Source organism: Peromyscus leucopus, chromosome 3 (assembly GCF_004664715.2).
Source record: "Peromyscus leucopus breed LL Stock chromosome 3, UCI_PerLeu_2.1, whole genome shotgun sequence".
Classification (NCBI taxonomy): Eukaryota; Metazoa; Chordata; class Mammalia; order Rodentia; family Cricetidae; genus Peromyscus; species Peromyscus leucopus.
Window position 1 is genome coordinate 58,815,940 of NC_051065.1, and position 142,463 is coordinate 58,958,402.

The window sequence follows — 142,463 nt, forward strand, 5'->3', positions numbered from 1 at the left end:
TTCTGTGAGCCACAAGTCAGTTAGTGCTGGGTGCCAATGACTGCTTGCTGGATCCTGGGCAGGTAACCACAGCAGCAGTGGGTTCCTGACTGCGATGGCCTTGAGGCCATGAGGTCATGTCCAGAAGATGGCATTTTACAGCCCCCCTCCCCATTCTCCGGCTTTTACGGTCTTTCTGTTCTCTCTTCTGTGATGGTCCCTGAGCTATGTGTGTGTGTGTGTGTGTGTGTGTGTGTGTGTGAGAGAGAGAGAGAGGGGGGGGGGGGGGAGGGAGGGAGGGAGGGAGGAGGGAGAGAGAGAGGGTATAGATGCTCCATTTAGGGCTGAGCACTCAGGAGACATTTACCCTCAGCCCTTTGAGCAGCTGCGTCTCTTCATTAACTGCTTCCCACTGCGGAAATAAGCCTCTCAGGCTAAGGTCGAGAGCAGCTTACACACAACCCATGTGTGTAAGTAAATATATTTAAGGGGCAGTTTAACACCATGTAGATAGGCCTCCCAAGCTATGGGCTTTTTACAATCTTGTAAAAAAAAAAAAAGATTTACAGTGCCAGGTATGAATTCCCTCCTGTGTGCCAGGCCTAAAATCCAACCAGGAAGTGATTGGCTACCCCCGTAACCTCTACCTGATATGTGGGTATCATAGCCTTTAGGGTTCACTATTGGACAAAATTGACACCCCCCTCCACATGGCATGTATAGCACCATAAAAGCTAGCCTTCAGAGAAGACGTTTTCAGGTGAGTTCCAGCTTGATTTCTCTTACAACAAAGTCAAAGATAGGGTCTTCCCCCCTACCCCCGGTTTTTCGAGACGGGGTTTCTCTGTGTAGCTTTGTGCCTTTCCTGGCACTCACTGTGTAGCCCAGGCTGGCCTCGAACTCACAGAGATCCGCCTGCCTCTGCCTCCGGAGTGCTGGGATTAAAGGCGTGGGCCACCACCGCCCAGCCAGAGATAGGGTCTTAACAGTCTAGTTCTGGTGGACATCCAAGAGCAATGGCAGTAGTGTGTGCTGTTGTCAGGGACCTGTGGGACTTGTAGGGAGGTATCTCATGCCTGATGCTGAGACACTCACTGAATAACCTGAATAGTTTGAGGGAAGCATTGTTCAGTGTGCAGGGTACCTGTGTTCAAACTCCGTTTAAAAAAATCCTCTTTGAAGTTTTCTTTTCTTTTTTACTTATGTGTATGTATGAGCACTATGTGCATGTCTGGTGCCTGTGGAGGCCAAGAGGGTGCTGGATCTCCTTGGAACTGGGGTCAGTCAGATGTAAGCCACTATGTGGGTGCTGGGAACCAAACCTGGGTCTTCTGTAAGAGCAGCAAGTGCTCTTAACCACGGAGCCATCTTTTGAGCCCTTGTATTTTAGTTTGCTGGGGTGGTTTGAATGAGAAATGGTCCCCATAGGCTCATGCATTTGAACGCTTGGTATGCAGTTGATGATGGGGGAGGGTTAATGGAACTTTCAGGGTGTAGATCCTTGCTGCAGGAAGTGTCTCCCTCACGAGGGACAGGCTTTCGGAGATTGCGGCCTTACCCGTTTCCACTGCTCCATCTTCTGTGTGAGGCTGAGTGTGGCGCCCATTACCCCACAGTGACCCTGACTGATTCAGGAGTTTCATTTCTCCTGTTCTAAGAGGCAGCCTGGAGGTCCAACTAGGAAGACCTCAGGCAGAGGGCCAACGACAGAGAAGTGGCTCAGGCACACCCTGGACCCCCAGGCAGGGTGCAGCTGCTTCTGGAATGTTCTATGACAAAGGGGGGCTGGAGAGATGGCTCAGTGGTTAAGAGCACTGGCTGCTCTTCCAGAGGACCCGGGTTCAATTCAACTCCAGCAACCACATGGCAGCTCACAACTGTCTATAACTCCTGTTCCAGGGAGTCTGACACCCTCACACGGACATATGCAGGCAAAAGATCAGTGCACATGAAATAAAATAATTTTTAAAAAAATCTAAAAAATGCTCCCCACTCATCCTCTTTCTGTTTGTTTCTTTGAGGCGGATTCCCAGCCTCTCTGGATAGGGACCTACAAAGGGCCAGGTGAGGTACAGAGAACCCTGAAGCCCAAAGCAGAGGTGGGGATGAGATGTAGGCAGCATTTACAGTGGATATAGGTCGGCCTCTTCCAGGCCACAGAAACCAACGTTGACCCACCTCAGCACCCAGCCTTGCTATCCAGGTTCTCTGACCCCAATCTTTTATCCTCTGGAGAACACAATCAGCTTTGGGATCACGGAAGGTTTAGGTGGGGATGGAGAGGCCTCTAATCCAGCCAAAGAGGGGTGGGATGACTTCATCTTTGGGAGGCTTAGGATCAAAGTCCCACTACGTCTTTAAAGGAAGGTACTGTGGGGAGGGGCAATAGCAGAATAATAATCTGTAAGAGGACTGGAGGTGGGGGTGAGGGCGTCCCAAGCACAAGATGTCAGGAGAAGACGAGTTCTACCTGTTTCAGAATATCTCCTCGGTGGGGCCCTGGGATGGGCCCCAGTACCACATCGCTCCTGTCTGGGCCTTCCGCCTCCAGGCAGCCTTCATGGGACTTGTCTTCTTTGCAGGGACCCCGCTCAATGCCACAGTGCTGGTGGCTACACTGCGTTACAAAAAGCTGCGGCAGCCCCTCAACTACATTCTGGTCAACGTATCCCTCGGGGGCTTCCTCTTCTGCATCTTCTCCGTCTTCACCGTCTTCATCGCCAGCTGCCACGGATACTTCCTCTTTGGCCGCCATATTTGTGCCCTGGAGGCCTTCTTGGGCTCTGTAGCAGGTACCACAGGCAACCGGGGCTAGGAAGAGGCAAAGGATGCTGCTCCAGGATTGGAACCTGGAGCTGGACTTTTGGTTTAGAGCAGGCCCTTAATTACCCTGAGTAGTTTGACCCAAATAGGATGTGTGAGCATTCCGCTCCATTTTAATTCTCTGAACTTGCTCAGTTCCATTTGTACTCTGCTCCAGGCTGGGTGAGGCTGTCTACCCTATTTGTTTCACATTTGTCACAGGTCTAGTGACAGGATGGTCGCTGGCTTTCTTGGCTTTGGAGCGCTACATTGTCATCTGTAAGCCCTTTGGCAACGTCCGCTTCAACTCCAAGCATGCACTGATGGTGGTCCTGATCACGTGGACCATTGGTATCAGCGTGTCCATCCCACCCTTCTTTGGCTGGAGCAGGTGAGAGTGCAGGGCGGTGGTCTGATGTGGGAAGAGACTGGGTAGAACCGTTCATTCTTGGATCTGCGTTGGTAGAGTAAGTAAGGGAAAGGGGCAGCTGGAGACATGGGAGTTTACCATGCAGCTGGAATGACTGTATTCTTTCGGCATTCTTCCAACTGGAGAAGCTAACCCAGGAATCCCAGCTCCTACCCTGCTCGTTCTCAGGGCGAGTCCAGAGTGAATGCTTGGTCCTTTTCAGGTTCATCCCCGAAGGCCTGCAGTGCTCCTGCGGTCCGGACTGGTACATGGTGGGCACCCAGTATGGAAGCGAGTCGTACACCTGGTTCCTCTTCCTGTTCTGTTTCATCGTGCCGCTTTCCCTCATCTGCTTCTCCTACTTGCAGTTGCTGAGGACTCTCAGAGCTGTGAGTGGCCTTTGAGAGGAGGCTCCGGGACAGAGCGTGTGCGTCTGCCGCAGGACGCGTCTGTAACATCCACGGTCAGACAGAAGGACTAGCAGGAGCTAGCGAGAGTAGGGAAGGGGAGTGAAAAATGGCGGAGTTGCAACTCAGTGGTACAGCACGTCTGTAGCAGGTGAGGGACTGGTCCCCAGCACAAGAGGCAGCGAGGGAAGGAGTAAAAGACCCAAGAAAGAGGGAGTGAGGCTGTGATCTTTCTGAATGCCAGAGCTGAGATCCGTCTCCATGCCTCCCTCGAGGGAAAGCCAAACTCAGCCAGAAGAGCGGGTGAGAGGGTCATGACCCTTGGGCTCAATTCCAGGTGGCAGCTCAGCAGCAAGAGTCAGCGACGACCCAGAAGGCTGAGCGGGAGGTGAGCCACATGGTGGTGGTGATGGTGGGATCCTTCTGTCTCTGCTACGTGCCCTATGCTGCCCTGGCCATGTACATGGTCAACAACCGTAACCACGGGCTGGACTTACGGCTCGTCACCATCCCTGCCTTCTTCTCCAAGAGCTCATGTGTCTACAATCCCATCATCTACTGCTTCATGAATAAGCAGGTAAAGCTGTCTATCTACATTCCCATGAGGTCCTGGGCCGTTAGACCCTGGTTCTTTCCCTGTTAGACGATGTTTTAACTCAGCACCCTGGACGCTACACAGGCTTTATAGATGAGGAAAACTACATAAACTCCAAGCAAGCCAGGAAGCTCTTGGTAGGCACATGTATGAAGAGGGTGGTTCCTAAATACTCGAAGAGAGGCTAGACTTCGAGCTAGAAAAATTGAGTAGTTCTAAGGAGTAGAATGGGATGGGAGCCTTTTAGCAATGTGAGGGATTGAACATGAGGCCTTTTACATGCCAGGCAGATACTCTTACTACTGAGTTATATATCCCTACTGTTATGGTGAAAAAGTAATAATATCAGTAATGACAGACTTCTAGTTTTTTGTAATTTTCCCCCCCTTTTTAGGATGGGGTCAAACTGTGTAGCCCTAGCTGTCCTCGAACTTCTATGGAAACTAGGCTGGCCTTGAACTCAGAGATCAGCCTGCCTGTCCCCAAGTGCTGGAGTTAAGGGCATGCACTGCCATGTATGCCTAGCCTTCTGCAAATTCTTTTTTTTTTTTTTGGTTTTTCGAGACAGGGTTTCTCTGTGTAGCTTTGCACCTTTCCTGGAGCTCACTTGGTAGCCCAGGCTGGCCTCGAACTCACAGAGATCCACCTGGCTCTGCCTCCCGAGTGCTGGCATTAAAGGCACGCGCCACCACTGCCCTCCTTCTGCAAATTCTTAATCTGGTCCTCTGCAGTCTAGCCTGCAAGAGCAAGTAGTTAAAAGTGGAGTTTACGTAGTTTTTAGGACAAGGATGACATACACCTTTCCTTCCAGTTCCGGGCTTGCATCCTGGAGATGGTGTGCAGGAAGCCCATGACAGACGAATCCGACATGCCTGGCTCTCAGAAAACTGAAGTTTCTACTGTCTCTTCCAGCAAAGTTGGCCCTCACTAAGGACCCTCGACTGGCTTGCTGGCGGCAAGCAGAACACCACATTTAGTTTCTACATTCTCCATTTAACCCCTAACGCAAGGAAAGGCGGGAAGGGGAGCAGTAGCACTCCCGGCAGTCAGTCTCACTTCCTGTTGCTGACTTCCTGTCAGCGAGGTTGCTGTTCCCATGCAGGCCATTTCAACAGTCATGGTTTCTACTCCTAAGGGGCACTTCACTCCTGGAGAACTGTAAGAGAAAGGGCTGCTTCTGGTGCATGGGTAACACTTTCCTTTTCAGTCATTTTCCTTCTCCCTTGCTGTAAGGATGGGGCAGTGGGAAAAAGGCAGCGACCACCAAGCACCTACAGGGAATTTAAAAGAACTTACCTATGCGGTGTCTCCTAGCTACTGCAGCCTAGGCTGTGGCGGCCATGGCCGGAGCTGCCTCTGCTCCCTCATCTCAAACAGAATTATTCTAGGCGTTCTCCTCCACTTGGCTAAATGAATGTATCCACTTAAAGCTGTGCATTGATTAAAGTTAGCGCTTTAATCCTGTGACGTCCTCAAAATGAGTTTGCATGTCTCAGTACCATTTATAAATCAAACTCAAGTGCTAAAAACATTTTACCTTACCCTCTTCCTACACCTGCTGCTCCTGGAAAAATGAGCTCCTTTGAAATGAAAACCAAGATAAATGTGTGTTCAATTATACTCAAGGTATGCTGGGTGCCAGTATCAGGTAATGATGCACTGGAAGGCAGGAGGGTCATAGCAGTGAGAAGCAACCAGAAACCCCAGAAGAGGAAAGGACTAAGTGTGAGGGAGAAGTCAGTGGTCTCTCTCAGCCTGGTGGGGAGATATGGGGGACCTTCTGGGAGAATTCCTTTTCTTTGACATTTTACCACAGAATTCTAAGCCACAATCCCATTTCTTCCATCCTTCTTTCTTTTTAAGAAATGATTTATTTTTATTTCATGTGCATTGGTGTTTTGTCTGCATGTATGTCTGTGAGAGGGTGTCACATCCCCTGGAACTGGAGCTACAGACAGTTGTGAGCTGCCATGTAGGTGCTGGGAATTTAACTTGGGTCCTCTGGAAGAGCAGTCAGTGCTTTTCACTGCTGAGCCGTCTCTCCAGCCCTTTCTTGGTTTCTTGAGACAGGGTCTCGCTATGTAGCCCTTGGCTGTCCTGGAACACAATCCCATTTCCAAGAGAATGAAAGACACATAAGCCCCTGATGAATGTAAACAGTTTTATTCAGAAACAGATAGGTACCTGTTTGCATTACAGAATATAAAACTTGGTTTACACTCTATAAAAAAGAACCAATACTCAAATTCAAGAGAGCTTAGCATTCACAGAGCACACCCTATGGACATGCAGCCACTGCTCACCGCCTCAGACTTGATTTAACACTACGTGGGGCTCATGGAGATGAGAGCAGTTCTTGCCGCTGAGCACCCCATGTCCAGAACAGGTCACCCTAACACACTAAACTTGCTGGTTAAGTGTGTGACTTTACATCAGTGTTAGGCTCTGTGCACCGAACGAGCTGTAAGGCCCTCTTGCCACACAGTGTATGATGCACCCTCTCTAAGCCAGGGCTGGTGGCATTAATTATCTCTGGTCTCCTTAACAATAAAGAGTTGAGGATCTGGAAGGCAGAGAATGTTCATTACTCCTATCCTGGGATTAAAACATCGAGTGTATCTGCTATCAAGAGCTTGATGCAATGGCTGGGGTGAAGTTACACCACACCTGGCTCTTTACCACACCAAGCAGCCTACCTCAACAGGATTGCGGAAGACCAAAGGGTAGGTCTAGGTTCAGATATGACCATCACCCAGCACCACCTGAATGTATTATTCAGATATAGGAAATAATAAAGATTATACATATATATATATTTATCTTAGTAACCTGAGGGTTAAAGATTTGGAATACAATAATTCTTCTTAAGAGGCCCATTAGTAAGAGACCAAAATATTGGGTTGCAAAAATATGGGTAAATGGAGTTGGCAACAGATGGGGTTTTGATAAGGACGGCAACCTGATGCTCCACGACCTTCCTACCTACCCCACCTTTTAGTGTCAGAGAGAAGGGAGATGGCAAAACGGGATGCGATGGGTTAAAAACAGGAAGGGTGAGCAGTGGTCCTCAAACCAAAGAGCCCTCTGTATGTCCTTCCATCCTTGAGTCAGAGCTCAAGCTCTGGTAAGCAGAGGCCTGACAGAGTGGTTTGTGTTCTGAGGTATGAGGATCCCTGGTCAAGTCAGCAGCATGAGGTTTTAGAAACGAGCCCACAAGACAGGAACACTGCAACCAAGCTTGGAACTAATACTGCTGTTTAGCTATTGTCCATAAGAGAAAAAGAAGGGAAAACTCCCCACTGTATCAGGGTTCAATGCGTTCATGTAAGGTGCCCAAGTCATTCATCTTGTGGCTTTTTAAGCAATTTCCCATTCAGTAATTATTTTTCCCGTTAAAGGCACTTTCAACGACATGATTGGAAAAGAGTCAATTGTAATTGCAGTAAAAGCAAGATTGATTCCTAGGAAGGGGCTGGATGGGGTCTTACAGTGACTTCAATAGGTACACAATCAGAATAAAATGCATGCCCTGCACACACTTTTTTCCTTTCGTTTTCCAGCTGTTTCTAGTTGGAAACAGCTCTATAACGAGCTAGAAATAGCCCTGTGAAGAGATCATACACACTACTTGATTCATTTTTCAAGACACTGGCCCCAATTCTTCCCACCACAGCTGTGCTTGACAGAATTAGCAAACAGCTAGTCCTAAGGGGGGAGAATGAAGTCACGCTGCGTCAAGCTGCTCTGCAGCACAGGGATCCAGCCTCGCCCAGACGGCGGCAGGCTCAGGGGTTGGCCTGTGACAACCGAACGGCCACTTGTAAAATGAGGCTTTTCAACAGGCAAGATAAAGCGTTCTCTCTCTAAACATAAATCACGAGTACAGGTTTTTCCTTTTTTTTCTCTCCTGAACATTTCTATTGATCTCAGGCTTTTAAAAAAATTAGTTAAGTGAGAATTACAAAAAAATGTGTGGTAAGGGGTGAGAAAGAGTGAAGGCTAATATCTGTCTACAAGTGTGGGTCGAGGATCTTGATCCTTCATGTTATACTCCCAACTAGAGAACAATACAAAAATAAACACACCATGTTATACATTATATAAAGTGTAAACCTACAAACACAAGTGTACTAATCAGAGTTGTTCCTCAGAAGCACGGGTCCCCTCCAGTCCCTCAGAGGGGAGGAGGAATGGGGACGGGATGGTTTTCATTATCTCAATATGCCTTTTCATGTCTTAAAAAGTTTGTAACAACAGTCTCAGTAGCGCAAACAATTTCATGTGAAACCAGAGCTGTAAAAATAAATTACTTTAGAAGAAATGTAGGTTCCTCTGTCTGCAGCTTAGAACTCATCATGTCGAACTAAGGCCTCCCCAAAATCTGTGGCCTGGCTGCCCACAAATAAATCATACTTGTCGACAATCTCCTCCTTGGTAAGCTTGCCATCCTGAAATCACAGGGAACAGCGAATTGAGGTCATATATACTTGCTATCCAAATTCAGAAAGACTGCTATAAAACAAGAATAACTTGAGAATGTAATAACTTAAGATTCTAGTTCCCTCTACATGCAAACTCAAGCGTTATCCCCCATCCCTCCTTTGCATGCATGCACGCACACGCACACACACATACACACATACACCAGCATCTTTTTCATCAAGAAAGTCACTAGTGAGATGGGGATATAGTTTAGTGGTAAAGTGCTTGCCTCGAATAACTGAGGCCCTAGGTTTGACTCCTGTACTCAGAAAGCCAGACAGAAGAGTTGTTCAAGGCTAGCCTGGGGTACAGAGGAGATCTTATCTCAAAGGAAAAAAAGTGTAAAAAATGAAAAGATGGGCCAAATATACTAACAACTTCAGGACAGAGACACAAATCTGTCCCCTAGGCAGCAGACACTCCTTTTGGAGTCAGAACTATGGGGCAGCTGCTGGATATGGGTGGAAGATGGCCAGGAACACTGTGTTGATACTCCAGGGCGCATCATACTGAGGCCTAACAGTGAACTCTCCAGGGCCAATCCTTCTATCACCTCCACTCTAACAACATGAGTCACAACCAAAACAGGCTGTCACTCATCTCAACCAGCACCACGACTCCTCAAAGGGACTGCTCACATTTCTCACAACTCAGGACATGACAGCAGGCTGCTGAAGTGATGCTGAGCAAGAACTTAAAACTTATCAAGCCTTAATAAGGGTCTAAGAAACAGCATTTAAAGCCTAAAGAATGTTCAAAATAATAATAATAATAATAATAATGATAATGATGATGATGATGATAATAATAATAATAAGTTGGTCTTTAATATCCAGGTCTTGACAGGGCTTAGTGAAAATTTAATTTCACCTAAACACCTCAGACAATTTTCAATTTTAACAGGGTCCAGAGAAAATCTGGCTTATTACCCCATGTAAAGGGCTTAAATTTTAAGAACGTATTTGATTTTGGGAGTGGCAGTATACACCTTTAATCTCAGCACTGGAGAGAGAGGTAAGTGTGTCTCTGTGAGCTAGAGGCCAAGCTGGCTTACATTGTAGTTTCAGGCCAGCAAGCAAGGGCTATGTATTTAAGAGTCTCAGTAAGTCAGTCAGTCAGTCAACTGTCTGTCTGCCTCGCTTCCTCTAAAAAATTATATATACGTATGTGTGTATTTGATTTAGGATGGCAATAACTGGCTTGGACAATAGGTAGAATGAGCCTGTAATAGGTAAAAGAACACAGGAAATAACAGCCAAGAATTTAAAAAGACAATTTCCTGGGGATTCAACAGGTAAAGCTGATGCATGCTGGGTCAGGCTTTAAACCAACACTCTGCTGAAGCCCAGGTTTCTCCAACACTATGAGCACAGAGCAAACACTTTCCAAAATGAGATCAGATAGGTAGAGCTGTTCTGAAGATTTCTGGTCATTAAATTTAGGTCCTTGGCAGACTTAATTAAGGTAATTAAGACCCTAAAAATACTCGGTGTATTTTGATGACATCTGTTTAAGGCAACTTCCTAGGAAGACTTTGGTCATGGCTAAACTGCTTGGGCCTGGAATCACTTACCTTGTTTTGGTCTGACTCATAGACTAGATGCCTGGCTTCTGCCTCTGCATGGTCATAGTCTGAAGGGAGGATCCAGTCCTTGGTCTCCTCCTTGTCCATCTTCCCGTCCCGGTTCTTATCTCGGAACTCAAGAAACTGTTCTCGCTCTGTCTTCACCCATTCTGGCTCATCAGCATTTCCATCATGACTGTACATGTCACCTGTGTGCACAGACAGATACAACAGAACTAGTCTTGTTCCAAAGGCTCCTCATGCTAATCTGGCTTAACCCTGCTTGGTACCCACACACAGTCACACTGTTTTCTTAGGCCAGACAGACTTCAGAAAGTAAGGTGGTTTTCCTGTGGCTTAACTGCTGTCTTTCACAAGAGTATTCCCAGATGCTGACCAAGTGACAGCAGAGCAGGGCCTGTATCTTTAAAAACAAAGTAGAAGCCCAGCCATGGTGGCGGCGTACGCCTTTAATCCCAGCACTCATGAGGCAGAGGCAGGCGGAGCTCTGAGTTCTAGACGAGCTTGGCCTATAGTGAGTTTCAGGACAGCCAGAGCTACACAAAGAAGCCCTGTCTTGGAGGGGTTGGGGGGGGGGGCAGGGGAAAAAAAAGGCAGAAATAAGGAGGTAAAGCTGAGCATGATGATGTGTAAGCCCAGTACTTTGGGAAGCTGAGGCAGGAGTTCAAAGCTAGCTTGGGCTACATGAGAACTTATCTCAAAATAAAAAAATAAGTTGATTAATATCAAGTAAGATTGCCTTGCTTACTACATTGCATTTTACCCCAAGTGGCTGATTATACTGGACCACTGGTTTAAGGAGTATAGCTCTAAACTCTGAAGGAAACGGTCTACTTACTAGTCAATGCCTACATAAGTGCACTGTACCAGTAGTCTTCAGTCAGGACAAGCATGCCCTTCACAAAGAGGAACACCCTCAAGAGTACACTGAGAAGGGACAAGCAGGAAACAATCAAATTTCTGAGTCTCAACTACATAAATATAATTTTTTCTTAAAAATTCAACTGTGTAAGAATGTGGCATGGGGGTCGGGTGGTGGTGACGCACACCTTTAATCCCAGCACTCGGGAGGCAGAGGCAGGCAGATCTCTGTGAGTTCGAGGCCAACCTGGGTTACAGAGTGAGTTCCAGGAAAGGCGCAAAGCTACACAGAGAAACCCTGTCTCCAAAAACAAAAACAAACAAACAAACAAAAAACCCAAAAGAATGTGGCATGGCTCTTAAGGCTTCTATCCAGTTTCCTCTTCTACAACCTCCCCTTCTTTACTTGGAACGAAACTTACTAAAGCATAAGAAGCTCTAGAGACAATGAAAAACATTGGTGTTGGTCTTGAGCAGATGGCCAGGAAAATTGGTAACAAATGCTTTCACATGTCAAGAGGCTCCTAAATTTTTGTGTGTGAAAAACAAAAACTAAGTCTGAATTTTAGCTATGAGATCATTAAAAACAATTTTGATGATAGATTACATCATAAATTTTGGCATATAACGCAAAAGCTGGAAGAACAAAGTAGCATGGCCGTCGTAAATCTCCATTCCACTCGGCTACACAGACAGGTCTTCAGTAACAGATACAGTTTTGTTTTATATTAAGGTAACATATGCAGAGGAAAGGCCATTCTGTTCAATTGGTTTTGAGACAGGGTTTTAGCCCAGATTGGCATCAAACTGGAGATGATCCTGCCTCAGCCTCCCAGTTCTGTATAACATTTTCAGAGTAATTTAATATGTAAGACACTGAACACTAAGCTTTACTCTGGAAAACAATTCTTCTGATATTTCCATTTAAATGCACAATATACTTGGAAGTAATTGTGTCAAGATAATTAAAGCTTCTAAGATTAAATGATTCAAGAAGAAACAGAAACATGTCTGCAAAAAATAAAAATAAATAAAATACAAGTAGTAGAGAATGGCTTATATTTTTGTTTTCTCAAGTCAACACTATTTCTTGTTCATTTTGTGACTAGTAAATGGAATGAACACCCCTATAAAATTAAACAAAAATCAACTATAACCAAGGAATGGTCACACTATTGCCAACCAAATATTGGCATTTAAGAAATTATATAGGGCTGGGATATAGCTGAGTGGTAGAGAGCCCATTTAACATGCTAAAGCCCTGAGTTTGACCTCCAGCGCCTAACACAAACACATAAACAAAAATAAATGTGTTTCCAGTTTAGTAAAGAAAAAAGGTGTATATTTTACATATTTACCTTTTTGCATGCATATATAACTCAAAGCACTATTTCCCTTTTAACAACTATAAATGCAAAAATAACAATTAGCTGGACGTGACAGAACATATCTTTAGCTCCAGCACTCAAGAAGCAGGGGCAGGTAAGCTCTGTGAGTTGTAACCAGCCTGCTCTACAGAGTGAATTTATTACGTGCTCACTGTATTCTAGGATCATGACTGGACCCTACTTACCACCTTTTGTTTTCATCAAGAAAACTTTCAGGCCAGGTGGTGGTGGCCCACACCTTTAATCCCAGCACTCAGGAGACAGAGCCAGGCAGATCTCTGTGAGTTCTGTCTGGTCTACAGAGCGAGATCCAGGACAGGCACCAAAACTACACAGAGAAACCCTGCCTCAAAACAAACAAACAAAGCTTTCAAACATACACATACTTAGAAAAAACCCCATAGATCTCCCACTTAGCTACCAACTCCAGCAGCTACCATGGCTTTGCCACACATGTTCATCCATGATCCCCCACCCCAATTATTTTAGGGCAAATACTAGGTACCACCTACTCCCATATACTTTTAAATTTTCTTATAGGACCATGACACGATTACCATGGTTTATAAAGTGACTCCTGTGCATCATCTACTATCTATTGCAAGTTTAAACTTTTGAATTACTTTTTAAGAGTTGGTGTATTTCAGCTTCACAAAATCCTCCTGCCTCAGCCACCTAAGTGTTGGGATAACAGGCAGGGACACCACATCCAGCTTATAATGCTTTAGATGTCTAGTTAAATATTTTAGAAGTGCACTTGAAAACATAGTGAGCGGTGTTTGTTGAAATTTCTTTAGGTCTGGTGCGGTGGTGCACACTACTCCCAGCACCTGGAAGGCAGAGAGAGCCAGGAGGATCACCACACGTGTGAGGACAGCCTGGGCTACACAGCGAGACACTGTCTTGAAAACAAAACCAGAAGCTAAACTATACCATATGAGTACATTTTAAAGGTCTATGAGTAAAGATGAGAAAAAAAAATACTATTTAGTGTATTTAAAAAGTATTCAACCTACCAGATAATACGAAGGTATTAATTTTTTGGTTCAGACTGTCTTAACAAGTTTGGAACCATAAATGTATCATAGAGAAACAATGAAATGCATACAGACAAAATGGGAAGATGATTAGGATCTGGGTCAAACAAGAAAGGAGTAAACGGGGCTCTTTTGCTCTTCCTTTTCTGTTCTTTTTTTACAAGTCTACTTTCTGTAATAATTTTTTAAAATTTCTTTTTATTTATTATGTGTTTTTTTACATCACATATCTTGATCCTATTCATTTCCCCGTCCCTTCGTGTTTGCCCCCTACCCTTGCAACCTCCCCCCAAAACAGAATAAAATTTAAGAGAAAAGAAAGGGGGGAAAAAGGAAAAATCTCGTTATGGAAGCTGTAATGTGACACAGTGAGTCACACAGTATACTTTTTTTGTCCATCTGTCTTTACTTGCAAGTGTTCATTGCCAAGAGTCACTGGCCTGGATCGAGGCCTCTGGTTTCTGCTACACTATCGACGCTGGGCCCTCACTGGGACTCCTCTTGGATACCCTGTTGCCCTGTGTCATGGAGGTCCTGTAGCTTCAGGTCTGCAGGACCAGCCCCTTCTCTTTGTTTATGATCTCTTTCCTAACACGGCAGACACTGGCACATGCCCACAAACTGGAGGACACTGCTGGGGAGAGAATCTGAGGTCTCTAAACCCCAGCACCCCGGCTGCACAAGCTTGCCACAGTTACTGAGCTACAAAAGAAAGCTATACACACTCTTGATTGTTTTGTAGCTTCACAACGTAATTCTTCTGCCCCTGAATCTGTACGATGCAGAAGAAAACCTGTATCTCTTTATTTGGCCTCAGTGCTTGCAAGTGATGTTACTTAACTGTGATAAGCCTGAATTTCTCTGCTTCAGAAGTTTAAATGGGGAACTCAGCTTTATCAACAAAAATGCCAAAACCAAGAACAAAAAGATAAAATACTTAAAAGTAGAAAATATGATAAACATCAACTTGGGTTAAGAAAACAAGACACTATCATGATGAAACTCAATTATTTCACAAAAAACCTCTCTTCCTGTTCATCTCACTTTCTCTGTCAGGGATGATGAAAGAACATCTAAGTGAAGGAGTGCCTCTGCTCAGTGCAGTTACATGACAGTAACAGAGGTAAGCTTTAAGACTCCCTCTCAGGCTTAATACGTAATACCTGAGACCAGAGATCAAAAAACAAAACCAGAAAGGTCACTAGAAGAGCTACTATGATCGAGTATGAATGTGAGTGCAACAGAACCGAGAACCCAGAAATCAATCTATGTATCTGCAGCCACAAGGTTTTCAATAAAGAACGGAGAACCGCTTCAGCAAATGGGTATCCACGTATAGAAGACTGAATAAATCAGACACAAACGCAAAACTGTAAGATCAGTAGAGGAACATGTCAGTCATGACTCAGTACAGACAAGGATAGTTGTTGAAGACGTCCAAACAGACTGCCAGAGTAAAAGCAGACCCATGAAATCGTACAAAACTACAAAGCTTCTGCACAGCAAAGGAAACAAGAGAGGAAGAGACAACCAGCAGAAAGGGACAGGAGAGCCAAACCACTCACTCAAGGCGAGCCTGAGCAACACTGACATGCACCAGAATTACGGTTCAAAATACAATGCCATTTGTAACAAAGACACTGAGGAATTAGAAAGCAATTTGTTAGATTATTCCCAGGATAATAAGATTCACAGGGAAGTAGGGAGTGGATATGATCACGATACATTGTATACATATATAAAAATTCTAAAGAATAAAAAAAATACTTTCAATCCTCTCAAGTTTCATTTGTAGCCCTGCTTCTGCTCCCTCATAGAGACAAAAAAAAAGGGGTGGGGGAATGGCCAAAATAAACACCCTAAATAAAATGGAAACTTATTTGAGACTCAGAAAATGTGCATAACATAGTCAGTGAACCCTTGGCTGGTCACCCATTTACCAGTACTTTTCTTTCACACAGTCCAGACCTGCCCTGAACTCCGAGCAGGTATCTGCCAAGTGCTGAGATTCATGCCTGGCTTTTCCATCACTTTATTTCATACACTTTCTTTTTAAATTATTTAAAAATTGCCAGGCGGTGGTGGCGCACGCCTTTAATCTCAGCACTCGGGAGGCAGAGCCAGGCGGATCTCTGTGAGTTCGAGGCCAGCCTGGGCTACCAAGTGAGTTCCAGGAAAGGCGCAAAGCTACACAGAGAAACCCTGTCTCAAAAAAAAAAAAAAAAAAAAACCCAAAAACAAAACAAATAAATTATTTAAAAATTATGTGTACATATATACATGTGTGTCTTTGTGAAGGTATGGCACGTTAGAGTTGGGCGGCTATGGAAACCAGAAGAAGGTATCAGATTCTCTAGAGTGGGAGTTATAGGCAGCATGGGTCCTGGGAACTAAATTTAGGACCTCTGGTCAAAACTGGGACATGCCAACCTCTCCTGTCCAAGTTATTCATCACATTGGTCTGGCTTGACAATCTGTTAAGAGTTGACCCATAAGGTAAACTGTTTCTCTGGACGATTACAACTTGTAAAGCATTTCAGTATTTAAGGACAGTAGAAACAGGAAACTTACCGATATATTCTTCTAGATCAATGAGACCGTCAGCATTCTTGTCTATATCCTCCATTGTCTCCTAAATAGAAAAGAACAAAAGACTGCTAGTCTTTGGTTGGATTTTCCAGAGATGGTATGGTATGTGTGGTTAAAACTAGAAAAGATAGCACCCATGTAATCCCAGCTTTTTGGGAGCTAGAAACAGGAGGATCAGAGGATATAATGCTCATCCCAAGTTGAAGGTCTATATAGACCTATACAGCAAATCCCAGGCCAGGGGTATGGAGTGACAGCCAATCTCGAAGCCAGCTAGTCAACCAACCCCAAATATACACAAAAACAAAAACCCAAAACCAAACCAAACAAAAAACAAAAAACAAAAACAAAAAAAAAAAAAAAAAAAAGGAAGGAAGGAAGGAGGGAAGGAAGAAAAAAAAGAAACTCATATTCTTCTAGTTAGAAAATTGTTAAATATTAGCAATTACTTATGCTTCTTCTACCTATAACAACTATGAGTCCTTTGGAGGACACTATCAAATGACAAAAGATTGTAGCCCTAGTCACACTGAGCTCTTGCTAATGGGAGATGAGTCTGCCTTCTGTGAGAACCCCTGAGTATCACAGAATTACTCGGCTTCTGAACAACAATCATAGGATATGTCTGTTAGGTCCTCTCGGGGCACTGACGCAGCCGCAGCCGCAGCAGCAGCAGCAGCAGCAGCAGCAGCAGCAGGAGAGGGTGAGCTGCTGCCTTGCCTACCTGCACAACTATGTCTTTCATGTAGTCATACTCCTCAGGGTGCAGGAAAGCGGTAAACTCCTCCTTTGTGGCAATTAGGTCTCCATCTTTATCTGCCATTTTAAATCTCCGCTCATCTCTGACCATCATCTGTTTATAATTGAATCCATCATCAGGGTCTGGATCATCTAGAAAACAAAAATTTAGGCGAAGTCTTAAAAGGCTTCAGAAAACACAAACAGGTACAGGGATCAGACTGATTTCAAACAAGATAAACCAAACAATAAACACACAGGTAAAGTTAAACCAATCATGAAGAAATGATTTTAGTTCAGAGGCAGCAGTAGAAAGACGCTTGGTTTGGGACTAAGGTTCAGTGATCACACCTCCAAACGGGGTCTAAGCTGAAGGCAAATGGTTGCCATTCAACATGGAACTGGCCCCTGATTAGTTAACTCAGTTATGTGATGTTTCATCACACTGGTGTTAAGAGAAGGCTTGGATTTCTTAGTTCTATCTGGGAGGCCGTGGAAGCTTCAAGTTACACTGGGTGTGAATTTATCACCTTTAGTTGTGGGCCTAGGGCAAGCAACTTTTTTCTTTTGATTTTTTTTTTTTTTTTTTTTTTTTTAGTATTTTATGTACATGAGTGTTTTCCTTACATGTATATCTGTGTACCATGTGTGAACCTCGTGCTTGCAGAGGTCAGAAGAAGACACCAGATCTCCTGCGACTGGAGTTACAGATGGTTGTGAGTCACCATGTGGGTGCTGGGAATTGAACCCAGGGTATCTGCAAGTGCTCCTAACTACTGAGACATTTCTCCAGCTCTTGGGCAAGAAACTTAACTGTGTCTCAGTCTCCTACTCTGTAACATGAGACTGTGCCTACCTCACAAGTGGCTATAAAAAGTTTAATAAGAAACAAACAGCTGGGCAGTGGTGGCGCACGCCTGTAATTCCAGCACTTGGGAGACAGAGGCAGGTGATCTGAGTTCCAGTCTGGTCTACACAGTTTGTATCAGGACAGCCAGAGTTACAGAGAAAACCTCTCTCTCTCAAAAATAGGAAGGAAGGAAGGAGGGAGGGAGGGAGGGAGGGAGGGAGGGAGGAGAAACAAACAAAACTAAAATGACTAGACAGCTGCCATCATTTTTATTAAATGTTAGAACTTCCATTAAGACTCTAGGTATCAAAGGTCTTTGTCCTTTTAATTTTAACTTCATTTTAATGTTACCTGGACTCAAACAACAAGAACATCACCATTTTGAATGGTCCCACTGATCCTCTCCCCAAAATCTACTGAAAATTACAGGTAAAAAATACAGACTGCTCCAGGGGTAGAGAAAGTAGGTCAATAGTTTTTTAGGGACTGAGGCAGACAGGAAGGTAAGACAGGAGGACATTTTGGAAAGTGATAGATACATTTTAGATGTCAATTATTCTTTGATCAAGCTTTAATTAGAAAATAAATATTAAAATATGGAACTGGAGAGGTGGCTCAGTAGTTAAGAGCCCTGGCTGCTCTCCCAGAGGTCCTGAGTTCAATTCCCAGAACCCATACGGCAGCTTACAATTATCTGTAACTTCAGTTCCAGGGGATCTGACTCCTCTCCTAGCCTCCTCTGGCACATACCCATACACAGAAACACACACACACAGAAACACACACACACACACACCCATACACAGAAACACACACACACAAACACACACCCATACACAGAAACACACACACACACACACACACCCATACACAGAAACACACGCACACACACACAGAAACACACACACAGACACACACAAACACACACACACACACACAGAAACACACACACAAACACACACACACACAAACACACACACACCCATACACAGAAACACACACACACATACACAGAAACACACACACACACACACAGAAACACACACACACACACACACACACACAGAAACACACACACAGAAACACACACACAGAAACACACACACACACAAACACACACACACACACCCATACACACAAACACACACACACAAACACACACACACACACAGAGTAAAATAAAATCTTAAAAAAAAATCATAATATAACCAAATGGAATGTAGACTAATCTGTTATGATTTTGAATTGTACAAGCAACAGCTGGTTCCACATAAGCATCTAGGAGACTAAAATTTAATTTCCATAAACTGAAAATATATAAAGGAGCTAACTGCAGAAAAGTAAGAAACTGGGCTGCTGTGTGGACCAAAAGACCTAGGAGGTGTGAAGATACTTTGAGAAATAGAAAATACCACATTAAAATTAAGAAATTATTGTTCCTGTAACACACTAAATAAAAAGGCCATGGTACTATTTGTCTAAAAACTCACCGGTCTCTTTTAACAATAATACCATATTGTTGATGCTTGATATTAGAGGCCAATCTTTCTATATTTTAAGCACTTAAAACACAAAACAAAACAAGAAAAAATCTGGGTGGTAGTGGCACACCCCTTTTTAAGGGAGGCAGAGGCAGGCAGATCTGAGTTCGAGGTTAGCCTGAACTACAGAGTGTTCCAGTACAGCCAGGGGAACATAGAGAAACTGTCTGGAAAAACAAAACAAAACAAAACAAAAAAACAAAGACAGGCCAGGCATAGTGACTCATGCCTTTCATCCCAGCACTCCAGAGGCTAAAGGGCAGAGCCAGGCGGATCTCTGTGAGTTCAAGGCCAGCTTGGTCTCCAGAGAGTTCCAGGTCATCCAAGGCTACATAGTAAGACCCTGTCTCAAAAAACCAAAACCGGACAAACAAAAAAACTCCCACAAACAAACAAACAAACACCCAAGCAACCAGACAAACAACAAAAACCCAAATTAAAAAACAAAAACAAAAAACTGCCCTATTCTGAAAACTAAACAGCTTGAAGCTTCTTTGTTGATCATCAAGAATTTAGTAAACAGTATTAATATTAATTCACACAAGGCTGTGGGACCCTGCATAGGTAAAGTCAAAACCACAGTAGGTTAGAGATAGAGAATGAAGGCAACATCTTTCTCAAATACTAAGTTGTCTTTTAAAAACAAATATCTAGTTTCAGCAAAGTTCAACTTATGCATTCAGACTAGATTCCTAAGAGCCCTCTGTCTCCTTCCTTGGGGTAAAACATGGTGACTAGAATCAAGTAGCCTGACAGTAACACACAACTATAAAAGACCAGAAAGGGAAGGCAGACTACTTGAAGTGTGGCGCCTATCCCAAACACCAGTTTACAGTCCTTGCTGGCCTTGCTCTTACTCAGCCTCTGGTCCTGCTCTATGCAGGGCTAATCTTGGAATCTTTTATACTTATGAGAGACAGTGCATACAGTATAAATGCTCCTTTTGTGGAAGGTGGAATCACTGACTAGCCTTTAAAAGCTGAGCTGATTCACACATAAACTCAAATCGAGTCAAGAACACGTTCTCACAGAACTCCTCAGCACTTGTTTAAAGCTGGCCTGCTACCCCCTGAGGGCTGATCACCCACAGTCTCCTGGGAAAGAGGCCTTATAAAGACATTACTTCTCCAACCAGGGCTTTGCCTTGTGCAGACTCAGGCAGTAGAAATACCCATTACATTGAATCATCAGCCCTCTGAGGCAAGAAAGCTCTCAACAGATTTTTATGCACATAATTATACATAGTTGAAGCAGAATTCTGGACAGCAAGGGAGTACCAAAGGCTGAGCTGAGATTTATTAGCACACCATTTTGTTGAGATCACAGATAGTCTAATCTATCCTTTGCTTCATATTTATAATTAATTCTGATTAAGTCAGAAGGGTGTTGGGTCTCAGCCAGAGAGCAAGAAACATGGAATGCTTCTCCATCTGTGCTGGGTTCTTAATACACATGTTCTTAATTTGGTGGATATGTTTGGTTCTTGGCTCAATGTCAAGCCCTGAGAGACTACCTCTTTAGTCTTAGGAACGAGAACAAGTCTCTTCCCCAGAAATCATGCTGTCTGGTGGGGGAACAAACCTTTACACATTCCTGTTAGTCACTGGTGGGAAACGTGTCCTGTAACCCTAATTTGCCTAATTTCAGGATTAAAATACAAAAAGTACCATTTATATATTCATGCCTCAAACTGAAACTATACACAATACAGAAATCTCTATGAATAAAAACACTCCTGCACATCAGTTCTGCAAGACTGCCACCTGGAGTTCAGCAGCAGGAAAGCATCAAAGTCAAAGAAAATATTAACCAGTAGCCCCGGACAAACAAAAAGCCTACCAAATCAACAATAAAAGCAATCAAAGCAGTGCTTGCCTTGAAGCATCTGCAAAGCAGGCTGATATAAACGCATGTGCCAGAGAAAACAAATGGGAAATTTTCATTTCTACATTTCAGTAAGCATGACACACTGACAGCTATCTTTTTTGAATTTATTCCATCCATTCCCAATAGTTTTCACTTACTCTCACCAGTTACAAAAGAATCTAATTTGATTTCAATTTCAGGCCCAAAATTTGAAAAGTACCATGGTAAGAGACAGCTTAAGGCAAGGTCTCTTGCTTTGCACTGCTGGAATACAGTCTTACATGAAATCTATTCTAAAAATTATCTTTATGTGAGATACAAAGGAAAAAAATAGCAAAATATATTTGCAGTGCTTAAGACATAAATGTCAAACTTCAGAGGATCAAAATAAAAACTTAAGATATATAATATACAAATTATAAATTAATGAAACAAAGGAGAGTCAACTCAGAATCAAGCTATTGAAGTCTGGCACAATACCCCTATTTTCCTGTCTGACCCATTTGTTTCTTTGACTCAAGACCACAGTCTCGGCCAGCCTGACATCTCGCCCCTTACCCAAGTAAGTGCCATAAGTCACGTTTCTGTACTCATCCCAGGAGATTAAGCCGTCTTGATTCATATCAAACTCCTGCCACTGGTTTTCAACATTGTCATATATGTATTTCTTCTGGGCGTGCTTAATCCAGGATTTCAGCTCCCCCTCCGTCACAAACCCATCTTTATCCGCGTCTATTTTATCTACAATCATTCTACAAGACAAAACAGTTGTGTTTCAAGGGCCAGGTCCACAAGGTTTTCCCCAGACAGCAGGGACCTACCTAAAGCGTAGCCGTAGGTGGCATTTTTATACTCCTCCCAGGACACGAGGCCGTCCTCATTGAGGTCATGCCCCTTCCACTGCCGCTCTACATCCTCGTGAATCCAGCGCTTTTGGGCAAACTTAATCCAGCCTTTGAGTTCATCCACAGTGACAAACCCATCCTTGTCGCCATCTATTTTACTTACAATCTTTCTGTAGAAAATGTAGAGAAATCCAGCAAAAAGTTAAAAAAACTACAAGTCTCTGGACATAGCCAGGAGTGTGCTGTGACCATAGGTGTTGCCCAGGGCTAACACACAGATATAAAAAAAAGCTTCCAAAACAAAACTGTCAGACAACGGAACACTTTTCTCTTTACTAGCCTGTTCCCGGCCTGCAACAAGCCATCTGGAAAAGGTGACTAGACCATGGCCAGGGCACTGGGTCCTAAAGTCAACCCAGACAATCTCTTCGGTTAGGTCTGAGTCTGTTCTGAACACCCATGTCGACATGGGTTCTCACCTGTGCATCAAATACAATGTAAACCTTTCTATTTTTCTTTACCATGTTTTTAAGAGAAAGTATACCTATGGGTAAATATCCATAAGCATTTACAATGTTTTCCTTAGAATCCAAGATATCTAAATCAGACTTCAAAATAAAAAATTAGTTGCTTTTAGAAAAAGCTATTTTTTTTTGTTAAAAACACACTTTTTTTAAAGTTCTCAGGTGAGACCCTGTCTCAAAAAACAAACAAAAACTCAGATCACATATATTTTAAGGCAAGATAATTGTAAAAACAATTGAATACAGGAGGCATGCATTTTAAAAAATGCCAGTAGTTCTTATACATTACATGGAAGTTGGTTTTTACATATAGCCATGAAAACAGAACTCTGAGGAAAGCTATGGAAAGAATATGTATTCCTGGTTAATAAGCAGAGAGGTTATTAGCAGGCAGATTATAAAGCAAAACAACAAGGCGAAAGGATGGACTTACTTCCTTTATAAGCTTTTTTCTAGATATGTCACTTTAATTAAGGACTTAAAGACAGTCTTCGGGCTTTAAGTGTGGCTCAGGAGTAGAGTGCTTGCCTGGTGTTTATGAGGACCTGAGTTTGAGTTTCAGCATCACTAAGTAAATGCTCATGACAAAAAAGCCCCCAAAGATGTAACCTCCTATTTCTAGAGGACTCAGGCTAAAGCCACACAGTAAGCAGTCCCGTTTAAAATGGGAACTCTATCAAAACTTCCAGCAAAAGTGAACCACCAGCACATTCCTCTGCTTGGATGAACAAAACTATACATGTTGGCAGCAAATGTCCTTTCTTAGTTTATGGCTGTTTCACGACTAGAACATGAGAAAGTGATTAGAAATCAACAGATTCATACTGATACAGCATTAACCCTACTTCTAATCTAGACACAGCACTTTCCTTCGGAGAATGTATAATCTTCTAACCTGGGCTCTACACCACTTGCAGAACAGGGAATGCCCCAAGATGGCCTCTCCTAAATACTGTCCTCCACCTGCATGGACACAGGGTAAACTTTTCTGAGAGAATTTTAATAACATCAACAATTAAGAAAATTTCTGCATTATCTACAGTGGGATCCAGTTTATGTTCAAATGGTACTTGCTACCAATGGTGCCACTACTAAGAAAACAATGGACAAAGTATCACAACCTTCCCAATCCCAGAAGGATTTGTAAATTATTATAAACACCTGAAGTACTGCTCAGATGAAAGAGACTATGACTGTTCAAGATGGGTTCTCTTCACAAAGGTGGCTGGCTGAGCAGCACTCTGTTCCGTATCAACCCCCAAAGGCTTAACTCAGGGGCTAGCAAACTCTTTTTGGAAAGAGTAAACATTTTTACTTCATGAACCACATGTAGCCTGGTGTATGTGTACAAACAACCTTCTGAGAGAAAATAAGGGCTGGAGAGATGGGTCAGTGGTTAAGAACACTTTGCTCTTACAGAGGACTCAGGTTCAGTTCCCAGGACCCACATGGTGGCTCACAGCCATCTGTAACTCCAGTTCCAGAGATCTGACACTTTCTTCTGACCTCTGCAGACACCAGGCATGCCTTTGGTTCACATACATAAATACAGGTCCAACATTCATACACATAAAATAAAAGAGATCTAAAACATTTAAGTGAAAGATTGGGACTGTAGCTCAGTTGTACATGCTAACCTAGCATGCACGGAGCTCTGGGTTCAATCCCAACATCACATAAACCTAGTGTAGTGGCACCACCTATAATCCTAGCACTGAGGAAGGAGGGGCAGGAAAGCATCAAGTAATCCTCAGCTACATAGTAAGTTCAAGGCTAGTCTGAGATAGTTAAAACCCTGTCACATAACAACGCCCCCCCCACCCCCACACTAAATAAAGCAAAGTAGAAAAGAGCTGGGCAAAACAGTACATGCCTGCCATTCCAGCACTGAGCTAAGCATGGTGGACACACCTTTAAACTCAGGGAGGCAGAGACAGGCTGTAATGGTTTGAAAGAAAATGGCCCCCAAAGGGAGTGGCACTATTAGGAGGTGTGGCCTTGTTGGAGGAAGTGTGTCACCGTGGGGGCGGGCTTTGAGGTCTCTTGCTTAAGCTTCCCTCAGTGTGACTGTCAGTTGACTTCCTGTTGCCTGCAAAATGTAGCACTCTCAGCTCCAGGGCCATATCTGCCTGAACACTGCCATGCTCCCCACCATGATAAGGGACTGAACCTCTGAACTGTAAGGGAGTCCCCTCAACTAAATGTTTCCTTTGTAAGAGTTGCTGTGGTCATGGTGTCTCTTCACAGCAATAAAAACTTTAAGACACAGGTGGATCTGTGAGTTCCAAACTAGACAAGGCTATAAAAACCCAAAACCAAACAAACAAAGGAAATCCTAGCACCCAGGAGAGATGCCTGTAATCAACACTGGGAGTCCATCTTGGTCCATATAGTGAGATCCTATCTCAAAAGGAAAAAGAGCCCAAGCCAACCCAATCCCAAAACAAACAAGTTCTACTTGTCAACCATCTTAACAGAAAAAGAGACTGAACTTGTCCTGAAAATGCTTCCTGTGGTCTTTTACATATTATGATTTCAGAAATAGTATTCATTTTTTAAACTACACATACAAACAATGACTTTTCTCCTTAATACTCACTCTCTTAAAGAATGACAGGGGTGGTGTGTTGTGGTGGTGACGACTGTAATTTGCAAATTTTGATGAAAAGTGAGCTACCAAATCAATGCTTTCAATGCCACAATAAAAGTTTATCTGGGATTCTTCTCTTCTGGGGGGGAAGAGAATCTCACTATGTAGTCCAGGCTGGGCTTGAACTAACAATCCTTTTCTTTAGCTTCCCCAAGAGCTGGTGCATGCTATCGTGCCTGGCTCCACCTGATATTCGTGCTTTCAAGGCAGTCACTGCATAAATGAAGGATGTCTGTTACTGTCTCTAAAATTTGGGGAAAGCAAACTTTTTAGTTCATTTACACATTTCATAAAAACATGGCTTCATCACTTTTTCCAATTATATACAGCCTGCCGAATGTGCTGAACTTTTGATATTTACTGATGAAAAAGTGGAACACTTTTCTCTACTGAAAACTGCTAGAAAAGCTATTCTACCACCCACAAAGCAGAGGAGGCTCACCAAAGTCCTATCTACCCTAAGTGACCCCAAACATAAGGGTCATCCATTATTTAAGAGTAATTCTGCGGAGACTTGTCCAAACCAAAATGTATGTTGGACATATACAATATTAATAGGTATGACACAGGGACTGAGAGTACCCACATGCACTGCTCTTTTTACCCCCAAAATGTTAGCATGATTATAAGGTTAAAACTAAGAGCAAGCATGATCTCTCAAAGATGGAGAAACAACCTAGAGAGAAGAAAACTGGCTTTCTGGTGTATACTTCTCAATCATCTTCAGATGTTGAGGTATAGTTCATTCAATATAGCAAAATCATTTCATTACTTCTACCAGTGCTGAAGAATAAAACAGTGTACACTTCAGGCAGCATGTAACACAAAGAATAAATTGTTATTTAAGTTTTCATCAAAGAAAACTCTACAATATCTTACAATTATAGCATTGTACATGATGGCAAAAAATTTCAGTGTGGTACAACTTGCTACACAAATCTTTTAAAAACAGCCACAGCCGGGCGTGGTGGCGCACGCCTTTAATCCCAGCACTCGGGGAGGCAGAGGCAGGTGGATCTCTGTGAGTTCGAGGCCAGCCTGGGCTACCAAGTGAGCTCCAGGAAAGGTGCAAAGCTACACAGAGAAACCCTGTCTCGAAAAAACCAAAAAAAAAAATAAATAAATAAATAAATAAAAACAGCCACAAAGCTGCACCAGTGGTACTCATTCAGGGAATATTTTCACAGAATTGACCTGCATTTTCTTAAAAATCAAAGTTTTAGAGGAGCCAAAACAGACATGCTTTAGAACTCCAGAAACAGCGTTCTTCTAAGTGAAGATTAAAAAAAATTTTTTTTTAGTGTATGTGTTTTACCTGCATATATATCTTTGTACCACACGTGTGCAGTACCTATGGGGGCAGAAGAAGGCACTGGACCCCCTGGAACTCAAGTTAGAGATGGCTGTGAGCTGTAGTGTGGGTGCCAGGAACTGAGCCCAGGTCCTCTGGAACAGTCAGTGCTCTTACCCCCTGAGCTGTCTCTCCAACCTCCCTACTGAAGTCTTTAGGTTAAGAAGCTGCTTAGGGCCATAAAACTTGACTAGAGCAGCATCACTGAAAGCCAACCCTATTCTGAAAGTAAGGCCATTATTTGCTATATCATTTTTGAGGTACTAGGGATCAAGTCCAGGATCTTGAACATAAAGGACAGTACTCTCCCACCGAACTATACTCCCAACCCTAGTTTTGTTGCAGACAACGTCACATCACAGTGTCAAAAGGTTGGACACCTCTGTTAAAGGGCAGGGTTGGTTTGACTTTTATTAAAGGCCACCCAGGGAAATAATAAACTTTACAGAAATAGGGAATCCAATTTCTAGTTTATTAGGTACTTAAACATTACTTGGCTTGGGCATCCTTGAATAAATTAGAGAACGTTTTTTAAAATTAAAAGCAGCAGAACTAAGAACCCCCATGTAATTTTCTGGAATCAAGATGATGAAGCTTAAGCTGGGTCCAATACTACTGGTTACTTTAGGAAAAATATTTTTTTTTATCATTTTTGAATTATGTGTACATGTGTCTGTGTGTTGCCATGTGCATGTGAGTGCAGGTATCCTTGGAGTCTAGAAGGTATCAGATACCCTGGAGCTGGAGTCACAGATAGGTAACTCTCAACAAGAGTACTAAGTACCCAATCTGGGTCCTCTGCAAGAACAGTATATGCTCTTAACCACTGAGCCATCTTTCCAGGCCTACAGGGTACTTTCATGAAAATGATTTTACTTTGTAGAAGTATATTGTTATTCATTGCAGAAATATATGAAAGAAGGGATTTTATTAGATTTTTTAGTGTTAGCAATTCTGCTGTTAGTACTCAGAAGGACAGAGCTCAGTACAGCTTTATTAGTGACTGAACCAGAAAAGAAAAAAAAAACAAAAACAAAAAAACAAAAACTAGTTGATTTATAAATGGTGTTTCTCAACCCCCTGAACCCCCTGCCCTGACCAAGAACAGGCATCTTACCCAAGCCTTTCCTTGCTCTCTTCTGGTGTCAGCTGATCAAAACTCTTTGCTTCTTCTGCACCCAAGAAGGCATCATGGTCATAGTCAAAATTCTGGGCATCATTGTGAACTTTGTCACTGAGCTGAGGCTCATGGTGTACTCGGTCCTTTTTTTCCGTAGGCTTGCTCAGAGCAAAGGCTGTGCACAGTGACAGGCACATCAGAAACTGCCGCAGGTCCATGACAACCTTCTGTAAAGGAAAAGCAGTTAGCACAAACGGCAGTATGCTTGACAATAAGGAATCAAAACATGGCTCAATTATATTATTAATTTGATAGGTACACATATCTAAGTCTTTTATATTAGCCAAATATTATTACTTAATCCATAAGTACAGTAGGCTATCAGACCTCCAGTTCGTACAGTGGGACATTTTCAGTTTCCTTAATGACTATAGGCTAATCAGGAAATTATAGTTCAAACAACTACTTTGTAAATAGTTTCTCTTCAAGAAACACCAAAAAGTTTAATCTTTTTTGTCCAAGATGATAACAGTCAAAACTGGAAGGATAAGACTTAAATCCTGATTCTAAATCCTTTGCTTTCTGTACTTTTATCAGTGATCTGGTCTTCCAACACAGTTGAGTATTAGAATTATCTAGAAGAGTTAAGTAACGAGTCCCCGCCCCATTCTCTTAGACTCTCTCAGGCTGAACCCAGGCATTAGTGGCATTCAAAGCTTTTCTGGTGACTCTGATGATCATCGGAGCAGGAACCACTGACATCCTCAGTGGCTTCCTCGTTCAATAGCACCGGGTCTCTTACACAGGCTAACCTTGACTCACCAACCCATTTGGATGCCCATTCCTAAGTAACAACACCATTATATATTCATCTGCATAGCTGTACTTCCCAGACTTGCTCAGACACAAAGGCCACCAGGTACTATTCAATGTACAGATTCCTGAGAGGCTCCCCCAGACTCTCGGATCACAGTCGCAGGCTAATCTAATAAACGTAAGGCTGGAACTTTACTAAAAAATGTGATAGAAAAATTCCAGAGGCTATCAGTTAAAAACCTGTTTCACACCAGGCGTGGTGGCACAGGCATTTAAACCCAGACAGCCAGGGTTGTTATACAGAGAAACCCTGTCTTAAAAAACCCAAACCAAAAAACTGTTTCATACACTTTACAAACAACTTACTCTATTACTAGAGAGGCTAAGAGCTCAAGGAACAACAACAAAACCTTAAAATCAAATCAAAGGGAATAGTTTTCCTGGACTTTGATATTTTAATTAATATTTCATTGTGGAACATGAATACTGAATGTGTGTGCCCCCATTCCATCAATGAAAATAAGTTCTTAGCAATTTCACTGTATTTCTTATTCCTCTCCTATTATGTCTAATCTCTGGTATCTCTGAATGTACCTTTTTTTTTTTTTTGGAAATACAGTCCTTGCAGATGTAATCAAGTTAAAATGACGGAAATTTGGACACAGAATTCAAATGTTGTGCTATGACAGATGCAGAGATTGGAGTAACACACATGTGAGTCGAGGAACACCAAAGATCGCTGACAGCTACCAGAAGTGAGGAGAGTCAGGGAAGAGCCTTCCAAGAGAGGATGGCCCGACCAACATCTGTGCTTCAACCTCAGCCTTTGCAATGGTTAGAGGACATCAACCTCCGTTTAGAAACAACAACAGTCAGGGGCAGGTGAGACGGCTCAGGAGTCAAGTGCTTTCTGCTCAAGCCTGAGGACTGAGTCTGACCCCAGAACCCACATGAAGGTGGGAGGAGGAACTGGCCCCTCACAAAGCTGTCCTCCGACTTCAAGTGCACACCCATACCACACAGACAAGTAGTACCTGAAACGCTCACTCGGTTTGCTGCACTTGCTATAACATCCCCAGGAAATGAATACAAGCTTACAGAAGTCAGGGACCTCCATCTTCTGAAACTAATTATACCACCCTGCCCTAATCTGAAGATTAAACCCAGCCACAGATGATCTTCCTTTCCTGGGGATGTCACTAGTGAAACTAACTAGAGTAAGTACTCACATTTATATGTAAACATTTACCTAATCAGAAAATTCTCTCAGCAAAGCTTCTAACTCAGAGGCTGTTAATTCGACTACACCCCACAAACACCTCTAGCTGGTTCTGCTTCAAAGTTTTGAGAACCAGGGCAAAGGAAGAGAGCTGTGTTAGGAAATAAATTAAACATGCCAACATATTATACATCCTTCAAAGTGTCTATTTCCCTGTAATCCTCAAATAGTGGCTTATGAATTTAAACTATTAAGTGGATTTATAGAGCCCTCTACAAAAACTAAGAAAATCCTTAGCACAGCTAATGGTGAACATGCTTATATAAAAGCCCTTAAACATAAAAGGGGCCAGACATGGTGGCACATGCTTTTAAATCCCAGCATCCAGGAGGCAGAGGCAGAAGGATCTCTGTGAGCTGGAGGCCAGCCTGGTCTATATAGTGAGTTCCAGGACAACCAGGGCTACACAGTGAGACCCTGTCTCAAAAAACAAAACCAAACATCAAACAAAAAAGAAAAAGGAGGAGGCTCATCAGTTAAGAGCACTTGCTGCTTTTCTAGAGGAGCAGGGTTTGATTCCCAGCACCCACGGGTGGCTCTTACCCACCTGTAACTCCAATTCCAGGGAATCTGACCCACTTCTGAGGTCCCTACCACACAAACCACTCTTTCCCAGACAGCCATTACTGCAAGCTTACCTTCACCCACACATCTATGCTGCTTCTGTTCCCTCAACATCTAGTCACCCCTTTTCTATCTTATCACTTATTAAACTGCCTAAAAGTCACCAGGGCCAGCCAACTGGCAAAGCCAAGGACCCCACCCAGTCTTCATCTCTGCAATAGACAATAGGAAATTTGTACTTTGAGTAAGGTCTATTTAGGGAGATGGTGGCACACGCCTTTAATCCCAGCACTAGGCAGGCAGAGGCAGAGGCAGGCAGATCTCTGTGAGTTCGAGACCAGTCTGGTCTACAGAGTGAGTTCTAGGACAGGCTCCAAAGCTACACAAAGAAAACTGTCTCAAACACCTCCCCTAAAAAAATGTTCTGGCCGGGTGGCGGTGGCGGTGGCGGCACACGCCTTTAATCCCAACACTTGGGAGGCAGAGCCAGGCGGATCTCTGTGAGTTTGAGGCCAGCCTGGTCTACAGAGTGAGATCCAGGACAAGCACCAAAACTACACAGAGAAATCCTGTCTCGAAAAACAAAAAACAAAACAAACAACAAAAAAAATTCTGTAAGGAAGATGGCTCAGTGGATAAGAGTACTCGCTGGGCCAGCATGTGAAACTGGAGCTCCAATCTCTAGCACCCACATAAACCCAGTACTGTGGGGAGTGAAGACATGAAGACAGCTGGGGCTTGTTGGCTGCTAGCCTAGCTACAGATTCAGAGAAAGAGCCTGTCTCAAAAGGAATAAGGCAGTGGAAATTGATAGAAAAGGACACTCAACACACACCCAACACACACACACACACACACACACACACACACACACACACACACACAGAATAACAGCAAGTTATACATTCCAGGCCAGCCTGGGCTACAGCTGAGATGTAGTCTCAAAACAAAATCAAAAGGTCAAGCTAGAGCTGGGTGGTGGTGGCGCATGCCTTTAATTCTAGCACCCGGGAAGCAGAGGCAGGTGGATCTCTGTGAGTTCGAGGCCAGCCTGGGCTAGAGAATGAGTTCCAGGAAAGGTGCAAAGCTACAGAGAAACCGTGTCCCAAAACAAACAAACAAAAAACAAAACAAAACAAAAAAACCCTGTCTCAAAAAAAAAAATTCCTTGAAAGTTCTGTTTTTTCAGCACCAATCTCACCCATCCTTTCTGGTTGCTTAGATGTCTATATTAAATTCCGCCCTTTAGAAACATTAATTCTGAGAGATTCCACAATTATTCTGGACGACCAAAGACCCATTGCTCAATGTTAGCAATGGGAGAAGTGGGTGTGGTTGTAAAATTCCAGTTCTCTGAGTTTGGACACTCAGCAGAAGGGGAATTTCTGCACCATGGAGCGGAGGACTCAGTGGTTAAGGCTCTACTTTATTTAGTGGGGATCAAGGGTAACAGCTTGACAGCATTATACTTAACTATATTAAGACTTGGGTTGTGAACTCTAGAAATAAAAAATGACCTTGTTATCTATCCGACATTCCTTACTTACAGACTAAAGCATAAGAACCTCTGATACAGGCTGTCTCACAACAGTCAAATCATCCTTGAGATCCGGAGAGGCATGACACTGACCAATCAGCTTGCACTTGTCTAGTGACAGTCAGTTCACACTAGTTTACCAATACATTCTAATTCATCAAGTGCCAAGAAATACGAGAGGGCTGAGTATACCCAAGTGCAAACTTTAGCTAGCGAAGCTCTGAGAACGACTGAAACTATAATCCAGGTTTAATTAGTTCTACAACCAAAGCAATCAAGCACAAACTAAAATTTTCTGGCCACACAATCAACTCTGAAGCTGGAGAGATGGTTCAGTGTTTAACTGTACTGACGGCTCCTCCAGAGGACCTGAGTTCGATTCTCAGTACCCGCATGGTGGCCAAAAAACGTAACTTTAGTTCCAGATGATCCTACACCCTCTTCTGGCCTCCTTGGAAACTGCACACACATGGTACACTGACATATGCAGGCAAAATACCCATAAACATAAACAAAAACAAATCTCAAAACCTCAAACCCCCCCAAAACAAAAACAACTTACTTGTAAGGAAAAGGTTCTAGAAATCCTGGGGGGTGGGGGGATTCTTTAGGATGAAATTTTAATATAAAACTCATAGTCCAAGTTACTCTAGCAAAATATATGGAAAAAAGCTTTGGTGTCCAGTAGTGGATTCTGTTGTGTATATTTAACATGTATAAATCTTTTGAGAATTTGGTAGTCATTTTAGCCTAATCTTGCTTCAGTGTCAAAAGCCTAAATAATTTTAAGATCTTGGATGGGGTGGGGGGAGAGAAGCAATCAAACAAGATGTTAGCTGAAAAAAACCTAGCTACTATGGTTATAACTCCAGCTGGAAGTCTGCACCAATTATCCTGAAGCTTGTTTGCATTATTCCACAATAATGACCACAAGCTATTCTGTTTTGCTTTAGTTTCCTCATAGGTTCTACTTTTTTGCTTTTTTAACATTTATTTATGTGTGTGTGCATGCATGTGGCCACATATGGGCTGAGGTCAGAGACCAATTTTAGGAGACTGGTTCTCACCTCGCACCATGTATGTACTGGATATGAAACTGAGGTGTCAAGCTTGGCAGGTAACACCTTCAGTGGCTGAACCATCTCAAGTCCACCCTTTTTTTTGGCGGGGGTTTGGGGATGGGTAAAGGGTCTCATTTTATCTCATACTGGCTCAGAACTCGTTATGTTGCCCAAGGTAGCCGATAGCTTGAGGCAATCCTCCCATGTAGGCTTTCCAAATGCTAGGATTCCAGGCATGTGCCACCACACCCACCAGATTCTGCAATTTTGAAACAATTTCTGCATAAGTTAACATAAATTATAGCTCCTAATGTAAAGTCTTGTATTTTTTAGAAACAATACATTTTATTGGATTAACTGGTTGATATTTAGCTACAATGTGGTTTTGCTGTGCTTTTCAACTCCCAATTTCCATTACTAGATCTGATCAAATGCCAGGTATAGGCAAAAACGTGATTTCAGGGGCTGGCAAGAGGGTTCGGTCAGTAAAGGCACTTGCCACCAAGTCCAACAACTTGAGTTGGATCCCAGATCCCATACAGTGGAAGGTGAGAATGGACTTCCACACGTCATTCTCTGTTTTCCACAAGCATGCCATGGCATGTGTATGCCCGTTTCCATAAACAAATGTAATTTAGAAAATCGTGTTATTTCATATGTTTAACTCTAATATATGCGACAGAATAACAGCATTTATATTAAGGAGTTCACAGAAAAGCTGCAGTGGCGCTGCACTCCTTTAATCTCAGCATTCAGGAGGCAGATATGGGCAGATCTCTATGAGTTTGAGGCCAGTCTGATCTACACAGTGAGTTCCAGGCCACCCAGGACTATGTAGTGAGACCTTTTCTCTCACACACAAACAACAACAAACCCACAAACAAAAATTCATAGAGAGAGAATCCAGGATCTCAATCATGCATTTCCCAAGACTATTTCTGGCTATCCCTGAAATATCCCGTCACATCAATGTTACAAAAAAATGGAGCTAATACTAACATACTAGTCTCCTGCACTGACGCAATGATATAAAACTCCATCAAAGGTATATGGAACATATCATTGGATGAATGGCACCAAACAGATCGAAAACGACTGAGATGATTACCACCCACTTGCGCGTAGTTCAGTATCTTTGTGAGCTCATAACTCCTACTTTTGATTCTACAAAAATTCCTGTTGGAGACCCTTGAAACACTGTCAAACTCAGATTAGGACTAAACAGACTTGCCTTTTACACAAAGTCTCTCATCTGGACTTCCACAAGTTCTTCACTGGTGACTATCGCTTGATACTTAAATCTAACTGAATGAGATCAAATATATATTTGTCTTGGACCAGCTTTCAAGTATAGTAAAGAATAATTTATCAGTCATTCCAAGTTTCTCTACCTTCAAGCTCAATTAAATAAACTTGAGTGTTACTAGTCCCAATTTATTAATGCTGACTTGATAGTCCATGACAGGAAGTGAATGCAATTCTTAAAAAATCCTGTTCCAGGGCTTTATACACTTAGGAATTTGGATCAAAGACCCAAAAGTTTTAGCAGGAATCCACTGAATTGTCCCACTCATGCTTTACAAAATAAAAACCACTCCTAATTACAGCAACTACAGTGAATTAAGTCCACATCTGAATACAGCATGCCAAAAATTAGAACTAGCACTTGGGAAAGACAAGCAAAAAACATGGTTATTTAAAGGCAATTAATTTCCTAGTAGTTAACATGTGAAAGCTGCTTTTCATTAATGGCTATAATCAGCCGAACACAGAAAAGTGTAGCGTTCCTTTCTAATTAACAAGACGTTTTTAAAATAATGACATCGGGTTAGCTTTCGTCTTGTTCCCCATCTTCCTACATCCTGTAAGACAGCAAACTCTTTCTTTCTTGGCACTTCCAACCCACTCACGGGATGTGGCCTTGGGACGGGGTGGCAGCTCCCAGTAGGCCTGTGAAAGGTGGCAGGGAGCTGGCCAAACTCTATCCAAGTCTCTCCGACCTTCAGGAAACAAACAAAAGTGACCCTCTAGTCCCAGGGACACTGGGAGTGGAGGGGGCCAGGGCGAAGAACAAGGACGCGCGAAGCCAGGCACAAAACGGGGCCCAGGAGGGCGCAGGGCCCGGGGGCCAAAGTCTGCTGGGCCACAGCCCTCTCCGCGGAGGTGCGGGACGGCGAGCCGGGGGACAGAGAGCAGTCTCAGGCCCACCCGGGCACCCTGAGGCCGGAGTGAGCAAGACCCACTCCGCATGAGGAACAAGGCGGACGGACAGAATAAGGGCAAACGAAGACCCACCGAGCACCACGGTGCTTACCTTTCGCGGGAGCTCACGCTGCAGGAGACCGTGGCCGCAGCTCACCCGGGGGGTCAGCTCCCGCGCACAAGCACCGCCCAACCGGAAGCGGTTCCTCGCCCCGCCCCCATCCGACTTGTCGGCGTCCTTCCCACCAATCATCAGCAAGACCGCTGCTGATGCGTTGCTTTTCCGTGCGGCCATTGGTTCCACAATCGCGCCGCCGTGATTGGCTTGAAAGCGCCACGTCCCCGCGAGCGCGCCGAGTTGCGTGGACCGGATTCCCGCCCAGCTCGGGTCGCCCATCCTGTGGGGACGCCGAGTCCCAGTTCTATGCTCTTGGACGTGTGGGCGGGCCGTGGCCCACTGGTCGCCACGTCCGCATTCACGGCGCGCGACTGACTCCCGGGGCTTCTAGGGTTATTCTGATCGCTTTCTTCCTGCGCTCAAGCTCCCGGGGCCGGAATAATACCGTTGTAACGTCGCCACCCTCCGTGAACCAGCCCGGCTTCTGGCTCTAGAGGGTCCTGGTTCATCCACTAGCAGATCTCCACCCTGCCATCCTGTATCTTTCAGCTTCGTTTCCCACCCACCACGCTCCTTCGCGCTTCTGCCTTCCCCGAGAGCCTTACATTTCACATCCTTGTGGTCTTTGTTCACAAAGCGGCTTCCTCTGCCTGAAAAAAGTATGTTTCCCCGATTTTCCAGCTACTGAAAGCGATTAGTCATGAAAAAGTCATGAAACAGGTTGCTGTCCTGGAATGTCCTAGTGGAAACTGGGCAGGTAGAGAGACTACTGCCAGGGGCTAGTTCAGGTGTTAGCTCTAGGAGTCTTCCCTGGTCCTAGTAAGCAAATATTTGCTTTCCAGTTTGCATTTTCAGTACACAACCAGATTTTGCTAAATAACGGTGTTTATCCTTGTATTTTTGATTAGACCAAGTGCTGGAATATGTTCCGCCGGACTTATGCATCAGGAGCTCCCAGCTTACAGCCCGGGTCCAAATGCTCAGTAATACTACATGAACCTAATATTAGAAACCCATTGCATCGCAGGCCACCGTTTGAAAAGAGGCACAGGAAATTAGCAATTTGGTTCTTGGGGGGAGGGAGGGGAGCAGGGAGAGTTTGAACCTCGACTTTGCCCAGGACTCTTTGTCTACCACTGATCGATCTATAACATTACCTACTCAGTGCCATGAAATTAAAGCATGTATTCATTGAAGGCTACTATATTTTCAGCACACATGGAATGAATAGCACATGAAGCTCATGAAAGACTTAAGAAAGCAAATTCGCTTCTCTTAAGTTGAGAAAAAACGCCAGGCGGTGGTGGCGCACGCCTTTAATCCCAGCACTCGGGAGTCAGAGCCAGGCGGATCACTGAGTTCGAGGCCAGCCTGGGCTACCAAGTGAGTTCCAGGAAAAGGCCCAAAGCTACACAGAGAAACCCTGTCTCCAAAAACCAAAAACCAAAAAAAAAAAAAAAAGAAGTTGAGAAAAGGCTGGCAACTACTGTTTGAGGCATTCAAACTGTCGACTCAAAACACAACTCTCCTCTCAGAGTTTATTCTGGAGCCACATGTGGGCAACTATGACTAGGAGAGCAGATTAGGTTACCCCAAATTCCATGTACCAAGGTAGTAAAGGTTTGATGAACTTTTTATAAATAACAAAGAAACTATTCACTATTACATTGGTGGAAACATCAAAGAACGGGTTACAGCAAGTGGGGAAACCTTCGTTATAGCCCTCAGATGTTATCTGATGACACACTTAGCTCTTGAGTTGTGAAGCTCATGGTCTGTTAAGTCAGTACATCCCAAAGAAAACTAGTGCTCCATTTCTACAGTCCCCACAATTTGCCTAATGGTCATGAAGCTCTTAGGTCAGGTACACAGGACAACAGTAAACAGCTCTTAAACAAGTATATATTAAGAGGGAGACATATGGCCCCAAATAGTTTGGCTCTGGACTTGCAATGTTCTAACTTCTCCACATCATTGAGGGTCTAATCAGCTAACAAGCCTTGAAGAAGGTTCAGTTTGAAAGTGCTGCAGCTTCCTGGGAACTCTCGTCTACTGTTCCTCTGTCGACCAAGCATCACATTTTGTACATGGGGCGGGGACACATGGTACTTACTAAATATTATTAATGTTCCATGTTGCTAGGAAATGCTCTCTAGCATCTGAGGTAGATGAGGCTGAGTAGTAGGCAGCACAGCAATCTTCAGGAGAGCGGAATAGCCTGTGAAAGCCATTAAGGAAACAACTTCTGGATCATATCATTAAAATCTACTGACCATTATGTTCCAGATCTGTTTTTTTAAAGCCCTCTGTATTTGACATAATGTGACATATATTAAGAGTAACATACCAAAAATTAAAATAATCAAGAACATTGTTTGGCTTAATGGCATAAAGGTAACAACAGGTGAAGGAAATGGGCATTTAAACAACAAAAAATTTTAAAACAAACAACAAAACCCTAGATTGACTATATATTTGCCCCCGTGATTAGTTACTTGTACTCTGTGAACTATCTTTATTTATAATTGGAGTATTTAAATGAATCTATTATCTTTTAATTCTAGTGTTTTTTTTTTTAATTGTTTTTATTTTTTGTTTTTGTTCTGGCCAGCTTGATTTCATAGCTATACCCTCAGGTGGAGTGGCTTACTCTTAACTTTAGGAAAGATTAATCTTCAGTATTCAAGTTATCATAGCTCTTATCCATTGGCTACTGGCCAGATCTGTTTTATTATATTGGTATTAATCCAGATTTAGTTGGGGAAACTAAATAGAAAGCCACATTGTAAAAGAAATTAGATAGCAATATAGTATTCCTATCAACCTTCTTTTAACAAGATTGTTTCATGCACCAAATATTAATAACAATGATAGAAACAAGAGGTTAGACTTGTTAGAAATCACAGTTTTAATTGGAGGATGTGGCACAATAGTAAAGTGCTTGCCTAGCATGAGGGGCCTAGGTTCAATCCCAAGCATTACACCCATCCCCCAAAAGAAGTCAGAATGTTAGAGTCCTTATAGGCATAACTAAATCTCATTTCATGGCAGAAATGGAAATGGGACTTTATAAGGAGTCACTGTAGTTTTGCCTATTTCCTTTTAATTAGCAAAATATAAATATTGTTTAAAAATCCAGCTTATTGTACTGTAGAACACCTTAAATACCCTTAATGAAGAAACTTCAGCACGGAAGGTGTGAAACATTGTGGGTGTTGTAGTTATTAGAGGCTGGTGTCTTTTGTATAAATGAATGAAAAGAGTTAGCCAAATCAGGTATCTCTAGCTAGAATAATGGAGGTAAAATTACTTTGTTCAACATCTGAGCATATTATAGGGCCTTTTACAGTCTTCAATTGGATGGACCTAGTTAATTTTTTTAGTCAGAAGTTTATTTCTTCTGGTAGTAATAATTCCCGTGCAAGAACAAGTGCTTTTAGCCACCGAGCCAGCTCTCCAGGCCCACACTTGAATCTTTTAAACATGAAAACTAGTTTTGAGTAGGCAGAGGTTCTGGGTAAGCAATCATAGCCAAAAAGCAAACAAGCAAACAAGATTAATGACTCTGTAAGTTCATTAAAACCAAAAGTAATACTGGTTTATTGCTTAGGAATATACCAAGTGAAATACTAAATATCATAGGCAATTTTTGAAAAGAACTAATTATAAAAGGATTTAAGAAACAAAGAGAAATGTTGTTACTTGAGACACTTGACTGTCAATGGACTTGAAAATGAGTATCATCCAGCGTTTCTGAAGCCCATGTGTTCTCAGATGTATGCTTCATCTGAGGAATGTGAACCTAAAAGTTCATCTTGTCTAGTCTAGTCTTGTCCAGGAGTAGGTTAGAGGTGCCTGGGTACATTTTTCCCCCTCTCGTTAGAATGAAGCTGTGATGACCCTTTTTCCTTTCAGTTGATGAAACATCTGGTTTCCTTATTCTCTGAGGAAGACTCTTAACTAATTTTGAATTTTTGGTTGTCATAAGTTTCTTTGTAGTAGCAAATGCTTTTAATAGAGATGGTTCATATACTTTTTACTTATTCTTTAATAGAATGTCAAGTACTTTAAACACTTTTCATTAGGTCTTTGAGAGTTTTGTACATTCCTTCCTTCTTTTTCCTTCCTTCCTTCTTCCTTCCTTCCTTCCTTCCTTCCTTCCTTCCTTCCTTCCTTCCTTCCTTCCTTCCTCTCTCCTTTCCTTCCTTTCTTCTTTCTTTCCTTCCCTCCCTCCCTCCCTCCCTCCTTTCTCCTCAAGAACAATTTGTGTTAAATATCTTGGATGTGTGGTCTTCACTGGCTTGTGGTCAACTTATCGGGGGCTAAGCTCTTAGAAAAACTCTTTCTCTCTCCCAGTAGCTAACAGTTGCCAATAACTTCATGGCTGAGGGTTGTGTTGTGTGCTCAATCCCCTCTGAATGCTGGGCTTTACCTGGATTGGATCTGCACAGGTTTTGTGCCAGTTATTGTAACCTCTGTGAGCTCATGTGTGCAGCTGCCCTGCTGTGGCCAGAAACTGTTTCCTTGAGTCATCCACTGCCTCTGGCTCTTACACTCTTTCCACCCTGTCTTCTGCAATGATGAACTGTGGAAGTGGGCTAGGGGTGGTTTTCTTTGGGGCTGAGAATTCTGCAGCCTCTTGTTTTCGGAACCTTGGCCACTTGTGGGTCTGTTATCACCATCTACTGCAAATCGGAGCTTCTCAGATGAGGGTGAGAGGTGCACTGATCTCTATGGGTATTCTAAATGAAATACACATCTCTGAAATCCAAGGCTAACACCTGCAAGTTAGAAAAAGACACGTGACATAGTCTTGACCTTTAAGATTCCTTTGTTATAAATCATAAAACTTAAAGACACATGCATTTCCTAAAAATGGTACTAAGGCTGTCTAATGTTGCTTGTACGTATATTTTTAGGGATGACCAGTTGGTATTGGATAGTCATTTTGGTGGTTAATTCCTGGAGAAAACTAATTCTTCCTTTCAGCAATTGTTAGTTGCCTGTAGTTCATCTAGGGATAGAAATTAGGTTTCCACGGTAGCATGTCAACTGGTATCATTGTTAAGCTCTCTGTCTAGACAGCCATTTTGTTGAGACCAAGTATTTATTTCATTAAAAAGATAGCGGGGCGGTGGTGGCGCACACCTTTAATCCCAGCACTCGGGAGGCAGAGGCAGGCTGATCTCAGTGAGTTTAAGGCCAGCCTGGGTGAGTTCCAGGACAGCCAGGAATGTTATATGGAGAAATCCTGTCTCGAAAAGCAGACAAAAAATAATGTTTTTCCAAAATGGGTAAACCTTAGGAGAAAGTCAAAGCTTTAGTTAATTTTGACTATTTATTGGTACTGTTTTTCAATCAAATAGGCCAAATTTTATAAATAAAATTAAATATTTGTCTATTAAAATGGCTTCCATGATCATTATGTAGTTAGTAGAATGCCCCAAGTTACTATTAAGGCAATGGATATCTAACAAGCAAAGGCTTTGTCCAGTGGGAAACCATAGAACATAAAAATAAAATTCAATCCCAGGTTTTGAATGTCTCATTTAGTAAAAGAATAAAAACACAGTCCTTGTTTTTTTTTTTAACATTAGTAAAATTAGATCAATATTTAAGAAAACCTTACTGTCACAAACAGAATCAAGCATTAATTTATCTCAGGCTATTGAATTTTGACCTTAAAATTTTAATATTTTATATTATACTTAATATAGTTAGAGCCATATCCACTTTAAGTTTTATTTTCACAATCTTTCTACAATATAATCCAATCTTCTAAAATTATTCTCATTCATTTTTATTTTGGAAGAATATTTGTCTTACCATACAAAGTCCTTTCTCAACTAAAGCATTTTTTCTTTGACTTTTTTTAATCAAAAATATCTCTTATCTATAATGATTATACCTCATTTTCTAACTTAGTTTTTTGTACTTAGCCAATTATTATTGTTATTTTAAAAATAAAATACAAAGAACAATTTTTAATCAGATAATTTTCAATAAACCCCCAAGAGGCTGTATCTAAAAAAGAAAACCCATACATGGTGTCAATAGTTAGCTTCAGCTGTAAAGTTGACACAACCCAGAGTCACTTGGGAAGAGAGAACTCAGACGGGGTATTGCCTCCACCAAACTGGCCTTTGGAAATATCTGTGGAGCATTTTTAAAATTGACAATTCATGTAGGAAGTCCCAGTCTACTGTGGGGAGTGCCACCCCTAGGCAGGCGCCCCTGTCCTGTGTAGGAAAGGAAGCTGAGCAAGTTAGTGAAGAGTGTTCCTCTACAATCTCTGCTTTAGTTCCTGCCTTGAGTTCCAGCCATGACTTCACTCAATGATAGACTGTAACCTATAGCCAGATAAACCTTTTTCTCCACCAAGTTGGTCTGTGTTTATCATAGCAACAGATAATCCACCTAGGACAGAAATTTATCCAATTAAAGCAGACTGCTGTTCATTATCTCTTGTTGCCTAGGACTTCTGGTTTTTCATACAAAAATTATCAAATTTAGAATAGTAAACATTCCTCATTGAGGGAACTATAAAACCAAGTTATCCTGGGTTGCTCTCCCCTGTGTTCTCCAAACACAGTTGCAAGTCTGTAACTGTCTCACATAAAGCTGGCTGCGTGTTGGGTAGTGGTTGACCTAACACTTCTTCCTCTTTGGAAACATTGTTTCTCCTGAAAAATCCCAAATCTCCAAGTGCTATCTTTGGGAGTATGTGTTTTGGATGAGGGTTTTATTCTGCTTTGGGGATTAACTTTTTCAGATTTTACCCTGAGACTATCTTCTTCCGCTGTGTCTCCAGTTACCCCGGATGTTTACAGAAATGGTAGTGTGCTCAAGGCGCTGGTGAGCAAACTTTTTTTATGTCTTCCTGGACATGCCAATACGTTTCCTTCTGATTCAGGAGCAGGGTATATTTGTTGAATGAGCTTGAGCAAAGTGAGGCAGCTGATGTAGCCATTCTCAGAGAGAAGGAAATTAAGGTCAACAAGAGCCCCAGAATTAGAAAGTAGCCAGTAGAGAAAAGGGCTTAGGAGTGACACTCTTTAAGAAATGAGATCTCTGGGCGGTGGTGGCACACGCCTTTAATCCCAGCACTCGGGAGGCAGAGCCAGTGATCTCTGAGTTCGAGGCCAGCCTGGGCTACAGAGTGAGTTCCAGGACAGGTACAAAGCTACACAGAGAAATCCTGTCTCAAAAAATAAAATAAAATAAAAACAAACAAACAAATAAATGAGACCACTAGGGCTGGAGAGATGGCTCAGAGGTTATGAGTACTGGCTTTTCTCCCAGAGATCCTGAGTTCAATTCCCAGCAACCACACGGTGGCTCAGAACCTTATGTAATGAGATCTGGTGCCCTCTTCTTCTGGTATGATGCCCTCTTCTGGTGTGTAGGCATACATGCGGGCAGAACACTGTATATGTAATAAATAAATCTTAAAAAGAAAAAAAAAAGACACACCCAACTCTTCTCAAGGCCTACTAGTCCATTCTGTCTCTGAAAACCATACATATGGTCTGCTGTGGGCAGGCATGATGGTTTTGACTGCAAAAGCTGATGCTACCCTCTGAGCATCCTTACTTTACTTGTGTGGTATGATTGAATACTCCACAAATGAAGTAGTTCCTGTGCTCTGGGCACTGTGAATGCAGCGGTAAACAAAAGGGATTCACTTCTGTCACAGTGCTTATCTTCTGATCTGTAGGAGCAGGTGAGGCAGATAATCAGGATTTAAAAAGCAAAAAGGAGAGGTGGCACCATGTCCAAAGGAGTCAAAGCAGAGAAGGCAGTGAGGAGTGCCGAGACGATCGTGAGTTTGAGATGGGATGGCTAATTCAATGAGCACTCAGAAGGTATGTCAGGCAGGTGTGTCTGTTTCAGGGGCTGTCAACCCGAAAGGAAATGCACCAGTGTTTCCAAGACTGAGACGGTAGCAAACCTAATAAGTTTGAACAAAAGGAAAATTCACCTTACCTTAACACTTTTCTTCCAATCTCCTGGGAAAAAAATTGTTCCTAAGAGGGGCTGGTGATATAACTCAGGTTGTGGGGTGCTTGCCTAGCATGTATGAGGCCCTGTGTTTGGTAAACTAGGAGTTGAAAAGGCCTGTAATCCCAGCATCCATAAGGTAGGATAGGTGAGACCCTCTTCACCTCTCCCTCTCCTCTCTCTCTCTCTCTCTCTCCCTCCCTCCCTCCCTCCCTCCCTCCATCCATCCAAACCTCCCCCTCTCTCTATGGTTGAGACAGGGTTTCTCTGTGTAACAGCCTTGACTGACTTGGAACTCCCTTTGTAGACCAGGCTGGCCTCAAAAACCACAGAGATCCACCTGCCTCTGCATCCTGAGTGCTGGGATTAAAGGCGTGCACCACCACTGCCTGGAAGAGACCTTATCTCAAAATCCAAACAAAAGATTGTTCTTCAGTTTCCAACCCACCTCCAGGTGAACAGGCCTGAACTAGGCAATAGGCAGAGGAAGAAGGATAAAGTTGTTCCAGCGTGACCTGAGCGGAGAGGAAACCACACTTTTCTCCTTGGTTTATGGCTTTACTCTTTAAATTAGATAAATAGACGCTTGGCGGGGCATCTCTCAGAGATGTGTTTCTTGTCTAGTTCTCTTCAGCTTTTCTTCCGGGTCTCTTCTATTTCCTTGTGTTGCTACTTTTCTCTCTGCATCTCTTCTGTGACTCCCTCCGGCCAGCTTCCATGTCACCTGTTTTTTGATGTGCACAGCTCTCCTGGGATCGCTTCCCTCGTCTTGCTCCTCTCCTGGCTGTCTTGGAGAAGGCATGCCCGGCCCATGGGATGCAGGTTGCTCTACTCTCAGGTGGTGGTGAGCGTACATGGAGAGGCTGACCGGCGAGGAGGCCCTCCTGTCAGTGCTGTGATAACTTGGGTTGCTCCGAGGGGCAGTTTCCTCCGCCCTTCTGTCCAGTTAGAGCCCCCCGCAACTGAATACTGAAGAGAAGTGCTGGTGCAGGCTGCATAAACTCTCCCCAGTGGGAAAGGATTCGTCATATAGAGTTTCCTGTGAGTGCCGAAGAGAAAAGTGGTCAATATCATATCATATAGGTTATCTGAAGAACTCTTCTGCAAATACAGACACAGTAACGGCCCTTTGTCTGTGGGGTTTTTGTCTCCTGACAACTCTAAACTGTATAGATGTCATTTCTTCTGATAGATACAAATTAGATAAAGTTGACTCATAGGCATGGTATGAGGTTAGCAAACAGTTGTGGTCTAACAAAAGTTGTGTGACTGTGGTTTCTCTCTCAATATTGAATCGCTATTTAATTTCTGGGCTGTATTTGGTTGTTGTGGCTAACTGAAACCTTGGAAATGTGAAACCACCGGAGGGAGCACTTGTTCTTATTTACATTTTAATTTTTAATTTATTATCTGGATGGGTGGATATGTGCATGTGAGTTCAGGAGCCTGTGGAGGCGTGAGGTGTCAGATCTGGAGTTGGAGTTACAGGTAGTTGGGAGTCACCTGAAGTGAGTCCTGGGAACCTCTGGAGAGCACCATGCTTTCTTAACTGCAGAACGACCACTCTGGCCTCTATTTACACTTAAAACTTTTCAGTTATTAATAAATGGTCTTTTGGCAGAGTTTCATTGATTTTACTTCATATGATCATATTTCATGATATTATTTCACTGATAACACCTAAAATTTTTTATTACATTTATTTGTTTTGTGTATGTATTGTGTATAGAGCATGAAAATAGGAAGGGATCATGGGAAGGCAGGTAGACATCCTGAGGAGAGAAAAGATAGAGCAATGGACTGGGGTGACAGGAAAGTAGAAGAGAAGGCTGTTTGGGAAAGGAAGGGGACCAGCAAGAAGCGGGCAGTGGGAATAGGGAGGACAGTGAGGAGGGTACAGGAGAGCAAAGTATAATGACATCTATCATGAAATGCCATAGTGATTGCTTGCACAGTGGCGGGATCGCCATTAAGGTTTATCTGAGGTGTGATTATTACTAACTGAAAACAAGAAAATGCCATAGTGAAACCATAGCTGTGTATGTTCACTTAAAAATTACTTTAAACATAAAGTTTTTTTTTTTGCAAATACAAAATAAATAATTTTTTTTTGTTTTTTGTTTTTTTTGAGACAGAGTTTCTCTGTGTAGTTTTGGTGCCTATTCTAGATCTCACTCTGTAGACCAGGTTTGCCTCAAACTCAAGAGATCCGCCTGGCTCTGTCTCCCAAGTGCTGGGATTAAAGGCGTGCGCCACCGTGCCGCCGCTGCCACCACCACCACCTGGCTAAATATTTTTATTTTTATGAGTTAGAAAAACCTAACTTAACCCACCTTCTATAGGTCTCTGTCAGACACAGTGCATAGAAGATAGTTCACAATGCTTGTTGAATAAATGTAGGATAGGTGGGGAGCCTTGGAGCATGGGAAGAGAAAGGCTGGGACCCCAGGGACGTTTGTTCTCACCCTGCGGTCTAGCTCCTCCTCCCTCTTGCTGCCCCGCCATTAGCTAGGGAGATACCAAGAGCTTTAGGGAAGGGAAAGGACGGGAAGAACCATAGGAACTGCTGAGCTCCAGGAGCAGCCCCGTGCTCTTGAGCACCAGCTGACCAGTCTGCCCTTCAGTGCCACTTGTGGGGACTCCGGGGTTTCTGGAGATACCATACCACACTGTAGAATTTCACTCAATATCATGGGAGGCCAAGAAAACAAGGGAGAAGAGCAGAGGGTGAGGTCACTGCGGCCAGCCACCCAGCCTCTGCACATAGCATTTGGAGTCACCCCGAGGATCTTAGGACACCATCTTGATTCTGAGCTTCAACTCCAGCTCATCCCATGAAGGCCTCCAGATCAATCCCATCGCCACCATACCTCAAGATAGGGACAGCCGTGGCCTGCTGGAGGCAGCCAGAGTGCCGAGGAGCGAGAGAGGCTGTGGCCCAGAGGGGTTCTCTCTTTCCCACTCTCCATAAGTGAATGTGTCCCTCCAACTGAGATCTCGGGTACAGGGGACACTCTCTTCACTGGGAGTAGCTTTATCTAGTTAAGAAAAGGAATGCATTTGCACTCTTGTTCACAGAACACCCTGGAAGTTAATAGCTAATAATTGTGGGGAGAGGACGTCATTATACAGGAGACATGTCAATTACACATTCTTGCTTTTATCATTGGTGGCAACTCTCCCACAATCCCCATTTTACAGATAAGGACTCTGAGGTCCACAGAAGCTGATGAACTTACTTATGGCCACATTATGATAAGGCAGAGTCAATATGCAAAGCCAACCAACCTGTCACCAGAGTCTCTGTTCTTAACCACTACATCATGTTGCAAAATAGCCTCAGTAAACGGAGAGAAACGTCATGGTTGGGACAGGTTAACAAGGAAAACCCCAAGGATATTCAGTCAGCTAAAGTGACAATGACCTTGAAGCCAGCAGAGCAAAGCCAGAGCCTATTCTTAGACCCTTTGCCCTGGCTATTCAAAATGTAACCAAAACCCTGGGATCAGTTGGGATCATATTAGAAATGCCTGGGGGCTGGAGTAATGGCTCAGTGGTTAAGAGCACCAACTGCTCTACCAGAGGACCCGGGTTCAATTCCCAGCACCCACATGGCAGCTCACAACTGTCTATAACTCTAAGATCTGACACCCTCACACAGACACGCATGCAGGTAAAACACCAAATGCACATAAAATAAAGACAAATTTTTGTCTTTTTTTTTTTAAAGAAATGCCTGGTTTCAAGGCCTTATGTGCAGGTCTAATGAATTAGAAACAGCATTTTAGCAAGACCAAAGGTTGACTTGTAAGCCTGCTAGTGGGGACACACAGGTGAACTTTTGGGGCCCCTGGCCATCTAGACTCCATATAGACCCCCATGCCTATCCTCCTGAGCTCTTGTACAGCCAAGGTTGGTCTTGAGCTTCTGATTCCTCCTCTCCTTGCTTCCCAAGGGTTACAGGCTTACACCACAATGTCTAACTGTGAGTGTGTGCATGAGTGCCTCGGTGCATGTGTCTCTGTTATGTGTGTCTGTGCATGCATGCATGCATTCATGTATGCACATGCCTGTGTGTGTGTGTGTGTGTGTGTGTGCGTGCACACGCGCATGCCTGTGTGAGTAGGTACAAGTGAATGAAGTTTCTCTCAGAGACTGGAGGCATCTGATCCCCCTCCTCCCTCTGGAGCTGGAGTTACAGGCACTTCTGAGCTACTCAGAGGAGATGCTAGGAACCAAACTCAGATCCTCTGGAAGGGCAATATGCATTCTAGACCACTGGGACAATCTGTAAGATGAATTGCTAAATGGTCTTATTAATAAAAAAAAAAAAAAAAACCCGGAGCCAGATATTGGGGTTAAAACTGAGAGCTCAGAGGAATAGGACAAGCCACAGCCAACCTCATCTTATCAGCCCTCAGTCTCCAAAGAAACCTACTTCCTGTGTACCCACGCCTATATTCCTTTCTGTTCTGTCATCTCACTTCCTCTCTCTGCCCAGCTACATCACTTCCTCTTTCTGCCCAGCTCTATCACTTCCTGTCTGTCTGTACAGCCCTCCAGACCTTTATGGTTAACTAGTGTTGGAATTTAAGTGTGTGCCACCACGCCTGGCTCTGTTCCAGTGTGGCCTTGAACTCACAGAGATCTGGATGGATCTCTGCTTCCCAAATGCTTGGATTAAAGGCGTGTGCTACCACTGCCTGACTTCTTTGTTTAATATAGTTGCTGGCTTTTTCCTCTGATCCTCAGATAAGCTTTGGGGGTACACAGATAAAATACCACCACAACAATCTTCTTGGGGTCAAACCCAGGTCCTCATTCTTTTTTTTTTCATTTCTTTTCTTTTTTTAAATTAAGTAATTTATTATGTATACAATGTTCTGCCTGTATGTATGTCTGTAGGCCAGAAGAGGGCACCAGATCTCATTACAGATGGTTTTGAGCCACCATGTGGTTGCTGGGAATTGAACTCATGTCCTCTGGAAGAGCAGCCAGTGCTCTTAACCTCCGAGCCATCTTTCCAGCCCCCAGGTCCTCATTCTTACAAGGCAAGTACTTTACTGATTTATTTCCTGCCCTTCTTTTTTTAATTCAGAAGTTCCAATAGAAGGTTTAGGGCATGGTTCAGTAGGAGACAGCAAGAATCCTAAGAGCCTGGAATGTTAACTTCCCTTTCCTGGCCAGTACTTGACCCAGCAAGAAAACAAGGTACAGAGAACCACCCAGTGTGGATGATTAAAATCAACCTAAGAACATTCCAACCTCAGATATCCTGAAATTCCTTTTGGTGTTGTGTGAGGCTCTAGTAAGATACTATGTAGCCCAGGCTATCCTGTAACTTGCCTTATAGACAAAGTTGGCTTAAACTCAAGGCATTTCTCCTAACTCAGCTTTCCAAGTACTGGGGTGGCAGGTATGCACCACCATGCCTGACTGGATATTCTGAAATTCTAAACCTTTTCTCTCCAGTCCCAGCACTCATTGGAAATATTCTTGAATATTCCGTTTTCCTGACCTCTAACCTCATAGGATATTTTAAAGTGTGTGTATATTTGTGAATGTGCTTGAATGTTATATAAAAACAGAAAGAAAAAAAAAAAAACAGTAGGCATCGTGTCAAAAGGTGAGAAGGCAGTCCCAGATGAGGCGGCAGTGAGGGTCTGCTCACCTGTCGGGAGGAGAGATGGCAGCCTCCTTCCCCACCTTCAGTGCTGAGTGCTGCCCTCCTTCAGCACGGCTTTCTTGCCCCCTAAGCTTTAGAACCTGCTGCTCTCCTTTTTAACCGAGTATGTTTAAAAATTCAGACCTGGAGGCTTCTCTTGAAAGAAATAGACTATCTGATGATAGCAGGCCAGTATCTGACGGTGTGAGCCAGTGTGGCAGCAGTTAATCCAACTCTCAGCTAACACGCTCATTGCTTTTGTTGCCTCTGTCTCCTCCACTCCCCACTGTCTTCCTAATGTTGAAAACAGGGGTCAGCTGCCAGCAGCAGTTGTTTGGTTTTCTAGATTGACTTATTGTGTTTTCTGTGTGTGACAACATGTGTATGTCTGTGCACCACATACATGGCTGGTGCCCGTGGAGGCCGGAAGAGGGTGTAGGGTCCCCCAGGACTGGAGCTACATTCAGTTGTGAGCTGTCATGGGAACTGGAAATTGAACCTGGGTCCTCTGCAAGGGCATCGAGTGTTCTTAACCACTGAACCGTCTCTCCAACTCTCCCAGCAGCTGTTTTAAACATCACAAGGTAAGAGTCAACCAACCATTCCTTTTGCTCATGTTCCCTCAAACCTTTATCTGTTTATTCCACCTATAGACATACGAGTTTGTAAAAAGCTCTGATTTGGATCCTAGTTCTCCTAGGATCTACAATCTCCTTCCCATTTTAAAAATATAGCATGATGTGGCTGTCTCTGAGCCAGAATGGAGCATTAATTTGTCAACGGTCTTAGGTCCAGACATTTATTCAACTCCCATTACGTTCCCAGTGCCTGCTGCTATGACTTAAGAGGCATGGATGCAATTTAACATTCATTAAGAAATAAGCCGTAAGCCTGTAAGAGGGCCAGAGGATAGTGTGAGAGGTTACGAGGAGGAAAGTTGAGTCTCGGCAGGAGCGTGTGGTGTAGGATTTAGGACAGAAGGCGTTTAGAGTAGCTCCTCGGGGGAAGGAAGTGGGTTGGGGATGACTAAGGTATGAGGAAGCATGGTTGAAATGTGCCTGGAACAGATGTGACTGGAGCAGCTTTGAGGCAGGGAGCATGTTATCAGGTGAAACAGGAAAGATGGGGAAGCTGATAAAGGACCACATCCAGGAGACTCGGGGTGGATTAGAACTTGGCAACAGGGAACCAGCTGCTGCTTCTAGATTGTCCTGTTTTCTCACATGGCCTCATCTGCTCCATCTTTCCTGATCCTATCAAATATGCCAATGCCCTGAAAGGAGTGAACGACTCTGTCTTTATGTACCTCTGGCACCCCAGCATGAACTTTGAATGTTGTCTAGAAAGGAGTTTCTGTAATTTTGGTATGTGCCCGTGTGACTCCATCCCCCGGAGAGAAGGCAGTGTGGGGCTTAAAGAGCCTCTGGTGCATGCTTCTGAGTAAGTCAATGAATCAACAAACGGATACTGCGGATGTGAGAGGAAAGGGACTGCTAGTCATTCTGTGGAACTGGGAATGGAGAATATAGAAATGTCTCGAGGAAATAGAGGAGTAGGACTGGGTGGCCAAATTGACTTTCTTGGCCCAAAAGCCCAGAGAGCTACGCATTGTGGCAGAGGGACACTGCAGTACTCCTGATGGCATCCAGGAGGCCAGAGCGGGCATTGGGAGGGACCTGAGCCCTATACCTACACACAGCAGCTAGCTCGCCCCAGCATGCAACCCTGCATCCTTCCTTACCTGAGCTGGTCTTGTTGATCTGAATCTTTTTGCTCCTCCTGGCACTCCAGTCATTTCAGGGTCAAGAAAACAAAGACCAAAAGTTAAGGAGAAGAACAGTGAACTCGGGTGGGGTTTGGTAATTTTTTTCCTGTCTTTTTTTTTTTTTTTTTTTTGAGACATGGTCTCATATATCTGACATTTGGCCTCAAACTCACTATGTCGCTGAGGATGACTCTGAACTCCCGACCTTCCTGCCTCCTGAGTGCTGGAATTACAGATGTGCACCAGTGTGCCTGGTTTATGCAGTGCTGCAGATCAAACTCAGGCTTCGTGTGTGCTGCAGCAAGCGCTCTACAAACTGAGCTACACACTCAGCCCTGAAGTCAGTCATATCTCAGAGCTTACCCCTAGTTAGGCTTTTCCTGATGCAAAAGATTTAGAGGCAGATAGAAATATGGAAAAGGCCAGCTGTAGCTACACTGGGTGGGTATGATGCATATTATGTTTCCAGAAGAGAAAAGGGGAAGAGGAGGTGGGATGGGAGGAGGTAGGGACCAGAGCCACAGCTCTGATTGTCTGAGGAGGAGGGCTGTGACCCTATCTTGGATCTTGCATCTCAGCCATGCATGCTATTTACTGTTCAGTGGCATGTTGCTGCTAATGAGCAAGAACTGGAGAAAACTGCAACCAGCCTGGAAAGTGTCTGAATCGAAGGCATCATCACCCAGGGCTTTGTTCTGGGAAACTGAGGAAGCTAAATGTCTGTACAGAGCAGCTACTGAGATAACAGGGAGGCAGAAGTGATCCTCTCCACTCCTTTTCTCAAATCTCCCTGACCCATTTTACACATGCCAGTCCAGACCAGTTCAGCTGCTTCTCTGGTCTCTCTGAGTCTCTTCTCTTTCCCTTACAATTAACTGTAAATGTAGCTGGAATGACCTTTTCCAAATGGAAATTGGATCATAGTAACCTCCATGCGTAAAATGCAGCTAAGGCGCCTCTCTCACTGGAAGTGTAAAACCCTGCACATGGCCTTCTTTCCCTAAACCCACCAAGGTTCTTCTCTGGACAAAGCCTCAGCCATTTGTTCCTTCAACCTGTCTGGCTCTCTGCAATACCCTGTTCTTTTTGTCTAGTGCCTATTTCTCTTTCAGGGCTTAGTTCCCTCTGACCTTTCGGAATTGAAAGCCAAAGACTGGTGGTAGGCTCCCTTTTCCTTTGGGGGTAGAGCACCTGAATTTTGTGGAGTATTGTAGATGAGACATTTTAGCCTAAGTTGGCTTCAAACTCACAGGAGTCTTCCTACCACAGCCTCCTGGGTGTTTAAGATTACAGGCATGTACCACCATCTCAGACTGAACATGCTTAATTTTGACTGGGCTTGTGTCTAAAGGAGAATGTGCTTTTCAGCCTCCCTTGCAGCTAATTTGGTCTATGGGACTTAGTTACAGCTAGTAACTCAGCATGGGATATATGCAAAAGAGTTTGTGGTAGTTTGAAAGAGAAATGCGTGTGACTCACACACACACACACACACACACACACACACACACACACACACACACACACTCATGGGCTTGAGCGTCTGAACACTCAGTCCCCAGTTGGTGACCCTGTTCTGAGAAGTTTAGGTGATGCTGTCTTGTAAAAGGAAGTGTGTCACAGGGTGGGATTAAGAGCCTCATGCCCCTTCCAGTTAGGTCTCTTTGCTTGGTATTTGCATTTGAAAATGTGAACTCTCAGCTCCCCATTCCTGCTGCTGCTGCCGAACCTCCACTGGCTGCTTGTCTCCTAGCTGTGACCGGCTCTTACTGCTCTGCAGCCATAAGCCCCAGCAAACCTCACTGTATATAAGTTACCGTGGTCATGGCAAGAAGATCCTGAATTCTGAGGCAGCATTGCCAACACAAGACTCAGTTTAAACAAACAAACATAAACAAAGGAGCCAGGCACTGTGGCACATGCCTGTAATTCTAGGACTTAGGAAAACCAGGAGTTCAAGGTCATCTCTCTAGTTACTTAGCAAGTTTCAGGCCTGCTGTGCTACAAAATCAGTGATTTAATAATTTGACACAATTAAAAACTTGCTTCAAGCACGCCTTTAATAGCACTCGGATCTCTGTGAGTTCGGGGCCAGCTGGGCTACCAAGTGAGCTCCAGGAAAGGCACAAGCTACTAAAAAAAAAAAAAAAAAAAAAAAAAAAAAAAAAAACTTGCTTCAATATAAAATATTCACTCTACTAGAATTCAGTACTAGTTCAGAATATGACATTCTTTGGTTTGGTTTGGTTTTTGGCTTTGTGTCTTTTTTTTTTTTTTTTTTTTTTTTTTGGTGGCTTTGTGTCTTTTGAGACAGGGTTTCTCTGTGTAGTCCTGGCTGTCCTGGAACTCCCTCTGTAGTCCAGGCTGTCCTCAGACTCTCAGATATCTGCCTGCCTCTGCCTCCCAAATGCTGGGATTAAAGGTGTAAACCACCACAGTCCAGAATATGACATTCTAGGTAAACATTTCTTAATTACAGTTTTCTGTATGTTATATACAGTGACAGTCTTTTGTATAAACAGTTAACTCTTTCCCAAGACAATTAGTAACACACATTAAATATTCATTGAGATCTCACTTATATCTGCTTCCCAGTATGACAAAGAACATGCACGCTAAGTGCTTGATGCTTATGAGCTCACGGAATCCCAACAGTATCCAGATGAGGCTGTCAGTTATCTTTTAGGGATTAAAGCACCTCCTCTGAGCTCTCTTACTTTTTAGCTTCCCATCCCAGCACTCTTTGGTTTGTCTCTGAGCTACTCTGGTTCTGTTGTGACAAAACCCCTCCTCCTGGCTGACATGTAGCTGAGTGGTAGAGCCTTGCTTAGAATGCTTGAGGCCCTAAATTCAATCCCCAAGACAGAGGGAGGGGTATCTCTTCTATGTGTCACCAGAATGGGGGCACAGATTTTCCTATAATTCCAGCACTTGAGTAGAGCAGAGACAGAATTAAAACGTCTGACTACTAGGAATTTGAGCCACCTGGCTACATGAGATCCTATCTTAGAACAAAAGAAGTCCCTTCTTTTGACACTTCATTTTTCTCTCCTGGTGATATTTACTAATTCATTTGTGGTTTTCCTTCTCTGTTTGTACTAGTCTGGAACTCATTCTGGGTTAGCCTCAGCTTTGAAACAGTCTGCTTGCCTCAGCCCCTTTCTTAGTGCTGGAATGATAGATATGGGTCACCCCACCCAACTTCCTGTCTCTCCTATCACACTGAATATCTCTATGTACAGGGCCATTTCTTCAGGCATAGAGAAGATAGGCCTGTGCTGGAGCATCCCAGCAGTCTATACTTTAGGAACAACCTCAGGAGCTCTATTAAGTCTAAACAGAGGCCCAGTAAATAGGGAGATGAACCCGGGACACAGCAGGTTTTAAAACAATGTGGTTATGCATCTACAGAATTAGACACTGGGTTAGAATTTAGCTTTCATTCTTCCATGCCTGTTGCTAACTCATTTTCACTGCTGGAGAAATATTTCCATGTCTATACAACTCCTCTGGAGTCAGGCCTACCTTGCTTGCTGTCTGGAGATAGAGACTAAGGCAATGGGAACAGGAAAGATTGTCCAGAGACTAGGCACAGTGTGTCAAGCCACCAACTGTGCTCCTTTACCCAGGGTCTCACTGCTGGGACCTCCCGGGCTAGGGGAAAGGATGGCGTGGGCTAGCCTGATTTAAATCATGTACCTGTACTGTTTCTGCTGATGCAGGTCGGCAAAGATCTGCGAGAGGGCCTCACTCTCCCCCTGGGCCATCAGCTGTGTGAGGCTCTCACTGGGCTGGGGGCTTGGAGGTTTCTTCTGCACTAACTATATGGAGAAAGAACAAGAAAACAAGAGGTTAAGCCTTGGGCTCTCTGCATTTTCTTAACACCAATCTCTAGACTCTGAAACATCAGGACCCCACCTCTCCCAATAGGCAGCCATGCCAGCTGCTCACGGAAGCAGTTCTCTTTGTTGGTAGCTCAGTGTTTGGTATAAATATCCTTTGATGCCTTAAAAGTAGGGCCTTCATTGCCATCTGCCAACATAGATTTAGTATCAATTTGTTAATATGAATTCTAATAGCTAGTGCTACTAGTTTTTATACTTAAATGTATATATTATGAAAGTTAATGTTTAAGAAACTAATTCCTATTTAATCCCAAAGGCAGAGTCCTACTAAGTGAGTCAGTTGTCTCGAAAAATCAAAAAAAAAAAAGAAACTAATTCCTCTAAGAAAAGTCCTATATGCAGTTGCTTTGCGGATCCGTAGCACATTTGGACCTGTTTATGTGTCTTATGTGTGTTATGTGTGTATGCATGTACACGGGTTGTAGCACACATGTGTATCTAAGCACTTGGAGGCTAGCGCAGGAGGATCTGGAATTGTAAGCCATCCTGGGTTCTATAGCAGGATCCTGCCTGGCAACAGACCGCCTACAGTTCCGTTCCCAAGAGTGCCACCAACAAGGAATTATGTAAGATTCCGTTTAACAAAAGGATGTTGGGGTTGGGGATTTAGCTCCATGGTAGAGTGCTTGCCTATCAAGCGCAAGACCTTGGGGTTCGGTCCTCAGCCTCGAAAAGAGAAAAGGTAACAAAGGATGTCAATGAGTAAAGAGCTGGATGCCCAGAACACACATAAAACAGGATGCAGTAGCTCATGTATGAAACCCCAGAGCGCCTATAGCAAGATGGGAACAGGAGACAGGAGAATCCATAGCCGGTAGAGGGCCTGTGAGCCTGGAGTGCACAGAGGAGAAACAGGGATTCTGTCTCAAGTAAGGTAGAAGATGGGGATCAACACCTGAGACTGGCCTCTGACTTCTACATGTGTGTCATGGCACACATGTACGTACACACACACACACACACACACACACACACACACACACACACACCCAGTGGGGGGAGGCAGATGGAGAGCTGGTGAGAACAGAGAATGAAAAAAGAATAGAGAATGAAAAAAAAAAAAACCCAAAACAAAACCAAACTCCTTCATGGGCTAGGGGGATGGCTTAGTAGGTCAGAGTGCTTGTGAAAGAATTAGGACCTGAGTTCAGATCCCCAGCATCCATGTAAAGAGTCATTCATAGCAGTGGCACAAACCTCTAACCCCAGCACTGAGGGGTTGGGGAGCAGAGACAGGAGAATTGTTGGGGCTTGCTGGCCACCAGCCCAACAAAAATCCCACAAGCTCCAGGTTCCGTGAAATACCCTATCTTGGAGGAATAAGGCAAAGAAGGATAGAGAAATGTACCTCAAGTCTTCTTCTGGCCTCGGCATGCTCCTCACAGTGCATACAACCACCCAACACACACACACACACACACACACACACACACACACACACACACACACACACACTCAGGCACTCAGCAGCAGCTGCTCAAATCTCCCTCCAACTCTGGTCTTGGCTGAAGGCTGGCAATGGAGATTTCTTACCTCAGACTTTCCACATGGGCTGCAGAGGCTCTTGGGTACCAGGCAGTGAGTAACAAGGATGCTAGGGTCCTTGGTGGTGATGGACAGACCCTTCTGCAAAATTTGAACCAGGCGGATCCAAAAGTGGAAGACAGTCTCAGGATGGTCAGGGTGGAGCTTTAGGAAGTAGATCTTCTCGGTGACTGTCCTCAACCTCAGGATGCGTTCATGGTGGTCACAGATCTGGAGCTCCACAAACTTCAAAGGGAGAATGCTAAGGACATAGAAGAAGACACCTGGACAACCCCATCACTTTTGATGCGTCTCCTCAAGGGTGAAGGCTTCTAGGGGCAGCAAAGAGAGCTCTTGGCCAGTGACGCTCAAACTCTGGGAAAAGCAGACTTCCCTGGGACACTTGATGCAGACTCTCCAAGACAGTCTCAAAGGTTCAGATTCAATAGGTCCAGGCTGTAGCCCGGGCACCTGCCTCTCTCTCACTGATTCTCATACCAGTGTTCCCTGGGGCCTGTGCCACAGCTGTAGCTCAGGAGGAAGGTGGCTGGACACATGGGGTTTGCCATTGTGTCTTGAAAATAGGAAGGGAGCTGACCCACCTGCACAACTTGTTCATTCATTATGATACCTTCACGGCTCCAAGACTGCCCAAATGAGCCGACTCAAGGACCTGGCTGAGATCCAACGTTAGTCACCTGTGATGGGCGGGACTTGCTACAGGTATACCAGCAGTGTAACAGGGGGAGCTTTGGCACGAGGTCGCTTCGAGGGATGAAAGGGTTTCCTGGACCTCTGGTAACGTCCAGAGATTCTTGAGATGATTGGCAGATTGTGGCTTGAGTGCCAAATGTCCCCAGAGGCTTGTTTAACACATGGTCCCCAGCTAATGGTGCCATTTTGGGAAGGTTATGGAACCTTTAGAAGGAGGAAGTGCATCACTGCAGGGAGAGCTTTGAGGTTTTATAGCCAGACCTCATTTCCTGTTCTGTTTCTTGTTTAGATGCCATATGATCAGCCAGCTTCCTGCTCTTGCCAATGTGTCTCCCCTTCCCTGCCACAATAGGCTCTGTCCCCTTGGAACTTGAAGCCAAAATGTGCCCTTTCTCCCCTAAGCTGCTTTACACTGGGGTATTTTTTTTTTTTAATCACAGCAACAGAAAGGAAATTGAAACAAAGCCCAAGCAAGCATCATGCTGCTCTACAGCCCCACGGGGGACTTCAGCGATTCGCTTTGTAGAGAAAAACTACAGCCAGTGACTTGTGGTACAAAAATCAAGTCTGGGTAGTTGCACACCCAGGACTGAAAACCATGCCTTTCCCGAGCGGCTCTCCATCTGCAGGTCTCACTGCCTCATTATTCCTTAACCAAAGGCTCAGAGGTTTCCTGCTGAGTCAGAAGAGTAAAGTGAGAAGGCAAGTGTGCTTGGAGACCAGCCTCCGCTCCTGTCCATGTAAAGCTTCCCTTTGCACCAAACAGTCTGCCCTTCCAGTGAAAGCTCTGTGTCACGTGACCTGTGTGTGTGTGTGTGTGTGTGTGTGTGTGTGTGTGTGTGTTTGTACACGTGCGTGTTTGTCAGGTGTGAGCTTGCCCATGCATGTATTTGTATGTGGAAGCCAAGGGTCAGTGTCACTGTCTTCCTCTATTGATGTCCACTACTTAAAAAATGTTTGTTTGATTGTTTTGAGACAGGGTCTTACTATGTAGTTCTGCCTGTCCTGGAACTCACTCTGTAGACCAGGCTGGCCTAGAACACACAGAGATCCACCTGCCTCTGCCTCCTGAGTACTGGATTTAAAGGCGTGTGTCACTACATCCAGTTTAAATTTTTATTTTAGTTTATTATTTGTCGTTGTGTGTATGGGAAGTCTGTGTGCATGTATACCTGTGTACCACATGTATTCAGTGTCCACAGAATCCAGAAAAAAGTGTCTGATCTCCTGAGACTGGAGTTACAGACAGTTGTTAACTGTACCAAAGAGGAGCCCGTGCTTTTAACCACTGAGCAATCTCTCCGGCCCCCATCATCTTCTTGTTAAGAAAGAAAAAGAGCACTTGTTGCTCTTGTAGAAGACCTGGCAATCACATGGCAATTCATAACCTTCTTTAACTCCAGTTCCAGGGGATCTGACACCCTCTTCTGACCTCCACAGGCATTGGGTACACACATGGCACACAGATATACATGCAGGTAAAACATTCACATGCGTAAAACAAAATTAGTAGAATTTTAAAAAAATATTAAAAATTTTAATTAAAAAATAATTAAAAATAAGGAAAAGGCACTCATGAGGAAGGAAGTGGGCTAGTGAGTTGAGAAGATGGTCACACAAAAACCTCCACCAAAATCATTGAGACGTTTCTCACCGAACCCGGAGCTTACGGTTTTTCATTTGGCTAGACTGGCTGCCTAGTCCCTAGGCTCCACCTCTCTTCCTCCACCACTAGCCCTGCCACTGGGATTGCAGGCATGCACCCTACTTGGCCTTTTGTGTGAATGCTGATGATCCAAACCCAGATGCTCACACATATCATGCCACCTTCCCATTGAGACATCTGTCTCCCCAGCCCCCACCTATCCGTGTATGTACGTGTTTGGGGAGGTATGTACAGTCGTGCATTTAGTGTCTCACTTGGTTTTTTTTCGACAGGTTTCTTTGTAGTTTGTTTCTATTCCTTTGAGACAGTGTCGAACTCACAGAGATCCGCTCTGCTCCAGTCTATAAAGCGTGCCCCACCGCCTCACTTTGGTTTTTAATCAGAGCATCTCACTAAACCTGGAGCTTACTAGTTTAGGCGAGGCTGGGTGGCCAGCAAACCCCAAGGATCCACCCATCTCTACCTCCCAGTGCTGGAATTACCCAAGTGTACCACTATGCCCATTTTTTTAAACACAGGTTCTGGGGTTACCCTCAGGTCTCCCCATGTTTGCACAGCAGGCACTTTACTGATTGAACGAACCCCCAGTCTCCTACTTGTCTTAGGTTACTGCAATCTAGAGCAGTTAGTAGCTGAGCACCACAGTGCATGTTTGGAATACGAGCACTCAGAAGGAGGAGGAGTCAAGTAGATCCAGAATCCAGGGCAGCCTTGACTGCATAGTGGCTTCATGGTCAGCCTGGGCTATAAAAGATTTTGTTTAAAACAAAACGAAAGAGAATTCCAGTGAATTTTACTGCATTGGCTTCTCAGGTCCTCCCCGTCTTGAGTTTAGCACCAGGTCGCCTCCACCTTGGCCTGCCTTCTACCCCCACTCATCCCCCATTCCCATCTGCATTGCTTACCTCTTCAGGATGATGCTCGGGGCTGTGGATGGTCTGTTCCATGTCTGGCTCTGCCCCTGAAGCCATTTGACTCTGGCCATAAGGAGGATGTTCGGAAGGGGTAGGCAAGGCACGGAGGAGGTCACCCCAAGGGCCATGGTGTTGGAGGCTCTGTAGATTTTTTTCCAGTTTCTGCCCCTTTTGACCTGTAACGCAGCCCCCAGGCCCAGCCTGAGCATTTGGTAAAAGCAGCAGGACGTTTTAGCCAAGTTTCTTCACTCGGCACTAATGTTGGATTTTCATAGCTCTGGCTGGCCTAGAACTCACTGTGTAGACGGACCTGAGAGATCTGCCTGCTCTTTCTCCTGAGTGCTGGGGTTAAGGACTGTGCCGCCACACTGTGACAGCCACTTAGCTCTCTGTGGGAGGAAGGCTATGCTGTGTTGTGGAGTGTTTAGCTGTGTCCTTGGCCTCTGTCCCCTAGATGCCCATAGCAAACTGCCAAATTCTGACAACGGAAAACGTTGTCTCAGACATTGCCAGACGTTCCTTGGAAATGAGGGCTTAACCACTGCTTTCTGACAAGCATTTTAACCTGCATTGGTTTAAAAACTCTATTGGAGTTTGTGGGTGCTTTTAAAATTACTCTTTAGCAATTTAAACAAGGCAAAATGAAACTAAACAGGGTTTTACTCTATAGTCCAGGCTAGACTCATTCTCAAGGGCATCCTCCTGTCTCAGCCTCCTGAGTGCTGCTGGGATTACAGACGTGAGCTACCATGTGGATTTCTCTAATAGGACTTAAAGGACCTTATTAACACAAGAGCAAGAAAATAACCTTGGAGTTTCTTAGCATTTACGTCGTGTCTGTGGATCTTCCTTTGGCAGCTTCCTGGCTTTGCTTTGAAAACAGTCATCCACATGGTCCTTCCATTTATTCTAGGTTCTGTCTGGTCCAAGGGGAGCCCAGGCAAGGAGAGAACGACACACCAAGTGCCACCTAGACCATGTACTTGGCTTGCTGTGTTTAAATGGATTTGTCCAGGTCCCATGCACAATGGCACCTCCCCACCAGTGAGCAGAGACTGGACTCTGGGCCCACGTTTCTCTGAGTCCTGAGGTCCTATTCTTTGCCAATCAGTAATTCTGTTCCTAGTCCCCAAAGGTCATCTTCTTTTACTGCCTTAACTTGGCATCAGGTTACAGACCTGAAAATGACATAAATTAGGGGTTCCAATGCCTAATCCTCCTCTCAGCAAAGGATGCCTGACCTCTCATTGGGCGTACACTTACAGGAGAAACCCTGGTCAGCCTCGTGTCTCAGGCCCTTGAGCTTTCCTGCCTCAGTTTATCTCCCACCGCAGTTCTAGGGATAACTTTTGGTCACATCTTGGGAATAGACTTAGAAGAATCAAGGAGTGCTGCTCTGAGTCACCCAAGAGTACCTGGACAAAGTTGCTTTCAAACACCACGGAGTTAGGAAACAGGTTGAATTCTGGAGAATGGACCATCTGGCAGAGCAGACCTTCCTCCACACCCAGGCCCACTCCAGGGTTCGGCTCCCTATCCACAGGCAAGAGGCCCCTGAATTTCCCCCAGGCATTCAAGGAAGGGAAGGTTGTATAAGATCTTATAACTTTTACAGTCTTCTTCGAATTCCACCAAGACGTTCTAGGTGGAACTGATGTCATCATGTCTGCACATGCTTAGGGGCCCTCTGCACAGTTGTCCTGGGATCTGTTTCTTCCCTTCTGACCATGGGCAGCTGGCCAAGGCCTAGGGGGCAGCCAGTCAGCTCACAATGATGAATGGATGACATCATGAAAAACCACAGCAGGCCTGCAAGAAAGGGAAGTGGTCGGGGGAGCCTCCCATTTCCTCCGGAGCCAGTGTAGTTCGCTTATGCACTGACATGCCAAGTCCTTCTCTGGGACCGCCTGCCTGGGAAAGTCTCAGAACTTGCTGGGAAAGCCTGAGGCAGACAGGAAGCAAGGGCTGGTAGGAAGCTCCCACTACTGCCCAGAAGGAAGGTCTTTCCTGACTCTCAGCCCTCGTGTGTGTGTGTGTGTGGTGTGTGTGTGTGTGTGTGTGTGTGTGTGTGGTGTGTGTGTGTGTGTGTGTGTGTGTGTGTGTGTGTGTTTTACTGGGATTATACATGCTGTACAAGTGCCCTACCACTCAGCTATGTTCCCAGTTGACACAGGACTTGAACTTGGCATATTTCTGTCTCAGCCTCCTGAGGTGCTGAGATTACGGGCCGCAGCATGAAGTTCAAGCTCCACTACTTCTGTTACATTTGATTGATTGATTGATTGATTGATTGACTGATTGATTGGTGTATGTGTGTGCACACATAGAGTGCCTCAGCACGTGTGAAAGTCAGAGAACAACTTATGGGAATCAATTCCCTCCTTCCACCATACAGGGTCTGGGAATAAAACTCAGGCTATTAGGCTTGGTGATGAGGTACTTGCCTTCACCTACTGAAGCATCTCACCACTGAGCTATCTTGCTGGCCAGTCCCTGACTCTCTCAGTGCAAATTATCCTAAACAACGTGAAGAGCTGATATCTATTCAAAACTAGTTTCCAGAGCCTCATATGATATAATCCCCTCCACACACCCTGGTTTAGCATGACATCAGCCTCTCACATACTGGCTTAAAATGACATGAATCTCCCACACCCTGGTTTAGCATGATGTGATCTCCCACCCCTGAACCCTGACTTACGTGCAAGAGCCATTTCTGCTTCTAGAAGAGCTGCTGGCACCTGTTCTCTGCCTGCTATGGCTGGCTGGTTGCAGCTGCAGGATTTTTTCCCTTAAGAAGTCAAAACTGAAGGAGCAAGAGAAGTAATTAGTTTCTTAAGACAAGGCTGACCAGCTTGGGTGTGTGTGTGCAGGGCAGCACCACATCCTTGTCTCAGTGATAATGTACCTCCCCAAGAGCCAGAGGAAGAGAAAAAAAAATCCAAATTCTGGGCATGGGATAGGTCAAAGAACCAAGCAGCCTGACAACTATTCAAAGTCAATTTAAGGAGAAATAGTATTCTAACTTGGAAAAAACTCTAGGATTTGGTGATGTTGAGGTCAAATGTGATAAATTCAGAAAAATGGTTTGGCCACCAGATATACAAAGGACGGGCCTAGATATGAGTCCTTTATTTCATCACAAAGTCAGAGAGAGTCTGAGTGTTATGAGGCTGTCCCAGTCTAGTTCCAACAGCCCTCTCCTCTGGCCATGAGGCCACACCCGCCCAACCACCTCTTAGAGCTCCCTGGGTAGCAATGAGATGTCCAACTCACATTCCTCATTTTCTTGGCTTACTACATAGGGGGAAATGTCCTCCCTGGTAAGATTCTCTAAGGATGGGGTCATAGACCACACCCTGTGGTTTGCATTTCCTTGGAAACCAAAAGCATGGTACAAAAGTGATGGCTGCTGATAAGCTGTGCTCCCTTTTCACAGTTAGCAATTAACCACAACACAGCCCGTGAGCTAGATACAAACATCACCACTGGGACATCCCAAAGTCAACTGGGAAGCTGACTTTGCTCTTTTCCATCTAGGGACACTAAGCTGGCTTCCATGGTGTTCCTCTACCTCAGTGGAGGGAGGCTTTAGCCCTGGTCTAGAAAGTTGATTATGACAGCACTTTTGGCTCTAAACAAGATGCTAAACAATTGTGTACATGGTGTTTCAAGGTGTCTGTCTCCTCCTTGTCCCCACTAGCCTTCCAACACCATGTAACACACCCCAATGTTTCTTCCACTTCCTTCTGCTAAACACAGCGTTGTTTACAATTATGAAAAAGAAGGAAGAGAGACAAAAGAAATAATCTCAAGACTAGAAAAGTTCTAGATTTACTTAGTATGTCCATTTGATGTCCATTTCTGTGGTATGGAATTATTGACATTTACTCGGACATGGGCCTTCTGGAATAGAGTACATTTGTGTGGCTTCCCTTGCAGCTAGATAAGGCTATCTGACTATTCTACTGAAAGACACATAAGCTCAAGTGAAATTTCTGTGAGGAATTATTTTAGGGAGAAAGCACCCCTCTTCCCTATTCCCATCTCCCTTTTTACTCCCCCCGCACTCCCCCCCTCACTGGACTAAAACTTCGGTTCCAGTCCTAAACTGTGAATTTCTTTTTTTTTTGGGGGGGGGTGAGACAGGGTTTCTTTGTGTAGTTTTGGTGCCCCTGTCCTGTATCTTGCTCTGTAGACCAGACTGGCCTTGAACTCACAGAGATCTGCCTGGCTCTGCCTCGCCAGTGCTGGGATTAAAGGTGTGCACCACCACTGCCCGGCATGAATTTCTATTTATGAGAAAAAATAAATTAGGAATTTTTTTTACATATACTTACTATTTTGTATGTGGGTGTATATGTGGGGTGGTGCTGTAGCACACACCCTGTGGGGTCCAGGGATTGAGACTACAGCAAGCACCTTTACCTGCTGAACCATCTCCACCCAAATTTGGAATTTTTTAATTAGATTGAATCAAACTTAAAACTGGCTGATGCTACTAGCATAAAACTCCTGTTCACTCTTCAGGAATAATTTTACAGCAAATGATAGTGCTATTTACCAATCATTCTAGGTGATAAGGAAAATAAAGTTAATTTGCAGGACATAGCATGATAAACTTGTGGCTTCTGAGGAGTGTAACTGTTTACTTCAACACTAGTAAACGCTGTTTCTGTGTTCCTCATGTGTAAAGTGGTACTAGTATTACCATAATCACCCCCCCATACAAAGTTTCTGTATATGACAGTCATGGCTGTCCTGGAACTAGCTCTGTAGACCAGGCTAGCCTGGAATTCAGAGAGATCTGCCTGCCTTTGCCTCCTGAGGCATGCATCACCACCACCCGACACTATTCTTTGAATATTTGATGGTGGTAACTGTGGTGACTTCTGGAGAGACATGTTTTGATGCTTGCTTAAAGTAACCCAAATTTCTGGGGGTCAATCAGTGCTGGATCTAGGCTTTGTGTAGTTTAAGGCATGCTATTTAAAGATTTCCCTTTCTTTCTTCCTTCTTCCCTTCCTTCCTTCCTTCTCTCCTTCCTTCTTTCCTTCTTTCCTTCTTTCTTTCCTTCCCTCCCTCCTTCCTTCCTTCTTCCTTCCTTCCTTCCTTCCTTCCTTCCTTCCTTCCTTCCTTCCTTCCTTCCTTCCTTTTTGTTCTTTTCAAGTCAGAGTCTCACAATGTAGCTCTGGCTGTCCTGGAACTTACTTCTTAGACCAGGCTGGCCTCAAACTCACAAAGATCTACCTGTCTCACCTAAGGGTACATTACCATTTCCCTAAGCAACTAAAATTATTGTTACATCTGGCTTATTGAAAATCAGTATCCAACCCAAGAGCTGAACTTTCCCCTTAGTTTATTTTTATCTAGTAAAGTTTCTTTCTTAGGATACTAAATAGTGAGCTGTACTGCAGAATGCTCCACTTTCTGGGTTTGCCTTGTTGGTTCCTCGTGCTGATATTTAGGTTAGTTCTCCAGCCACTAACCTGTTATGAAATAGAAATTACAGCTAAAGAGATTTTTAAATTCAAGACAAACACTTCATTTAAAATTAAAAATGGTCACCATTTCTTAGTAAAGATCTGCCGTGGAATCTGTACAAAGAACTGCTCTCCCCACCTCGACTAATGCCAACAGGAACATATACAAATGACTGTATGTCAGGAGAAGTGAGTTCAGAAAACAGGAGAAAATACTTGACAAATCTTTTCTGTACTTCAGTGGTCATGAAACATAATGTGAAAAAAGAACCAGAATAAGATGGGAAAAGAAAAGGAAGAAACAGAAGAAAGAAAAACTCTTAAATGCTTGAAGCCACATCAGAAGCTGCAGCTGATGTGACAGAAAAAAATGAGTCATCGATATGGGTGACAGACTTGCCAACGTCCCACGGAAGGCCACAGAGTGGGTGACTCTTCACAGTGACAGAAGGACACAGTGGCGGGAGGGACATCACCTAGTGCGACAGTTATGTCAACACAGCGTGGCTAGCGCTTTGAAGGGAAAAATGAATGGAACTGAACAAAAGTAGACAAGAATAGGACCAACAACAACAACAACGAAGTTACTTCTGAAACTAAACAAACCCACTCGCCATGGCAACACAACGGGACTTACCATATTCCAAGGAGACTGGGTAAAGACACTAGAGAGGCAAGAATGGCGTCTAAGAAAGTCTACGTTACTGGAATAAAAAGAGAAGCATCCTACTGTGAATATCCGAGGGATGAAGCTGACAGTCTACTGAGCTAACAAGACAGGATGGCCTCAGATTTCTCAGAACTTTTAGATGACACAAGACAACGGAACAGTAGAGAAAGAATGCTGAGGAGAAAGAATGTGGTCCCAGAATTCTAGAGACAGCCTGAGATTCATTCAATTGTAATGGTAGCAGAAATAATCTTAAAACATTAGACACACGGGGTGGAGAAATAGCTCAGTTAAGAACACTGGCTGCTCTTCCAGAGGTGCTGACAACCATCCATAATGAGATCTGGTGCCCTCTTCTGGCCTGCAGGCATACATGCAGACAGAACACTGAATACATAATAAATAATAAATCTTTAAGAAGCAAACAACAAAAACTAAATGTATACAATAAATAAGTACACATTTATTTTGCTTATTTATTTTTTGGTTTTTCGAGACAGGGTTTCTCTGTGTAGCTTTGCGCCTTTCCTGGAGCTCACTTGGTAGCCCAGGCTGGCCTCGAACTCACAGGCTCTGCCTCTTGGATGGGAGTTCTACGTTCTTATACCTGTGGTCCTTGAACAGCATCCAGGGGAGGCATGGGTGTGATGTTTATTCTCTGTCCAGGGCAACTTACTTGAACACTTAAGAGGGCAATAAAGTCCCACTTAGGATACACTGTATCATTCTCTGTGTTAACAGAAGATAGGGCACCTTCAGATATACCGGCAATTATTAATATCCCAGAGCAGTGTTTTGTTTGAGCATGGTTCAAAATTTTATTTTAGTGATATTTAATAAAAACCAATTATCTGTATCTGTGGCAAGACAAAGAAGTGGATTTATTTATTCTAAGTTAGGTAGGAATCAAAGACAGTCAAAACCAGGAAAGCCCTCTCTGAGATTATCTCTAGATTTCTACATTTAGGTTTTCATTCAAGTAATTCAAGTGATTAATTACTCTAGTAAGTTAGTGACTTTAGCCTTAATAATCCTAATCGCTTACTTTATTTATATTTTATTACACTTATTTGTGTGGTGTGTGTGTGTGTGTACCAAAGTGTACATGTCAGAGGACAACTTGCCATAGTCAGTTCTCCAGTTCTCTCCTTCCACCATATGAGTCCCAGAGATTGAACTCAGGCCCTCAGACTTGACAACAAGTACCTTCACATGCTCCCCCCCCCCAGTCATCTATCCAGCTCCTAAACACATTATATGCTGAAGCCATTGTTGGCCATATTTGCAAACCCTGCTTTTGAATTTCTCCAGCCCGGCCCCTGTGGTTTGTCTCTGCAAATCAATGGCCTAAGGTTCTTAGTGGTCCCTTGTGAACCTTGGCGGGTGGAGGACATGGATCAAAAGTGCTCTTTTCTCTGCATTTGATGTTACCAGCTGCTCACTCCCCTCCTCACTGTCTCCTCAGCGCCAAGGTAGTCTTTGTTAACCCTCTGCTATTTTTCTAGAGACTTCCAAGGACAATGGTGAAGCCCCAGTCTAATTTCTGTCACAGAGTTAAGTGGGTGTATCTTGATGTTACTCCTTCAGGGTACTTTCTCTTCTCTGAATTCTACCTCAGAACCTTAAGAGGCATCCTTACTTTGTTCCAGAGATGGTTTTGGCAAATGTCATGTCCTGGAGGCCGTTAATCAATTCTAGATGACGCTGTTTTGTTACCTTTCCCTTTCAGATGCCATGTTCCTTGGCCTTTAGATGCTTTACCAATTCCTTGTGTGGTGTTATTTTCATCTAAGAAATAGTTTCTGGGAAATCAGTTTCTAGGAGAAGCCAGGACAAGAACGTTCCCTCATTTGCAGGAAGACAATGCTGGGGACAGCCAGAGCTGGTAATGGGGGATATGCATCTGCTTACCCACCTTTAATTGGGTTTCTGGTAGGAACTAGGCACCAGGGGAGACACAAACGAATGAGCCGCATATGGTTGGCAGATGGATGCCTGCACAGCATCCCTTGCCTGGGAACAGAATGGCTTCAATTAGACACAGGAAGGGACAGGCCAACCCAAGACAGAGGGGATTTGTTGGAAGGCCGCTAAGGGCTCTCAACTCCAACTGGGTTAAGGAAACTAAGTGAAGAGAATAGAGGAACAATAACCTGAAGAGAAAGGATGATGGTGAGGATGTTATCTTCAGGAAGGTAGTCGACAACCTTGCTCGTCATATAACATCAGAAAGAGGGCATCAGGTAGCTAGGTCCACATCATGGAGGTGGAGGGTCAGGAGAGGGGGTGGTTACTGGGGCAGGGGGTGGGAGTGGAAACATTCTAGAGAAATCTTTTATGACCATGGGGCAGAACTGAGTCACTCTCCACTACCCCTCTGGTCTCCTACCTGGCCCGACTGTTGGCCAAACTACATGGAAACCAGAGGTGATGAGCTCTTCTGTGCAGTCCACACAGACCTGCCAGGGAACAGGTAGAAACTCGAGTCCTCAAGTCCAGAGCGTCCATCTATGGGAAGTGGTTTTAATCCTCACCTTCCCTCCCTTCCCCCCACACCCGCCCTTCACCAATCCTCCAAGCAGATGTTGGTAACTTTGGTTAAATCTTTAACCGTTGTTTGCAGTATTTTATAAATAGTTGCAAATATAACACATCCATGAAGTATACTTTCTTTTTCTAATTTTTTTTCTCCTCAGAGTTTTTCATTTTCTTGTTTTTAATCCTAATTTTTTACATCAGCTCCACCCTATAGTGCGCCTCTGGAGCACTCAGATCCACCGGTCAAGCGCCCGCTCTCTGCTAGCGTCTGAGCTATCTCTTCTCCCGAATCTTGGGTGCTCCTCCACTCAGTTCCTACGTGGAACTTGTTCGTCACAGCCCTGCCATTTTGTAGAGCTCCTCCATGTTGGTTGAACAGTGACAATTACCCAAATTACAGTAATTTGTTTTTCAGAACTAAAGTAACTTGTTCTTCTGGATTCTTGCCCTCCTCACCCTGCACTGCAGCCCCAGAGACAGCCTGACAGCAAGCACCCAAGAAGGACTATTCATCCATCACGTGACAGAGCCGCCTCCTGACTCTGAACCTTATAGGAAAGGACTTCCGCTATGCCTCACAGGCCCGAACTCCCCTCAGAACCCCCAACAGGCTGTCTGGCTATGTGTTAATACCTTTCCTAATAAACCTATTGCCCAGTGTCCCCCACTCCAAACCTGAAACCTTTCAGAACCAGCCCACTCCTGAGTCTGTTTCCTCCTTCTCTCTTCCTCTTCTAATGCTTCCTCCCCAACCCTCTCCTTCCTTCCCTGTGACTCTTGGGATGGTATCAGACCGCGTACGTGCTTAGGCAAGCTCTCTACCACTGAGCTAGCTCAGTCCTCCACCTCCCCTGAATCAATGCCTGAGGCAGGTGGGAGAGCTGGCCCTGTGGTCATAAATGTGGGAGAGCCATCCCTGACCCCCACCAGTTGCAACATTCAGGAGAGCAGGCCCTGCACCCCACCAGAGCAGTACAGTAGAGCCAACCCTGTTTGTGTAGGTGTGGGTGAGCCAGCCCTGAAATTGTGAGCATGGGAGAGTCGTCCCCATTACCCATTTGTCTTGTGGTGGCATACATGGGGGAGAGTTACCCTCCCTCCTCCCCCACCCATCAATGACTGGGGCAGGGGGAAAGCTGGCCCCATGGTCATAAAAGTGGGAGAGCTGTCCTGTTAGTGCAGGTATGAGTGAGCCAGCTCTGAAGTTGTAAGCATGGGAGAGCTGTCTCCATTTCACATCTGGCAGACCAATCCTACAGCTGCCCAGGCCCAGATCCAGGGTTATGACTTGGCCCACCCATCATCCACCCCACCTATGATCTGCTGGAGCACATGAGGGGACCTGACCCGAAGACTCAAAGCTGCAGATCTCCACAACACAGAGCAACAACAGGATATCCAGGAAGAGTCCTATTGAGAGCTACTGTTTGTTTTTGCTCTTTTTGGGGGGCCCACCACCCAGCTCCCAAAATAAATCACACACAGAGGCTTATTCTTAATTATAAATGCATGGCCTTAGCTTGGCTTGTTGCTAGCCAGCTTTCCTTAAAATTATTCTATCTTTTGCCTCTGGGCTTTTTCCCCTCTCTTATTTCTGTAAATCTTACTCTTACTCAGTGGCTTGCTGTGTAGAGGGTGGCTGGCCCTTGGAGTCCTCCTTCTCTGCCTGGAGGCCCATCCTTTCTCCTGCCTTGCTATTGGCTGTTCAGTTCTTTATTACATCATCAGATGTTTTAGACAGGCACAGTAACACAGCTTCACAGAGTTAAACAAATGCAACATAAACAGAAGTAATACACCTTAAAATAATCCTCTACAACAGAGGGATCAGCATCAATAGTGTAGTAGAAACCAGAGGCCTCAAACCAGACCAATGACTCTTTACAGTGAACACTTGTAAGTAAAGATATATGGACAAAGGGTTTAGGGTGTGACTCACTGTGTGACACTGCAGATTCCATGATGAGATTTTAAGTTTTTTCCCTTTTTAAAAAAAATTTCCCCTTTTTTCTCTTAAATTTTGTTTTATTGGGGTTGGTTTCAGAGACATATGCAAAGGGATGGGGGCATATGCAAAGGGATGGGGAAATGAATGGGAACAAGATACATGACGTAAAAGACACATAGAATAAATAAAATTTTTTTGTGCTGCTTGGGAGGGACCTCATGCATGATAGACAAGTGCTCTACCACTGAACTACAATCCCCAGCCCCCTTTTGTCTTTTTAAGTTGATTATATCAGATCTTTTGTCACAACAGAAAGCTGACTACTACAAGTTATATAAAAAATGCCCACTACTTGCAGATCTGAAGTTGAGATGTAAGGGTGGTAGCGATTTCACCAGGGGTGGGGGGTGGGGGGTGAGTGGGGTCCACTGTTGAAAGTTAGAGGCAAACCTGGCTGTGATGGTGGATATACCAGGAAGCTGCTACTTGGGAGGCAGAAGTAGGAAGACCATGAGTTTAAGGCCAGCCTTGGATATACAGACTCCAGCTCAAAACAAACAACAAACAAAAAACAGAACCAGTTGCTAGTTTTGGCTCCTCTTTTCTAAGTCATCTGTTCTTAACCTGTGGGTTGTGACCTCTTTGGGGTCAAATGATCCTTTCACAGTTATCCAAGACCATCAGAAAACATAGGTATTTACATTATGATTGATAACAGTAGCGGAATTACAATTCTGAAGTAGCAATGAAAATAATTTTATGGTTGGGATCACCACAACATGAGGAACTGTATTAAAGGGTCGAAGCACTAGGGAGGTTGAGAACCACTGCTTTAGAGGAATGTGGTACTTCTGGCCAAGTGTTTAGAGAAGATCATCTTCACCAGTAAGCCAAGCATGCCTTCCACACAGTAAAGGCAGAGAGTAGTGGCACCCAAATAAAATGGAGACCTTGCTCAACCAACAGAAGAGGACAAACACTACACAAGCAAAACTGTAGGTGGAGTTTCCTGTGTGGGCCACTCCCAAATAATCACTCAAACTCAATATTAATTGTAAATGCTTGGCCAATAGCTCAGGCTTGTTACTAGTTAACTCTTATGTTTAAATTAACCTATATTTCTTATCTATGCTTTGCCATGTGGCTAGGTATCTTTTCCCAGTACAGCATGCCCAATTTGCTTCCCTCTGCATCTGTTGGCATCTCCTCTGACTCTGCCCTTCCTCTTCTCAGCATTCTCCCTCTGTCAGGCTGTCTCTTCCAATCTCTTCCTGCCCAGCTATCGGCCAATCAGCTTTTTATTAACAATGAGAACAATACATATTTACAGTGTACAAAAGTTGTCCCATAGCACAGAACCGTCAGGGACATGGGATTTGGGGTTGAAAGGCCTCCTTAAAAGAAAACAAACAAACAACACAAATAGGAGCTGGAGAGATGGCTCAGTGGTGGAAAGCATTGGCTGCTCTTCCAAAGGACCAGGGTTCAATTCCCAGTACCCACATGACAGCTTGCAACTGTCTGTAACTCAAGTTCCAGTGAATCTGACTACTTCATACAGACATACACACAGGCCAAGTGACAGCACACATAAAAATTAACTGGAAGAATGAATGAATAAATAAATAAATTTAAAAATTACTTAAGCCAGGTGGTAGTGGCACTCACCTTTAATCTCAGCACTTGGGAGGCAGAGGCAGGTGGATCTCTGTGATTTCTAGGCCAGCCTGGGCTACAGAGCAAGTTCCAGGACAGTCAGGGCTACATTGTCTGTCTCAAAACAAAACAAAACAAACAAAAAAAAACAGCAACAACAACAAAAACTTATAACAAAAAGGTTAATAATTAAAGATCTATACATTAAGGTAATCTTAATGTGCTGTTGCATACTTGTATGTAACTTAAAATCAATTCTTGTTGTCTCCTTTTTAAACTAAAGAATCAAGAGCAAGTCTCCAAAACATTTTAGATTAGGAGAGATTTTTATATGATTTTTGTTCTAAAAAAATTTAAATTAAAAACACGTTTAATAGATAAAATATATTTGAAAAATAAGGCTTATAGATTCCGAAGGTCTACTCAGATTAACAATAACTGACTTAAAGATTTATGTCTAGACTCTTTGTCTTTGCTAACTTTGTTAAACTTTAACTATTTAAATAAATTGAGTCATACAAGAAACTATAATATTCTGTAATGGTACACTATAAAAGAATAAAAAAATCAGGTTTCCAATCTCTCTGTACTATATTTATGGTTTTATAAAATTTCCAGTCTCTCTGTGTGCTGCATTGATGATTTAAAGTTTTATTTTGATACTAAAAGTTTCAATTAAAAAAATTGCAATTTTTTTTCTTTTTTTTTTTTCTGGAGCTGAGGACAGAACCCAGGCCTTTGCACTTGCTAGGCGCTCTACCACTAAAAATTGTAATTTTTTTTTAAAGATTTATTTATTTATTATGTATACAGTGTTGTGTCTGCGTGCCAGATCTCATTACAGATAGTTGTGAGCCACCATGTGGTTGCTGGGAATTGAACTCAGGACCTCTGGAAGAGCAGCCAGTGCTCTTAACCGCTGAGCCATCTCTCCAGCCCCAAAATTGTAATTTTTAAGCTAAAACTTAACAGGAATAAAACTGTAAAATCCTTATATTATTAAAGATGTTAATGCCTTATAAACTATTAAAGATAATTAGGACATGCAAGTTAATGTTCAGTCACCTTATAATCAAATCCTTTAATGTGCTCAAAACTATGCTTGTAATCATGCTAAGTACAAATGAAATTCATTTTTAGGGACAAGCTTTATTTAGCCTTCTATGTATGTTTTCAGGTTAAGCATACAGCAAATAACTAAAAACAAAGTTTATTTAAAATTAAATATACTTAATAAATTAAGTGTTGGCCCTTGTACTGGCTGGTTTTGTGTGTCAACTTGACATAAGTTAGAGTCGTCAGAGAGGAAGGAGCCTCAGTTGAGGAAATGCCTCCATGAGATCCAGCTGTAAGGCACTTCCTCAATTAGTGATCATCGGGGGAGGGCCAGTGAGTAGTGCCATCCCTGGGCTGGTGGTCCTGGGTTCTATAAGAAAGCAGGCTGAACAAGACATGGGAAGCAAGCCAGTAAGCAGCACCCCTCCATGGCCTCTGCATCAGCTCCTGCCTCCAGGTTCCTGTCCTGCTTGAGTCCCTGTCCTGACTTCCTTCAGCGATAAATAGCAGTGTGAAATAAACCCTTTCCTCTACAACTTGCAATAGAAACCATAGCTAATACAGCTCTCAAACTCCTCAGAGTTCTGCTGAATATGGCATTTATGATGTTTATTTATTTATTTTTTAAAAGTTTCCCATGATAGACAAAAGTGCTAACTCCTAGAGGCAACCCTTTTCTCCTCCAAAGAAGATAGGGCACAGACCTACAGTAACTCTAACCACTGGGCAGAAACGGCCTCATGCCTTGCCTACTGCCCGGCCCTGCTCAAACTGTGGACAAGGTCACTGGAGAGTTAACCCTCCCTCTGTGACAACAAGGTAGGCCAGTCTCTCAAGTTTTTCATACATAAAAAAGGTCTTTCAGATCTGGTACTGGAAGCTGAAGGCTAGTCTACCCTGTATGGCAATGAAAGACTTAATGTTGTTCTGTGTGACTGCCTGGGAAAGACCAAAGACCTCTGCCCTGGAGACCAGCATGGAGGAGCCTAGGGTAATCATCTAGGTAAGTCTCTGTCTTTTTTTTTTTTTTTTTTTTGGTTTTTCGAGACAGAGTTTCTTTGCGTAGCTTTGTGCCTTTCCTGGAACTCACTTGGTAGACCAGGCTGGCCTTGAACTCACAGAGATCCGCCTGGCTCTGCCTCCCGAGTGCTGGGATTAAAGGCGTGCGCCACCACCGCCTGGCAGTCTCTGTCATTTTAATTGATAGAGGCCATTTGGATTATACTTCATGCTCAATTTACCCTTCTCAGATCTCCGATTTGAGTTTAACGGTAGCAATAACTGCTCCTCAGTGATCAACCACCTATGTCTTATGGTAAATAATTAGATAAAAAATGAAATTTATAGCCAGGTGGTGGTGATCAGGTCTTTAATCCCAGCACAGGGAGGCAGAGTTTGAGACCAGCCTGGTCTACAGAGTGAGTTCCAAGACAGCCAGGGCTACACAGAGAAACCCTGCCTCAAAAAAACAAAAAACAAAACAAAACAAAAAAAAAAAAGAAAAAAAAGAAAAAAAAGAAAAAGAAAAAAGATATTTATAAAGATTATGAGGGTCTAGAAAAATGATTTATGATGCAAGCTGGAAAGGTCTAAGGATATAAAAGTTTAAATAAATTATGAGGGTTTAAGAAAGTAATTTAAAGTATATAAAGATCTGAGGATATGAAAGTGTAAGTTGTGAGGATCTGGGAAAGTGATTTAAGGTATGTAAATGCAAGTCATAAAAGTCTAAAAGAGAGTGAGCTCCAGGAAAGGCACAAAGCTACACAGAGAAACTCTGTCTCAAAAAACCAAAAAAAAAAAAAAAAAAAAAAAAAAGTCTAAAGGAATGATTCAAGATGTATATAAAACAATTTAAAATGTTTCAAATTTCTTTTCCTCTTGGTACACTTTTGTTATATTAAGATTTCAAAAGTTTAAGTTTGACATTAATAGAGTTAAGATTTTCCCATAAACTCCTTAACTTTACCTTCTGTCCCTAGTGTATATTTGTCCCAGCAGATTTTCAATCAACTAAAGATTGCAAACTGCTCCAGACATACCAGGCTCAAAACTCAAAAGGTGGACCTTCCAAACTAGCAACCATGGACTTGCTGAAAGCTGCTGAATCCCAGCTTTGGACCAGCACTGCAGACGCTCCAAAGCTACCTGCACTTCACTGGCTCCAGATGGCCCACCAAAACCTGGATGGCAAAGCAGACGTACCCTGTCCTCTCCCAGCCCAAGCCTGACAACAAAGTCCTATTTCAGCTGAGAAGCAGTTGCAGAAGAGATGACATCACCTGTTATCATTAACAAAAGGCTGGAATGTTAGGTCCAAAGGAAACTAGATCCCTCTATCAAAACAAGCAGTTCCCTACCACTGTCAAAGGACAAATGGTCGTCTATGGTGCTTATTAGCATACCAAAGCTCATGCTGGCCTCCCTGCTCCTTCAGCCTGACAAATACCTGTTAAAAATCTGAGAATTACAGAGGGTTACTCACGATGGGGTTTAGGATCTGATTAACTTACTTCATAGTTACCAAATTTTACCTGGATAAAGCAACTACTTCTTTTCTCTGTCTTGCTTTTTTAGGCATCCTAATTCTCACTTGTAAATGTCAGTGTTTGGTTGGAACCTCCAGCTCAGTCTGCAGGGTCTGAGAAGCCCATTCCGGTCTGTCTCTAAACCCTGCCCTTTCAGAGAATCTCCAACACAGAAAAAGTACCCAAAAGTACAGTTCCGAATTCTTGGTGACTATTGCCAGCCGCCCAAGTCCCTGCCTAAGCACTCGGCTTTTGACCACTCTTGGGCACAAACCCAGCTTGTGGCAGACATGTCATCAACCCTGGCCTACAACCTATAAAATCTCCCTGCTTTCCTTTGTGGGTGTGGCTTCTCAAGCCTTGATCTCTGGGACTGGAGAACCCACCTACCTGTGAGTTGCTTTACTTAAATAAACCTGTTGTTATACTTTTCAATTTGGCTTGATCTGGCTTACTGCATCAGTAGAGAAACCTATTATTGGGGGACAGAATACCTGTTAAACACTATAGATACTAGGAGCCCTAAAATTAAATTCCCTGTCTTATTCTCCTAGAGCCGATGGGGAATATAATGACTAAAATCCTCTCATGTTACTTCTGGATGTTACCATAGGCTGGCTGTGTGTGTGTGTGTGTGTGTGTGTGTGTGTGTGTGTGTGTGTATTCAACACAATTAAGATATCAACCTTTAGCCCTACATAAGTGTGAATCAATGATTTGATTCATATTATCTAGAGCCGGTGGGGAATGTGATGGCTAAAGAAACTCCATTTTATGCTAGGTACCCACTAGCTGTTTGTCTCTGACTCCAGTCCCTGCAAGACAAGTTCTTTGTTACCCTGAGGATTCAGTGATCCCCACCAGACATGTACAGCTGCGACTACTTGTTATGGTATGACTAACTGCTTTTTGCTTCTGTAACTTGCTTACACAGATACCCAAAGAATGTTTTGAGTTGCTTTTAACTACTTAACTTGGAAGAACAGGCTAGGTTTTGCTTGCTCATGTAGATACTGAGGGTCTTCTTATGGTTTTCCCCTTTAAAATTTCTTCTCTCAGCTGGATGGTGGTGGCGCACGCCTTTAATCCCAGCACTCAGAAGGCAGAGGCAGGCAGATCTCTGAGTTCGAGGCCAGCCTGGTCTACAGAGCAAGTTCAGGACAGCCAAGGATACACAGAGGAACCTGTCTTGAAAAACAAAAGAGAACAACTCCCCCCAAACTCTTCCCCCAATCCCCTTCTCTTGGTAATCTCAAATTTGGCCCAGAGATTGTTCATCCTGCTAGCAGCTAATCAACAAGTCTTTTAATTATAATTGGGTTGAGTCTATGGTCTTTTCCCAGAGGTCACAAACTCCATAACAGTTTTGCAAACCAACCCACATCTTTCCAATGAATTCTTTTGATTTGAGTGAAAGTTAACTTCTCTTTTGAGTATCTAATTGATTCTAAAATGTCATCTGTTCTTAGAGTTCATAGTTCCTCTAAGGAGACAGACATGGAAGAAATAACTACAATATGGTTAGGAATGCTACAATCCAATGCAATTGTAGACCACACTAGCCACAGGGAGCTCCATCAGTAAGTATCAGTATTTTGGGAGGTATAGGAAATGAACATTGGAATGAACATGTATGAAATGCCTAGGCAGTGTTTAAAAACAATGCAAATTTAGAAGCCCACAAGGAACTTGGTATGATGGATATATAAGATTCCAGAGGAACTGCAGCAAATAGAGAGCCTGTGGTTATTAGCAGGGTGCCAGTCATTTAATGTCAAAGAGTTTCACTGTTTGAAGAAGCTCTGGCAGGTATGTACATAATGCTTCAAAAAGGTTGCTCTGTTAGACGTGTATAAGAGGAATGGATAGGGAAAAGATCATAGGCTTATCCAAAGAATGGGCTGTGGCCAGGTATGTAGCACATGCCTGTAATCCCAGAACCTGGGAAGCAGCAACACTTTGAAGCCAGATCTGTCTATATAGCAAGTTTCAAGACAACCAGCATTCCCATCAAAAACAAGCATACATACAAATGTTGTAAGCTTTGGAATTAGACAGAGTTAAAAGGCTGGCTACTTACTCCCTGTGTGACCTCAAATAATCTCTCTGTGACTTCATCATTCACAAAAATGTGCTAATGAATCTCTGCCTCCTAGTGGGTTGTGCTGTAGAGTGAGTGAGATATCTTTGTAAAACCATAGCAGAGTAATTACATATAGTGAGTATCCAATGATGTTAATGTTATGTTATGGTGATATTAGAGTTTGACCACAACAGGTCAAGTGAGAACTGAAAGAAACATAAACCCAGGCAATAGAAGTGGGGATGGAAGCTGGGTGTGGTGGCTCATACTTGTAATCCTAGCACTGGGGAAGTGGAGACAGGAGAATTGCTGTGAGTTCAAGGATATCCTGGGCTACAGAGTGAGACATTAAGTGAAGATAGGCATTCTTTAAGTGTTAATAAACATAGGATGCCATATGATTTATCCCCACAAGGACAATTTTGAGAGTTAAATGTATATTATATATTAACAATGATACTAGAAGAGGCAGACATTGGAAGTACAGTCAGTCTTCATTATTAGTCTCACCTGGGTTCAGCTTCCAAATGTCCTTCACCAGCACCCTCAATGCCCAGCTTGTTTGGTAGCAAAAATGTCTGCCCCAGCTTGCTTTCTATTGCTGTGATAAATGCCATGACCAAAGCAATTTGGGAAGAACAGAGTTTATTTCAGCTTTACAGTCTATACACTTTATAGTCTATCACCAATGGACGCCAAGGCAGGAATGGAAGCAGAGGCTTGGTTCTGGAGAAATGCTACTTCCTGGCTTGCCCCGTACGGCTCGCTCAGCCTGCTTTCTTATACAACCTGCTCAAGGGTGGCACCACCCACGGTGGGCTGGGCCCTCCCACACCCATCATTAATCAATAAAATACCCCATAGAGAAAAAAAAAATGCACCATAGGCCAATCTGATGGAGGCATTTTCTCATTTGTGGTTCTGTTGTCCCATGTGACTCTAGCTTGGGTCAAGCTGACAAGAAACTAACTAGAACCATGTTCAAAGGTGTGCTTGTTCTCCATGGAGGGAGGAAGAAAGCCACAGGCCCTAGATAGCCTCTCAGTATCTTGCATAACCCAATCCTGCCAGGATTTACTCCTCAGATTAACCAAGCCTTCCTGGGAGGGGACAGCCATGTTCCTCCTCCTGCCATCACACATGATGTGAGATACAAGAAGGCAGGTCCTCCAACTTTTATTTAGGAACTGAGTGGCATAAATGTCATGTCAACATTGATGGCCTTCCCTTATCTTTAAAATAGAGTTCAGTAGCTGCACCAAGCTGTCTCCAACGACAGGAAACTTCTCCTTCTCTCTTATTCCTTCTGATGAGTTCAACACCACACACCAAACAAGGCACCAAACAGAGGTGTCATTAAATACGTATTTTTTTTTCTGTCTGCTTAGCAGCTGCATATGAACCTACTGATATTTTAACTATTGTCTGCGGGCCCCATGGTCCTGCATTCAGCACCCCAACCGCCACTCAGGCTGTGCCGGGCTCTGCTATGACCGCCATATGTAGGTTTAAACTGTCTCTATCATTTTATTTACCAAGAAGGACTTGGAAGTCAGATATCGGAGTGAAAACCCGTTAGATTAGAGAAGCCGAAAAGCAACCAGCTGGCTAGTGACACCGCAAGAGACGAATCTCTTCCCTCGTCCTGGAACCAAAAGGAAGCTCAAACTCTAGTCCCTGCCCTTTTCTTCCTGTGCATCTTCTCTATCTAAAACGCTGGCTTCTCTATGGCCAATTCTAGTCCGCTAGTCGCTGGCTCCGCCCCCTGATTCCAGGTAAACTTTATTGGCCTCTGGAGTGTCACAGTGCCATCAAAATATCCCACAACACTTATTGGATATTATGGTGGTATATTCTGGGTAAATATTCCTAATGGTCTAGGAGGTGAGAACAGTTTTGTTTATCCCTTACACAATTAAGGATATTTGCTCAGAAACCTGCAAGACACAAAATCTCCCAGCTTGCTTTCACTAGGTCCCAGGAGTAACAGTCAGGGCAGTCCGAATTTCTTTGATGAGGAGTCACCACCACCCTTACCAGAAGCCACATCTCCCCGTTAGTAACCCACTTGTTCATGGCCAAGGGCGTGCAGGCGGGCTTCTACCCTAACACAGGGAGTTGAGAGATGAACCCTCGATTTCTTACTTGAGACGGATGAGGTTATCTCCTAGCTGGTTGCCATCATGCTCAGGATTTCTGTATACCAAAGTCCCATTTCTTCCTTGATAATGGAAGTTAGAGTTCTCTCCAGGGGCCGTTTCCTTTGCACGGGATGTATCGGCTTGCCTTAGACGCTTCAGGCTTTCAATTGAGCAGGCGATAGCTTCCTTCCCATTTATTTTCCTGAGGAGTGACCGTCGATTTCCAGCCAGCTCTTAGCCAGCTACCCATATCTCCCCACCCCCAACACAACCTACGACAACGAGGACTCGATTGGAGATTTATTGGTGGAAGTAGCAGAGCGTCTTGGCGTAAGCACCACCTCGTCTCTCCCATGGTTCCTTGGCCCACTGTGGGAAGCAGCATTATACGAGGCAAAGCAAACGCATGGAAGACAGGGCTGACACCCGTCTGGCTAGGTGTTAAGGTCCCAAAAAGTTCTCTCCTAGGGAGCTGGCTACAGGAACCTGCAGGAAGTTCTCATTTGGGTCCTCTTGTTCCCAGAGGCTGTGGGTCAAAGTCGCTCTCATGGGCATATTAATTGAAGATGCCATCAGTGGGGGTGTCTTGCATCTCTTGGGTTTGTCTGTCACTGTGGCAGCATCAGTGTATCTGTGGGAGTCCAGAGAGTCCCAGGTCATAGGAAGCAACAGAAAAGAAAGAAAACATTGTTAGACTCCACAACGGCTCAGCAGTGAAGAGCATTCTTCCAGAGCACCTAAGTTTGGTTCCCAGCACCTATATGGCATCTTACAATTGTCTATGACTCCAGTTCTAGGGGATCTGATATCCTCTTCTGGTCCCCACAGGCACTACAGGCAAAACATCCACACACATAAAATAAATAAATAAATAAATAAATAAATAAATAAAACTGCTCAAATTTTAAACTATTTTTTAAAGTCTGAAGAGAGATTCAGTGGTTAAGAGCACATATTTCTCTGCCAGAGGCCAGCCGAGTTACACAGTGAAACGTGATCTCAGAAAAAAGAAAACAAACAAAACAAACCATGCAGGGCCTGGTGGTGCACAACTTTAGTCCCAGCACTGAAGAGGCAGAGGCAAGAAGCTCTTTGTGAGTTCAAGGCTCACCTGGTCTACATAGTGAGTCCCAAGCCAGCCAAGAGCTGAACAGTGAGACACTGTCTCAAAACCCAAACCAACAAACAAAAATCCAAAACATCGGTCTGTTAATGCACTCCTGTAATCGGTACTTGGAAAGTGGAGACAGGAGGCATCAGTAGTTCACGGTCCTCTCCTGTCTTCAAAACAAAACAAACAAACAAACAAACAAACAAAAACCCTCCAAACAACCAAATAACCGATGAAAGCTCCTAAGAGGAAAATCTATTTAAATCATTAAGAAATAGAAAGAGAAGGTGATGACCCCACTTCCTGCTAGGAAAAACAATGAAATATTTTTATTATTTTATGCGTACGGGTGTTTTGTTTTCATGTATGTCTGCTCACCACTTGTGTGCCTGGTGCCTGAGGAGTGCGCTGGATCCCTTGAAACTAGAGTTACAGTTGTGAGTGGCCATGTATGTGTTGGGAACTGAGCCTGAATCCTCTGGAAGGACAGCCAGTGCTTTTAACCGATGAGCCATCATTCCAGCTCCAAAGAAAGGAATTTTTTTTTTTTTTGAAGCTGAGGCAGGAGGATTACAGCAAGTTCAGGTCTATTTCGAGCTATAGAGTAAAGTAAAACAAAACAAGCAAACAGGGCTGGAGAGCTGGCTCAGAGGTTAAGAGCACCGACTGCTCTTCCAGAGGTCCTGAGTTCAATTCCCAGCAACCACATGGTGGCTCACAACTGTCTGTAATGAAATCTGGTGCCCTCTTCTGGCCTGCAGTCATACATGCTGTACACATAATAATAAATAAAAAACAAAAAACAAGCAAACAAAACAAAGGAGGCAGGAATGGGGGTGTGGCTCAGTGGATAGTCTTCAACTGCCAAGTCTGAAGCCCTGGGCTCCAACCCCAGCCCCTGGGAGGTGGAGGCAGGAGGCTCAGGAGTTTGAGGTCACCCTTGGCTTTATAGTGAATTTGAGGCCATCCAGGGTGACAAGAAGCTCATGGGGGAGGGGAGGGGAGAGAGGAGAAGGAGAGGGGCCAGGTTGAAAATTATCAAGAAGGAATGATCAGGCAGCAGACATTTTAACTTCAAAAGTGAGGATGTTTTTACAATCTGAAAGGACCAGCTTTTCTCTTCTAAAAGGGTGCCATGTGCTATAGGGATTGTCCAGAGAGGCAGCTTTTAAATCGAGACAACAACAAAAAAAACTCCTCCCACTGGAAGAAAAATCACAAATTTAAAAAACAAATTATGTATTGATGGCAACATACGAGTAATACTTGCCCTGCACATGGGGGTTCAAGTCTTGGCTGCTTGTAGGGGAATTAGTTGAAACTTGGAGCTAGGAGGAGTCTTTGGTCACTGGCCAAAGAGGCTCAGCCAAGAGGCCTTTGTGAGCTGGGATTAGGGAGTCAGTAGCTAACTGACTTATTTACTAACTCACATTTCTTGGAATTAATTTACCCATTTTTTTCCATTCCTTTTATTGTGTATCTGCCATTTGGAAACAATGGAGTTCATCTATGGAATGGACATCCAGATGTCTGAATGCCACAGAACCTGTTTTCAAACAAGCTTGCAACCAAGTTTAGGGACAAAGTTGTGTGGCTGGCTCTCTAGATTAAAAGGACCAGAGCTGTCATAGGGTGTCGTAGGCCCCATGAGTCCAGGCTAGGGCGAGGGATGCTGGGGAGAGGGATGCTGGGGTGAGGGATGCTGGGGTGAGGGATGCTGGGGAGAGGGATGCTGGGGCAGGGATGCTGGAGCTGACCACACAGGACCCACCTGTCTCCTGTGAGCTTGTATCTTTCTGAGAGTCCTAAGAGACTGCCGCTGGCCCGCTCAGCTGCTAGCAGCATTATGGTCTCGCTGGCCTGGGAGGATGACGGCAGGCTGCATTCAGGCTGTGGGGGGGAATGCAAGTCAGGGGGCTCTGCTGTCAACCGAGCATCTGTGCTCTTCCTGGCAGGGACCAACTTCAGTTTCACAGGGCAGCCTAAGGACCTGCTCTGTAAGCATTAAGTCACAATATTGCTGGGCCAGTCACGGGGGCCTCTAGCAACAGGACAGCTTCTCTGATGTGCTGTGGAGGCTGTGCTCTCCAGAGGGTGAGATATGGACCTTAGAGCAGCTGATATCTAATAGTGGTCACCCAAACACAAACCTTAATGAAAGCGGGAAAAGCTTTCGTCTTTAAGAGCTCACATTTGGAGCAATCATCTACCAAGCCCTCCCCTGTGCTTCTGCACCGGGCAGGTTCCAGAAGACCTCATGCCTCCAGAGAGCTCAGTGTAGTGTCGTGTACTTGCAATCCCAGCACTTGGGAGGCTAAGGCAGGAGATGAGCAGAACGTATGAGAGCAACCTGGGCTACATCATGAATTCCAGCCCAGCCTAAGCAACAGAGGAAGACCTGTCTCAACAATGGTGTGCACACACACTATACAAGTAAATAAATAATAAGTAAATATAAAAAGACAATAGCTCAGTGACAGAGCAGGTAGAACACTTGTCTAGCATCGAGCACACTGGAGACCCTGCTTCTACTCACAAGAGGGGAAGCTGTGGGAGCTGAGGCAGGAAGATCTTGAGTTTGAGGCCAGCCTGAGCTATGTCGTGGGATCCTATCTTTACAAAAATGTAAAAAGAATAAGTCTATAAATATACATGTAAACTATGTTTAAATTTACTGAAATTACCTCTCATATTAAGAATCATTCAGTTGTATCCCACTGTGGTAAGGAAATGATGTCTAAATGAGGAGACGTGCCCATGATAGAACACAATTTTTTAAAATACCAACAACATTGTATTCAATAACATACATACTTGTCCCTAAGATCCATGGGAATTGGTTCCAGGATCCACCATCCAATATCAAAATCCACTCTGTTCAAGTCCCTTATTCAAAAGACATAGCTTTTGCACATGCCTCGCATAACACAAGGCTGTACAAACAGCTGCTCTACTGTATTGTTCAGGGAACAACAACAAGGGAACAATACTTTTCTGATCCAAGGTGTTGAGTGGATCCATGGACCTGCATATATGAAAGGCCAAGTGTCCATTTGCTTATGTGAACATTCTGTGTGTATGAGTATGTACATGGAAATACACTTCTCTATTTCTCTGCAGACGTTGGGGGGCATCCCCACTTACTGTTGTTTCAATGGAGGAGCTGGGTATCTTGGGCACCAGGCAGTGAGTGAACTGGATCCTCGGGTCTTTGGTGGTGATAGACAGACCTTTCTGCAAAATTTTCACCAAGCGGATCCAGAACTGAAACACAGCCTGTGGATGTTTCTCGTGGAGCCTCAGGTAGTAAATCTTTTCTGTCACTGTCCTCACCCGAAGGATGCGCTGGGTCCGGTCATAGATTTGTAGCTCCACATACTTCAGGGGAAGGATCCTGGGCATAATCAGGAAGCGTGAGTGTTGGTGTCTCCTGCTGGAGGGTGCTGGCAGGAGACAGCTCCTGTTCTAAGAGTGGGCACTGATTCCCCTCTGAGTGTTTGCAGGGTCTTTGTTCCTTAGTAAAGACTGGCACAGCAGTGTCTGCCTAAATGCCAACACTCGATCCCAACACAGAACAAGGAACACAGGCTACATGACTTTGGCTCAAAAAAATCAAATAAAAATAATCTGCCCACATCAATCACCACTGGTGCTATTACTGCATAATATCTCAGTTCTCATAAAACTCTTTGATGAGGGAAAGATAAATATTATTAATTATATATTTCAGATTTTGTAACGGACACTTGGAGAAGTTTGGTGAGTGAACGAGGAGGTAACTCAGTAGATAAACGTACTTGTGCGGGCATGAGGACTGAGTTTGAATCCCCAGCACTCATGTTTAAAAGGAGAAAGGTCAGGCGTTGTCACATGGGTCTACCACCTCAGGGTCGGATGCTGAAACAGGCAGATCCTGAGAGCTCCCTGCCAGCCAGCCTAGCCATGCCAGTGAATTACTGCTTCAGTGAGAGAGCATCTCATGGGACTATGGCAGAATATGACAGAGCAGGACATCCAACACAGCCTCTGGCCTTGCACTCTGACACGAACACACACATGCTTGCACATATCCAACATCACACACGCACACGCACACGCACATCGGGCTAGGCACAGTGGTCACCCTAGCACTTGGGAGGCTACGGCAGGAGGATAGGCATTTAAAGCCACCCTCAGCTACCCAGTGTGAGGCAAGCATTAACTTAAGGAGAACATGTCTCAAAAAACAAAACCCAAATTAAAAAGCTCAAGGTTTGCTCAAGTTGAAATCTCCATAAGTGGGAATTAGAACAAAGATTTCTTTACTCATTTCTAAGCTTTTCCCTCCATCTTTGAACAAAGATTTCTTTACTCATTTCTAAGCTTTTCCCTCCATCTTTGATTCCTTGAATCGAAGAGTCAGAAAGGTGGATGTCTCGTATATATATATATATATATATATATATATATATATATATATATATATATATATATATATATATATATATATTGATGTCTCGCATATATTGAGGCTTTATGTTTTTCTATTCTTTCCTTTGATCCTCTATCTCCATCTCCCAAGTTCTGGCATGAAAGTTTGTATCTTGGTGCTCAGTTTAGTCAGTGATGGGTGTCAAACCTAGAGCTTTGTGTGTGTGCCAGGTCTACACTCTACCAACTGAACTACAGTTTTTCTTTTTCTTTTCTTTTCTTAAAGATTTTTTTATTATGTATACAGTGTTCTGCCTGCATGTATGCCTGTATGCCAGAAGATGGCACCAGATCTCATTACAGATGGTTGTGAGCCACCATGTGGTGCTGGGAATTGAACCCAGGACCTCTGGAAGAGCAACCAGTGCTTTTAACCGCTGAGCCATCTTTCCAGCCCCTCTTTTTTTTTTCTTTAAGATTTATTATTTGTGTGTGTATGTGTACATATGTATGTGTGTGTGCATGCATGCACATGTGTGTGTGAACGCCACATATCTGTAGGTATCTTTGGAAGTTAAAAGTGTGTGTCAGAGTTACAGGTGGTTGTAAGCTGCCTGATGCAGGTGTTGGGAACTGAATTCAGGACTTCAGGAAGAGCAGCAAGTCTCTTACCCATGGAGTCGTCTCTCCCAATGCCCCCGCACCCTTTTTTGAGACAGGCTCACCATGCTGGGATTTGCAATATCTTTTTCTCAATCTCAATATCTCATAGTCCTATTTGATTTTAATATCTCCATCTTTGAGCTGGCGAAATGGCCCCAAGGGTATAAAGGCGCTTGTGGTTAACTCTAATGACATGAATTCAATCCCCAGAACCCACATAGTAGAGGGAGAGAAGCAACTCCTAAGAATGAGAGAGAGAGAGAGAGAGAGAGAGAGAGAGAGAGAAGAAAAAAGAAAAACAAAGCAAACATTTCATTAGTTCTTGTCTTTAAAAAGAAAATCTCCATCTTCTCTTTGAAAATCCTCCACATCTACACCGACTAAATACTAGGAAGCCAAGGCTGCATTCTATGAATTCTAGGATAGCCTGGTCTATATAATGAGTTCCAGGCAAGCCAGGCTTACATAGGGAGACTCTATCAAAAAACAAAAAAACAAAAACAAAACAAAAACAAAACAAAACAACAACAACAACAACAAAAAAAAAAAAAACCAAACCTGAAAAATAAAAATAAAGTGAAGCCAAGCTCCTCAGACGCTGAGCTGGCAGCAGGAACTGTGCGGCACCCTGCTCTGAAGCACCACACTTGTTGCCAACCGACACTAAGCAAACATGCCTTAAGTGAGCGGATGGACGGCTCTGCAGAGCTTATGAAGACGGCCCTTTCTTCCGGCCGCTCTGAAGCCCGCCTGCACAGTTCGCAGACCCCTGTCAATCATCCCACAGCCCTGGCCCCGCCCTCCAGCCTTACCTGCTGAGAGTGATGACAGGGGCACCAGGGTTGCTACTGGTGGAAAGCGGACCGTGAGGCCAGGTGAGGTTGGCCATCAGGAGGACATTGGGGAGTGGCAGGGAGGGCACTGAAGAGGTTACCCCAAGGATCACAGTGGCAGATCTTTCATAGGCATCCATCCAGTGTCCTTGTTTAGTGACCTGGAAACCAACCCCAGACACATGGGTCAGAAAGAGAGACAGACAAAGGATGGAAGCGTACAGACAGCAAAGGGCCACCTCAGCTTGGTGAGCTAGACCATCACCTACTACTGGTCCCTTTCGTTGGTCTCCCAGACATGGTCTGTGGACAACAACAACCCCGTGTGGTACTGCTTTGCGTAGAGAAACACTTCTAACTTCGAAAAGGCACCCTAGTCACTTGGGAATTGAGGCTGGAAAATTAGGACTTCAAGGTCATTCCTGGTTTCATATGGCATTAGAGCCTGGGCTACATGAGACTCTGTCTCAAAACAACAAACAAAAACCCAGAAAGATGTTTCGTAAGAGAAAAAGCTGGGTGGCATTGGGAATTTTACACTTCTCTCCCTGGGACAGAGAAACCAGCACAGCTTTCTAACGGCCTGGAAGGGAAGCCAGTTCTACAAGAAGAGAGCCGAGTGGGAGAGACCCAGGAAGCTGCAGTGCAGGGAGGCTGGAGAGATTCCCTCAGATAAGAGCGGGCAGCGTGTTGCAGGGTCTCAAACTTCAGAAGGACCGCTTCTGCTTCCCAAAGTACCCGGGGGCACTGGCAGGGCAGGAGCAGTGGGTGCCCAGCACTCGGGCACTGTCTCAGCTCACACCAGAAAAGCATGAAAGGTGTGACCATTAAGGAGTCATACATAACATGTAGAGATGCTGTGTTCCCATGTGGGGACCAGGGACAAGGGGGGAGGGACCCCGAGGAGGACTGAAATTGATTCCTACCAGCCTAAGTAATGCTTCAAGAAAAATAAATGAATTCTGGCCAGGCAGTGGTGGTACATGCCTTTAATCCCAGCGCTTGGGAGGCAGAAGCAGGTGGATCTCTGTGAGTTCTAGGCCAGCTTGGTCTACAAAGCAAGTTTCAGGACAGCCAGGGCTATGCAGAGAAAACCTGTCTCGAAAAACAAAAACAAACAAACAAAAAAATCTGATTTGGGGGAGAGAAAAGAAATAAAATTTTTTATGGCTCACGCTATGAAATAGAATCTGCAGTTCCCACAAAACAGTATTCACTGCCAGGAAGTGCTCAGTAAATGCTGGGAACTAGTCCTGTTCGGGGATGGCCCGAGGGTGGCAGTGGACAGAGGAGATGGGTAGAAATGGAATCAACTGAGGAGTGAATCATTTTAAGTAAAGGTGAGTCTCTCTTGGGTCACGTCGAGCCCATTTGGAGAATCTCCATAGCCTCAACGCTAGATCACAGAACAAAATGAGAGGACAAATCCGCTGCCAAGATACCACACATAAAGAGGGACGACTGGAAAGGTCTGGATCCCACACTCTTGCTCCCTCACCCCGGGCTTCCTAGATCATCTCCAGGAACAGAGGCGTCTACCTGGGGCAGCACAGGAAAATGGAGTATCAGGAACCCTGAACATAGTCTCCCCAAACTGAGACCATGCTGGGCAGGAGCTCGTTGCTGTGAGAGCCTCAGATTTGATTCCCAGACCCACCTGGAAAGGTACCCACCTTCTCCTGGACAGCTCCCCGGCTTTTTTCCACTTCATTTTGGTGGGTTCCGGACCTCAGATCCTTGATTCCGCCCAGTCTCTCCACCTTAAGCGGGGTACTTTCAGCCCCTCTGCCTGCTCCTTTTCTTACCAAAACCTCAGCAATACCCAGAAGAGTGGCTAAGGAACCCCTGCTGTCTGGCACACTGTTTTCACCTGCCAGCATCCAGAGAGAATGCCCTGGGTGTCTGTGATCATGCATTGCTGATCCAAATGGACTTAGAGCTTGCTTAGACAGTTACCTTTGATAATGGTTAAATGGAGCTCCTTGTACATACACCATGAGGCTCCTTTCAGGGATAAAGAAGCAGCTCGGCCATTAAGAATGTTTATTGTTCTTTCAGGGAACCTGGAGCTCAGTTTCCAGCCTCCCAGTTAGGCAGTTTATAAGCACCTGTAACTCCAGCTCCAGGGGACCTGAAGTCCTCTTCTGACCTCACAGGGCACTGCATTCATGTGTACAGACACACAATTAAAAATTAAATAAATCTTAAAAAAAAAACCTTTTAAAAAGATGTTTAAGTTGGGTGTAGTGACACACACCTTTAATCCCAGCACTCAGGAGACAGAGGCTGGAGGATCTCTATGAGTTTGAGGCCAGCCGGGCTTTCATAGCTTTAGGCCAGCCAAGGCTACACAGTGAAACGCTCTCTCAAACAAATCAACAACAACAACAACAACAAAACCCCCAAACAAACAAACAACCTTTTTTGTACCAGAGTACTACTTAACTCTGCCTGGTCTGCAGGGACTCCCTCACAGTACAGTAGACCCTCTGGTTTACTCTGGCTTTGGTGCCTCCCCACCCCCCCCACCCCCGTCCCCCGCCCCCAGGACTGTCAGTGCTCATCTTCTCACTAACCCGTGAGAACAGGCCGTGGAAAGGGGAAGACTCTCACCCCTGAGATGCACGACCATACCTGGATAAAGGTGCTTTCAAACACCACTGAGTCAGAGAACAAGTTGAACTCTGGAGAATGAATTAGTTGACAGAGAAGGCCATCTTCTACTCCAAGCTCCACTCCAGGGCCCGGGTCCCTGACGGCAGGAGGGAGGCCCCTGATTTTATTCATTGGTTCTTAAAAAGGATGGGCTGGGGAACATCTCTGGGGCTCCACACAGACCCAGCCCAACTCCAAGGTGTTGTTGGGGCCTCTGCTCCCCCGACCTCCCCAGCTCCAGTTCCCTGCTTGCTTATGGTTGACCATGTCCACCAGAGCCCTGAGGGCCTGTCGGCTCACAATGGCAGGAATGACATCAAGGAATGTGATGGCTGGCTAAGAACAGGGAAAGGGAGAAGGGGGCCAGAACAGGATGTACAGGGCCGTGCGGTGACTGCAAACCAGCAGAACCTTCCCGGGTTCTAAACATTCGCCCTTACCCCAAGCAGGAGGAGAATGACCTTCCTAAGAGTTTGCCAAGACAGTGAGCTGGCCAGGCCCCCCAATGAAGGTCTCAAGGAAAATCGCAGGCTTTGATCCTCTCTCATCACTGGAAGCTGCACACAAGAGCTCTTTGTAAGTTCCAAGTGTTTACCTAAAGTCAGGCTTTGGGGACCTGCAGGAGGGCTCAGCAGGTAAGAGGGTTTACCGCCAAGCCTGAGTGAGGATCAGCATTTGATCCCTGAGAGCCACAAGATGGAAGGAGAGAACTGGCTCTGTCACGTTGTCCTCTGACCTCTGTGTGCACAGTTTCATGCAGGTGTCCACACACACACATACACACAATAAAAATAACTAAATGTGATTAAAAAATAAAGCCGGGGGCTGGAGAGATGGCTCTGAGGTTAAGAGCACTGACTGCTCTTCCAGGGGTCCTGAGTTCGATTCCCAGCAACCACATGGTGGCTCACAACCATCTGTAATGAGATCTGGTGCCCTCTTCTGGCCTGCAGACATACATGCAGGCAGAACATTGTATACATAATAAATAAATCTTTAAAAATAAATAAATAAAGTCGTGCTCTGACCTGCCCAGGAGAATGGAAGGGTGGGGAAAGTGAGATTTAAAATAATAATAATAATAACTAGGTTGTTATTTAGTTATAAAGAGTGAACAAAGGAAGGGGCAATGGCATGGCAGTGTGATGGCTGAAGCCAGCTCAAAATGGCCGCCGAAAGCGGGGTGGGAAGTGTGCCCCTGTGGTGTCAAGTACTTGGGAGGCTGAGGCAGGAGGATTGGTTGAATCCAGGAGTTTGAGGCCAGCTTAGATCTCATTCAGAAAAGCTTACTGAAAAACTACAGACGATTTCATGATTCTGTCAGGGATCTCCTTTTTTCCAACCATGCTGCTGAAGTGAACCCTAGAAAAACTTTTGTGGGGGGAGGGGACTTCAAAATATTTATAAATGAACACTTTTTCTTTTCTTTTCATCATATTAGTGAGACAGGGTCTCACTAGGTAGCCCTAGCTGCCCTGGAACTGAGTAGATCAGGCTCACAGAAAGCCACCTACCGACCTCTGCCTCCCAAATTCTTGAACTAAAGGCATGTATATGCCACTGCATCTGGCCAGCAAACACACTTAAAGATAACACGTCATCAAAGAAATTGTAAAATGTCTAGACTGGGTGTGTTAGGAATTTAGTAAAATAAAAACAACTTGTCAAAAAGTACACGTTTTAGCCGTTGATTACAGAGTGGTGGCTCACTCCTGTGATCTCAGCACCTAGGAAGCTCAGACAGGAGGATTGCTGTGGGTTTGTGGCCAGCCTGGGTTACTTATTTGAGGGTAACCTGTACTACACAGTGAGGTTATGTCTCAAAACAAAAACAAAAAGCACAGGCAGGACCTAGTGTACCTGAGCTCCATTCAGCCAAGGGAACATGCTCTGAAAAGCCAATGTTACAGGAACTTAGGGGAGGGGGGTGCTATGTTAGAGACCCAGAGGAGGTCACGGCACCTCGCTTCAGCCCTTCTCTCTCTTCTTGCTCTCTGGCCTGGCACACTTATCCTTTCCCCTTTCTCTCCTATAATAAACCACCTCCTTTCTTGCAACAGAAAGAAAGAGAAGAGAAGGAACCACTGCTATTCATGAATAGACACACAGTTCCTTCTTAACCGCAAAAAGAGAAACGTACTATGTTCCTGGATTCAGCATCAAGATGCATATAACACATACACGCACACCACATAAATTTTTATATTGCCATGAAGCTGAAGAGACCATCATATTTATAGTACATCTTTTTATCACTAAGGTGAGATTTGTTCATGCAACAAATATTTAGTGAGCACCTACTATGTGCTAGACAGTATTCTGGATGCTTGGGATACATTAATTAAAAAAACAAAAGCTGTTGTTTCAGTACTGAGGACTATACTCAGAGCCTTGCACTTGCTAGGCAAGTATTCAACCACAGAGACAGACTCTCACTATTTATTTGCTTCTATTTTTGTTTGTTTGAGATAGTCTTACTGTGTAGCCCTGGCTGTCCTAGAATTCACTATGTAGACCAGGCTGGCTTTGAACTCACAGAGATCTGCCTGACTCCGCTGAGTGCTGGAATTAAAGATGTGTACTACCATTTCCGGCCCTAAAAGCTTTTTGCAATGGGATTCAGACAGAAATAATAAAAAAAAAACAACTATAGAGTGTGCTGGAACGTTCTATAGAAATAAAAGAATGAATTGGAAGTCTTATTGCCTCATTAAACAGGGTGGGCAGTTTTTAAAAAGCAAATTTTCTGTTGGAGCACATATGCACCATGGCATGCTTGTAGATTTCGGAAGACAATTTGGGGGTTCTCCTCTTCTTCCCTGTAGTTCCTGGGGATTGCACACAGTCTGCCAGGCTCTGCAGCGGCACCTTTACCCTCAGAGTCATTTTGCCACCCCCCTTCTGGAGATTTCTGAAATCAGTGGGCCTATGACCCAACTTCAGACATCTTTCCCCCCTGCATTCCTTTCCTTCTCCTTTTCTTCTGTTCATTTCTGTGGTTTCGAGTGTGTGGTGAGTGTGTCTGTGTGTGTTTCCTTGTATGAGGTATAGCTGTGCACATGGCGTCTGTGGAGCTCAGGGGACAGCTCTCAGGTGTTGGTCTTTACCCTTTCACCTTGAGACCAGGTCTCTTCGTACTGTGCACCCCAGGTCAGGCAGGCCAGCCAGCTTCTTTCAGTTCTCCTGGGCCTTGGGATCGCAGAAGCACCTACTACTGCTCTGGGCTTGTCTATGTGTTTGGGATCAGAATTTGGGTGGTCAGACTTGCTGGGTAAAGAACCTTTACCCACTGGGCCACTTCCCAGCCCCCAGGGCTTATCTGAACTGTCTGTTCATGGGCTAGCCTTATGCTATTCTAAATGTTGAAGTTTTATGGACCTTAGGTTAATTTGAAAATAATTTTTTCTTCCTCCCACCCCCGCCATTCTATTGAATATGGCACACTATCCCTTCTTCCTCAGCATCCCCTAGATGGCAATAGTTCAAACCTCCAGTTAACAGATTTAAAACTCAGTGGTTGGAGTTTTCTACACGTACTGTGCCTTGGCTCATTGCCATATCTTTGCTCACATGTTCCTAACACTGAGACGTTCTTCCCAAACTCAGCAGGCCCCCAAATCTCTTCATTTTAGCTGGACCCAGTGCACGCTTGTAACCCTACTACTCAAGAAGCAGAGGCAAGGGGATTGAAAATGTACGGCCTACATGAGCTACATAGACAAGGCTGCACTGTGAGATGGTCCTCTGACCATACAAGGCATATGCATATTCACAACCCACACAAGACCACACACACAGATACACTCGCTTATCACACACATGAAAATACAGGGGAAAAAAAAATCACAAGAGGCTCTTCATTAACACCCACCTCCAATTAGCTTCCTGTGTCTCTGTCCTATATAAATATTTCTGTCACAGTTATTATATGAGATTTTTTTTTAAACCTGTTTTCCCCTCTAACGTCTTATGCATCACTGGAGGAGGTCAGTTAGGATGAGGTCAGAATTCCATAGGTTCTGTGTGCAATGTGTTGGTCCAGCTAGGCTGCTACATTGCAGTAGCGACGCTGCCTTTACATCCCCCTCCCGCAATCTCTATAGCTTCACACAGTGAACGCTGGTTTCCCTTTCTCAGGGGTCAATTGAGGCTTTTCTCTGTGGCTTCTTCACTACAGGGCATAGGCCAACGGAGAAGTTCCATACGTATCAATGCTAGTTCTCGAAGCACGGGGGAGGGTGTGGGGTGGGGAGCTTCCACTATGGAAGTCAGTCTTGACATGTTTTACATGCTGCTTCTACTCAGAACTAATTGAGCAGAATTAGTCATGTGGCCTCATTCAACCACAAGGGGTCAGGAGTGAGCTTCCAGCCAGAAATGGTCGCAGTCACCTGTAATCCCCGTGAAAAGGCTGAGGCAAGATTTCTGTAAGTTTGAGACCATTCTGGACCAAGCAGTGAGACTCTGTCTCCAAACAAACAAACAAACAAACAAACAAACAAACAAACAAACAAAGGAATGCAGGAATATTTGAAGACTACAATGATTACTACTAGTGGCCTTCCTGCTAGATAATTACTCAACTCACATCTCTCCTGCAGGTAGGACACCCTTACTACACCTTCCCTCAAAGGAAAAAAATAAATAAAATTTCTCTACCAGTGTGGCTGACACACACACACACACACACACACACACACACACACACACACACACACACACACGCCATGCTTCCGCACATCTAACACCCACGGTAGCAGGAGGCCAGGTTAACAGCAGTCCGGCCGATGAGGAGGAATGGGGGTGGGCCACAGCAGCCTGATGATTGTGGAGTACCAACCAGCAGTAGTGTGGGCCCCTTCCCCTGGAGGAAGGGGTGCACTGTCTAGGCAACTGTTTCCTTTTGGGAACTCAGGTCTTGCTACATTATAACCTAATATGTCCTTGACTGATGAAACAAATTGGAATTAGCTGGGCATGGTGGTACAGCCATGCAGTCCCACCATCAGGAAACTAAGGCAAGGAGGGCTGCCAAGAGTCCCAAGTCATACAGACTACATAGCGAGCGAAACCAGTCTCTAAATTAGTGTGCATGGGTGCACACAGCCAAAGCCAACTAACACTGATACGTGTGACATTAGCTTACATGGAGGGCAGGCGTGCGCCACCACGCTTGGCTTCCAGTTAGTTTTTGACTTGTACATTTATTTATTTATTTATGGGTGGGGGGCACATTTGTGAACGGCAAAGAACAACTTTCAGGAGTTGGTTCTCACCTTCATCCCGTGGGTCCCGGGGATCCAATTCAGGTCATCAGGCTGGGCAGCAAGTGCTACCCATTGAGCCATCTTGCTAGACCTCCAATTACATTTTTTTCATTTACATTTTGTGTGTGTGTGTGTGTTTGGGGGGAGAGTGCCAGCATACCACAGCATTTGCATAGACTTCAGAGGACAACCTGTGAGAATCAGTTCTCTCCCTCCACTCTGTAGGTTTCAGAAATCAAAATCAGGTCATCTGACTTGTTGATGAGTGTCTTTACCTGGTGCTAAAACATCACACCAGCCCTCCAAACACATTGACAGAACTACACTAATGAAATCAATTCTGTAACCTCATCAATGTCAAGACTAGTTTACCATGTGCCCAGAAGCAGATGTGAGAACCTATCTACCCCTGCCCCCCCCCCACCGGGTTTCTCTGTGTAGCTTTGGAGCCTGTCCTGGAACTCACTCTGTAGACCAGGCTGGCCTCAAATTCAGAGATCTGACTACCTCTGCATCCTGAGTGCTGGGATTAAAGGCATGCACCAACACCGCCCAGCGTGACAACAGATTTTAAACCTCAACAACTGAATTACAAGTTTGAGGCAGCCTGAGCTACAAAGTAAGACCCAATAGATCTTTGGCTAAGAAAAATGTACCACGTACCTAGAATGGGAAGTTTGGCAATATACTGATACCACACAGCAATACACAAAATGAATCCCTAAACAGGGTTTATCAGCCTGTTTCATTAAGAGCACCCAGAAAGCAGAACTGGTTGAACAGGAGGCTGTGTTCCATTCCTTTCTTTTGGCCATAATCAATCAAATTCCTAAAACAATGAACACAGAGATGAGAACAAATAGATAACGTGGCCTGAGGCAAGTGAACACTTTGATACGCAGGGCAGAGAATGGAGTGGTGGACAGGGGGAGAAGGAACCCTCTTTGCCGGTCATGATGGCACACCCCATTAATCCACCTGAGGCAGATGGGGCTCTGTGAAAGAAGCCAGTCTGGGTCACTTGTGGAGCTAGAGAGTTCTAGGCTAGACAGGGCTATGTCGTGAGACTGTTCTGAAACTAAACAAAACACGCTCTTCCACTGTTGAATAAAGGTGAAGCTGTCAGAGCCGGGTGAGGGCAGAAACAATCACCTGCAATGTAGCTATAATCCCAGATCCTTGAGGCTAGGGTGGAAGGGTCCTAAATTCAAGGCCAGCCTGGGTCACTTATCAGCTATATTTAGTAGCTGACTTTAGTGGACCACAAACAGATCAAACAGCCACATGGGTGGATAAGACGATGCAGAGAACAGAACAGCAAGGCCTGCAGGAACACTCGTCTCTTTTAGACTCAAGGAAGGGCTGAGAGAGGACGTTGTCCTCGGGGAATGAATGAACAACTCTGCCTTGGAGACAAGTCTCTTACATAAAATGGCATACTATCTCCAAAGGACCCAAGTACATCCTAGCATACACTTACCTCTGAATTGCCTATAGTACCCAATAGAATAGAAATAATATAGTTACTCTATTTTTTGTTTAGGGAGAAATGAAAAGAAAAATGTCTTATCTTGGACAAAAATAGTTCATCATGGACATCATTAAAACAAAAACAAAAAACAAACTATTTTCGGGGCTGGAGAGATGGCTCAGTGGTTAAGGGCACTGACTGCTCTTCCAGAGGACTCAGGTTCAAATCCCAGCACCCACATGTAACTCACTATCTGTAACTTCAAGATCTGACACTCACACACACACACAGACACACCTGCAGGTAAAACACTAATGCATATAAAATAGAAGTAAATAAATAAAAAAATATTTCCAGGGCTGACTTAGTTTCAGTGGTACAGTGCTTACTTAGCATGGACAAAGCCCTAAGTTCAATCCTGAGCACTAATAATCAAAGGCTCAACCTACAACTGGCTGAATCCATGGAGGTAGCTATGAAGGGCCAATCGTGGTAGTCTTGCCTATGCTCATATAACTGGCTGATACAGGGCAAACAGGAACAAAAGCCCTGTTCACAAGTCTATGTCTAAACAATTTTGTTTGTTTGTTTGAGCTCAGTCTTGCTCTGCAGTCTTGGAACTTTTGGCAATCCTCCTGCCTCAGTTTCCTAAGTACTGAGGATCATAGGCATATACTACCATGTTCAATTCCTAAACAAAGCTTTGAGCACTATCTTGCTCCTGAGTTTTAAATACTAAGATTAGGTATAAGCAGGTAAATCAGGAGGTCAAGGCCAGCCTCAGCTACATGAGACAATCTCAAAAATAAAAATGGCTAGGGGGGGGGGGGGGAGAGGGAGAGAGAGAGAGAGAGAGAGAGAGAGAGAGAGAGAGAGAGAGAGAGAGATTACTCAAACTTTTCCTTACTAATTTCAGGGGCAGACATGTCAACATGACACATAGTGGAAATATATATAGTCACATTTATTGCATTAGAAAAATTCATTTAAGCCACACAGTGGCTGGATCTCCCACACCCTGAGCAGGTCTGATCATCCCACAACCCTCTTTAGACATTATACATAAACACATGTGCACTACATTGGAGGAAGAACTTAAATGTACAACTGAGACCTGGACACTGGATATTCCAACCTCTCCTTATTGCCAACCCATAACCCCTTAACTGCTGTCCAAACAGCTCTCATGGAAGAGACTCAGGATCAAACCAACCAGAAGACACGTATGTCCAAAAGTCCTTCATCTCCCAACAGCTGAAGCTGGTACACCTCCATCTCAGAGCACACTGCAGGACAGCAAAGCATATGGCAAACGTCAGAAGAATGAGATTCCTTCCCACAGCCAGACAACCCACTCACACCTCTACATTAGATAGGCCCTTTTCCAGGGTAAGGAACAACCAAAAAAAGGCCCTTCCAGGCCTGCTAACAGTTCTTTGGAGACACCGACGCTGCCTCTTCGGAAATGGAGCACTTGGTTGAACATGCTGATGTTAGTGTGCCAAAGTACGGCTGATTTCTGGATGGAGGTTTTATTGTACGCCTCTAGATGCATGGTCTGGTAGGCCTTTGGGAGGCTCTGTGTTGTCCAGCTGACCTCTGGTGACCCAGGGGCTCCCAGGCAATGGGCTCTCCAATAAGCCCTCCAGTGACTCCATCAGTCTAACAAAGACGGACAGCAGGGTCAGTATGACCCCCAGCAGATAGAGGTTCACCATATACTTCATGGCTGCTATGGATCCTTCCCAGCTCCTTTGCAGGGAAGTAGAGCTGCTTTCTGCTTCTAGACCCTGTGAAGAAAGAGGAAAAAGAGTCTATAATCTAGTATCTGGGGATGTGTATGCATCCTTCAACTCTGATTTTCCTGGGAGCGAGAGAAGCCCCGCCAGCCAGGCAGCCAGGGCCACTGCATGCCTGTTCACAGCATCATCCCCGTGTGTTTGCACTGCAAACACCACGGCTGAAGAACAAATCACACGCTGGAATCATTTCCAGAGCACTGTTTACAACTGTTTGTCTTCACTCTTCTCACTCTTTCCAGAATCCTGCTCTGTTGCCCAGGCTAGCCTCATACTTGAAGCAATCCTTTTGTCTGTGCCTTTCAAGTGCTGGGATTACAGAGACATTCCACATATCCAGCTACTTTTACTTCTCTTGAAGACCATTCCTACCAAGAGCAAGACAGACCCCATGTTGCCGTACCAGTACTTCCACTTACATAAGGAACTATAAGAAAAATCATGCTGGAGAGACATGGGCTCAGCTGTTAGCACTGGCTGATCTTGCAGAGGACTGGAGTTTGATTCCCAGCACCCACATGGCAGCTCACAATCATATGTAACTCCAGTCCCAGGGAATCTGATACCATCTCTGGCCTCTACGGGCACCACACACCCATGATGCATAGCAAACATGCAGACAAAACGTGAGGCACAATACACACACACACACACACACACACACACACACACACACACACACACACATGAAAATGCTAGATGGTGGCGCATGCCTGGGGCTACACAGTGACTTAAAACCCAGCCTGGGGAACTTAGTGAAACCCTGACTCAAAAGGTGTAAAAAGAGGTTTGAACCAGGCAGTGGTGGCCACGCCTTTAATCCCAGCATCGGCAGTCAGATTTCTAAAGCCAGCCTGGTCTACAGAGCAAGTTCTAAGACATCCAGGGCTACACAGAGAAACCCTGTCTCCGGGATAAAAAAAGAGACTGAAAATATAACTCAGTGGTATAGAGAGCTCGCCTAGCATGCTGCAGCACCACAAGAATAGAAAGTAAGAACATGCTCTAGATAAGACAACCTGTATATTAGTCGACTGCACCACACATTTGATTATAAACGTCTTGAAAGTCAATATAAATATAAATGATAAGGGTGGCAAATGCCTGTAATCCCAGCTATGGAGGAGGCTGAGGCAGAAGGAATGCATGTTTAAGGGCGGCCTGAGCTACAGAGAGCGTTTAGAAGCTACTTTGGGGGACTTCGGTGAAGCCTTGTCTCAAAAAGGGCTGGCCCAGTGGTATAAACCTTAGCATATACAAAATTCTAGGTTCAATCCCTAGTACCTCAAAACAAAGAGCAGTAACCGCAGAATAACTGAAAGTTGAATCAAGTTAATTTGTCCAAGCATACTTGAATGCTTTCAAATAGTTCAGGCATTCTGGAAGAAACTTAGGGCCACGCAGTCGTCCCACACGACAAGGACCCAGCCTTCAGGGGGGCAGTTACTACACAACACTCCAATAGATACATTAGAAAGGGGAAGACGAGGGTGCTTTGGGCAAGCATGGTGGGCGAGCATCGGCGGCCCATGGGGTTCATAGATCGGCAGAGAGCCGAGGGAGGCTCTGGAGGCACAGCCCTGAAGGGAGCCCCAGGCAGCCTGACCGACCAAAGGGCGAGGGATCCAGGATTTGGCCTCCAGCCTGGAGGGTCCTGGACCAGTTACCTCAGGAGGAAGAGTCGGGAGACGTCTGCTCGCGGTCACAGCAGGTCATGCAGGCCTGAGGAAGATCCGCAGAGTCGCAGCGTGGGAACTCCACGCAGGCACCGCTCCGGATACAAATAAGCAGCCGAGAGAAACCGACGCCTCGAGGCCCCGCCCACCACGGCCGAGGCCCCGCCCCCCGGAGACCGCGCACGCGTACCGAAGCCGCACGCACGCTTCCCCGGTGCACGTCCGCTCTTCGCCCTGCCCCTGCGTCAGCCGTCACCGCGGAGATCCGAGGCAGTCGCAGCGAGCACACGGCTTGCGGTTGACTCACTGCTGTCCGGAAGGGGTCTGGCGTGAGCATCAACCCTGCCGGCCTTCTTCTAAGACAACCAGGGCGCCAAAAGGCGCCTTTACCCCACCCTCCCCGTCGCCATGCTTGAAGTGACACCACTCGGGACGGTAGTGGGTGAAGGCCCGGTAGGGGTTCTTATTTTGAGCAGGTCCTTACTGAGTAGCCCGGGCTGGCCTCGAACCCTCCCGAGTGAAAGGGAGATATTCTCCTAGCGTTGGGCTTGGCTCTTAACGGTGTTTTGGACAAATCACCTTGCCCCCAGTGGCTCCGGTCCCCAGTGAGGGTATTGGCTCCTAGATGCTTTTTGTTTTCTTTCATTTAAAATAAACTACTAGCTTTTAAAGGTGCCTTCAGCGTGAACGAGAGAGGGAGAAGGTCTTGGTCCAGGCTTCCTACCTGGAAATTGATCTGCCTTACTAGTCACCCTCCAGCTCCAACCAAGACAATGCAGACGTGTTGTCCCAAAAGGGGAATCTCAGAAGAGATTCCTGGGGAGATCGAGAGTGGGAAAGGCCCCCCTAGAGTTACGGATAATTCTAACAGTGAATATCCACACGTGGAAGGTTGTGGGTGGCTCCTATGCCTTCTCGGGGTGAAGAGTGGACTGTGGTGGAAGGCAGGGATCGGGGGTCCCTCGATCTCTAGGATCGCCGAGTCAGTGTACCAGGACAAGAACCAAGTCCGTGGGGAGTGGGGGAGAAGCCCTCCCCTCTAGGCCAAGCAGTTGAAGGGAGGAAGCAAACTCCCGCCGTGACCTTTCCCCTACTTTCCAGGATGTCTAGTCTGTTGCGGAGGGGGCGGGGATGCCCGGAAGAAGAGAGACGAAGAGAGACGTGCTGGCCGGCAGACAGAGGTCCATGGAATCAACTGAGCAACCCACACCAATTTTGGTTCATCGTTTACAGTGTCTGTGCCCCTTTACCCAGAATTCCACTTCTGAGAATTATCCCTCAGGTAATCCCACCTGTGGAGAAAGGAGTTATCACAGTACTGTGCCCAGTTGGGAAGGACTGAGAAAGTCCACCAATAAAAGCTGGTTATATATATCATAGGGCATTCATACAGGGATTGCCACAAGCCAGGAAAAGAAAAGGCAGTCTGTACATACGTTCACAGTCTCCACAGTATGTTGTTAAGAAAAGGTTAAGTATAGGACCGAGCTGGGGATGTAGAGTGCTTGCTTTATCTATAAAGGTAAAGGTCTCCACGTAAACCATCCATAATCCCAGCATTTGGGAGGTGGGTGCAAGGGGAACAGTACAAATTCAAGGTCTTCTAGTACCTAGTGAGTTGGGCTACAAACAACACTGTCTCAAAACTACAGGGCTTTAATCCCAGCCCTTGGGCAGGAGCAGGCTGACCTCTAAATTCAAAGCCTGCCTGTTCTACAGAGCAGATGACTTTTCGGGATAGCAGGGCTACAAACAGAAACCCTGTCTTGAAAAACTAAAATAAATAAATAAAGCAAAACAAAAACCACTGATATGTGCCATAATGTCGATGAAACGTGAAAACATGCTAATTGAAAGGAAGCAGACTGGAAGCTGGAGAGGTGGCTGAGCAGTTAAGAGCACTGGCTGCTCTTCATTGAACCCAGGTTCAGTCCCCAGCATCCACAGAGTGGCTCACAACTAGCAGTGTCTGGCCTCACCAGGCACTGCACACATGTACTCTAATTTATTAGAGTACACAATATTTTGGGGAACACAATACCACCACATTTCCTCTCTTTTTGTCTAAAATTAAAAAAGCTTATAACTAATACAAGAAAAACTATCTTCAATAAGTATATGCAATATACAATCAAGATTACATTAACAATGTCTAGTCCATTAACATTTGACAGATTCAGATAAAAAACTCCACAGTCATACAAATGCAGGTGAAACATTCATACCCATAAAATGATTTAAAAGACACGAGTATGATTCCATTTAGGTGACATGTCAGAATAGACAAATCCAAAAATCTAAAGAGATAACATAAATTAGTGGTCACCACACTAAAAGGAAGGAGGTTTTTGATAAAAGATCTTGCTATATAAAATATACATTAGGCTAACCTGGAGATCTCCCTCCTCTGGCCCCTGAGTGTTGGGGCCACTATAGCCAGCATGAGGTTTCTTTTTCTGGTGGGTGATGAAATGTTCAGAAATGAGTGGTGATAGTTGCACAAATCTGTGAATGCACTCAAAACCACTGAATTATATGCTTCATTTAAAAGCTGAAATTTAGACTGGGAATGCTTTGTTGGTAGCGTGCCTAGCACGCTCAAGTCCTAGGTTCAATCCCCAGCATTGCATAAATTGAGTGTGATGGTGCATGCCTGTAATTCCAACACTTAGGAGGTGGAGGGTCAAATTTTCAGGGTCATTTTTCAGATACATAACAAATTTGAAAGCAACATGGGAGATATAGGAACTTGTTACACACATCAGAAACTGAACTTTGTTGCATGGATTATGTCTGAATAAAGTCAGATTTTTAACTTTTGAGTCAGGGTCTTGCTGGCTTTAAACTCTCCATCTCTTCTTCAATCTCCCAAATGTGATTACAGGTGTAGGCGACCCTCAAGAACATTATTTGTCTTTAAAAGAGGTTAAGGACATCTTCAGATAAACAAACACAGAGAGACACCACAGGCCTTTACAAAGGAAACTTCTGATGTGTTTGAGAAGAAAAGTAAGGTCAAAAGGAAATGAGCTGCCAAAAGAAAGTGGTCAAATGTTTAGAAAACACATGGGTCTATCTAAATAAACTAGGGAGAGTCAAAACTATTTCTAATAATAATGATTAGTGTGGGAAAGTAAAGATAAGATGAACTAAGAAAACCCTGGTAAACATTGAAGATGGGAACAGGAGCCTGGGTGTGATGTTGAATATCTACAGCACTAGCATTGGCGAGGTGAGGCCGAGGGTCCGTCGGACGTCAGTTTCTACTGTACAATGAGCTCAAAGGCTACTGGAGCCTTCCGTCTTGGTTAATCCTGATTATCAGCTTGATGGAATTTAGAATCACCATGGAAACAACTCCTGGGAAAGTCTGTAAGGGTATTTCTGGATTAAGTTAACCATAGTGGGGGTCCTGGACTGAAAGAAAAGAGAACCGAGCACCAGCATCTATGCAATGCTACCAGCTGCCCCGTGGGGCTGCTGCCAGCCTTTCCCATCCCGCCCTGATGGACTGATAACCTCAAATTCTACACCAAGATAAGCCCTTCCGAGTTGCCTTTGTCAGGATACTTTATTATAGTAATAGGAAAGTAACTACCGCACTCTATTTCACAGTGGCTTTTGTCAGGCTGCTTTATTATTGCAGCAAGTAGGAAACTAACTACCACATGGTATTTCACAGTGGGCGTGGGGGAGGCCTCAGGGAACAGATAAAGTTGAGCCAGTCTTTTCATTTCATTTGGGAGGAAAGTAGCTATTCACTTTAGATTTTTTTTTTGTGTCTTCAAATTAAAATACTTGCCAAGCTCAGTGGCTTTTAATTCCAGCATTTGGGTGGCAGAGGCAGGCTGACCTCTGTGAGTTTGAGGCCAGCCTGGTCTACATAACGAGTTCCAGGATAGTCAAAACTACATAGAGACCCTGTCTCCAAAAAGAAAGAAAACAAAACAAAACAAAGGCTAGGTCTCCTTCTTGCTTCCTATCCTGAAATTTTCAGTTTTCAGACCGTCGAGTAGGACAGTAAAGTTTCAGCTGAGCACACTCCTGTTGCTCTTGCAACCTGAGAGGCGGAGGCAGTCTGTCACGTGAAGCTGGATGTAAAGCTAGGTGTGGTGAGTCACATCCTAATCCTACCACTTAGGAGGCTGAGATAGCATGGAGAGTTTGGGGCCTACTCCAGCCACTTAGCCAGAACTGGAATGGGGAGGGGCCAGGGAAGGAAGGAAAAAAGGAAGGAAGAGATTAAAAGTGGGGAAAAAAAACCAAAACTAACCCCCCCCCCAGCAGTTTCTGCTCTGAAAAGGAGTATGTGACCCAGAATGTAAGTTCTTCTGCTCACTGCTGGATCCTCAGTGTCAGACATGTTCAATCAATACTGGATAAGGGAGTGGATGGATGATTGGTTCACTCACTTCTGCACCCTCGATGTCATGTCTCACAGCAGCCTTCCTAAACAGTCTTTATGTGTCAGTACCAGAAACCTCCTCCACCTTCCCTACTTAGCTTCACTTTGTATTCATAGTGCCCAACCCCATCATCTCACATTTGTTTGTCAATTATTTTCTCCCACAGGATTGTAGCTCTGTGAGAATGAGGATTTGGATTGCTCTGAAAATTGCTCCATACCTAAACCAGAACAATGCCGGGCATTTAGCAGGCGCTTATATATTTGCTGAATGAATCATTTTGTGTGAATGAGACAGTTTCATAAATTTTTGGAAATAAAAGAACAGCTGCTGAGATACTGTCAGTGTTTGTTTTGGTGTGGATTTTATTGTTGCTGTTACGATTTTTCTTTATTTCATTTTACATACCAGCCAGTTTCCCCTCCCTCCTTTCTTCCCATTCTGTCCCCCAACCTCCCTCCTAGCCCCTGCCCCCCATCTATTCCTCCTCCTCTCCATTCAGATGGGGTAATGTCTCCCTCGGGAATCCACAAAGCATGGCATATCAAGTTGAAGCAGGACCAAGCTCCTCCCCGCTGCATCAAGGTTGAACCAAGGAATTCCACCATAGGGAATAGATTCCAAAGATCATGTGTCAGTGACAGGTCCTGGTCCCACCGCTGGGGCCTCCACAGAAGACCAAGCTACATAACTGCCACCCACATGCAGAGAGCCTAGGTCGGTCCCATGCTGGCTCCCTAGCTGTCCGTGCAGAGTCCCTGGGCTCTGGTCAGCTGTCTCTGTGGGTTTCCCCATCATGATCTTGACACCCCCTTGCTCATATAATCCCTCCACCCTCTCTACAACTGGACTCCTGGAGCTCGGCCCCATGCTTGGCTGTGGATCTCTGCATCTGCTTCCGTCAGGTACTGGATGAAGGCTCTTTGATGAGAGTTAGGGTACTCACCAATCTGATTACAGGGGAAGGCCAATTCAGGCCTCCTCTCCACTATTGCTAGGAGTCTTCTTAGCTGGGGTCATGTTATTACAGTTTTTGTTGTTTATGGTTTTTTTTTTTTTTTTTTTTTTTTTTTTTTTTTTTTTTTTTTTTTTTTTTTTTTGGTTTTTCGAGATAGGGTTTCTCTGCGTAGCTTTGCGCCTTTCCTGGGACTCACTTGGTAGTCCAGGCTGGCCTCGAACTCACAGAGATCCTCCTGGCTCTGCCTCCCGAGTGCTGCGATTAAAGGCATGTGCCACCACCGCCCGGCTGTTTATGTTTTTTTTAAGACAGAGTCTCACTCCACAGTCCAGACCAGCCTGAAACTCACCATATAGTGTAGCCTGGCCTTGAACTCATATCAATCCTGCATCAGCCTCCAGAGCCCTGGAGTTGTAGGTGAGAACCAGTACATCCAGCTTTATTGGTATTTGTTATACATCTTAACAGTGTTCCTCTCTGGGTCATAAGATGACAATTTATCTTCTAAATTTTTCCCCACTGGTATTTGTTACAGCTATAATCTCAGGAAAAAAATTAAAGTTTACTAGTATTTTGTAACTTGCTAACTGAGCTCTTTATATCCCCGGGCCCCTGTGATGTTCTGGGTATTGGACCAAGGTCTTGTACATGCAGGGAAAACATTCTACCACTGCACCCCACCCTTATGCCTGCCTTAGTCTTGACCTAGTTTTTCCATCTAAACTCATGTGTTGTTTTCCCTTCACTGCATGAAACAGTGAGATGTTAGCAGGAGTGAGAGGCAGGGTGTGGAGAACCAGGGGAAAGAGGATCCAGAGGAATCACTGAAAGATGGGCCCCCAACACAAGCAGTGACTTCGCCAGCCTATCTGGGTCAGTAGCCTCAACCCAGAGTCTGGTTCTTTTGCAACTAAGCACAAAGCTGAGGCAAGTCACTCTTCCAGGCCTCAGTTCCCTCATCAGGGCAGCGTGCTGTGGAGTCAGGGGTACCTCCTGGCACGATAGGCCCCCTGTTTCCCGGGTCCATTGGGGATTTTGGTGAACAGTGCAGTGTAGGAGGGAGTCTAGGGTTTAAAACCACACCGGGATCCGGCAAAATGGCTCCAGCAGATAACGTGATGTCACAAAGCCTGGTGACCTGTATTTGGTCCTTGGGACATACATGGTGGAAGGAGAGAACTGTATCCCTAAAAGTTGCCTTCTGACCCCCACATGCTCACTGTGGCACACATGTGGCCTTGCACACACACACATGTATGCACTCATAATAAGAAATAAAAATGTAATTTATGTAAACTGCACTAGTCATCCTAGTATACAGGAGGCCAAGGCAGGAGGATCTTGCATTTGAAGCCAATTTGGGCTACATAGTTAGATATTGTTGGGGGGGAAACTGAGATTGAAAAAGAAAGGATCTGTTTGTTTGATTCCTTTTGTGTTATGTGTGTGTAAGCACATGTGTTTGAGCAAGTCCCAGGAGTTGCCATTGTGGGGTTTGTGGGAGCCCACAGAGGCTTCCTACTGAGAACTTACTTAGGGTCAGAGAATCTGGGCTTGCTTTACCCAGCAGGGCTGAGTAAGGAGATGATTGGACTTCGGGCATGTTTACTAGGTGTTTGGAAGGGTCTACACTTGGCTGTACGGTGTGCTTTGATCTTGCAAGGGGGAGGTCTTTCGCCTCTCCCCTTGGCATTTATAAAAAGCCCTTTTCAATAAAGGACGAGACTGTTGGGTAGTGACCCAGGTCCTCCAGAAGCTGTCCTGTGTTTCTGTCTTTCTTCTCGTCAGCTAGGTCTCTCTTTCTAGCTACCATTTTCTCATTCCTCTCTCCTCCACCTAAAAACCCTTCAAAAGGTGGGAGTAGGTCGGAGCTGGACTCCCACAAACTCCCACGGGGATTTTTGTTTGTTTGTTTTTGACAGGATCTCACTGTGTATCTTGGCTGGCCTGGAACTCACTGTGTAATCAGGTTGACCCAACTCTTAGACACCTGTCTGTCTCTGCCTCTTGAATACTGAGGTTAAAGGTGTGTGCCACCATGCCTGGCAAACATGAGCTGTCTTTTTCAATTACTATCTGTCCACTTTATTTTTTATTTTATGTGCATTGATGTTTTACCTGCATGTATGTCTGTACAGCACATGTGTGCCTGTTGACCTCAGAGGCCAGAAGGGGACATGAGTTCCTCCAGCACTGGAGTTGCCGATAGAGGGTACTAAGAATCAAACCTGTCCTCTGGAAGAGCAGCAGTGTGCTCAGCTGCTGAACCATCTCACCAACCCAGAACTTTATCTTCTGTCTTTGCAAAGACAATCTCATACAGCTCAGGTTAACCTCAAATTCAACATGCAGCTCTTGTAGGAATTTAGCAGAATCACTCTACGGAGTAGCCATTAGAACAAACAGCTGTTTTTTAGAAGTACTTTGTCCTAGAAGAATCCTTGTGGAAAACAGTATTTGTTTGGCTGAAGGGGCTTTGCAGCCATCCCATGACTTTGGTCACAAGACACCTCAGGCACACCTGAGGCTCTTGTGTTATTGTGTATTGTACATGATACATAATAAAGGACTAGAGTCACGAGGCATGTGACGCTCTCCTTCAGTAAGACATGCAAATTAAGATTAGGGATCTTGGTATGAAGAAATACTTTGTTTAACTTTCAATAAATACATCTTTGTTGGCTGTTCGGGGTTCAGTCCATCAGAAGAGGCTGGACCTTCCTGCTGACACATTAAAATTTCATCTTGGGAGTGCCTTCTTTCTTCATCCGGCCTGCGCTACATGATGCACCCCAACATGCAGCTGAGGCTGGCTTTGAACTCCTAATCTTCCTGCCTCCATCTCCTAAATGCTGGGATTACAGGTGTGGACCACTATGCCTGACTGACTTCAAAAACTTCATAGCAGTAAAATTAAAGTTTAATAATTAATCAGCATCTATAAAATCTTACTTGTCAATCAGACAATTGAAATTCAAAGTTGAACATGGTGGTGCCCACTGTAATCCCAGCATTTAGGATTCAGAGGCAAGCCTGCTGTGAGTTGAAGTTCAAGGCAGCCTACTGGATCTTGTCTAAAAAGCAAACAAAACAGAAAAGAAAGCCAGCAATTCAACATAGTAACAACTTCTTCCAACCGCCTCCTCCTTTTCTCTCCTTTTCCTCCCAAGACAGGGAAGCCCTGTGCAGCCCAGGCTGACTTCAAGGTTTCTATGTGGCTGAGGCAGTCCTTGAACTCAGGATCCTCCTGCTTCCACTCCGGAATGACTGGATCACAGGCATTAGCCACTCTGCCCAGCGTTTTTTAGTTGTTTGGTTTTTGAAATAGGGTCTTCCTCTGTAGCCCAAGCTGGCCTGGAACTGTGTGGCCCAGATTGGCTTTGGACTTCTGCTCCAGCTTCCCGAGAGCTGAGATTACAGGCATGTGCCACCATACTCACTGTGCACAAGGCTGGAAAGTGAGAATGGATGCAATTGGCAAGTTTGTAATCTCTTGGGTTCCTGGTGTTCTACTTTGAAAGGTGCTGTCTCCTCTTGGTATCAATGGGAAGCTGGTTTCAGGACACTGCAGCTCCCAGAAACTGCAGGTTCTCAAGTCCCTTGTGTAAAATGCCGTGGGGTTTGCCTGACGTTTGCTTACTTGTCCTTCTGAATACTTTCATTTAGATTAATTATGAGACCTGTCCTCGCATAGATTACACCTGTATCATATAATGCAATGAAAATACTATATAGTAATAGTAGCTATACTGTATTGTTTTTAGGGAATAATGGGGGGGGCATTGAAAAGAAGCCCACAAATGTTCACAAAGAATAATAGTGGGGGTGGGGTGGGAGGAAGCCCATACATGTTCACTACAGAAAATTTCTTTGTATTTTCAATCCAAAGTTGCTTGAATCAAGGCTACAGAAGATTGATGATATTATAAAAAGAAGAAAAAGAAATCAATGGATGTTTGAAAACCACAGATTAATGAACAGCTTAGGAGAAATTCAGGAGGGGTCCCATTTCTTCATCTCAGTGGAGGAGCTCCTCTGTGTAGGTACTGAGCATCAAAGGAATCTAGGCAGATAGACGAGGGCTCACTGTGAACTGCCTCACGGAACACCCAGTCAGCAACCACAGGTGAACATATGTGTAGACCTCTCATATGCTTCTTGCCCCGAATCACCAAAGTGAGAATTGGAGCTTTCTTCTCGTCATTTTGCCTTGGCACCCACAGTGATCCCTGAGCAAGGGGGAGCCCAGTCATCTGCCAGTGGGCCAGGCCTGGAGTGAGCTACACTGCTTGGCAATTGGTGTGGAACTGCTGGAGAACGTGAGCATCTTGCTGTCAAAGCCAGGAGGTGGAAGACGTGGGTAGAAGTATTGGGGTGCAGTGGGATTTCCTGTTTTCTGTGCTCTTTTCATTCATAATTACCACACCGTGTCCTCTTCACACACATATGTCCTGCACTGACACACGCTTGAACTTGACTACATTCTCTCTTTTCCTAGTTGGCTGGCAGCTCTCTCCCAGACAGATGCCCAGACATTTCTCCTGCCAGCTGGCTGACTCTGTGACTCTGCTCCAAGTTGGCTAGTGGAGGATGGAGGGTTGTCCTGCTACCTCTCAATCCAGCCAAGAAGGACAGAAGCTGCTGCTGGGAGAGGCACAAAGAGGAAAGGAGGGCCAGAGAGATGGCTAAGCCAGTCACGTGCTTGCTCCACAAGCTTGATGAACCAGATTAAATCCCCAGAACTCACAGAAAGGTGGAAGGAGAGAACCAACTCGAAATTTGTCCTCTGACCTCCATACCCACAGTGTAGCACGCCCCCACCCACACCATATACAATAACTGTAACTATAACTATAAATATATATGTATGTTTTTACATACATACATACACACACACATACACATATGTGTGTGTGTGTGTGTGTGTGTCTGTGTAGCTTTGGAGCCTGTCCTGAAACTCACTCTGTACACAGGCTGGCCTCAAACTCACAGAGATCTGCCTGCCTCTGCCTCAGAGTGCTGGGATTAAAGGTGTGCGCCGCCGCCGCTGCCGCCGCCACCACCACCACCACCTGGCAACAATATTTTTTAAATTAAAGGACAGGTTGGGAGTTTAGCTCAATGCATAAGTGCAAAGCCCTGGGTTGGGTCCTCAGCTGGGTGTGTGTGGGAAGAACACCCCAACTTTTTCCTCCTTTTCTGACTGACCTCCTTTTATTCTTGGCTTAGTAGAGAGAGGACTCTGTAGACATTTCCTAACTGATAGTCTCAGTGAAAGTACCATCGCCTTCCTAAGTAGTGTCTCTCCGTTCCCCTTCCCCGGAACCTGAACGGCAGACAATGCTGTGTGACGTTTCTGGTCTTGGTTCCCCCTGTCTCCCATTGTGATCCTTCCGTGTCACTTGGTCATGTCATTCAGTGTTTATGTCTCTGGGCTGATGAGCGTGTTTTGTCTACAGAGCCTTTTTACTGCTCTTAAAAGTTATCGCAGAGCTAGAGAATGGACAACAGGGGCAGAGTGACTTGCTTAGCGCGTGTGAAGGTCTGGGTTCCATCTCCAGCACTGAGGAAGAAGGGGCGAAGAAGAGAAGGGGAAAGGCAAGGAAAAAAGAAGAGAAGGATTGCTCTGAGAGGTTCGAAATTTATTATTACTACTAGTAGTAATTATTATTTTACACAGTAATTATTGTTTCACATGTATCCCTGGCTGGCCTGGAATTCACTGGGTAGACCAGACTGGTCTTGAACTCACAGAGACCTACCTGCCTCTGCCTTTTGAAAGCTGGAATTAAAGGTGTGCACCACCACACCCAGCTAGGATTTTAGAATATATTATCTCAGTCCGTTCTGGGATGATCAATTTCTTCTCACTTTACTGATAGACAGCAGCCCCATTCCAAATTTCACCATTTTTAAATTGTGTATATAATTCAATAGTTTTAAATGTCACAGATTTGTTCAACTATTGCTGCTTTCAGACCATTTCACGTTCCTCAAAAGACACCTCATACTTGTTAATGTCACTCTCTATGTCCTCTTCCCTGGCCTCTGACAACCAGTAATCTACTGAGTCTTTTCAGATATTTCGATTTGCACATCCTGACAAGTTGCAACCTTTTACCTAGACTAAACCTGCCCTTCCCACCTAAGTCACCAAATTCTAACTCAGCCACCCCTCAGCCTGTAGCATTGAGCAAACCAAGTCTCTTCAAAGCCTGGAGATCTCAGCTTGAATATCCGGCTGAGCAGAATCGTAGACTAACACTCCATTTGGCTGATTAAATTACATCAGTATGTGGTTTTATGCAGAGGAATTTTCTTCTTCTAGCTTCTGGAATAAACTCACACTTCTCTGCAGAGGCTAGCCTAGGCTACATAGCTCCAGGTCCGTCTGGGCTACAGAGTGAGAGTAAATAGGAGAGTAAGACTCTGTCTCAAACAAAACAAAACAACAATAAAAGGCAGCTTTTTAGAAACTCAGGGAGGGAGCCCTTTCCAAAACAATGAACTTTTGTTTGATAGACAATCCAGCCCAGGAGACTCTGAGTTTGTGTGTTAGGACAGGTGTGTGTATACTGCAAACCTTTGTACCTGTCATGGTTCAGAGCTGTTGACATTTTCATTGGCTTCGTGACTTCTTGTGTCCTGGAATGTCTGGGCTAGGTCAGATGGCTTTCACAGCTCACGGTTCAGGTCTCTGAGTCAATAGCATATGACTGTTGGTGGTTTTTGCACCTGAGACCAAGTATAGCCCATCACTGCGGTAGATTCAGGTCCTGGGCTGGGGTATAGCTCAGCAGCACAGTCTTTACTCATGTGTTCAAAGCCCTGGGTTTCCTGAACCTCTCTAGTCTTTTCTCAGCCAGACAAGAAGGCGAGTCCCCATTTCCCTCATTCTCAGACTCCAATGCACCTTCCCACAAAAGGGGTGCACTGTGAAAAGTCATGAATGTCTCCTGGGGATGAGACTTAATTTATGAGGACCTTTAGAGGAAAAGACAGAAATTCAAAGTCTTTCCAATATCTAGAAACAAGTCAAGGAACCAGTGGCCAAGTGCAATAACCAATCCCCAAGGGGTTAGTCCCCAGAGTCACACCACCTGATTGACCAAGGACGAATATTTTTAGGTGCCAGACAGGACAGAAAAACTGTCAATATCATCAGAGCCCAAGGCTTGTACTCAGCCTGCTCTTGAGCTGTCACCTGTGCTCAGACAAAGGAGCCTGCCCTGGAGAGGAGGTTGCTTTCCTGGTCCTGTCTCTCCCCTGGACTTTGTCCTCCCGGAGGGCTTACTGCCCACCCCTTTCCCAGTAAAAGCACATCTCTGCTTTCAAAGCAGGGAGGTGCCCTGTGTAAGTGAGCTTCCTGATTTTTCTGTCTTATTTCTCGAGTGGGGACACATGACTGTCCCATCAAGCTGTGCAGCTGTCCGTCTCCTGGCCTCCTCCTCATCCAAAACAGGCTTAATCCAGTTCTGCAGCTGAGCTCTCGTGACACAGGACAGATGGAAGTACAGAAAGCTAGCAATTTTGGAGGAGAAATTTGGGATATGAGATGAGAAATGGGGGGCATTCATTTTGGCCTTACTTCCCAACATTTCCCCTTTGACATAGGCTGGCCTTGAGTCTTTGATTTCTTTGTTTGTTTGTTTGTTTTGTTTGTTTGTTTTGTTTTGTTTGTTTGTTTGTTTGTTTCAAGACAGAGTTTCTCTGTGTAGCTTTGGAGCCTGTCCTGGATCTCACTCTGTAGACCAGTCTGGCCTCGAACTCACAGAGATCCACCTGGCTCTGCCTCCCGAGTGCTGGAATTAAAGGCGAGCGCCACCACTGCCCGGCTTGTATTTGATTTCTTACTCCTACTTCCCAAGTATTGGGATTACAGACAAAGCCAGTAGTATGCTCACCCAGTATCCTAATCTTTTATTTACATTTGGGAGGCGGGGGTGGATTTTTTTTTTTTTAAGTCTGAGTCTCATATAGCCCTGACTGGCCTCAAACTCACTTTGTATCCCAGGATAACCTAGCGTTTCTGATCCTCTGCCCCCAGCCCAGCCCTTAAGTGCTGGGATTACAGGCATGAGCCACCTCTTAATGAAGTGGGGGGGGGGATGGGACTCAACCCTCCCCTTCCAGCTCTTTCTTGTCTTTACTTTCGTTTCCCTCGCAGCCCTTTTCCTAAGATCCACCCTTTCCACGGGGTAGTATTTGTAAGGACCCTGCCTCTTGAATCAATTATCTAAAAAGAACATCCGAGCCTGACATGGGCATGGTGGCGCCTGCTGTAGTCCAAGCATTGCAGAGGCTGAGGCAGGGAGATTTCAAGTTCAAGGCCAGCCTGCCCTACATGGGAAGATCCTGTCACAAACAAATGCGCAGATGAAGCAGTCTTGGCTGGCCTAACACTTGACTACCCATCTTAATGATTTTATCCTGTAGAGCTTGGGATACATGCCAGAGTCATCTGGTGACCAATGGTGGTGACAGCAATGATGGCAGAAGCTTTGTCAAGTTGGATCACTACAACTGGGGGAGACAGCTGGAGCCTGAACTACCTACCCTGTAGGACTCTGCTTCCTTCCATCTTCCCAGATGTTTACGGATCCAGAGGCTTGACGCCTTTACCCTTAGGCGATAAAGCTGTGCATCTTATCACTCAAATTGATACATGACTCACTTCTACATAATACAAATGTTTTTTAAAAACTGTTACATATTGTTATAACTCATTTAGAATTAGTAAGACATGCAAAATTGGCACATTATTTAAATATTTGTTTATTTATTGTATGCATATGACTATTTTGCCTATATGTGTGTATGTGCACCATGTCCATGCCTAGTGCCCTTGAAGGTCAGAAGAAGATATCAGATCATCTGGAACTAGAGTTATGGGTGGTTATGAGCCACCAGCTGGGTGCTAGGAACCAAACCTGGGTCCTGGGTCCTCTCTAAGACCAACAAGTGCTCTTAACAGCTGAGCCATGTCTCTAGCCACAGACACAGACACACACAGACACACACACACACACACACACATTTGTTAACTGCCATTTATTCCATTGAGAAGTCAACCTGCCAGGCATGCGCTGATTGGTCAGTGTTTGTTTGGTTTTTCTTGTATCCAAAAGTCCACCTGGGCATTCAAAAGATGATGGCAGATAGCAGGGGTGCGGAGCCGCAGAATCAGAACTGGGACAACTAGTTAGGGGATTGCCAAGGTGTGAGTCAGCAACCCTTACCGCCTGCTGCGGTCGCCATCCCCAGAAGATAGCCGTTAGCAGTACTGAATTTCTCCGTGTATCAGTGCGCTGTGGGAAGTAGGGGTTTCCAAATAGCCTGACCTGGGTGAAGCTCAGCTCCATATTTACTGACTGGGTGACCCTTCCTGAGACTCAGTTTCTCTTCAGTTTTCTCTTAATGAGGATGACAGTGTCACTCTGGAAATGGCTGTCTTGTTTTATGATTTTCTTTTCTTTTCTTTCTCTTTCTCTTTTTTGTTTTTTGAGACAGGGTTTCTCTGTGTAGCCCTGGCTGTCCTGAAATTCACCCTGTAGACTAGGCTGGCCTCGAACTCACAGAAATCTGCCTTCTTCTGCCTCCCAAGTGTTGGGATTAAAAGCATGTGCCATCACTGCCCGGTTTAAGATTTTCTTTAAAGATGAGGTCTCTCTATGTAGTCCTGGCTGGCCTGGAACTTGCTGAGTGGACCAGGCTGGCCTTGAACTCACAAAACTCACAGAGAGCCTCCTGCCTCTGTGTCTGGTGGGGCTGGGATTAGAGTCATGCACCACTACATCTGACCAGGTTTTTTTTTTTTTTTAACAAGGTTTTGCTCTATAGCTCCAGCTGGCCTCAAACTTCCAGTAATCTCAGGCTTTCACGCTGGGATTACAGGTGTGTGCCACCATGCCTAACTATAAAGTCACTTTATTTATTTACTTTGCACAGAGCAAATGTAGATTGTTTTAAGGGAAGGTGAGAAGGAACTTGGAAGAGTGGAAGAGGCTCAAAAGTCTAAAAACACTTTAAATCAATAACAAAATTAATTGATTTTATTTTATGTGTATGAATATTTTGCCTGCATGTGTGCATATGTCGCATGTGTATGCCTGGTGCTGAAGGACGTCAGAAGAGGGCATTGGGTTCCCTGGAACTGAAATTAAGGATGGTTGTGAGCCACCATGTGGGTGCTGGAATCCAAACCCAGTCCTCCGCACGAGCGAACTACTCTTAACCAGCCCCATCTGTGGGAATCTTAAGAGACCCTGTTCATGGTGGTAGGGGTACAGGCCAGAGACATGGCTTATGCACTCATATACCCACAGCCATGTAAAAACATCTTGGATACAAAGGGGTCAAGAGAGGAAAAGAAGAGTGTGGTGATATTGTGTCCCCCAATATATTGTGCATCCTAATAACTTATCTGGGGTCAGAGGCCAGAAAATGGTGGCATACACACCTTTAATCCTATCACTTGGGAGGCAGAGATCCATCTGGAGCTCTGTGAGTTCAAAGTCATACTGGAAACAGCCAGGCATGGTGACACACGCCTTTAATCCCAGGAAGTGATGACAGGAAGCAGAAAGGTATAAAAGGTGTGAAAACCAGGAACTAGAGCCTGGTTAAGCTATTAGGCTTTTAGCTCAGTTCTGCTGAGATTTATTTGGATGAGGACTCAGAGGCTTCAAGTATGAGGAAACAGGATCAGCTGAGGAATTGGCAAGGTGAGGTGGCTGTGGCTTGTTCTGATTCTCTGATCTTCCAGCATTCACCCCAATACCTGGCTCCAGGTTTCTTTTTATGATCCGTGCTGCAGAAGAGTGAGTTGGAAGAACAGGTGGCTTTAATGATCACCACGTGACATCCTCTAGGGGCTTGTAGGGGCCCAGGCTCCCCTGGGAAGGCTGAAGTGACCTCAAGCTCCATTCCAAAGGACCAGAGGAAACAGAAGCCCACAAGGGAAGCTTTGTATCAGCATTCTCAAGGAGTAACTCAGGACAGGGTTCCCGGGTCCATGTTCCCGGGCCTTTCAGGGGCCAAGTTTCCTGTTTTCACAAAAGCTCGTTTAATTACTTTAATTAGCCCTCATCCATGAATCCATGTTTGGAATTTTTCCACTTTGTTTATTTATTTTTTCCAATTCTAGGCAATCACTTTACCTCTAAGCTACATCCCCAGTCCCTATGTTCTGATTTTATCTTTGGGAAAATATTTAACCATCAGAGAGAGACTCAGATTAACACATGAGACCAGTAGTATACACTCATTATATAATGGTATGTCAGAGAGAGACTCAGATTAACGCACGAGACCAGTAGTATACACTCATTGACTGCAGCATCTGCTGGGTGCTTGGGCTTTGCCACAGGTGATGATGAAATCAGAAGGTGATGTCTTTTCTTTAGGGTTTCTCTGTATAGCCTTGGCTGTCCTGGAACTCGCTCTGTAAACCAGGCTGGCTCTGAACTCACAGAGATCCACCTGCATCTGCCTCTTGAGTGCTGAGATTAAAGGTGTGTACCATCACACCTGGATCTTTTCAGCTTTTTTATTGTATTTTATATTTTTTTTTGAGACAAAATCCCATGAGGTCCAGGCTGGCCTTGATCCTGCTATGTAGCTAAACATGATTTTGAACTCCTGATCCTCTTGCCTCTGCTTTTCCAATCCTGGGGATGCAAGCTTGGGGCACCATTCCCTCAAGGCTTTCTATTCCTAAGCAACCGAAAATTAATTTATATAGCTCTGAGGGAAATGAAATCACTTGGCTTTGCAGTTAGCCTGGGAATCCTGGAGTGGTTGGGTCACACTAAGATTTTTTAAACTTTGACGATATGGGCCGAAGCAATGAATGACTCATCTGCTAAGAGTGCTGCTCTTGAAGAGGACCTGAGTTCAACTCCCAGCATCCATGCACATCCTCACAACTTCCAGTAACACCAGCTCCAGGCTCTGACACCATCTTCTAGCCTCCAGGGGCACATGCTCATGCACAAGCACACACACACACACACACACACACACACACACACACACACACACACACTTAAAGATAAAGTACATTTTTTAAAAATAGTAAAATAAAAAAAACATTGAAGGAAGCCTTGGAGATCTTTATTGTGTATATAAGGTTGGTTCCCCAATTCTGATGGATGATAGCAAACAGCATGTACATGAGCTCCCACACATATCACAGGCAAAACAGCATAAGAATTAAAGGCGTCTGACTTTTAGACCCAGAAGCAATTAGAAAAAGTGTGGACAAGGATGTTGAGAAACTGGAATTCTCCTACATTGCTGGCGGAATGCAAATGATGCAATTACTTTGGGGAAATGTTTGCTAGTTCCTCTGAAAGTTAAACACACCATATAACCTCGAAACTATACACTGTTTTCTTATAGGTCATTTATTATCTAAATAACCTTTGCAATCATTCCTGTGCTTCAGTCATGAACATCCCATCCCTGCAGGAAATCTATTTCAATCTTATCTTATCTTATCTTATCTTATCTTATCTTATCTCATCTCATCTCATCTCATCTCTTCTCTTCTCTTCTCTTCTCCTCCCTCCGTCTCCCTCCCTCTCTTTTTCTTTCTTTCTTTTTTTGGTATCTCCATTGCAAAGAAACCACTTGCAACAATCCTGATATATCCTATGAATGGAAAGGGACATTTACAAATACTCACATGCTCAGATGCACACAACTATCCTTTAAAAATTCCTGTGGAAAGGTTGGTTGAGACAGAGCCTTGTTTGTTTGAATCGGTTTTTAAGTTGTTTTACTATTTTATTTATTGTAGATTTTACTTATTTCATTTTATGCGCATGAGTGTTTTGTTTGTATGTTTTTGTGAGCACCACACACCTGTCTGGTGCCCACCGAGGTCAGAAGAGGGCGTCAGATTCCTTGGAACTGGAGATTTGATGCTTGTGAACTGGGTCAATAAGCAAGAGCCGCAATGCTCTTAACTCCTGGAACATCTCTCTAGCCTTGTTTTTGTTGTTTAAAAACAATCAAACAGGGGTTGGGGATTTAGCTCAGTGGTAGAGCGCTTGCCTAGGAAGCGCAAGGCCCTGGGTTCGGTCCTCAGCTCTGGAAAAAACAAACAAACAAACAAACAAACAGTTTACTACGTAGCCCTGGTGAGCTGGTTAGGTTTTTTTGGTCAACTTGCCACAAGCTATCGTCATCCTGTAAGAGGGAACTTCACGGGGAAGTGCTTACCATCAGATTGCCTGCAGTGAGTCTATGGGTCATTTTCTTGATTAAAGGCTGCGTGGGAGGTTCCAGTGCACTGTGGGTAGTGCCACCCCTCGGCAGGTGGTCCTAAGGAAACAGGCTGAGCAAGCTGTGGGGCAGCATTTCTCCACTGTCTCTACTTCATGCCCCACCTCCAGATTTCTTCATGGAGTGCCTGCCCCAACTTTCCTTCACGATGGTTGCATAGACCCAGTCTCCTCCAAAAGGCTTTTTGTCCTGCTGTTCATCAGAGCGACAGAAAACAAACTAAAACACCAGGCTAGAAATGCTACATCGCATGTTTGTGAGCCATCTTCCTGCCTCTGGCTCCCAAGTGCTGAGACTTTGTTTTGAGACAGGCTTTCATGTAGCCTGGGCTGACTTTGAACTCAAGGTAGTTATCCCTTTGTTGGCCTCTTGAGTGGATTACAGCTATGTGCTGCTATGCCCGAAGTCTCTTTTGTGTGTTTATTTTCATCGTTGATTGTTTATTTAGAAACATTTTGTTTTGTTTTGTTTTAAAGATAGGGTCTCAGTATGTATGTAGCTCTGGCTGTTCTGGAACTCTCAGGCTGCCTTGAACTTGCAGAGATCTGCCTGCTTCTCCTCCAGTGTGCTGAGATTAAAGGCAAGCACCACCACTCCCAATTTGTTTTGTTTGTTTTTGTTCTTGTTGTTTCAAGATAGAGTTTCTCTGTGTAGCCTTGTCTGTCCTGGAACCAGCTCTGTAGACCAGCTGGCTTCGAACTCACAGAGATCCGCCTGCCTCTGCCTCCCGAGTGCTGGGATTAAAGGTGTGGGCACCACCACCGCCCGGCCTTGTTTTGTTTTTGAGAGAAGATTTTACAGATCAGGTTGGCAGGGTACTCTAGGTTTTCTTATTTCTACCTCTTGATTGCTGTAAGAATGGGCATGCAATCCTGGCTGTTTTTATTTTGTTTTTTAAAATTGTGTATGTAAGGGGGCAGGGAGGGAGGAAGAGAGAGAGAGAGAAAGAGAATGGTATGTCATGGAGCACTTGTGGAGGTCAGAAGGCTACCTGGCTTTGCCAGCTTATCTTAACTTAAATTATCCCATAATAAAAGCCTCTGGGCTTTTAGCTTTATCCTATATACCTTTCTTTACTTCTTACTCCGCTCGAGCTGGGCTGGCTCTGTGTGTGAAGCTGCGAGCTGGTGAGCTGGCGCACCCTGAAAGTCACCTCCTCTTGTCATCTCACTACTCTAGATCTATCTCTCTTCCCAGATTTCTCTTCCTATTTATCCTCTCTGCCTGCCAGCCCCGCCTATCCTTTCTCCTGCCTCACTATTGGCCGTTCACCTCTTTATTAGACCAGCAGGTGTTTTAGACAGGCACAGTAACACAGCGTCACAGAGTTAAACAAATGTAACATAAAAGAATGCAACACATCTTTGCATCATTAAACAAATATTCCACAGCATAAACAAATGTAACACATCTTAAAATAATATTCCACAACAATTTATTTTAAACTTAATTATTTTATGTGTATGGGTGTTTTGCCTGAATTTATGCCAGCGAACCAGATGAGTGCCTGGTGTCCAAGGAGGCCAGAAGAGGGTGTCAGATCCCCTGGGACTGGAGTTACAGACAGTTGTGAGTCATCATGAGGGTGCTGGGAATTGGACTTCTGGAAGAACAGCCTTACTTTTAATTGCTGAGCCATTTCTTCAGCATATTTAATTAAATTAATTTTTAAAAAGTACTATAAATATTATATAAATAAAATACTGATTAGCCAATAGCCAGACAAAAAATATAAGCGGGACAAACAAAAAAAAATTCTAAAAACAAAAAGACTAAACCAAAAAACACTGCCAACCGCCGCCATAAATACCAACATATAAAATACTAATAAGCCATGAGCCATATAACAAAATATAGATTTATAAAAATAGGTTAATTTAAAACAAAAACTAAATAACTAAAAACCTAAGCCATTAGGCCAAACAGTTTAAATAATATACAAATCTGTATATTTATTTTATAATAAACTACAAAACTGCTGGGACTTAATGAGAACTAGAAAAAAACTCTCCAACTTTTTTTTTTTTTTTTTTTGGTTTTTCAAGACAGGGTTTCTCTGTGTAGCTTTGTGCCTTTCCTAGAACTCACTTGGTAGCCCAGGCTGGCCCCGAACTCACAGAGATCCGCCTGCCTCTGCCTCCCGAGTGCTGGGATTAAAGGCGTGCGCCACCACCGCCCGGCCCTCCAACTACAGTTTTTGAAACAGGGTGTCTCTCTACAGTCCTAGCTATTCTGGAGCTTGCTATATGGATCAGGCTGGCCTCATACAAGGATTCTCTTCCTTCTGTCTCCTGAGTGCTGGGAATGAAGGCATTCACCCCTATGCTTGCCCCTTGGATTTTATTTCGTGTATATGTGTGTGTGTGTGGTGGGGAGGTGGGTGGGGTTTGGGGGTGTTGTGCAGGTGAGTTCTGTAACTATAGAGGCCAGAAAAGGGCATCAGATTAACTAGAGTTGGAGTTACAGGTGCTTGTGAACCTCTCAAAGTGTGTGTGCTGGGGACTGAACCCAGCTCCTCTGGAGAGCAGTATGTGTCCCTAACTGCTGAACCACCTCACTAGCACCACGCCCCCCACCCCAGATACGGTCTTGTTGTGTAGACTGGCCCTAACTCCTATGTAGCCCAGTCTGGCCTTGAACTTGAGAAGATCATCCAGTCTCCGTCTCCTTGAGTCAGACAAGCACTGGAAACAGTTTAACAACCTCAGGCTCTGATTGCTTTGGGTTGTGTTCTCTCCCCCAGTCTTCTGACAATGCCCTTACTAGTTCTGGTTCCTTTACCTGCACCTACTGTTCACACACATTCCTCTCCAAACAATGCACCTAGCAACCTCAGACCCTGCCACATAATCAGTCTTCACATACAGCTTTCAATGAACAATGGAGTAGCTTTCTCCTCCCTGTGTATTCTATACAAAGAATGGAAAAGCTCTCCAAGCCTGAGCGGAGTCTGGATGCATGCGTGGTTAGGCCAAACTGTGTCCTCAAGTGAACTTTCAGGGAGAATCCCATATCCTCTTATGCCTGTGGATAACTTGATATGCACATGATTAAAATCAGATGCATTAGAGGAAGGGGCATATGAAGCAGAACAATTATTGTATTACCAAATCTGTCAATCAGAAAATGGCCCAAATGACACCCCTAAGTAACCAAACTCCCCCTTCTGTTAACCCAGAAGAGGAATCTAGAAGCAATAATTGAATATAATAGCTGGGCGGTCACGCCTTTAATCCCAGCACTCGGGAGGCAGAGGCAGGCAGATCTCTGTGAGTTTGAGGCCAGCCTGGTCTACAGAGTGAGATCCAGGACAGGCACCAAAACTACACAGAGAAACCCTGTCTTGAAAAAAAAAAAAGCATCAGGAACTCACATGCGGGGTGCCTGCCTCTGTCACTGTCTACCTTTGTTTTGTGAAGCATTGTCTCTCCGGGTAACTGGGGCTCACAGACTGTCTGGCCAGTGAACTCTAGGGCTTGTCCCTATGCTCCCCCCTCCCCCCACCATCCCAGAGCTGGGATTAGAGACAGATTTCCACTCTGCCAGATTTTTTTCCTCCTAATATTTTTATCGGTTGTTTGGGGATTTCACATCATGAACTCTGATCCCACTCACTTCCCAGTCCTCCCAGGTCTGCCCACCATCGTTATGACCCCCACCCCCCAACCCCCCCAAAAAAAAGAAAAAGCAAAAAACAAGTCCAATTTGTATTGCCCATGTACTCACTGGAGCATGGTCAAACTCCCAGTGGCCAGCCCCTTAAAGAAAACGGAGTCCTTCCCACCTGCACCCCCCACCAGAAGCATCAGCTGTGGAGAGCTGCACTTCAGCATCCTTATCTCAGTTTTTAAGAGTTCTCATCAAGCTTTCTGTCTAGGCTTTTTTTGGGAGTGGGGAGGATAAGTTTTTTCTGGGGAGGGTAGGGGTTGTCATGGAAGCCTTCTATGTCCCTCTTTCTCAACTGTGAGTCTGCAGTCAACAGATAGACTGCAAAAGTAGCTCGCCCTTTACAGTCAGCCTGAGCATGGACCACAGGCATCCACATGGCCTCCAGAGTTAGCATGTGCCACAGACCTCAGCATGGCCTCTGGTGGCAGTACAGCCCACAGGCATCCACATGGCCTCCAGAGTTAGCATATGCCACAGACCTCAGCATGACCTCTGGTGGCAGTACAGCCCACAGGCATCCACATGGCCCTCTGCCACAGCACAGACCAAGGACACCATCATGGCACCTGCAGCAGCACAGGCCCACAGACATCCGCATGGCCTCAGGTGGCAGCCCGGCCCACGGACGTCCACATGACTTCCCACACACTGTCCCGGATTTGACGTGGCTGCCGGGGGTCAGAATTCAGGTCCTTAGGCCTGCATAACCAGCACGTGGCCCACTCATTCACATCTCTGCCCTCAGCCTCTTCATTCCTTTGCGTGTGTGTTTGTTATCTTCGTGAATTTCTTTCTTATTTGTCCTTTCAAGATATGTGTGTGTGTGTGTGTGTGTGTGTGTGTGTGTGTGTGTGTGTGTGTTTGTGTGTGCTCTAGTGCACATGAGGAGTCTAGGGGTCCAATTTGGGTATCTTCTACCATGCTCCACCTTATTGTTGGAGACAGAGTCTCTCTCTAACTGGATCCTGCTATTCTGGGTAAATGTTCTGGAGAGCTCTTGGTTCTTTTCTTCTTAAAGGACCGAATTTGGCAAGAGACACAGACAGTTGGAGCAGTTTATTCAACAAAGCAACAGTCCGCGGGAGACTGGAGGGAGCTTCCCCAGGAGGGGAGTAGCCGAGAAGGCAAAGCAGCGAGAAGGCAAAGCAGTCACTCCAGACAGAGATCGAAGTGGGCTACCCGGAGGTACGGGGAGGGGGGGGCACAGAAGCAGAGTGCGGTCCACAGCCATGGGTTTTAAAGAAGTTTTTATGAATATGTATGAGGTGAATGGCGTAGTCATAGAGTAAAGTGACCCTTTTTGTAGCCCAAATCACTATGGACTGGATCCTCCTTCTAGGGCATTTCCTCCCACGATCTCCACAAAGAGGGGCTCATGTCAACACCACAATGCAAGCGAAGTTACAGTGACATCAGGTCTTTTGAGGGCTCAGAGCCTCCACTGAGCACACGTGTGGGTGAATGTCCTGAAGCCTTGGTTTCTGAGAGCGGGAACAACTTAACTGAAGCTTCAAGGATGTCTAGCCATTAAAGGGGCATTCTGACCTTCAAAGGACACAGCTACCAAGATACAGCTGCAGTTTTCCTCGGTCACCTCACACCTAACCTCTTGTCTGTGCACCATTCACCATGCCCGACAACCTGCATTCCATCCCTGGGACCCACACCGTGGGAAGAGAGAACTGACTCCGGGAAGTTGTCCTCTGACCCCAATCATATACTGTGGCATGTACTCTTACATGTGTGAGTGCATGTACACACAAACACAGGAGAGGGGAGGAAGAGGGGGAGGGGGAGGGAGAAAGAGAGGGGGAGGGAGGTAGGTGGGAGGGAGGCTCTTTAGTACCAGTTCTAACTCACAATTCAGTCTGCTGCAATTAGAGGCATTGGAGGAAGATGTGAAAAGGCCCAAGCGACTTGCCTATGTTCCTCCTCCGATGGCTTCGAGGGTGCTTGTCAGAGCCTGCCGAGGCTTCGGCCAGTTTGCTTCTTTTCCAGAGCCCTGTCCTTCTCTTGTTTGGTCATCTTGGCCGTCTGAGACCCGGCTGGGAACCTTCTTGTTTACTTTCCCTGGTGTTCCTAACCTCACCATTTTAACCCTTACTTAAAACTGTTTACAATTTATATTTGTTTGCTTGTATATTATTTGTGTGTATGTATGTGGATCAGAAATTCAAGATCATTCATAGCTACATGAAACCCTGTCTAAAAACAAAAAAGAGGGGCCTTTCAGATCACTTGCTGTTCTTTCAGAGAACCTGGGTTCAGTTTCCAGCACTCACATGCTGGTTCGAATCCATCTGTGACTCCAGTCCCAGGGGATCAGACACCAGATACTTTCTGGTCTCCTTGGGCATTAAGCACGTGCATAATCCACGCAGGCAAAACAGCCAAACATAAAATACAAGCTAATTTAATTTTTTTTTAAAAAAAATTAAGAAAGTGGTTTACATATTTTGTATTGGGAAAATCCTTCTATTCTCTAGTTCCTGTGTCACCTGAAATGCAATGCCCCAGAGGAGTGGGAAGAACAAACATACAAGCAGGCAATTTCCAGTGTTCGGATCCCCCTGGAGCCCTTTATGAGCCCACATCCTTCAGAAGATGAGATCGGGTAGTCAAATTCCTGTGTTGTTAGATACCTAAGGTATGGCCTCTGGGTGAAGCCTTCGAGAGCTGGGTGTGGTTGCATATGTCTAGAATCCCAGTATTTTCCAGCTAGCGGGAGAGGGATTGAGAATCTCAAGCACCAGGAAATGGGTATATAGTGAGCTCAAGGTCGGTCAGCCTGGGGTAGAAGGTGAGAACTTAGTATATTATAACTTACGTAAGGTGAGAATGTTCTGAAAAAGAATATGTTTAGACCCTTGACTCATATAGAAAGTATCATCCTTAGGGGATGTTTGAAGCCAGGCGTGGTGGCGAATGCCTTTGATCCCAGCACTCAAAAGACAGAGGCAGGTGGATGTCTCTTGAGTTCCATGCCAGACTGGGCTACGTAGTGAGATGCTGTCTCCATAAAAGAAAAGAGGTGTTTGAGGACAGGAAGTCAGTCCTAAATCTTTCAAGCAGTCAGGGAGAGATGTATCAGAGACTCTTAGGTCAGTCACCTTCTACCTAATTCTCCTACACGGTGAAGTCGTGTGGGACATGGTGCCTGACACACGCTGAGCAAATGCTGAGTGCGTCGTGAGTCAACCTGTCACAAGACAACTCGAATTCCAGTGGTAAGCTTCCCTTTATGCTGATGTTACCAACTCTCAACCCAGTGTCGGGGACAGAGTCATGAGAAGCACTGAGGCAGAGGAGCTGTGAGAGGTGGCTCACTCCGGCAACTCCAGAGGCCGAGGCAGGAGGATTGCCAGGGATGTGGAGGCAGCCTGGGCTACAGAGTGAGAATCTGTTTCAAACCAACAACAGGTGGTTGGTGAGCTCAAGCAGCAGGTAAAGGAGCCTGCCGACCTGAGTTTGATGCCCAGGACTCACAATACGGAGAATGAGAACACCCCTCAAACTTGTGCTGTGGCACATGTGTGCCCATACGCAGGAAATGAATAAAATGTAATAGTAATAATATTAATAATAACATTAACTGAAAAGGAGCCTGACTGAATGGCTCAGTGGCTGAAGGCACTAATCTCCATGTCTGTCCTCTTGATTTCCATCCCTGGGCCCCAGAAAGAGAGAACTGACTCCCAAAAGTTGCTCTCTGACCTACACACACACTGTGGCATACATTCTCATTTGTACAAACGAACACACACACACACACACACACACACACACACACACACACACACACTCAGTTTCTAGCACCCTCATGGTGGCTCACAATCATCTGTAACTCCTTTTCTAGGGGACCCAACACCTTCTTCTGGCCTCTGGAGGCACCAGGCACACAGTGGTGTACAGACACACATGCAGGCCCAACACCCATACACATAAAATAGAAAATAAGTTTAAAAGAGAGCTTTCCATTTTGTCTTTTATTTTCATAGTAATAATCTAAGAAATTGGCACAGTATTCATCATTATACACTTTACAAATGAGTAAGCTGACCTCTGAGACAAAGACGCCATCTCTTGTAAATGCCCAAATCAGATTTGTCATCCTTCATGATATTACAATCTGTGCTCCTGTTTTTCCCACTGCATGTAGTAACTGGATTGCCCATGTCTGCTATACTATATCCTTCCCAGGGTCTGCTATATCCTTCTCAGGGTCTGCTATATCCTTCCCAGGGTCTGCCATATCCTTCCCAGGGTCTGCCATATCCTCCCCAGGGTCTGCCATATCCTCCCCAGGGTCTGCCACATCCTCCCCAGGGTCTGCCATATCCTCCCCAGGGTCTGCCATAGCCTTTCCACTGGGAAGAATGCCCTGCCCGACCATGAGCAGTTTCGTCTTGGAGAGCATCACTCCCGTGTGAATGCCCAGGGTCTGGGAAGCAGGGGGACATCAGCAGGCCCCTGACCTGCCTGCATCTAGGTGCCTTGGCCCCTGGAACTGCTTAGCCTCTCAGTGTCCATGAACAGGTGGGTCACTAAGGTGAGGGCTGCCTGCTGAGTCGCGCTCTTCCGGATGGGCTGAGTCAGAAGGAAACAGCCTTGAATGGCTGGTCACCAGTTGTCTCCTCTTTACTCCCCAGTGAGACATGGAGGCAGGGAGGGGTTGACCACACAGCAGGCAGAATCCTGCTGCAGGGCAGAGAGAGGTGACTGGGTGTCGAGGGAGTCATTTGCAGATAATTTGGAGGTACCTGGTCTAAAACCATCCTCTTCTCAGGCCAGGAAGTAGACTGTAGGACTTCCTTAAATATTGTCCTCGATGCGGAAGAGTATCCAGTAGTCTCAAAACTCAAGGAGACCGTTGCTCCACTGTTCCCAAGGACAGCCACCAAAGAACCCGTAGGGCCCCCAAAGCTAGCGAAGACCACAAGCCCTTAGAGCATAGTAGAGTCCAGTCTAATGTCCCCAGGCCAACAAGGAGGCAGTCTGTGTGACAAGAGTCTGTTTGCAGGGTAGGGACCTGTGGCTGCAACAGGGAAATGAGTGGCCAGGAAGCAGGTGAAAGGTCCCTGTCTAGCTTAGCCTCCACCTGAACCCATGAGGTCAGCAAGCTTGGCTTAGGTAAGCAGGGCCACCGTGACTGAGTCTTTCCCAAAAACCGTGGGGAGCAGAGGTCTTGCCCTGGTCACAAGTGAGTCAAGGACTGAGTCTCCAGCTCCCAGGCTTCTCTGAAGTGTCCCGAAGGGGCTGGGGCTAGCAATTTCTGTCTTCACAAATTTTGCTTTTATTTCTATGTACTTCCCCCAATTCGTTTCTTTATTTTGTGTGGGGATGTCAGAGCACCATGACTCACAAGGTAGAGCTCGGAGGCCTGCTTGCTGGAGTTGGTTCTCTTCTAGCATTGTGTGTCTCCGGGGACCATATTCAGGTGGCCAGGATTTCTTGTCAAGCACCTTTACACTCTCAGCCATTTCACTGACTGGGGTTTGTTTGTTTTTATTGATACAGGGTCCCTCTAACATAGCCCTGGCTGTCCTGTAAACTCACTCTGTAGACCAGGTTGACCTCGAACTCATAGAGATCCTCCTGCATCTGCCTCCTGAATGCTGGGATTAAAGGGATTAAAGCCATGCAACACCACTCCTGGCTCTTTTTTTTTTTAAAACCAGATTCTTATATAGCCCTGGCTGGTCTGGAACTTGTTACATGGACCAGGCTAGCCTCAAACTTGTGGCGCTTCACCTGCTTCCACCTCCAGGGTGCTGAGATTGTAGACACGCGCCACCACACCAGGCTATCCATTTTGTGTTGCGACAGGTTTTTGTTTTTGTTTTAAGAAACGGTTTATTTGGGCATACAGTTCCACAGGGATAGAGTCCATCGCAGCGGAGAAGGGTGTGAAAAGATCAGAGAAGGCATGGCAGCAGTAGTAAGAAGCTGGGCGATCAAACTTCCGTCCACACAGGAAGTAGAGGTTGGGGTTTGAAAGGCGGCAATGTTGATGCTTTGTATTGGGAAACTCGGGGTCATGTGTTAGGGGATGAGGAAAGGGGTGAGTGCCGAGAACGGGCCGGGACATCATGTTCTGATGTCATGTCACCACGTGGACACTAGCTAGCAAGCATGTTAAGGGTGGCTTTCTAACACGTCCCACAGCAACATCCTGTCTACCACAATCTGGGTATCCAAATATTTAAACAGAATGAGCCAAATCCTGTCCTTTGGTGCGGTCAGAGTTCTCAGGGCTGTACTTCAGGTACAAAGCAAATATCATCTTGCCATCTCTCTCTAATTCCAAACTACTGATAGGACTGGTGAGATGTCTCCAGAACTCTCAGACACAGGACCTGAGCTATGTGGACTAACCTCTGACCCACTGCCCTTGGTGGCTGAAGGGTTGACTTGAGCCCCACCCAAGACTGTGACTTTCTCATTAGGGCCACTGAATCCAAAGCATGTCGAAGTGAGGACACTCGACAACTCCGACTCAAGCAAGTACTGCCATCTAGATAGGATGCTGGCTGGGATCATCACACTGCTGAGAAGGTGTGTCTGGGTGTGTCACGATCAGAGATTAGTGTGGGGCTCAGGTTGCCCCAGGGGGTAGGTGCCCTTAAACGTGCACTGCACAAAAGCAAAGAGTTGTGCACTTGGCGGAGTTTGGTTGCTAAGTTTTGGGGTTCTTGTTTTGTTTTTGTTTAACAGGCTTTTTGTTGCATACCTGTAATGCCAGCATTGAGAAGGTGAGGCAGGGGGATTGGAATCAGTTCAAGGACAGGCTCAAAAAACCCTGAAAACATGGGGCAGTTTTTTTTAAATCATTTTTTTCTCATTTTTTAAAATTTTATTTTATTATGTATACAGTATTCTGTTTGCATGTGTCCCTGCAGGCCAGAAGAGGGAGCCAGACCTCATTACAGATGGTTGTGAGCCACCATATAGGTGCTGGGTATTGAACTCAGGACCTCTGGAAGAACAGTCAGTGTTCTTAACCTCTGAGCCGTCTCTCCAGCCCTTATGGGGGAGTTTTAAAAGAAAAAAATCAAGCCATTAAAATAAATAAATAAACAAAAGTAAATAAAAAATTTTACTAAATCTGGACTTTAAAGAAAAAAAAACCTATCATAACTATGATCAGTGCTTTGCAAATGTAAAGGATGCCCAAGACCCATATACCACGCATTTTTGTCTCTGGATGGTTCCTGGGCTGTCCTGTTCTTCCTCAGTGGAATGCCTTTCACCACTTTATGAGTCTAACGCCTTCCTTCTTTTTTTTAAAATTGTGTGTGTACATGCATGTGCAAGTTCATGTGCCTCTGCAGGCCAGGAAAGCCAGGGGAGAGAGGATGTCCTTCCCTATCACTTTCCCCTTTATTCTTTTGAGACAGGGTTTCTCTCTAAACCCGGGGTTCACGTTTTTTTGTTTTTTTTTTTTTTTTCCTGTGAGGCTGGCAGGTAGCAACAAGCCCCAACCTGCCCCTGCCTCTCTCCCCACAGAGCCGTGATTACAAGCATGCTCAGGACCACGCCTCACTTGTTGCCTGTGTGCTGGGATTCAAACAAAGATCCTCATGTTTACACAGGAAGTGCTCTTACCCACTGACCCATCTCTCCAGACTTCTACTTTTTGATTTTTTGAGTCAGGGGCTCATGTAGCTCAGGCTAGCCTTGAAGTACCGATGCGGCCAAAAATCACCTTGAACATCTCATCCTCCTGCCTCTACCTCCCAAGTGCTGGAATTAGAGGTTATTGCTATTACTCTCAGTTTATAAGGTGTATACTAGGCAAGTACTGTACCAGTGACATCCTCATTCCCAAATCACCATTTCTTGTCTAGCAACACTTTTATGTTGTTTCGGCTTGTGGCTTTTGTTGTTGTTTTTAAATTACATTTATTTATGTGTATATATGTGTGCGTTACGGAGAACTCATGGAGGTCAGAGGACACACAACTTTGGGTCAATTCTTTCCTTCTACCGTGTGGGACCTGGGCATAGAACGCAGGTTGTTAGGCTCGGCAGAAAGTGCCTTTACCTACGGAGCCATTCCAGCCACCCCTGGAAGGAACGGCACGCGTTTGATATTTACTCTGAAACTGGATGGAGGAGGAGGAAGACAGGGCACAGCGGCTCCTGCCTGTAATCCCTGAACTTGAGAGGCTGAGGCAAGAGGATCATCTACAAGTTCCGGGCCAGCCTGGGCCACAGAGTAAGAAGTCTTTGCTGACCCTGACCAGTGGTTGGCTGTTCCTCTGTGTGTTAGCATGCATCCCAGGGGATGTGGAACTGTCTGCTTCCTGACCAGAGTCCTCCGCAAGGCAGTAGGCCTGGAGGGCAGCAGTGATGGGCACTTGTTGTACCATACTTCTGTAGGTTTTTTCGATTTTTTGTTTTTTTGTTTTTGAGACAGGGTTTCTCTGTGTGTAGCCTTGGTTGTCCTGGAACTCGCTCTGCGACCTCGAACCCACAGAGATCCACCTGCCTCTGCCTCCCAGGTGCTGGGCTCAAAGGTGTGTGCCACCACTGCCGGCTGCTCTGTACTTTTATGTAAGTGTGTACATCGAAATGACGTGCTTGAGGTCGAGGATTAGGTAGAGACTGAGGGCCAGCGTGTTTGTGCCTGTGCACTTACATGCCCTTCATGCGTCTGTACATACATGTCCATGTGTTTTAGGTATCTGCTGTGGAAACAAGGAAGGACAAGAGGGGCGAGCAAACACTTACGGAGCACCTGCTGTATACCTTGTGACTTTTATCTGGTCTAATGTTCACAACAAATCTGCACTGCTATTGTCTACTACTCTCATTCACAGATGAGAAACTGGGGACCCAGGGATGTGGTGCAACTTGCCAGAGGATAGTGTGATGATTTGTGGCCCTGGTTTAATTTAATTTAGCTCTAAGTTGAATTAAATTTTACGTATTTATTTTACTGAGGCAGGACCTTGCTGCACAGCCCAGGCAGACCTTGAACTCACAGTCCCCCTGCCTCAGTTGTACCGTATGAGCTGCCACTGCCCACCTGGGTCCTGTTTGTTGTTTAGTCATATCTGCTCTGTCTTTTCAGGTGGGTCCCAAGTCCACGCTTGCGGTTTGGCAGACAGGCCAGGACAGTGAAGAAGGACACAGGCTGGCCCATTCTGAGGAATGAGTATTACTTACCCCAGAATCACGCTGACCACATCCAAGTCTTTCCTCTGCCCCTTTATTCTATGGCTTTGGCATTAGGAAGGTGTTTTTATGGCGTCTGTGCCTTCTTTAAAAAACAAAACATGAGGCCCGGCGGTGGCGCACGCCTTTAATCCCAGCACTTGGGAGGCAGAGGCAGGTGGATCTCTGTGAGTTCAAGGCCAGCCTGGTCTACAGAGTGAGTTTCAGTAGCCAGGGCTACACAGATTAATTAATTAATTAATTAAATTAGATTAAATAAATAAAAATTAAAAACCTACCTTGATTAGGTAGTTAGGAGCAAACAAATTATAATTTTATTTTTAAAAACACTTGGAGCGGCACGTGGAACTTAGATTATCAGGTGTAGAGACAAATACCTTTACCTGCTGAGCTGTCTTGTCAACCCCAACTGTTTTTAAAATTTTAAAATGTATGTAATCAAATGAGAACAATATTTTTATTTTAAAAAACATTCTTGTATTGCTAAGGATGACCTTGATCACCTGAGATTAAGGCATCCTTCCACCTCAGCTTTCTGAATAGCTGAGACAATTGAGCCCACAAACACTTGGCCAACTTTTCTGTTTTATCCTTTGTTTGTCCTTGTTTTTGTTTGAGGCAGGGTCTCACTGCATAGCGCAGGCTGGCCTGGAATGCACAGAGATCTGCTTGCCCCTGCCTCCTGAGTCCTGGGTCTGCACTCACCACAGTGACTGCAGTGCAGTGTCTGCACCTGTCGGGCACTGCACAGTTCTTGGGCTTTGGAATCAGACTGGAGGACCCTGCCATACTCATTCCCTGTTCCGTGCTGATTTTCTGGCTGGGGGAAAAAAAAAAAAATCCAGTTTGGAAAATAAATAAAATGATGTTCCTGGAAGGACTATAGCGCCATCTACTGTAGAAATGGTGAACTACCGTAGAACAGTTCACACAGAAGACAGTCGCGATCTCTTAAGAATTCTCTGTTAGTGACTTGGGGAGCTTCAGCCAACGGTTTGGAAGTTCCTTTCCTTTCCTTTCCTTTTCTTTCCTTTCCTTTCCTTTCCTTTCCTTTCCTTTCCTTTCCTTTCCTTTCCTTTTCCTTTCCTTTTTTCCTTTCCTTTCCTTTTCCTTTCCTTTCCTTTCCTTTCCTTTTTCCTTTCCTTTTTCCTTTCCTTTCCTTTCCTTTTTCCTTTCCTTTCCTTTCCTTTTCTTTTTGAGACAAGGTCTGTTATATGCCAGGCTGGAACTGATGGCTGAGCTACATGGGCTTAGGCAGAAATAATAAAAACCCAGTGGTGTGTCATGGTCAGAATTCTAAGCTTCTCTCCCATTTCCTGCTGTGTGACCTTGATGAACAAATCTCTTGATCCTTCAGCCTGCACCTTCCATATAGAACAAGAGAAACAAATTGTGTCCGGTCTTCACACATAGGATTGTTGTACTGTTTTGAAACACAGTGTGAAACAATTATTTTATCATCATTAGTTTAAAATGTTTATTATGTTTTATTATTTTCAATGTATGAGTGTTTTGCCTGCATGTATGTCAGTGTGTTTTATATACCATGTGTTTCTGATGCACACGAAGCCAGAAGAGAGCATCAAATCCCCGTACAGGAGTTATAGATGGTTGTGAGTCAGCACGTGGGTGCTGGGACTCAAGCCTTCATCCTCTGGGAGAGCAGTCAATGCTCATGACTGCTGAGCAGTCTCTCCAGTTCTCATTTTAATTGACTTTAAAAAAGTCTCAAGATCTGGTCTTCCTAGGCAACCCTGTTTGACCTGGAATTCAATATTTAGATCAGGCTGGCCTCGAACTCATAGAGATCTGTCTTCCGGCCTCTGCCTCCTGAGTGCTGAGATCAGCGCGTGAGTGTGTCACCCAGCTTATTAATTCATTTTATGTGTGTGTGAGTATGTGTGTGTGCACGGGTGACACACGTGTAGAGGTCAAAGAACCACTTGAGTGAGAAGTTCTCTTCTTCCATAACGTGAGTCCCAGGAATCAAGGTTAGGTCATCAGGCTTGGAGGCAAATGCCTTAACCACTAAGCCATCTTGCCGGCCTTTGTTATTTGAATTTGAATTCAAGTCAGTTCTTCTGTCTGAGTATTGGAATTTACAGGCATGTGGCAACACACTATATTTTTTTCTTTTTCTTTTCTTTTCTTGCTTTCCCAGCCCATCCCCACCCCCCCACCCTCCGCTTTTTTTGTCTTTTTTTTTTTTACATTTATTTATTTATTAAGTATACAGTGTTCTGCCTGCTTGTATCCCTGCAGGCCAAACGAGTGCACCAGATCTCATTACAGATGGTTGTGAGCCACCATGTGGTTGCTGGGAATTGAACTCGGGACCTCTGGAAGAACAACCAGTGCTCTTAACCTCTGAGCCATCTCTCTAGCCCCTAAAACCTTTTTTTTCTTTTTTTGGTTTTTCAAGACAGGGTCTGTCTGTGTAGCTTTGCACCTTTCTGGAACTCACTTGGTAGACCAGGCTGGCCTCGAACTCACAGAGATCCACCTGGCTCTGCCTCCCGAGTGCTGGGACTAACAGCATGCGCCACCACTGCCCTTCTTGTTTGTTTTTTGAGACAGGGTTTCTCTGTGTAACAGCTCTGGCTGTCCTGGAACTCACTCTGTAGACCAGGTTGGCCTCAAACTCAGAGATCCATCTGCCTCTGCCTCCTGAGTGCTGGGATTAAAAGCGTGCCCCACAACTGGATCTTGTTTTTAAATATTTTATTACCATGTAATAATTACATAATGGAATAGTAATGTTTTTCTACTTCTACATAATGAATTTTGGTTGTATTCACCTCCATGCTCTCTCTCTCTTGTTTCCTCCAATTTGCTGATCCCCATACTGTTCCCTCCCTCCCTGATCATGTGTGCGTGCGCGCGTGCGTGCGTGTGCATGTGTGTTGTGTGATCTTAGGGCTGCTTACAGAAGCATCTCTTACAGAGATGAGAGGTTGTTTACAGGAGTATGGGCACTGTACTAGCGACTACAGCACTGAAAAAAAATGTCTTTCAGCCAGGTGTGCTGGCGCACACCTTTAATCCCAGCACTCTGGAAACAGAGGCAGGCGGATCTTTGTGAGTTCGAGGCCAGCTTGGTCTACAAAGTGAGCTCCAGGACAGCCAGGACTGTCATATAGAGAAACCCTGTCTTAAACAACAAGAACAAAAAGTTAATAAAAAGACAATTTGAAGGGTTCATCATGTCTGTTTAGCAAAGCAACAGCTGTAGTTTCTCCACTGGGGCCTGTGACCTCCCTAGCTCCAAACTTGACCAGATTTACAATAGCAGACATCTTTTCTTGGGAGCAGACCTCAAGGTCAGTCAGAAAGCAGTTGGTTAACGCCATAACAGACCTGCCGCTATGGCAGCGGTGGGCTCACCCTGCCAAGGCCACGGCTGAACAAACCTGTGGATGGCACTTTTCCCTCAGCAGCCTGTGTGACACCTTAGAGCATTATGAAGGCTAGCCACCAGAAAGAAGCTTCTAGTTCAGCTCCGCCTAAATTTCTCTGTCCCGTGATTAGAGCTTATGGTGTCTTCAGTAGTAAGGTCTCACCACCTAGTCCTGGCAGGAAACTGAGCACAATGGAGACAGTCTGTCGTGCTTTGAGGACCTCAGGAGGCTCCCTGACTGACAATTCACAGGGAGGTGGCCCACCTCTGGTGCTGGGATTTTCATTTAGTAACTTATGGTTCCAGGAGCAGTTTCACCCCAGGGTACCTCTGTTCAAACTCTCTTTTAAAAAACACTTTATTTTTAATTACTGTCCAAAGTATCGCTTCCTTATAGCTTCTTAATAACCTCAGTTGTGGCTGACCCTCCTCTGCCCATCTCCTTGCTCCCCTCCCTACTTAAATCTTCCCACCCCAGTGTTCCGCCCCCTCCCATTATCTTGTCACATGCATTCTACTTCCTCCCACCCTCGAAGCCTCTTTCCTGCCTCCCACGGATGCCTTGAAACTGTTCTTTGAACTGCACCAGTGTGAGGCATCGATAGGATCACATAGACCATGTGGTCTAGCCGCACAAAGGGAAACTCAGGTTTCCAAATGCCCAGGACTCTTGAGGACCACTGTCCTGTGGTGCTCTGTACACCACAGAGAAGCCAGCTCAACCACAGCTGTGCAGAGGGAGAGAGGCCAGGATTCACCCAGAGGCTCCCCCGACCCTCGTGGAAAATTAACCACCAAGACCCATTTACATAAGGAGTTACTGCAGTACTGAGAAGTCCCAGAAGGGGGCAGCCTAGTCTCAATCCCCGTCATGGGTTAGCATATGGCTACCTAAGCCAATTTGTTTCCTGCCCTCCCTCCTCCTCCTTCCTCCTTTTTTCTTCCTCCTCCTTTTCTTTCTTCTCCTCTCCCTCCTTTTCTTTCTTCTCCTCTCCCTCCTTTTCTTCCTTCTCCTCTCCCTCTTTGAGGCAGATTCTCCTATGTGCCCCAGACTGGCTTTGAAATTTTTTTTTTCAATATTAATTCTATTTAAAAACCAAACACTTTTTTAAAATTTTATTTTATGTGTGTGAGTGTTTGCCACTGTTACATGCATGTCTGGTGCCCTCTGAGGTAAGAAGGTGGCACTGGGTCCAGATCCCCTGGAACTGGAGTTACAGACAGCTATGAGCCGTCACTGGGGTGCTGGGAACCAAATCCAGGTCTTCTAGAGGAGCATCAAGTGCTCTTACACACACACACACACACACACACACACACACACACACACACACACACTCGTATGTGAGCTCCCATGTGCATGCCTCAGGGCACAGGTGGAGGACACTTGCAGAAGAAAGCTTTCTCCTTTCACCATGTAGGTCCTGGGGGTGGAACTTAGGTCATCAGGCATGGTGGCAAGTACCTTCACCTGCTGAGTATCTCACCTGCCCGGTATCACTCTTAACTACTGAGCCATGCCTCTTTTCACTTTATTGCATTGGGTTATACTAATCCGAGTTAAAAGTGAATCCCAAATGGTTACGTTATGTAAGTAGCGAGGTTTTAAAAATTTGTGACAAGGCACAGAGGTTTTAAAAATTTGTGACAAGGCACAGAAGAGGAATTCTACTAATTTCGAGAAAATACTGGCTGAAACTTCAGAGAGCCACATGCATTTAAAACTCCGTGCACCTTCAGCTGATGGTTGCAGCCAGCCCAGTCTCTGGGAGGAACTGGTATGTTCCGGACTGCTTGTCCTGTACCTGAATTACTTCTTCTTGTTCTGGATGCTCAATTACAGTACCATTGCAGGCAAATTTCCTCTTCAATGACGCCACCGCTTTCTTTTTGTTGTAACCATCGGTGACCCACTGGACAGTAGTGAGGGTCTCCCAGTCATTTCTTTGTTGAATTCTTACATGGATATGACCCTCGGCGCCAGCAGGAACCATCAGTCATCACCTCACTCGTGTTAGTGAAGGAGTCAAAAAGGTGGAGGTTCTGAATCGTGGACATACAGGACAATTCTTTCCTTAGTGGAAATGGCCGTGGAGAGGGTTCCTGGAGGAGCAGGGGATGGGGCAGGGCGGGTGGGGAGGGCCAACATGGAGTCTGAGGAAGCAGTGGGAGGCAGCTGAGTCCTTGAAAGTGGCTCAGTTGTTGGATGGCCTAGGGCCCCTTAGAATTTAAATTTATTTTTCAATTTCATTTGCGTGGGCCGGGGAGCACACGTGTGAAGGTCAGAGTCCAATTTGTAGGAGTGGAGTCTTTCCTCCACCACGTGGGACCCAGAGATGGAACTCAGATTCCAGGGCTTGGCAGCAAGCACCTTCACCAATGACGCTATCTTGACAGTGTGGGTCTTGAACTTCTGATCTTCTGTCTGCCTCTGTCTCCTGAGTGCTGCCAGGATAGGTATTTACTACAATGTCAGACTGTTTTTTTCTGAAAGTTGAAACATCCATGCTTTTGTTTTATTTTCTAGAACCTATTAATTACTATTTTTATGAGCGTGGGTGTAGATGTGCGTCATGTCGTATGTGTGGAGGTCAGAGGACAACTGTGTGGCATTGGTTCTCTCCTTTATGTGGGTTCTGGGGTTCAAACTCAGGTCGTCAGCCTTGCTCAGAAAGCATTTCACCTGCTGGGCAACCTCGTGCCCCGGGGTTTTCTTTACAGTTTGCTGTTCCCTGTAGCATGTTAACAAATGTTTCTTTCACCTTCATTTCCCAGAAGAAACGCCTCAGAATGCCTGTCCATGGTCACACAGCTGATAACGGGGAGAACTGAGGGCGTTGGCCAGGCCTTCCATCTGGCAAGTTCGGGAGATTCCATTCACTACCCAGCTGCTGACTGAGAGACTCCTAAGATCCAGTTCAGGGGCTGTGGAAAGACTGTAGGTACCTTTTACTACAGCGTTCTGTGGCCTCCCACATGATCTACCCTATAGCTTCTTGCATGCTGAATTAATGGGAACTCTATTTACAAACCACACGGACTCTTCCTGAATTTAGGGAAAGGGGCAGCTGCAGGGTGGCTGTTGGGATTCTGCACCCACCCAAGGCTTTCTAAGGCAGCTGGACAGAGGGATGGAAAAATCTTCAACAACACTCATGTTTTGAATAATAATGTCTTAGTCACTGTTCTATTGTCTGGAAGAGACACCATGACCAAGGCAACTCTTAGAAAGGAAAGGATTTAATTGAGGGCTGGCTTACAGTTTCAGAGGCTTAGTCCATTATCTTCATGGTGGGAAGCATGGTGGCATGTAGGCCACATTGTGCTGGAGTGGTTGCTGAGAGCTTTGTATTCTGATTCACAGGCACAGAGTGAAGAAATACTGGGCCTGGTGTGGGCTTTTTGAAACCTCAAAGGCCACCCCCAGCAACACACTTCCTCCAACAAGACCATATCTCCTTATTCTTTTAATCTTTCTCAGTGTTGCTCCCTGGTGACTAAGCATTCAAATATATGAGCCTATGGGAACCATGCTTATTCAAACCACCACAAATACTACTGTCTTAGTTAGGTTTTCTATTGCTGTGATGAGACACTATAACCACAGCAACAGCTTTTTTTTTTTTTAAATTTACTTATTTATTTCTTCCATTATCAGCTTGATACAGTACAGATTCTTATCCTAATAGTGAAATGTTTCACTGAGGCTTGCCCAGTGATTGAGTATTATAAGCCACAGTCATCCTAGGGTCCCCCCTGCTATGTAGCCTCCCTGGTTCTGTGGGTGGCAGTCTGATTGTTCTTTGCTTTATATCTAGTATCCACTTATGAGTGAGTGCATACCTTGTTGTCCTTCTGAGTCTGGGTTACCTCACTCAGGATGATATTTTCTAGTTCCATCCATTTGCTTGCAAATTTCATGCTGTCATTGTTTTTCTCTGCTGTGTAGTACTCCATTATGTATATGTACCACATTTTCTTAATCTATTCTTCAGTTGATGAGCATCTAGGTTGTTTCCAGGTTCTGGCTATTGTGAATAGTGCTGCTATGAACATAGTTGAGCATGTATCTTTATGGTATGAATCAGCATTCCTTGGGTATATGCCCAAGAGTGGGATGGCTGGGTCCTGAGGTAGATTGATTCCCAATTTTCTGAGAAACCACCATACTGACTGTACAACAGTGGTTGTACAAGTTTGCATTCCCACCAACAGTGGAGGAGTGTTCCCTTTGCTCCGCATCCTCTCCAACATTGATTGTCATTAGTGTTTTTGATCATAGCCATTCTGACAGGTGTAAGGTGGTATCTCAGAGTCGTTTTGATTTGTATTTCTCTGATGACTAAGGATGTTGAATATTTCTTTAAATGTCTTTCAGCCATTTGAGATTTTTCTTTTGAGAATTCTCTGTTTAGCTCTTTAGCCCACTTTTTAATTGGATTGTTCAGTATTTTGATGTCTCGTTTCTAGAGTTCTTTATATACTTTGGAGATCAGTCCTCTGTCAGATGTGGGGTTGGTGAAGGTCTTTTCCCATTCTGTAGACTGTCTTTTTGTCTTATTGACCGTGTCTTTTGCTCTACAAAAGCTTCTGAGTTTCAAGAGGTCCCATTTATTAATTGTTGTTCTCAGTGTCTGTGCTACTGGTGTTATATTTAGGAAGTGGTCTCCAGTGCACTCAAGACTACTTCCTACTTTCTCTTCTATCAAGTTCAGTGTAACTGGATTTATGGTGAGGTCTTTGATCCACTTGGACTTGAGTTTTGTGCATGGTGACAGATATGGATCTAGTTGTAATCTTTTGATATCCAGTTATGCCATTACCATTTGTCGAAGATATTTTCTTTTTTCCTTTGTATAGTTTTGACTTCTTTGTAAAAAATCAGGTGTTCATATGTGTGTGGATTAATGTCAGGGTCTTCAATTTGATTCCATTGGTCTGTATGTCAGTTTTTATACCAGTACCAAGCTATTTTTATTACTATAGCTCTACAGTAGAGCTTGAGGTCAGGGATGGTGATGCCTCCAAGGGTTGCTTTATCATATAGGATTCTTTTAGCTATCCTGGGTCTTTTATTTTTCCATATGAAGTTGAGTATTGTTCTTTCCAAGTCTGTGAAGAACTGTGTTGGGATTTTGATGGGGATTGCATTGAATGTGTAGATTGTTTTTGGTAAGATTGCCATTTTTACTATGTTAATCCTACCTACCTGTGAGCATGAGAGATCCTTCCATTTTTTGATATCTTCTTCAATTTCTTTCTTTAGAGACTTAAAGTTCTTATCAAATAGGTCTTTCACTAGCAACAACTCTTATAAAGAGAAACATTTAATTGAGGTGGCTTACAGTTTCATTATCATCATGATGGGTCATGGTGGCATGCAGGCAGACTTTGTGCTGTAGCTGTAGCTGAGAGTTCTATATCTTGCACAGGCAACAGGAAATGGTCTGTCTCACTGGGTATAGCTTGAGCATAGGAGACCTCAAAGCCCACCACACTTCCTCCAACAAGGCCACACCTCCCATAAGTGCCACTCCCTTTGGGGGCCATTTTCCTTCAAACCACCACAACTATTCTTTATTTGGATTCCTTTTCCCTTAGCATTGCCCATCTCTTTAAATAATCAGCCATGGGCACGGAAGACATTAAAACTCTTCATCAAGCTGGGTGTGGTGGTAAACATCTGTAAAACCAGCACTGAGGAGGCGGGGCCAGGAAAATTGCTTTATGTTACAGGCCAGCCTGGGCTACAGGAATGAATGTCAAGCCAGTGAGAGCTACATGTCAAAACAAAACACACAACCAATTGAAACCATTTACCATGTTTCCCCTCCTTCCTGCCTTCTGGCCTGTGATGAGATCGCACTCTTCAGTCCTTGGTCTAGTGGGATAAAAATGGAAGTTAAGAGCTTCAGAATGTCTTTCCTCAGTGTATGATGGGCATGCCGGATAAGTGAAGAACAAACCCGTGCTGCTGAAAGTCACTGAGAGCCTGGGTTTTATGGCTCGCACAGCAACACAACCCAAGGCATACATCAAGAGGTATTTACCAGCTCCCTGCCCTGTGCTGAGGGAAGGTGAGGCAATGGGGTCGTTTAAGAAGCACTGTGTGACACTGGGTGGTGGTGGTGGTGGTGGTGGTGGTGGTGGCCCACACCTTTAATCCCAGCACTCGGGAGGCAGAGCCAGGCGGATCTCTGTGAGTTTGAGGCCAGCCTGGGCTACTGAGTGAGATTCAGGAAAGGCTCCAAAACTACATAGAGGAACCCTGTCTCGAAAAACCAAGGGGGGGGAAAAGCACTGTGTGGTAGAAGGAGGATGAGTTTTTTGTTTTTTTGAGACAGATAAGCTACAATTAAACATCAACTCTGTCACGATAGGTATGGTTTTCAGCAAAAAGCTTTTATTTATGTTTTGAGACAGTCTGACCTTGTAGCCCAGGCTGGCCTCGAGTTTACGATGATCTTCCTGCCTCAATCCCCAAGTTTTGGGATACAAGTGTGAACCACCATGCTCAGCTAATTTTAAAAACCTCTTCACAGTCTCTATCTGAACGGCAAAAACCAAATGAGCACCTGACAGTATGCACTATTGGGAAAGAGGTAGAGCTGTGGAGCCTGAGACTCAGAAGCAAGGCACACTTCTAGAAAACACTGGGAAATGGCTTAGCATTTTTCTATAAGATTAAACATATGTTTACCACGTCCCTCGTCAATTCCTCCCTGATTTAACCAAAAGAAATGATAACTTTATTCACACAAAAATCTGTACATGAGTGAATACAGTGGCTTTATTCATAACTGCCTCAAAACTGGAAGACCCCACATGTCCTTCTCCTGATGAGGGAGTAAATGGCCTGTGGTAATCCATACACTGGATCAATACTTAACAAGGATGAGCAGGTGCAAATACATAAAAAACAAAAACAAAAACAAACAAACAAACAAACAAAAACCCACCTGAGCCAGGCCTGGTGGCACATGCCATTAATCCCAGCACTGAGCAGGCAGAGATGGCAGATCTCTGAGTTCAAGGTCAGTTTGGTTTACATGAGTTCCAGGACAGCCAGGGCTAGGTAGAGAGGCTGTCTCAAAAAGTAAACCAGCAGACGACAACAAAGAAAACCTTCTCCTGACTGGGTGCAGTGGCTCAGACCTGGAACCCCAGCAGCTGGGAGGCTAAGGCAAGAGAATTGCCTTGCATCCTGGCGTATGAAATGAGACCTAGGTTGTTGTTTTTTAAAATCCTTTCTCAGACAGTTTCTTCATCTATAAAATTAATATGTCTTCTCTGTTATAGCTGCCATGTGGGATGGATTTATATGAAAAGGTACTATATACTATATCTGTATTGGATTCTGGGTGAATAGTTAGGCACCTCCCTGGATTCCTGTTCTGGCCTCATTGCTCTGCATGCCCCGGGATATCCTTCTATATCACTGAATCTCACATCTCACCCCGAAAATGAGAGCTGTGAGTTAGATGAAACTCTCAGGTACTTCCTGCTCTGTTGATAGCCTCAACCGCTTTCCTTGCTTTATGGAAACCCTAGACTCTTGCCCGCACGATTCTTGATGTTTTTAAAGCACTTTCAAAAACATGCTTCCTTTGTTGGTTACCCCATCCAGCATTTAATATATTCTATCAGAGTGAAAGCCAAACTTCAGATAACGGACACAAACCACCAGACAGCCAAGCCCGCGGTTTGGGTGGGGGGGAGAAAGGGAGCCAACACATTTGTACAGATGACCTTCTGCATCCGGTTGCTACAGGGGCCCCCCATCTTCTGGCAAGCCCTGTCCTCCAGGCCAGGACATGTGTGGCGGGCCTTCCTCCCATGCCAGTCCTCAGGGGGACTGTGGCAGAGCCACCAGGTCGTCAGTGGGCTTGTCACAATCTGCTCCCACAGCTGACTCCGGATATGCTGGGGCCCACAGAGACCTCCTCTGCTGCAGGTGAGGGGTGAGGGATTCTGTCCAAACCACTTCCTGAATCTGCTGCGGGTCGTGGGTAAGTTCTTGATTTCTTTGGTTGGAACACAGACATGACAGCATTGGAGTTTCCATACTGTCCCTTTGCTCAGTGTAGCAGGGAGAAGGACACTCCCCAATCCTCTGCTCCCTTTCTCCACCTCTCCCCCCACAGAGTTTTAGACTTTTTTGTAAAGCAAGGAGGGGATTTTTTTTATCCAGGGTTCCTGGCCTAGACCCTCAATCTCACCTCACT

General features: G+C 44.8%; 6 protein-coding genes and 1 long non-coding RNA gene across 11 annotated transcripts; 2 read left to right on the forward strand and 5 right to left on the reverse strand.

The window, feature by feature from the left end:
* The first annotated feature begins 2,425 nt into the window (after positions 1-2,425).
* On the forward strand, positions 2,426-5,664 carry Opn1sw (opsin 1, short wave sensitive). Its single transcript, XM_028866221.2, has 5 exons — positions 2,426-2,771; positions 3,004-3,172; positions 3,414-3,579; positions 3,935-4,174; positions 5,004-5,664. Exons 1-5 carry the CDS (start codon positions 2,426-2,428, stop codon positions 5,121-5,123), a joined length of 1,041 nt encoding a protein of 346 aa, XP_028722054.1. The 3' UTR covers positions 5,124-5,664.
* Positions 5,665-6,336: 672 nt separating this feature from the next.
* Calu (calumenin) lies at positions 6,337-35,290 on the reverse strand. 3 transcript variants are annotated; one of them, XM_028866223.2, is made up of 7 exons: positions 35,191-35,290; positions 27,617-27,846; positions 21,688-21,881; positions 16,859-17,025; positions 16,117-16,177; positions 10,248-10,447; positions 6,337-8,640 (listed from the first exon to the last, which is right to left on the reverse strand). In XM_028866223.2, the coding sequence occupies exons 2-7, from the start codon at positions 27,835-27,837 to the stop codon at positions 8,536-8,538; spliced, it is 948 nt and encodes a 315-aa protein (XP_028722056.1). In that variant the 5' UTR covers positions 27,838-27,846; positions 35,191-35,290; the 3' UTR covers positions 6,337-8,535. The 3 variants fall into 3 exon arrangements, with proteins under 3 accessions (XP_028722056.1, XP_028722055.1, XP_037059590.1); XM_028866222.2 differs by lacking the exon at positions 21,688-21,881 and adding an exon at positions 21,951-22,144; XM_037203695.1 differs by lacking the exons at positions 21,688-21,881; positions 35,191-35,290 and having other exon boundaries at positions 27,617-27,641.
* An 8,452-nt stretch (positions 35,291-43,742) lies between these two features.
* On the reverse strand, positions 43,743-65,658 carry Fam71f1 (family with sequence similarity 71 member F1). Of its 2 annotated transcripts, none has more exons than XM_028866255.2 (9): positions 65,471-65,658; positions 62,052-62,156; positions 60,766-61,159; positions 59,342-59,526; positions 56,066-56,318; positions 54,327-54,448; positions 50,604-50,641; positions 46,068-46,235; positions 43,743-44,236 (listed from the first exon to the last, which is right to left on the reverse strand). In XM_028866255.2, the coding sequence occupies exons 3-8, from the start codon at positions 61,012-61,014 to the stop codon at positions 46,069-46,071; spliced, it is 1,014 nt and encodes a 337-aa protein (XP_028722088.1). In that variant the 5' UTR covers positions 61,015-61,159; positions 62,052-62,156; positions 65,471-65,658; the 3' UTR covers positions 43,743-44,236; position 46,068. The 2 variants fall into 2 exon arrangements, with proteins under 2 accessions (XP_028722088.1, XP_028722087.1); XM_028866254.2 differs by having other exon boundaries at positions 50,604-50,647.
* A 14,082-nt stretch (positions 65,659-79,740) lies between these two features.
* On the reverse strand, positions 79,741-89,406 carry Fam71f2 (family with sequence similarity 71 member F2). Its single transcript, XM_028866259.2, has 5 exons — positions 89,105-89,406; positions 86,450-86,631; positions 83,709-83,958; positions 82,336-82,454; positions 79,741-80,084 (listed from the first exon to the last, which is right to left on the reverse strand). Exons 1-5 carry the CDS (start codon positions 89,255-89,257, stop codon positions 79,895-79,897), a joined length of 894 nt encoding a protein of 297 aa, XP_028722092.1. The 5' UTR covers positions 89,258-89,406; the 3' UTR covers positions 79,741-79,894.
* A 7,400-nt stretch (positions 89,407-96,806) lies between these two features.
* Positions 96,807-97,653, reverse strand: Hilpda (hypoxia inducible lipid droplet associated). Its single transcript, XM_028866225.2, has one exon. The coding sequence runs from the start codon at positions 97,588-97,590 to the stop codon at positions 97,396-97,398; it is 195 nt and encodes a 64-aa protein (XP_028722058.1). The 5' UTR covers positions 97,591-97,653; the 3' UTR covers positions 96,807-97,395.
* Positions 97,654-99,566: 1,913 nt separating this feature from the next.
* Positions 99,567-104,080, forward strand: LOC119087605. Of its 2 annotated transcripts, XR_005091074.1 has the most exons (4): positions 99,567-99,791; positions 100,440-100,620; positions 103,336-103,450; positions 103,911-104,080. It is a non-coding gene; the product is annotated as an uncharacterized LOC119087605 (long non-coding RNA). The 2 variants fall into 2 exon arrangements; XR_005091073.1 differs by having other exon boundaries at positions 103,336-104,080.
* Positions 104,081-135,912: 31,832 nt separating this feature from the next.
* LOC114691115 (eukaryotic translation initiation factor 1-like) lies at positions 135,913-136,232 on the reverse strand. Its single transcript, XM_037203433.1, has one exon. It carries the CDS (start codon positions 136,230-136,232, stop codon positions 135,975-135,977), a length of 258 nt encoding a protein of 85 aa, XP_037059328.1. The 3' UTR covers positions 135,913-135,974.
* Positions 136,233-142,463: the final 6,231 nt, after the last annotated feature.

Coding starts and splice junctions, on each gene's coding strand:
- Opn1sw (XM_028866221.2), top strand. CDS start 2,426: ATGTCAGGAGAAGACGAGTTCTACCTGTTTCAGAATATCTCCTCGGTG. Junction 3,173..3,413: donor CCCTTCTTTGGCTGGAGCAG/GTGAGAGTGCAG, acceptor GGTCCTTTTCAG/GTTCATCCCCGAAGGCCTGC. Junction 3,580..3,934: donor TGCTGAGGACTCTCAGAGCT/GTGAGTGGCCTT, acceptor GCTCAATTCCAG/GTGGCAGCTCAGCAGCAAGA.
- Calu (XM_028866223.2), bottom strand. CDS start 27,837: ATGGACCTGCGGCAGTTTCTGATGTGCCTGTCACTGTGCACAGCCTTT. Junction 21,882..27,616: donor GAGAGCAAGGAAAGGCTTGG/GTAAGATGCCTG, acceptor TTTGTCTTGTAG/AATGATTGTAGATAAAATAG. Junction 10,448..16,116: donor TGATCTAGAAGAATATATCG/GTAAGTTTCCTG, acceptor CTGTGCACACAG/GTGACATGTACAGTCATGAT.
- Fam71f1 (XM_028866254.2), bottom strand. CDS start 61,014: ATGATGACATCAGTTCCACCTAGAACGTCTTGGTGGAATTCGAAGAAG. Junction 56,319..59,341: donor CCGAGCATCATCCTGAAGAG/GTAAGCAATGCA, acceptor CTATGTCCTTAG/CATTCTCCCTTTGAAGTTTG. Junction 46,236..50,603: donor GATCAACAAGACCAGCTCAG/GTAAGGAAGGAT, acceptor TTTCTTAACTAG/ATAAAGCTACTCCCAGTGAA.
- Fam71f2 (XM_028866259.2), bottom strand. CDS start 89,257: ATGAATAAAATCAGGGGCCTCCCTCCTGCCGTCAGGGACCCGGGCCCT. Junction 83,959..86,449: donor CCTGTCATCACTCTCAGCAG/GTAAGGCTGGAG, acceptor GATTATGCCCAG/GATCCTTCCCCTGAAGTATG. Junction 80,085..82,335: donor TACAAGCTCACAGGAGACAG/GTGGGTCCTGTG, acceptor GGACTCCCACAG/ATACACTGATGCTGCCACAG.
- Hilpda (XM_028866225.2), bottom strand. CDS start 97,590: ATGAAGTATATGGTGAACCTCTATCTGCTGGGGGTCATACTGACCCTG.
- LOC114691115 (XM_037203433.1), bottom strand. CDS start 136,232: ATGGTTCCTGCTGGCGCCGAGGGTCATATCCATGTAAGAATTCAACAA.